Source organism: Melozone crissalis, unplaced genomic scaffold (assembly GCF_028551555.1).
Source record: "Melozone crissalis strain CALT ecotype California unplaced genomic scaffold, PUWL_Pcris_2 ptg000018l_1, whole genome shotgun sequence".
Classification (NCBI taxonomy): Eukaryota; Metazoa; Chordata; class Aves; order Passeriformes; family Passerellidae; genus Melozone; species Melozone crissalis.
In genome coordinates this window covers 43,817,011-43,961,189 of record NW_026535796.1, presented here as the reverse complement: position 1 = coordinate 43,961,189, position 144,179 = coordinate 43,817,011, and positions in this window count along the sequence as shown.

Here is a 144,179-nt window from a genome sequence, read left to right as displayed (position 1 = left end):
AATATTTTTCCACAAGGCACTATAAATAAAGTCTATAATAGGGATTGTGAAATTGAGACACGATATTGTTCATGAGAAATTCCCTACTTAAAGCTGTGGAACAATGTAAGTTTGTTTAGAACTGTGAAGCTGTCTAATAAATATCCTCTGGTCTAAAACTTGGCCCAAGCAAGGTCAGAAGTGAATATTCTGATCTGGAAGGCGTACTTTGACAGCTCTTAGGTAAGGTGAGACAGGACAAGGTCCTGCAAAGAAAGATCCCAAAATGTAACAAGGACAGATTCACCAGAACAGAGGGTTAAATCTAACAACGTCTGTGTATCCTGCTCCATTTCTTGCCTTGTCTTCTGGAAGAACCAAAACAAAATGTGCTTACTGTGAAATGTAATTATATTTCAATTTTGCTAAATTGGGCTCAAAATTTCAAGGCAGTCCACAGATTTTTGCATAGTCATCTCCAAGCACCTTGCACTCCAACAGGTTCTAGAATGAACCTGGTAACATCAGTCAGTCTCTATGGGAGAGAAATTAGGAACCTTGGGTGTGTGTGAGCCAAATGAGTCTGAAATTTTGGTCTGTGCTCTACAACAATAGTAACAATATCATTCTATTCCCCTACCCATGAAATAAATACTATCAGTAGGGAAGTAAGATACTGATCTGGAATTTTTGGGCCTGGTTTGGTCACGTGTCTGCATTTATTTGCTTGCCATTTAGCATCTATTGCATGCTAATTTTGCATTATGATTTCCAGGGTGATTAGCATGCCTGTTTAGCTGTGTATTCTCTCCAACTTTCATTGCACACTTCTAACATAGATAATATGTAAATATTTCCCTTCTGCAGTGGTTTCCACTGTGTGCTCTTTGGATTTAGCTACTCTGTGAAGTAAATAGTGGAGCTAGTTGAACTCTTCATAACAAATATTTCATCCAGTAAATTCAGCTCCTCTGTAAATGTAATGCACACAAGCTGATTGCGATTTTTCCAAATTAGATCATTATTTGTAATTGTCTGCTGAATTATTTTTGTGAGCAAACTGTCCCCTATGAATTATCTGCAATTTGAACACTATGATTATTTACTTTAAGTTATTCCTTGTGTGTGACTGTTCACCTGGTTTATTTCTGGTCCCTGATTGGATAGCATGACTTTTAGATGTGCTTGATTTGTAGTTTTCAGTCAAGAATTTAGTGTGAAGAAGATTAAATGTGTCTAGAAGAGTACAGAGGGAAGGGGAGGGGAGGGAAGGGAAGGGAAGGGAAGGGAAGGGAAGGGAAGGGAGGGAGGGAGGGAGGAAGGAAGGAAGGAAGGAAGGAAGGAAGGAAGGAAGGAAGGAAGGAAGGAAGGAAGGAAGGAAGGAAGGAAAGAAATGTTTGCTCTCACTCTTAAAAGAATTTTGTATTGAGATAGATACATATCTGAAAAATAAAATTTTAAATTAATGGGTTATTGTGCTCCATTGAACATCATATTATTGAAATTAAGGTATTAATTTCATTAGAGTATTTTGTGAGGTCTCATTTGGTCTGATACCAAATCAATAATAGCAGCTTTGCCAGGAATGAGATTAGTGAAGAGCTGTTGGGCTCACATACCTGGGTCTACTTGTATTACACAGATCACTAAATCATTAAAACTGCCTCTTAATGGAACTAAATATCACCTTGAAAATACTCATTGTTTTTATAATGACAGTTTACTCTGAAGTGGAAAGAAAGCAGAATTATGGAGAGGTGACAGAGGTGATCACTGACCATATTGCAGATAGATCCAACACCTCAGGTTCCTAAGCTGGTGCCATATCAATAAGCCACCACTGTCCCTTTTCAGCCAGTGCACGTTCTTAAGGCCATATGAGAAGCTGGGCACCAGGGTCTGGCCCGTTTAATTCTTGATTCCTCTCGACAGGAATCTGTTGCATTTTCCAAACCCCGCACATAATGACAATCTGCACACTTTAATGTATCTGCCAAGCACATGGGTTGAGTCTGTTAATCTTTGTTTTATGTAGCTTCATCATTCACCTACAGCTCCTCACAGTCACCAATCAGGTGTACATGTGTGGGGCTCTGCACCAAGTGCCTTTGCCAACATACCTGCAGGAGGAAATTTAACTTCTGATCTAGATTTTACATCTGGCTGGGCTTTATGTGAGCACCTGTGGTAGAGACTGCATCAAGGGCACATTAATGAATCTTCTGTCTAACCTGGCCAAACTCTTTTTTGTGTGTGTGTGTCTGAGGCAGAATAAAGTAAAGATAACTTCTGGCAGTACAAGATCTTTTGCTTTCCTTGAACCAACATTTTCCCCTTTCCTTGAACCAAGACACTCCCTAAATGAATGAAAACTCAGATAGTATTTAAATATGTATGCACACACATCTACCTCACCCCAGTAATATCCTAACTGTAGCCACGCTGGGATCAGATTCACTTAGGGTGGGCACATATTTGCACCAGATTTAGACCTAAACCCATGTCCAATTCTGTGAAGTCACAGGCATATTCATTTCCTGGCTTTAACACGCTCATATGGCATGTAAAGTTTTGAAAGGTTAGGCAGGAAAGATCATAAGCCATGTTGTTAGCATGTGTGAGATTCTGTAGCTGTTTTAAAAGTGCTGAGATCCTCAGATGGCAGGTGCTATATAAGTGCCATGTATTATTATTATTATTTGCAATATTATCATTCAATTATATATTAATCACTTGCATGAAAGAAATAAGATTTTACAGTGTGGACTTCTTTTTCTACACTTTTGTATAATCTCTACAGGACATGATTTTATTTGCTTGAAGCAGATATAAGGTAATGAGTCAACACAGAACTTAGTTTTTAATCTGTTACTGATAATATGTTTTGTTTAAAAACAGATAGCCCTTCAGATGCAAAACTGCTGCTGAAAGTCAGCTGTCAAACATGTTCAGAGCTGTACTCTAACTCCTGAGAGTGTGCTCACCCCCTTGAGACCCTGGAGAAAAAGGAGTTAATCCTTAAGCTGGCTAGAAAAGGGACTACAGTTGTCTCTCCATCCTGCAGGAATTAGACCAGCTGTGGGGAGTTAATTGCTTCCTATACACACCACTCCTGCACAGCATAGAGGGGTGTGTTGGAAGGGCCCTGGCTTGGCAGGGAGAAGGGGAAAGGAAGGAAGCTGGGTCCAGTGTCAGACATCAGGTCTGAGCAAGGCAGTGTCCTGCTCTCTGGTGCTCGCCTGATGTGGGCAGTGCTCAGGCAGGGCACCAACAAGCTAACATTGTGTGATGGCTGCTGCTGAGAAGGGACAGGTTTGTTTGCTCTTAGCCTTTGGAACAAGGAATTTTTCCTGGCTGATTGCACTTCCCAGAGTGATACTCCTTAGTAAATGCAGAAATTCTCTGGTTTCTCTTTTTGTTGGTGCACCAATTCATCATGCCATGCACATACATACACTTCAGGGCACCCACGGGTGGGCAGAGCAGGAGGAATCCTAAATTATGGAAATAAAACTTGCAGATAACAGGAAATGCTGGGGGTATGTATACAGAGAACTGCATATGAACAGAGAGAATTGGGTTCTTCAGGCTGTCCATTGCTGTTAGAAAAATTGCAATGAAGAATGCTCAGATTCTGAAAAACACCAGTCTGGTTTACTTAAAATAAAATAAAACAGCTCTAAAGTTTTATTCTGCATTCACTCAAAGACCCCATCTCCCCTTAGTGGAAGAGAATAGCACTTGAGTCCAGAACCTGGTGCCTTCTGTTTATCCTCTCTGCAGTTTGACGTTACCCAATGTTAATTGGCCAGTATTCTTTGAATTTAAGTTTCAGGGATGCTTCTAGGCAAAAGAATAATGTGTGTCAGGACCCGATTGACATAACTTAGCTAGTGCCTGATCTGTTTGGTGCAGGGCTGCTGGTTGCTGTGCTGCTCTGTGCGTGGCTACTGGGGCTGGCCATGCTCTTACTCAGGACCCTGGCACACCAGTGTGAGCTGAGCATCTTCTGTGCTGCTGAGGAGGGCGTGCCTTGCTAATCTATCTCCTCAAAGAATAGGGTTTCTTTTACCTCTTGGGCCTTGACATGCCTGTTCAAGGGGTAGGATTTGGCCCTTAGTGAGAGGATTATCCATTCCCTTGACATAACATAAAGCTCTAGGATTTACGGCTATATAAGAAAGTAATAATCTTGCCGGGACATGTGGGGAGTTACATACAGTATGTAAATCCCATCTTGAGATAGGAATATATTCCTTTGAGAGTACAGTTGTAAGAGACCTGCATTATGAAACCTGAATCCATGCAAAATGGCCTGGTTTCATTAGAAACTTGAATCTCACTTTATATCAGTCGAAAGTTTTGCTATGGTCTGTGAACATTTCAAAGCAAACCAGGGCCAAGGTTCAAAAAATTCTTTTATTCCTCTCTATCATGAAAACTTCATAGCATCATGCAGTTTCAACACAGGAACAGATGAAATGCAAGGTTTTTCACTGAGTGTTTTGATACCTTTTTTTCCCCTTATATTTGTGGTGTTTGCCCATCTCAAAGTGCAATTCAGCAGCAGCAAGCTAAGTAAAATTTTCATGAACGTCTTTATGAAAGCACTGTGATCTGAAACAGCCAAGTTCTGCACAGCTGCACTACAGAGTGCAGGGCAAGCCCTTAGTTGCTAAGTTTGATGCAGCCACACTCGCTGTCAGAAACAGACTGAAGGAATGCAACTCTTCTGGTTTCCATTTCTGCCTGAAGGGGAGAGTAGCTCAGTGAACCCACAATGAAACTTGGGAAAGGGGGAAAGGAAAACTAAATTACATTTAAAGAAAAAAGAAAAGCCTTTTGCTTTCTTGGTGTGTTTTTTTTTTTTTTGTTTTTTTTTTTTTTTTTTAATGATTGAGTGATGTTGATCTCTTCCACATAACATAGATAAGGTTACAACAATCCTTTCATTATGAGCCTAATATTGAAAATGACCCCTACCAAACTTTGCCAAGCCAAAAATCAAGCTGTCTGAAATTTCATAGGCAGCAGTTCAGATCAGAATCCCCTCTCCTGGCATATTTGCTGAGGTGTGTAAAGAGGAAAGGAGGAGGGAAACACAGAAAGTATGCAGGGGGAAATAAGTTCCTGTATAAGAATGGTTTACCCTACTACTATCATGCTGTGCTGTTAGCACTATCTGATGTTCTTAAATATAGTCTTCCAACTTCATTTTCTTTACAGTGAAGTAAAGGCTGAGCCTAATGAGATGTGGTATGTTAGATTTGTTAAACAGGTTTCACAGAGGAAACAATGTGAGAAGCAGGAGAGTTTGCTCTCTGTGCTGTTCTTTGATTTAGGGTCATTTCATAACACAGGTGACTCTTGTCAAAGCCTGGAGTCAGAGCAATGCTTTGATTCTGGAGAATCGGGGTGGTCTTGTGTGCTGTTTGAAAATCTCAGATTCAAGGCTGATTTACACGTGCAAATTAAAGCAAGTTATTGCTCAGATTCAAGTGAGACTCTGCTTCCCTTTTCCACTGGAAGCACATGTGCAAGAGATCAAATATTTGTTACCAGAAGCAGAGAAACTACACCAAAGAGGCTTTAGTAATAAAAGCAATGAGATATATCATCTCCTAGCAACACAAGTAATGCTGTCTTTATTGAGAATGAAAAACTTCAGTTTTCAGTTTGTCCTGAATGTGAAAATGGCAAAGGTATCAATGAGAAGTGACTGCTGTAACCTGGTACTCTGACTAGCACAGACACAGGAAAGGAAGCATGACAGTAGATTGTGGAATTCTGCAGGGCAAACTCGATTTTTTTCCCACCCTCATAGAAGAAATTCTAGGAGATTCATAACCTCAGAAATAGAGGAAAAAATCAAAACCATGCCAAGTCATTTTAAATTGGACTTCAAGATAAACTGAGATTTGATATTCCTGGATAATTACTAATGAGAACACTTTCCCTTTAATTATCTTGTGGTCACCATTTCAAAGGTGATTAAAGCTATTCTTCACTAGATGTGGTTATAGATTTAATGCAAACCTGGTCTTTCTTGTGGTTTTATCACAGCAATTAAATCTGACTTGTGCACAGACTTTGTGTGGCATGAGGGATTTCACCAAGCAAAATGATTTTACCCTTCAGGCAATGTTAAATTTAGGAAAAATATAATTAATTATATCAGACAGGTATCTATTATACATCATGCACACATTCTTAGAGACCGGGGGCCCATTTCTACTCAAAACAGAAAGAGTCATTCCTTCCAGCTCTAGTTTTAAGCACAGTAGCAACTGTTGCCTGTTCAGACACGCCTTGATATCATCATTTATATTATCTATATCAAGTAATCATGCATCTTTTGAGAAGAAACAACAGAAAATCCCAACTTTTGAATGCAAGTTCTCCCTTCTCATCCCATTTTCAGTGAGCGTTTCACAGTTCTTCTCTCTCTTCCTGATTGTGTTCAGTAGTTATGTCTTGGAAATAATGCAGTGTTAGCCTATTATAGTTACAGGCTATGTAATATGTTTCTATTTAGCTTTTATCTGCTGATTGTAAGATTACCTGATTGCATTTTATTTTTTTCCCCCTGGACTACTTGATGGGTTTGTTGCTAACTTATCTAATACTGCACAATCCCTCAGTCCACAAAAATCTTCCGATTTAATTAGGGTTTTAGGCCGCCTTCTAAAGACAAAAGGCTGCATTTTCAAAATGCAAGTAGGCACTCAAGATGCCCATGACAATGATACTGCATGCTATTAAAATGCCTTTCATCAGAGGATCTCAAAGCCCTTTAAAAACATTTGCTAGGCATCAGGGAGACAGAAAAGTATATCTAGTTTACAGATGAATGAACTGATAGGATGTGTAAGTTATAGATATGCCATGCTAACATCAAACTACTTCACTTTTGATTACTTTAAAAAGATCATGTTTGAGATACATAGGTGAGACGGGCATTTTTATTGTTGCTAGCGTTCCTCCCTAATTCTTAAGATAGGTTACCTGTAGGGGAATGAGCTGGACTTAAAATGCTGCATCTATTTGCAAGCATAACATGAAAATGAGAAGATAGAGCTGACTCTTCTTGTTTTGCGTTCCTCTAATGTTCCATAGAAGTTTATTCATCTGTCTGATTAAAATAAAATAAAATAGAAGATTTAAATATCATCCTAAGGAAAAAAATGGTGGTAGAGAACTCGTTTTACAGTTGAATTATTGAAACAGAATGCTGTTTGGGAAAATAAGCTGTGAAATCTTACAGAACTGTTACCAGATTTCATCTCTGTCTTCTTTTATTGTTTCTTTTTAAATTCAAAAGCCTTAGTTCTTGAAAGAGTCTTGGAAGTATTACAGCATTCAAAGCAGTGACATTGTAAAATATAGGCTACTAATCACAGAGTAGCTGTGCAACATACAGCTTTCTCTATCTGTCATATTTAATAACTAGACTATCATATCATTTGATTCTCATGTGCCAGAATCAGAGTCCTACCTCTCAACGGTTTGGAACCATGACAAAAATAATATCACTCAGCCAATCTCATGACTCAAGTGACCTTGGCCTTTGATCCAGTCAGATCTTATCAGATCTTCAGAGGGTCAAGGCACACCTGTTTTTAGTGTTTTAGCATTTAAGCCTTAAGCATTAAAAGGCTACAGGGGACACACAATACTCAGGGGAAAATGCCGTGCTCTGCTCTCTGAGGGTGTGTGTACCTATGTGTACACAGCCATGTGCCTCTGCCTCAGGAAGGGGGGAGGCTTGATAATGCAGTTTGTTATTTAAAACTGAGCTTAATCCAAAGCAAAATTATTTGTTTTCCTCTTATGAATAGCATGCATGTATGAAAATGTTGTTAATGGCAAATATCTCATTAAAAATGTTCTTGCAGCATGCATAGAGAAAGAGAGGCAACTTGGCAGAGCAGGTATCACATGCATGAAATGCATTACCACTTAACAGCACACAAACTTGCTTTGCTGTATGGGAAACAGCATGATCAGGTGCACGTCTGCCATATCAAAGGATTATGAGAAATAGGGAGAAAATAATACTTAATTTTGAATGGAAATATATTCTGTTTTTTAAAGAGGCATCTCTTGAAGCAACCATACTATAAGATATACTACGACAAAGTCTTCTTCATTTAGCACAATAGACAGTATTAATGCCTATGTCTGTTTAATTTCTCTTTCTGAAGTATGCAAGAAAGCCATATGTTGGAATGTAGGAGGTTTGTAGCATGTCCATTTAGTCAAGAATAATGTGCAGCCAGAGGCATTGAAAATGAGTGTTTTGTTGATAAAAACATGCCAAGCATTTTATTCCCAGCTATGAAGTATGGAATAAAGTTTTGATGATCAATGTGGACATCTCTATGGAAAGTTGTGCTGTGTATACACCAGGCTAATGTGTATGCATTGTAAGCTATAGAGATATTATTATCATATAGATCATTGTTTGCAAACGGAAGCTTGGAAGGCTGTGAAGATAATTTCTCATGACAATTATTATGTACAGTAGGAGTAGAAATTGTTTGCCTGTGACCCTCGGTAATTGTTAGTGAGGCATGCCTGCACATCTAGCAGGAGAAAATGAGGACCCTTCATTTACAGAAACAGGGCAGTGTTACTGAAACCTACTCTGTTCAAGTGTACCTGAAGTTCCCTGTCCCAGCCATGCTGCAGTATGGCCCCAAACAGCAAAGCAGAAGATTTGGCTGCATGTTACGGAAAATGGTGATTGTCTGCTGTAAATAAGGATCAAGGTATAATGTTTTTAATCATTAAAGTGGAGACAATATGATGTAGGCCTTCTACAATACTGTTGTGGTTCCAATTATTCATATCTTAATCAAATGTGTGGCTTTCAGTAACAAGGAAAATGATGCAAAAACTTTCCTATATGAGGCCAATATCTACCACCAGTGGCTTCCACCTGGGTCCTTTTTAAAAATCCCATGATATAGCAGCACTAATTTCACTAAACTCATGGGGTATTTCTGCTTGCAAAAGGTCTGCTTGTGTGAGCCAGGGTTATGGAATTAAACCTTTAATATTGCTCTAACAAAGCAGGAATGATCATAAAAAAGCTCACTGTAAAGGGAGAAAGGGCAGTGATTGCTTGTGCTTTTGTCCTAATTTGGCTGCAGCTTTCCTTCCACTGCTCTCTGTCACTTACTTACTTTATTTTTCTGCTTAAGAGATAGAGAAATGTTCAAGCTCATCATGCATAAATGTACTTCTGGGGATGCTGAACTTGACCCAACACAGCGTGTATCAGAGGGCTGTTAAAGAGGTAAATGTTCCCATTTGCTAAGTGGTATCATGTATGACTTATCAGTTATGAGTTATGTTAACAGTGATATTTTTATAGGTCAAAGCAGAGGGAGCTGCTGAGGCTTCCTGGGTGCTGAGACACCTGGGTAATTTTTTTCCTATCTTCCTTTCCACAAATATGAAATAGTGTCTTAAAAAGACTTGTGTAGTTGGGTTATTTGGGTTTGTAGATTGGATGAAGCATAGCAGCCCAATGTATTCTGGCAGTCACTTTCTTCATAGCTGGCATAATGTTGTTTTTACATCCATCACAGAAAATTAAAAGGGAATGCATTGGTTTAAAATTTTTATGCAAAATTTTCTTTTCCTTCAAATATGCCAGTGAATCAGGTGAACTGAAGACCTCTTTAAACTGTAGACTTTTCTGTGTTTCTCTATCAATTTTAATTAATAAATATAGAGCAGTCCTAAAAACTGGGTCCTGACTCGTCTTAGGAGGAATCCTTCCCTTACTTGGGAAGGAATCTTGGATTCTTTCCATTTCCTGACCAGCCTCAAACACCAGCTCTGTCCTCCTTACTGCACTCATATGATCCCTACACTATTTCCTCTTTCTTTGCAGCTCTTAATACTTCCACCTTTTCTTTAAAGAAAAATATTATTTCTTAAAGGACAGAGCAAATAAGACACCAGGTTCCTGTGGCCCTTCCTTTCATCTTTCTTTCCCTCTTCCCTTTCCCACTGGTCTTGGGTGTGCTGTGACCTTTCTGTGCATGGCATAGAAAATGCAGTTAAGCAAAACAATGCTCCTTTCTACAGCACACAATGTGAACCCCAAAACCTGAACAACAGATTCCTGTCTTGAAAAACAGACCTACAGAATTTCTCCCAGGCAATTGTCAGGTGCCAAAGAACATAGTTTAAGGCAAAATTACTTTGATGGAGTGGGAAACAAACATACCTTCTTTTTATATTATTTAAGAGTATTAAAAGGCTGAAGTTTTTGTATTAATTAATAATTTAATATATTCTATCAATCAGGGAACAGATGTAGTTAAACATGTAGGAACATAGCCTCCATGTAGGTTAAATAGAAGGAATGATTGCCCAGCTTTTAGACTTTGTAGGTATGTATTAGCTACAAAGTCAAAAGTAAACCTTGTAAACAATCATGTTCTTATCTCTAACCTTGAAAGGGCCATTTCCATCATTGGGAATGTCATATGATTAAAATTAAAATTGGGGGCAAGACTGGGGACTTGCACTGCAAACAAATTTTTCTGTTGAGGGAACGGATCAGTAAACTATAGTTTTGCAGGTAATAGGGAATAGATGCTTGGAATTCACTGTGACAAGCAACATAGAAAATCTAATGCTGTAAACTCAAGGATGTGAGTGACTGCCTAGTAGATAGAATACTGGAATAGAAACTGGAAAATCTGGGTTATTCTGGTTTAAGATCACTGCTGTCTTCCAATGTTGCTTTCAACTCTCTTGGTGACTTGACTACAGCTTCTTTATGGCATATTATCCATATAAGTGACCTAATCAATACTTAGATTAGATGTTCTGCAATCACATCACAACTTTTTCAGAAAGCTAAGTTGCCTCAGCAGGACCCTAGACTGTTAACATGCTTCTGGCTCTACTCCTTAATGTAAGGAAAGTTTTGATGGTTGTGCAGCTAACGTCACGGCCTCGGTGCCACGACATACTTGGTGCAAGTACACATATCCCTGACTTGGAATGTCATCACATACAACCTGTGGAATCTAAACCATTCAGGACCCTGATAATGGTATCCCCCAAAGCTTGTTTCACGTCAGGTCAGGAAATACAAAACTGACTTAACCTTCCTTGGTACATATGGAGGATTTGGATATAATATCTGGGGAACAGATCATCTCTGAAGATATGCAAGTAAGAACAGAATGACCTGTCCAGGTTGGAGAAAATCTTATGACTCTTGGAAGACAAACTGCAGAGTCAAATCAGAAAGGAAAAGGATATGTATTTATATTCCTCTTTCTTCCCTCTGAAAATGAAATCCAGACCTTGGCAACCCCATTTCTTGGACTACTTAACAGATGGGTTCATGTGTTACTACCAAAGGGTATTTAGTGGGTCACCCAGGTAGGCTGAGTCTCCATCCACTCTTGTGCAGCAGCACGTGGCTGTCAGATGCTATTTCCAGATCTATATATAATCTTGCATATATCATGGACAAGGCTGATACAGGAACTCATTAAGGCTGAGTCTGTCTGTCCTTATATGTGTGCGACTTCACTGAGGTGAAGGTTTGAGCTCAGATCAATAGAAGGATGAGGCCATAAGAAAGGGTCTGAAAAGCCCTATTGATTGTTTATTACATTAGGAATGTAAAAAAATGTAGATTTTGAATGATGCCTGTAATTCTTAAAAAAACCCCCATAAAACAGTTGTCTCATGCCTTCAAAAAGTATTTTCACTGGTAGTTTAAACATTTACCTAAGACTTCTAAATTTATTTCCTAGGCTGACTAGCCAAGTGACCTTTTTGAAGTTATTTATATTGTCTTTATATTTGTATTCAATTACTCAGCATAAATCAGAATGAGAATTCAAGGCTCCCTTCTGCTTGATCTTTATCAGTATGCAATGAGCCTGATCCCAAGTCTGCTGAAGGCAGCAGATGGGGCCCCATTGACCTTAGTTGACTTTGACTCAGAACATCATACACCCCACACCAAATTCTGGCCCTCTGCAAAATGCATCCCAGTTCAGCCAAGTGACAAGGCATATGGCTTTCGTGCTATTGTATACATTGAAAAAAAATTTTGGAGGTCTTACGACATCCTTACATAGGTACAGAAGGGACCACTCATAGTATTTAAAAGCAGAAAAGGATTTTGGTTTCTCACACGTGCTCTGTCATCTGCTTTAGTCACTGCAAAAACTTTGGATTCCTTTTGGGCCTTCTATAATACCTCCTGCAGCAGTATCTTCAGATGCCATAAGATTTTTATCCCACTTTGGTTCTACAACTAATCTGTTTTTGCCCTAGTGCCAAACTACAGGAGGAATTTTCTCCTTGGAGAAAAAAATTGATGTGGCATTTCTCTACTGTTCAGGGGTTTGTTTTCAAAGTTCTTATGAAACCTAATTAATTCTGTGACTTCTAAACTGAACTGCAACAAGTATGTCGGAATGGGAAAACATTCATCACTGAAGGCTCAAAGCCAGAGGGTGATATGGACAAAGAAACTGGTGAATAGACTCAAAGTTGTTATGAGGAGAAGAAGATGTTAAATAAGCAGCATGATTGCATAAGCCTGATTTCTGCTGAATGTTTTAATTCTCTGTGCCAGCTCTGGGCCAGGTAATTATTAGCCTTTTCATGATGGAATAAATACAAACCAACTTCTTTTATTATGATTATTTTTGTTCGTTGGTAATCCACATGAACACAATGGAAGCAATTTGCTGTCCTGCTATGTCATCCTGCTTCATGAAAGATTGCACAAAGTTGATGTCTTTATATTTTCTTTATCCTTTCACAAAATGTCCTCAGAGAATTTGATATAATGGTCTTTTGGTGCTCTTTTGGCAGATATCACCCACCATTTGGCAGAATGAACAGGAAGATTTGTTTTTTCAAATACATGGGTAATTTTTTCCAGTGGAGTCTGTAAATTAACATCCTGGACTGATCCCCTTCTGTGATGTCCATGTTAACAGGCACCCATATAAAACTTTGATGTTTTAAATGGGACAAAATCCACCAATAATTTTCACATTATTATTGACAGCCATTTGGATTAATGAAGACTTGTTCCTCCCATGATGTTACAGAGGAATTTTCTGACTAATTCTTTTAAGCTCAGTGGTCCTTGTAGAGAAAACCTGTATTCAGCACTTCTCCATGTCTCTATCAAAGATTCAAAGCAATCTGTATTTTTGCCCTGCAGTATATGAATCATGATGAATACAGTTTAAGATGCTCAGTTTGTTAAACTGTGCTTTTATGCCATTTAATATATTCCTGCCTTTTTTTTTTTTCTGGGCACACAACCTAAGGAGGAAATATGTCATCAGCCATGCTAAAACCATGGAAATATCTGGGAAAGAAATCATCTTCAAGTCTCAACAAATCATCTTTTTACAGCATTGCGTGTTAAGAATTAATTTAAGAAATGATCCCCAAGAGGCCACATGTGAACACTCTGCCATCCTAATCTATCTTTTCCTGACTATTAGGTTGATAATGGGGATTCCTTTGCACAGTCATTATGCATTGTTGTCAGTCTTGAGCCAATTTTATGACCTGTGTCCAAGATGTACCCTCATTCTCATTAAAGGCTTAAAATGATCCATTAAAATCTTGCGTTGCTTCTTCAGTTTTTCTATCTCTTTACAGAACTTTAAAATGTTGCTGGTTTTGAGACAGTAGGGAGCCAACACAGCTAGAACTATGATCCATTCTTGATTCAATACCCAGAGATTGTTATCTCTTTCTATTGTGAGCACCAACTTTCAACAAGCAAATTCAACACAATTTAGCATCCAAATGACTGTTGAATCCCAGCAAGAGCACTGATGGACTGTAACCATGAAACAGTCCTGAGTTATAGCTCAGTTCCTGAGTTACATTGGCATTGTAGGCATGTAGGATGCACCCCTGCAGCTTATTGTTGTATCTGCTAACATAGGTAGTCAAAATTTAAAATTCATAGTAAAACTCTATTAAGGGTCTGACACCAGTACACCGTATATGAGGAGAAACCCTAATTTTTGTGAACTTGATAATTAACAGACTATTCAAGACATCACAATCACTGTAAGAATACAGTGAAGGAAAGAAGGCCAGGGAAATAACTTACTAGTTCATATTCCCCTGTCCTGGGAGTCTAACTGTCTGGGTAAATGTAGGTAGACTCTCAACCCTTGTCTTTTCCTGCCTGACTGGGAGCCGTAACCTGCTGGTACTGGAATTAGAAACTGTTTGCACACTCTGCTCTCTATTTGGCTGACAAAATGCTAACAGAGCAAATTGTAGGTTATTTCACTTTTCAACATGGGCTGTCACCCCCTAAGTTTACTGATATGGTAGCACTGATCTGCACTGTCTCTGTTAGAGTTTTTTAAATAAATGGGGTGAAAGTGGATGGGTAAGCTCTTTGCAACTCTCGTGTCAGCTGTATACTGATAGTTCTCCACTTACCTACATTGCCTGATCATTAGTTTGATCACTACCTAATGCCTGATCATTCTTCCTGCAGAGCTTGCTGTTTTGTTAAACTGCTTCACTAGTATTGTGAGTGTCTAAAGCAGGGTTATTTTCTCCTGAGAAAAGAAAAAAAATATCAGAGATACACCTACCCTTCAGGAATTGCACTCTCCTTGGAAAACTTCTGTCCTTGTGTACATACTAAATTAATAAAGTTGTGACACCTGATTAAATGACTGACACACAGCTACTTTTGTTTATATATATTGCCATCAGTTTACATGGCAATAAACGAGTATTTATGGCAATCACATTTAATCCTGCTCTCAATGGATCAGATGTGAACTGTGGGAGGTTGACCCACTCTTGGTGTTTGTCCTTTTCACCAGTGTTTGGAAATACACCAACTTTCTGGTAAAAAAAGAGCCTTACAATATATCGCATGCTTCCAGTACCAGCTGCCACCCAGTGCACATCACCTGTGGATTCATGCCATGTGACCTTGTTACTTTTCTATGAGCCTATTTCTCTTTTCCTGTCTCAGATATTTTTTAATGTGTCCATCACCATGGTTTCTCACACTGCTTAGTAATATCATAGAATAATTAAATTATTTGGGTTGAAAGAGATTTTAAAGATCACCTAGTTCAAAAACCCCTGCCACAGACAGGGATGCCATTTCCTAGATCATGTTGCTCGGGCCCCATCCAGCCTGGCCTGGAACACTTCCAGGTATGGGTTGTCCACAACTTCTCTGGGTAACCTGTTCCAGTTCCTCACCACCCTCAGAGTAAAAGAAATTTTGCTAATATCTAATCTAAACCTTCCCTCTTTCATTTCAGAACTATTGCCCCATGTCCTGTCACTGCCTTCCTGTATAAAAAGTCTGTGTCTCCTTTTATTAAGCCTTCTTAGGGTTCTGAAAGGCCACAATGAGGTCTGCCCAATGCTTTCTCTTCTCCACACTGGCCAACCACAGCTCTGTCAGCCTGTCTCTGTAGGAGAGGTATTCCATCCCTCTGATCTTCATTGCCCTCCTCTGGACTCAGTGTTACAGGTCCTTGTCATTCTTGTGTTGAGGAGCCCAGAGCTGGGTGCCACATTCTGGGTGGGGTCTCACAAGTTTTAAATATTTTGGAATGTATATAAGAGGTCTCAAAACCAGAATTGCCTGGTATAAATTATATCCCTCCATTTTTGTAAGGACGACTGGTTTTTCTATCAGCTTTACTGTGGAAAAAGCACTACTTAGTTATATTAACTTTTCTTTACCTGGTTTGTCACTGATATCCATGATGATTTGCAATCCTGATTCTCTCTTCATTCCGTATTTGTCAGCACTGCTGTCCATCTTTGATTCTTCAACAGAAGTTTGGTATTTACTGAATATTCTAAACGTGTGGGATTATTGATGGCATGGTTTCCATACACAGATTGGAAGTACTATATTTGTGCAGATCCTAGTCTGTTTGAGAACTTAACAGGGCTGGAACTTTAGGTGCTATTTGATTAATAAATAACACCCACTTCCAGCTTTGTTGGTAATGAAAACCGTGTACCTGTGTTATGAAACACACCTGTACTATGACACTATTATGATGACAGTGGTATCGATGTTTTTAAAACTAAAAAGATATAATTTATAACTGTAACAATAGAAAGAAAACAATTTATATCCAGTTTAGTTTACAAATACAGAAGGTCCACTTTTGGCTCAACACCTTTAAGAAACTGGATCTGTTTCGATTTGAGAAGCAGATGGGAAGAGCTGGCATTTATCATACTTACAACTTTTTATTACAAACAATGCTTGATTCGTATACCATGACATTCTCGAGAACACTGAGGTGCCACTCACTGTCATAGGCCCCATTCGTATGGCTTCTTGAGAGTGAAATGTTGTGAAATTTTGCACTTCACTGGACTATTCTCATTTCTGTGGCAAGTTAATGGTGACATTACTATCCTCAAAAGATCCTGCTTCATAGAACCCTCTTATAGTCAACCAAATGTACTAGAAAAGTGTTTGGTGTTCTTCTAATGGAGTTTTAGCCCAGAGATTGCATTTAGAACACAGAGTTTTCTCAGCAATGATATGGCTAGAATTGCCATTAAACTGACAAAAGAAGCCCATTTAAATAAAGATTAGTGAGATTTTTATCTTAGAATTCTCTTGGATCTGTCATCGATGACTGAAAACACTGATAATGCAAAACTTGAATAAGATCAGGAGAACTTGTGAGAGAACTGATGAGTTCAGTATCAGTAATGTGCCATGAAACATCACCTTACCTCCATAGATCTGTAGTCATATCTTGCATGACCATGAAAAAGTTCACATCAAATCTTGGCTCCAAGCCCTTTTGAAGCCAAGAAATTAAATAAAAAATTAAAAGTGGTTTTCCTACAGCCAAGCTCTTTTAGCTTATATTTAGGATCTGTTCCTCTGAGATGCTTTTGATTGATGGTTTTGCAAAATAATTTTCTGATAATTTACTTGTGTTGACTACAGAGAGGGCAGAAGTGGTGCTGCTTGCTGATGTGCGTGTTTTTCACAGGCAGGCTCCCTGGTTCTGAGAGCTGCAGCTCTTGGTGCCTCTGTGAAATGTTCCTTGGATCTGCAAAGGCAAGACTGAACCCTGTGACATGCTGTTGAAGACCTTCACATGTTTCCAGTGCATGCCAAAGTTAGTGGTGCCTCCTTCCAGGGATGATTGGCCACTACTGTGGGTCTATCTGTGTGTTCAGTTGGGTGACACACATCAGTGCAAAGCAGCCTCTTCATTTTTGAGTAGAATATGCATGTTGGATCTCCTTTTCTTCTTTTCTGCAAGCTTTCACAAGCTAGGATGCCATGCATGGCAGAATATATCACAGGATGAAAATGATTGCATAAGATGGTCCTTCCACAGTCCTACTGATGAACCGTTAGAAATGTAGACTGTGCTAATTTGCATGGATAGCACTAGGAATATATTTAACAGATCTGTCCGTGGCTGTGGTTTGCATGCTCCTAATGCAGACATTCTGTCTTTTATCTCCTGCACCTGTTGCACCTTAGTTTACTGTTTAATCTCTAATCACTTAAACTGACCTTTCCAGTTGAGTGGACTGCCATTCTAAAAGCCCTCAAATACTCAAGGTGACTAGCTCAAAGTCTAATCTAGCCCATCAGTACCTTATTGTCTGCCCAAAGATTAAATTTCATCCTATAAAGTAAAAATTTTATCCTATTGTGCATGGAGTGTTGGCCTTAGTCTTTATGATAAAAGAATAGCAATGTATTTTTTTCTTCAGACTTGCTGGAATATCAAGACTCTTTGCACTGTCTTGGTCTTCATTTTTCTTAGAAATATCATTCAAATTCGAATGCAAGAAAGTTGCAGAGAAGTTAAATCTACCCAATCTGTTTTTTGATCCTCTGCATAGTCCGGGTATCATTGCTAGATATTAACATGTATTGCACTAAATGCTGGATATACTCAGATAGTGAATCAAGAGCTTATATAGATTGATAAATGTTGCACCTTTCTGTCTTGAATGCTTGTAAGATACATAAAATGAGTAAAAAAATGTTTTCTTTAAAAAATATTATATTGTTATTGAATAATTGTTCATCTGTACCACCACCAATTGAGATGTTAAGGTGAGTAAATTGAGTTATCCTTTTGGCCATCAGCAGTCAGTAAGTTTCCAAATACTTATCCACTAAGATATTCCCCAATATGGCTGTTCCATAAGTTCCCATAGGTACTGACATATGAGTTCAAGTATTTACTACACTGATGTAAAAGCTGCACACAATGATCCTTCATTGATGTGTTTGATTAGAATGTTTTCAAGATTAATCTTTATCAACAAATAAGTTAACAAAAAATCATGAGTGACCCTTTTTATGGAAAAAGATTTTGTTCCCTCGAGTATATTCTGTGCATCTAATAATATTTTTTTCCACTTTCCCTTTAGTTACAAACTGCAGGGGAAACAAAACAGAATGTAAAGTAAAAAAAAAAATAAAAACACAAAACAAAACAAAAAACCCAAAAAACAACAGGGATCATTATTTTTGTTGTTTCTGGAATCTTTCTACTTCTGATAGCATATGATGAAGATGAATAAATGAAGAGTTAAGAAATAGAAGTTTATTATTTACTAACAGAAATTGATCTGATTTTATTTTATAAATATAAAATAACGAACAGATTTTCTGAATCTTTTTAGTAGGACTTTTCTTGACATTCACAGAAAAAAATAGAATATTTTTTATACATTTTATTGGCAAAAATGCAGTTAGAGATTGGGCTATTTTCTTAAGAGCAGATTCAAGACCAAAACCCCTTAATTTCAAATGTAAAGTGTCTTAGCTGCATTCATAAACAGAGCTGTGAATTGTTTTCCATCTGAACTTATGTTCTTTGATTTTCACTGACTGACTGACCATTTCAGCACGCTCTCCTGATCGTATATAATTCAGTCCTCGACCATGACAAACCAATCATTCACAACTGACCCTTGAAATTAATTAATGCCAATCACTGCTATCAGTCAAAAGACATTCTGAGAGATTTCAAAAGGAGAGATTGATGTTACATGGTGCTAAAGGTAGATGTAGAAAATGCAGTCAGTCAGTGAAATTCTGAAGAACTTAAATTACATTTATAGATTGCTAACATCCTTTCTAGCACATGTAGCTACAAGATGGTAGTCGTCAATGTATAATAAAGCTGGAACAAGTGCTCAGTGTGAAAATGCTAATTTTCAGATACTTATATCTTGAAAACCATAGGTGGTCTTGGCATGGAAAATAACATACTACCTCCAAATTTGAATCTCTAAAGCATAGCAGGAGGCAGATCTAACCAGCACTGTGACCATATGTGTTTGGGATTTCATACACAATAATTAATTTCCATTCTATAAAAATGAATAATTTAATATAACATCCCACATCAAGAGATGCAAACACAAACTGATACTTTAAACAAAAATGTCAGTGAACAAACTTTTTTCCTAATCAAAACCAACTTAAATTGTTATGAATAAAAATAAAATGAAAAGAAAACAATTTAATTGCTTTTATTTCTCAGCACAAGAATCTTATCTTGTGTCTCTTGGCGATTGAGGGGTGTTTAATTGAATAAAAGGCTTAGAAGAAATACATAATCTACAAATGGATAGTCTCTGCATATGTACCAAATATCCATGTTCTTTTTAAACTGTGTTTCTAGTTATGACCACATTTCTTTCTTTTCTGTCTGATTTGCATGTGAAGATGAACCATCATCAAAGTACTCAATATTTTTACCCAAATTCAATATCCTGAGACACTCATGTCAGGCTAAGTCTCTTCATTGAAACAGTGATAACCAATGGGCTTTAATGTCATTCTGTGACACAGGTCAGCTCAACAAAAGTCTCTGTAAATTATCATTTGGGTGTCAGATGATCAACAACATCAGTGCTGCCATGTCATCTGGAGGGCTATCTTCCCAGGGAAATGAGAGGTAAAGCATGTATTGTCGCTCTCCATGTCTGCTGAGAACATAATCACACCAAACTATCCAACACGTGGTACTTGTATAAAAACATGTCGTGCCAAATCTTCTCTCAAGTGATACTTGAAATTTCTAAAAAAAGCCCTGTTAGCTGATGCATTTGTCTCCTGTTTATCACATTCAGCTGCCACTCCTAGCTCTGTCCAAGAGCAAAACAGCCTTTTTCTTTTTTTTTTTTCCAAATAAAAAACCAAATCAAGTAGAGAGAAACAAGAACTGGAACTTAAGATTTGAATTGCTTTGCAAGCAGAATATTGACTACAAATCAAAACCACGTGCCAGCCTGGAAGATTTTAGCCACCAAAAAACTGTTGATCAGTGCTAAAAGAGGGTTTCTGAAATCCAGTTAGGCTCCTAGGCACATTTCAAAATCCCACTAGATGCCAGTCTGACTACATATCTCAGAAAAAAATGTGGTCCTTGTGAATGGCCTCTCATCTCTAATACCTGTTGGATTGTGATCCAAACCATGGAATTAGGCCTGGATCCAGGTCCTGCTGTGCAGCCAAAGCTCCCCATGGCTGCTAACGACGGAGAAATGTTTGTTGCAGAATGGTGAAGACTTCTGGGAGTTGAGTGTGCCTTTTGGGGTGCCTTGCACAGTCTATAGCACAGAACTGATGGCTGTAAGTCAAGATGAAGATATTCCTCCTCCCTCCTCTGCTTTGGGTGTCAAGGTTGCATTATAATAAATTATAATACATATTACCATACATATATTATACTTTATACTAATCGAGCTATAAATTATATTACATATTAAAGACCACCCATCAGCAAGCAAATAACAGCATTCATTACTTTATGAGTCAAACAAGCAATCAGGGACTAGACATCTAAAGTCCAAAGCCAGAGAAGGGGCTAGCTATGCTGTGCCACTCCTGATGTGTTGATAAATCATACTAGTTTGCTGTGTGTGCACAGACTGTCAGGTGGAAGGATGCTGGTAATGAAGACATCACTCCCATTATACATCTTTTGCTTTTCTTAAGCAATGCTTAAAAACTTGCCTCCCATGCTCTACTACTTGTATCATCACTGACATCTGTTCTTCTTAGGTTGCAACACAATCTTGCCAGATCTGCAGTCCACCAGAAACACTGCTTAGAATTTATTTACATATACATATATATATATATATATAAATATGTGTATATATATATATTCCCTAAATACACTGCTTCAGAAAAAGAATTAGCAATGCAGTGATTTTGGCAAAATTTTCAGTGAGGTGGTTTCTTAGGTTGAAAGTTGTCTATTTTGAAAAATAAACTTTGTATATATTACATGCCAAATTTAGTATCTTGGTTGAAGGACCCACTAGAGATGATTATGTGAGAATGACAGTGATTTCCTCCCAAGTATTCCTGTTCATCTCTCAGAGTATATCTACATACCAGGAGGCAGTGTAATATAGTGGTTTTGCTACTTGTAAGCTAAGTTAGGTATGAGACATTCTGGTTCAGCAGAAAGCTGTCTAGCCACAGCTGTATATTTCTCAGTAGCTGGTTATGTTTCTTCCTCACTTAGCTCCCTATGGTCTGGCTACAGTGCCAAGAGGGCCTGAAGAGGTTTGTGTGTCCTTTCATTGCAATAGACTTGTTATTGTGTGTGCCTTCAGTGAGGATGAACCCCTAGCCACTGATGGCTAGTGCTACCTTTGTGAGTTGAAATGGATCTGAGACAGCAAAGGGGGAAGGATTTAACTCGTGGGTTTAACTAATGGCATCCCTCCCCACAAGGTCTGCTGTCCTTCTGCAAGTATTGCTTTTTGCTGCTCTGACTGCTGTTAATGAAGCTGCAGCTCACTTCTGTCTACCCCTGGTTTCCGGTGTCTGGATTGGTTTGAGGTTGAGAGTGGTTTCCTGTTTCTGTGCAGCTCTTGGGTAGTCTAATTGAAACGACATGTCAGCAAATATGTGTCCAGTGTGGCTGGGGAAAGAGCCAAGGTCCGGTTTTCTGCAGCAACGTGACTGAATAGAGAAAGCTTCGTGGAAAGAAAAGAAAAATCAATATGCTGATGTTTGATGCGAACAGCAAAGTTTGTGTCCTACTGGGAAAACTGGGCAAGAAAATGAATTGGAGCACTGGCCTTCTGCAAGCAGGACAGGACAGGACAAGGAAAAGAACAAAAGGAAATATTGGCGACGGGAAAATCTGTCTAGCAACTCTCCTCTTCGTTTCTTCCAACTTGACTCTGCGAGAATGAATAAATAGAATTGATTGAGGAAAAATACTAAATCTATATATCAAGTTCTCAAGAATTAATCCATCAGAAACCGCTTCAAGTTCCTATGTTAAACAAAGGAATTCTTGTGAAAAGAAGGATGATTCCAAGTATTGCTCTGTGTTATGAAGTGTTGGTTTTGGATAGTTAAGGAAACCATGGCCATTATGTGAAGAGTGTATCCATTCATATGATTTGATTGAATTTCCACCATTATTACTTAGCAACTACCACAGACAGTAGGAATCTATTGTTTCATGCAAAATGCATGTATAAAACAAATGAGAGACTTGGTCCAAAAGAGCTGAAAGTCTAAGGCTCAAGAGCCTCAATTAGTTGCAAACATGCCTATTCACGCTTCCTCTGACACAGAGCACATCCTTCCAAGGAACTTTGTGTCTGTGTGCAGAAGTAAAACACTGTCTGAGTCTTGGCAGATCGTGCATCTAAATACACAAGCAAAGCAGTGGCAATGTTACTGCAGACTTACTCTTCAGTTCCTACTAATGGAGAAACAAAGCACACAGCCTCATTGCTGCATCTCCATTAAAATTTCAGTTTCCCATACTGTCTAGTGTGATCAAGGGTGCTAAATAGTACCTTCTTCCTTGGAGACAGAAGTGTGGAAGAGCATTCTGATGCCCTGGAGAGGGGCTGTATCTGGGACTGACATAACATCATAGAAACTTAGAATGATAGAATGGCTTGGCTTTGAAGGGACCTTAAAAATCATCCAGCTCCAAACTTTTCACTAGACCAGGCTGCTCAGAGTCCCACCCAACCTGTCCTTGAATGCATTCAGTGATGAGACATTTGCGATGTTCAGATTGAAGCCATTCTCCCTTGTCCTGTCACTGCACATTCTGGTAAATAGAGTCTCCATCTTCCTTATACTGCTCAGGTACTGGAACGCACAGTTGGGACATCCTGAAGCCTACTCTTTTCCAGTCTGAACAATCCCAATTCTACTAGAGTTGCTCCATCCCTCAGAATCATCTTGGTGGCCTCCTCTGGACTTGCTCCAAGAGATTCAAGGCCTTCCTGTGCTGAGGACCCCAGAGCTGGATGTAGCACTCCCAGTGGGGTCCCACCAGAGCAGAGCACAGGGTCAGTGTTCCCTTCCTCGATCTGCTGGTCACTCCTCTCTTGGTGCAGCCCAGGATACAATTGGCTTTGTGGGCTGCAAGCTCACATTTCTGGCTCATGTCCAGACTCTGTGACTGGGCAATATTATGAAAGATAAATCCTTTGAAGAACAGTAAATACGTAGAAATCACATTCAGGTCTGGAATCCCCAGACTGAAAACAGTTGGTGCCTGGGAAAGTATTACTGGAAGTATCTTGGATGCCTCTTTACCCTACTCTTCATCATCCTTGTCCATTTGGTAATGATCGGATTGCTTTGTATTTTTTATTTAACTTGAGGTTATGGGGTGATTCAGACACCCTTTCCTTTTGGTAACATTCTTTCTCTTGTCATAAACCAGATGTTTTTGATGCTAGTCTAGATTCCTTTTTCACACCAGAGGACAGCATCACGTGCTACACAGGAACTTATTCTCTGTAAATACTGCATTGACAATGGTGGAGTTTTTCTCAGCCTTACATTTATTCTGCTACAGATTTGAGATTCAGTGGTGCTGGAAAAGGCCCAGCCTCTGCTGTAGAACTTGTCCTTGTGTTTTACAAGGAAAGTCCCTTGTTCAGTGCCATCAGGGTTTTTTTGGTTTTTTTTCCCCTCTTTCTCCCTTCTTACCTGGTGGGGTCTATAGCTTCTACTACTTCTATTTCAGATTTTTTTCACCTCAGGTTCTGGTCCACGTCATTCTGTTATCTTTCGTATTAATTCAGAGCTGGGCACTGGGGAGGAGGGCCCTGATGATTTGAAGTCTACTTGTTTCTGCTTAAATGGGCAACCCCTCTGTGGGCTGCACTGCCTGACAGGACTTTGTTCTGACCCAGCTTTGTTATCCCTGGCTCAGTCTGTTTGTAAGTTTATCAGGAGTTCCTATTGTGCTTTCCATCTTTTCTGTCTGGAGCATGGCAATGTAAGTTGTATGGGCTATCAGAAACAATAGAGCCATTTGTGTGAACATAAAAGGGGGCAAAATATTTTGTGGTTCTGTTCAGGCCCGTATTATCCTATGCCAAGACTGAAAGAGCTGAATTCCACCTTGTTAAATTCAAATTAACTTTCAGTTGATAAATACAGCAACTAAAAATGCTGCTGTTAGGAAAATGAAATAGATTAGTGTTGCAAACCTTTCCATGCCACTGTGTCAGATGTTATTTTCATCTGTTTGATAAATACACTGAAAGAAGAGTCTGCTGTTTATTTTTCCTTCAGGGCCATATCACTTTTGTTCCTTGCTGTGAATCTCTAAGGGCAACAAGACATTTGACCAGTGTGGAGTCGTATTCTTGTGGAACTTCTAACAGTCACAGCTCCACCAAATCTTCCACAAACCAATTCAGGGTTTCAGTCAGGGCACAGATGCAGAAGTGGTTAAACTGGCAAATACCTCAGTAACATAGATAGCATATTCACATGATTGTTGGTGTGTAGCAAAATGGTTTACTGGCTAAAAATCCTTCTACTTTGGTGAATAAAGAATTAACTGCATGGAAAGTGGATCCCGCTTCTCCTTGAGGAGATGTGGGGTGTGGAGGAAAGAGAAAAACTCTCTTTGAGACAGAGAGACACAGTATTTGGGAAATTACCTCAGTTTTAGAATACTATTTAGTCAACCTGATCAAACCCTAGACACTAGGGGTTTTGTTAACTTTTTTCCTCTTTCCCCCTGATAATATTTTGCTTTGATTTCTGGTCATAAATATGGTCCCAGGAATTATATCTGAACTTGACTGAATCTGTTTTTTTCTGCATCATTTCACTAGCATACTTTACACAAGCAAATGTTTTGGCTGATTTGATGACTGGTAATAACGAAGACAGGTTGGTTTTGAAAAAAACAACAACAACAACAGAATGGACATCAAAGAAATGAAAAGAATACAACTTCTTGCAGAAGTAGAATGGGAAGAAGTGGGAGACTCTTAGCAGCCCTTAGTGATAAAGTTGTGGAAATGAACTTTAATTGCCAATGCACTTCTACTTTTTTTTTTTTCTCTTTGTTCTAGCAGATGGAATTTTGATCACTCTATTCAGCCAATCCTCACTTGTTTTCTAATGGGCTTGGGATTTATTTTTTTTAAATGTCTGGGAGATCCATCACCCTAAATAAGTGGACTTTAAAGGTCAAGAGAGCTCTTATCCTTTTAGTTCATTTCATGAGAGCTCTGAGCAGCAGGCACAGCAATCTCAGCATGGACTCAACGATATTTCCTCACAATGTAGCCAGAAACTGCATGCCTGCAGGGTAAAACAAAATTACCAGTGTTCCCCCATGAATGTCCTACACCTTGAGAGGCCACAGCCGCAGAGCAGTTAGCTGCATGGCTGAGCACTAGCAGTAAATGCTTACTTCAATTGTGGCAACTGCCACTCAGAAGGGATGCATTTAATCTTGAAGGATAGATGTCTCAAGACATCTTCCCTAAGTGACACAAAGTCTGTGGATGTGGAGAGGAGTGCTGAAGGGTTCTGTATGTAGACAGTTTCTCTCTGACTGTGGGGTAAGTGGAGAAAAATTGGTATAGCTCCTAATAAATTAGCTTTAATATTAACCTTTTAATATTAATTTAATTAAACATGTCTGATGAAAATTGCTAATTAATGCAGATAGAAAAAAAAGTGCAACCAAACAACAGAAGAATATCAATAGCACAATAACAGTTTTCTCATATTGCCTATTATTATTGTTGGCAATGGACAAATATTTGCAGATTTTTCTAGAAACTATTTTGATGAAACCATGAAATACAGCTGATGAGAATTCAAAATTCAAAATCTGTGGAGATTTCTTTGGGGCTGAGACTCGTAAGACATGACAACACATGGCCTAGGGAAAGGGAGAGTAAATTGCTGCTGCCTATGGCCCCCAGTGAAGAATTCTGGACACAGCCTGATCCAGTCAGAACCTGTTGCCATTTGTTATTGGGCATCCTGTAAAAAAATGGCGACAGCTCTTTCATTTCTGGAAGATAAGCAGCATTAAAGGCCAAACATGAGTACAATGAGTACAGTTTTTCAATAGTAAAGGGTCTAGTGGTCACTGTAAGGATTTAGGCTGCAAACTTGTCCAGGCAATTTTGAAAACCATGTGAGAATTCTTACAGCATTTTATAAAATAGATTTTAAAGCCTCTGCTACTGTCAGTTACTCTGTGAATTTTAAAAGTATAACCTGAAGGTGTAATAAATACTGTGCAACCTGATCTGAAGGGAACTTTAGGTAACTTACTGTAAATGCACGCACACACATGATTCTTTCTAAATATATTGGCCTATTTACTATGGTAGTTACCTGTTTAAGACTTGCAGTTATATTAAGTAAAATAGTGTGCCTGGGCTAATACATTTTCAGAGAGCCTATTTGTTTTACTGAAGAATTTATTGCAGCAGTAATAACTGTCAGAGTGAGAGCGTGGTTAAAGTGCTGGAGACAGGACCAACTGCAAAGGGTATCTATCAAACTATCGACTTCCTGCCAGCGGTGTTGTGAACTCTTTTGTCATAAACTCAAGCACCCAGAGTTGAAACCTCGATCAATGAAAGGGGAATCTGGTATCCAGCTCTTTTAGAGAGGGCACCTCTTCTGTTTGACCCATTAGGACACAAATAACAGTTTTTATACAGTGCAGGTTTGATTTACAGCAAGCCTTCAGGTTACCTACTGACATTTATATTTTAAAGCAAGTGAACAGCACTCACCATCTGAAAGAGTTAAATTCAGAGCTCCCAGATGCATTCTAGTAAACATTTTGCATTCTTGTAAAAATTTTTAGCTTCATAACTGGAAAATAGAAATTTCACTACACTGTGCAGTTATTTACCAAGTAGAATTTATTTTTCTTTCCCTTTTTTAAATTTTTGTTTTTATTTCATTGCAGAAGAACCAATTTTTGGTTTGTTGATAGCTACGGCCTCACAGGTTTTGCTTTCTTAAAAATATGGCCAGAAATTCAGCTCTAATTCAGTTTAAATATGTGCTTGCCAACTGGAGGCAGCTGGGTCAAGCTGTGTCACACTTTGCCTGCCTCTAAAGAGTTCCACTGGGGATTTAACTTTCAGATCAGTGCATTTGGTTGTTGGACGTGCAAATCTTTCTCAATGTCTTCTTCTCACCCTTCAGTTCTGACTGACCTGATGGGTTTGTTCAAGTTGTGGACATCGTAGATCTATCCAGGGAGTGTTCTGATAAGTGCCTTCTGTGTGGCTGTCCCGTGACTGGGAGAACAGGTGATGCTACCCAGGGCATTGCACATAGTGCAGGGCTGGATTGTGTGTCTCTCAGTGTGGCAATGTGCACTCTGAAGCCAGTGCCTCCCTCATGGTTTCCATACATTAGTAACTTTTAGCATGATCTTGATTCACATGGTGAAGTTTGGATAGAAATGTTCTTCACATTTTAGAGCTCCAGTAGGAGAGAGGGGCAAGCATCAGCTTGGTTTGTCGGTGTTTGCTGCTGTCTATTTACTTTTTGGAGGCTCGGGGGAGGTGCTCAATTATATTATGCCTTTCATATGTGTTTCCTATTTTTAAAAGGGGAAACTTTCATTTAAATCTGCAGTTCTGTTAGCTTGATCATTGCAGTATCATTTCAATATGTTTTGCTTCAGTGCAAACTTTAACAAATATGTTCCATTCTTCCACTGACAAGAAAAGTGGCCTTAGTAAATTGTTGTTCTCTGTGTGGTATAACAGCCTTTTACCTCAGAGAAGAACTTGCTTTGAGCCTTAGAAACAGAATTTTTTCCTGGTAGGTGGCATTTTTTGTGCTTTTTATCTAAAACAAGGTGCTGTATTGCAAAGAAGGAATTAAAAGTTTAGTGCATTCTGGATGCTATACAAAATACATTGACAGTTTTCATCTCTGCACATTACCATTTTCTTGCATGCTATAGTTCTTTTTTTAATTAAAAAAGAGTTCCTTCAGACACTGATGCTACTTTTGAAACTGAGATGAATGTTTCACCTATGTCCTATGTAACACACTGACATGATGTGGTTGATAACACCTTTATGTGCCTGTTTTAGGGGAGTAAAAGTTTTTGTGTTGTTGTGGAAAGTGGTTTCTACTTTCATTTTAGTAGTTTTGCACAGAATAACACATGCAATTTTATCAACAGATCTTGAGTTGTCCTGCTGTGGGGTAGGCCAGTTTATCTGGTGCAGTCTGAATCTGATTTGCTCATCCTGGGTTATGGTTGTCATCTCTGATGATGCAACCCAGGGCTGCTTTGATTATGTATGGAAAATGACATCTTCCTCCAATATTAAACTCTACAATAACTATTGTCATAATGAGGATCAGAAAAGCTGTCTCCTTTTCATGTTAAAGTGTTTTATCTGGTACACAAACAAAAAATGTTTATATAAATATTAAGCTTTAGGTGAATTGTGTCCTTGAAATATGTTGGAAAATTTGAGTCAGGCTTTCTCATTGAAAAGCAGGCAATGTGAACTCCTGCTCTGGGATGAAATATAGAGGAGTTCATCATGGGGAATCTTTCCCTCATGCTTTCGTTATCATGGTTCAGATCCTTATGAGCCACAATTGGATGCTCCTTCCAGCAAAGCCAGATTTCTCTTAACAGTTGCTGATGATGTGGTTCAGTTGTATCATTCAGTCAAAAGCAAACATCTCACCATCTCTGAACAACACCTTTTAAGGCCCCCATGCCATTAGCACAGTATTTTTGTTTTAATTAGAATGAGTAATATGCTGCTAGTAAGCTTACATATCATGTTTCCTTCTGTAGACTTGAGGCTTTTATGGTTTGGCTTTTAAATTTACTCTGTTTACAATCAATAAAGTGTGCTACGGGCTCAATAAGACCAAAATTAACTTAACACAATTAGCTATAATTCAAACTTTCTGGAAAGCTGGTCCTTTATTTGATGTTTTCACTAAATCACTGGAAAGTGACTGCAAGGCAGGGAGAAATCAGACTAGACCATTTAAACATACATGGCTTTTTTTTTTTTTTGTCTTACTTCAAACAATTTTTGTTTATCTTATAGATTGAAAAATAGGAGGAAAAAAGTACTTATTCTCAGTTTATGCTCTGTAAGGATCTGTACTGAGGGGCCTGGGGGATTGAGGAGCAGGCTAATCTGAGCCTACTGGCTGCATACCTGAGGTAGCTGGGAGTCACCCCTGTGCCTCCTCACCTGGGGATGAGCTCTGAAATGTGCAGAGCCAGTTTAGGGTAAGGCAGGCAAAAGCACACAGCAAATTTACAGACATCTTTGGTAGGCCTTGTGGGCTCCATCCCTTCCCCCAAAGGAGAACTGGGCTGTCGGGTGAGGTGCCCCCAAGGCAGGTAGCCTTGCCCCAGCATAATGCACCTCAAAAGCTCAGGAAGGGGTGCAGAACAAGAGCCATGGTTTGTCCAGCATCTGTACTGTTTGCTTGCATTAACAAAGCTTCAAAAATTGCCTCTCTCTTTCTTTAACTAGATGTTTTCATTGCCTTGGTCAGCACTGACAAACTGTGCTGAGAATTGAGTGATAAAGTAAACAGCGTGAGTGATGTTTATTGCTGTTCTCAAATAATGATAGCAATTTTTTAAATGATTTTTCACCTAAATGGTGTTTCTCTAAAATCATGTAGGAGTTCAGGCTAATATTAAGACCTAAATTGATGTCAGGGGAGTTGTGATTTGGAACAGAGATCATATATTTTATTTCTAAACCCACATTTTTTGGGAACTCGGTGAGTATGAAGATTGTCATTGTCAACATTCACCCACATTCAATTCTGCAGATGCTTAACAAGTCTTTTTAAACTAATGACTTCACAATTGAAAGGAAATATGTAAATAAAACAGATTTGCAATAAACATTACAGATTAATGTTAATTAAACTACATTTATCAAAGTGTCTTAAAAAAAAAACAAAACAAAAAAACTAACTCTTCAATTTCATAAATAGAAGGCAAAGTTAACTAAGCAGTTAAAGAATTATATTTCCTTCTGGTATTTCTGGTCACTGTATCCAGAATTTTTTATAGCCCTTGTTAAAGAGCTTCATCTGACAGAAATTGAGAAAATACACATAGATAGAGTGTTTTGGATGCTAAATTAAATGGTGACATGTTAGAAAGCAGTGTGTGTATTTCCAGCCTGGAGCTCCAAGAATTATTGAACAAAATTCCACATAAATATCTTACTCAGTTTCCGTGATTATATCCTTTATATCAGTGGATGTCACGGCTGCCAGGTAAAATAAAACCATCCTATGCGTCCTCTTAGAATTATGCCAAACCTAATAACGTGTGAGAGTTGGCCCGCGTTTCTGTGGAGCCGGCGATGCCAGCCCGGCCTCGCAGACTAATGTGGAATCAATACGCCTTTCACCGGCGGCCCGGGCCCCAGCGGGGCGGGCAGAGCCGCCAGTCGATAAATCCCAGCCGGAGGTCACGGCCACGGCAGCGCGGCGCCCCCGGGCAGGCCGCGGCTCCTCGGGCAGCCCGGCGGCCGCGGCTCGGCGAGAGGTCGGGGTCGAGCCCAGCGGGGTGTTGGCCTCTCAAACGCTGTTTGCTGTTTCTGACACTGGCCATTAATTCTCCTGTGTCGGCGCGCTTAACCCTTCCCCGCCGGGCCTGCGCTGGGGTCCCGGCACTGAGGGGAACTACGGCCTACCACCAATCAGCCCTGCTTGACATTGCTTTAGCTTTTTGTCAGTCAAGAAAAAATGGGAGAGAATTGATTCTCGGCATCAATTCCTAAAATCAAGATTGGCTACTGTGAAAATTTAATTTGAGATGTTTATTCTGACTCCCAAGTCAGTGAGCTTGGTGTCTTCAAGCTGCATTATTTGTCCCCAGGCTGAACCTTCTCACCTTTTGTAAGCATAACTGATGTCGCCAGATAACTTCTACAAAAGAAACTGATGTAATTTTCTCACCTCTTGTAAACATAGCTAATGTCATCAGATAACTTCTACAATAGAAGTTGCATAATAAATGGAAGAGCTTTGTGTCACACAAGTATATCTGCATTAGGGAGGTGGATAACATGTATTAGATAGGCGGGTTCATGTCAAAATGTTCACTGCATATAAGATGTAACTTTTTACCCCATGGTGCTCTCGATTTGTGGAACCTCCACCTTGCACTGTGCAGAACAAATGATGTCTCCTTTCTAAACTAAGTTCTGTCTGTGTTTAGGGAGCTCCTAAATTTGGCAACAAGCTCACCCCCACAGGGCGTCAGGAGTGATGTTTGCCTACAAGTATGATATGCCTTTATAGACACAGGCTTGGAAAAATGAAGAGGAATATCAAGTTCCTTTAGGATAACTCAGATTTTTGGTCTTACTCTCCAAAAATTTAAATAAATGTAACACCTCAGAATCTCAAGGATTCACCAAAAACTCATCAAGAACTAAGTATAGCATCATGAAGCATTCTTGCACTACTCTTATCATTCTCAAGTGAGCAGGAATTACTTATCCAAGTCACTGGTAAGCCTTGCTCTCATGAGATTTGTAAAATTTCAAACCTCATTTGTGGACCATAAAGTTCTGTACAAGCTCGGATATTCAATATATATCTGACGTGCTGAGTACACTGCCATAGGAGGTAACCAACTAAAATGATTTGACTTGAGTAAAAGGGGGCAGATACTTTTATGATCACTAATAACATTTTTATAGCTATGAAAGCCAAGATAATAAGGATAATCAAATCATACATTTCAGGACATAACCTGGTTATAGTACCAGTAATGGTCAGGGAAGAATTTAACCTTTTGTCACCAGGAAAAAAAAAGGAAAAGAAAAAACGCAGAGTGACTAAAATTATATTTTAAAAGAAGTTAATCATCTTAAAGTTGGGCACTGACAGCTGCAGCACAAAAAACCAGGCAGGGCTGAAGGCTACTTTGATATGAAAAAAACTTTGATTAGCTTCTGCATTCTGGTATCCAAAAACACCCTCTTGGCTTAGACTCATCATCACATCCCTCTGCCTGCCCTTGCCCAGTAATACAAGGCCTGACACCTAATTAACTTTTATTCTTTCCAATTGTGTCTCAGCCTCATAATTCCCAATCTAACATTACTGGATTTGTATTCTCATTAACCAAGGTTGAATTCTTGCTGTTTCTTTTCTAAAACTGAAAACCAGCCACATTGGAAACCTTCACGTGTTTAGATGGAAACCTTCACTTTTCATATCCTGCACATGATGCTGTCCTGTTTTCAGTGGACAGGAATGTCACCAGAGGCTCAGCAGAGCTGACAGGGCCCAGACAGAAGATGGACATCAGGTCGTTTAGGGGATGTGTTCCTGCTTCTGCCTTGGGAACTCACTGACCTCTCCATAGTTTTGAAGCACCCCTTGCTCAGCCCATTATTGGGCAGAACAACAAAGCACCACATCAATGAGGACTTAACCTGTGTGGTTATGGAAAGCATTAACCTGCAGCACTGTCTTATTCAACAAGAATAATGTCTAAGTGTTCAAGTCTTGAAAGAAATATTTGCACTGTTAATTCATATATGTAAATGGCTTTTGAGAGAGATGATGCTGCTAGCAGCCAGATTGTTTGTTCATTTCCCTATTATTTCTAACTAGAATCTATTTGCAGGAAAAGCTTCTAGGAACTTGTGTGTGGACAGACAGAATGAGGTTTCAGGACAAATGTGTGGCTACAGCAAGTTCTAGAAGAGACGTGTCTGTGTAAGGTGAGCTATAAAATTGAAATTTAAAAAACCAAAAATGCACCACTTTAGCAGTGAAAAGTTAGATATCTTCTAGTCTCTCTCCTGTGTCAGTGATAAGCCTGTGTAAGCTCCAAATTGTTTTTTTCAACCAATGTCTACACATACCACCTTACAGTAGGACAAATTGCTCCTCTCTCTCACCAGTTTCAGAGAAGCTTGGATAACCAGATCATACTAAGCTCTAGGACTGAAAAATTAAAGTTATGTGAGAGAAATTATAATATCAGCATACACACTCCTTTTCTGGAGTCCTGCTTCCTATCTATGCTTCAAAACATACCACTATAGAATGCATCAAGAAAGCATTCCATAGAATCACTGAAGGTAGGTTGTGGCAAAAAATCCCACAAACAAACAAATAACAACCAACAAGAATCTGCATTGAAGACTAAATCAGACTAAAACATAAAAAGGAATGACAGAAAGGCTGTTGATGAGATAAAAGCTTCATCAACAGGAATGGAGTTGGCTGGCCTGACACCTGAAGATGAATGAAAGGGATGTGTCATCTTCATCTTTACAGTGCATTTGAATTTATTTGTGGGAAACAAATATTAAGCTACATAGGACAGCCTATTTTTTCTGTGAATCCTAATTGTAGGCTGAGAACAATTTGCTTCCACTCTGTTTTCCCTCCTTGCACATCCCTCCTTAACAAAAATAATTAGAAAAGTAGAGTTGAAGTAAAATCTAATCTTTAAAGGATTTTGGGAATCTACGTCCAACTGAACAACACCCACTGTTATATGGAACTAATTTCTTATGCTCAGATGGTGTAGCTAAAGCAATGTTTATAAAAAGCAGAAGTATAAATTTGTACATTGGTTATCTGCAGGCAGAATTATTCACAAATTCTTGGCACTGGTGCCAATGATGGCTTTTGTCAGGCAATGGAAAAGAGCTGTATGTAAGTGTGCTAGGAAAGGGATGGCTTTTGAACCTTGCAGAAAAAGTCTATTGAGGGATATTTGTCACTGATTTGAAAATAGCAATGGGAGTGACTGAATATACAGAGGAATGGGAATAGCAGGTCCCATTTGTCTTAAGTGCTCTGATATGACCTAACACCCATGTCTTGAAATAAAATTATTTGCTCAGCAGCAACTGGACATCTGATAGTACAGTTTGCTCATCACATCTTGGTACTTGAAATAATGCTATATTTTACCTGGATTTCCTGCATATTTCTTGACACTTAGAAAACCTAAGTCCTTTGAACAATATGTGGTCATTGCCTAGCTCTTTTTTTTTTCTGTCAAGATAAAATGCCACTAATAATGTAATAAAAATGTTGCATTAGAACTCAGAAATTGCTAAGATTTCTACAATATAGAAAGTTCTGATATTTTAAGATGAATTTATGTTAGTATGATTGCACAGATGTTAATGAATTAATCTGAAGTGTGTGAAATTTGTTGGTGAGTTTGAGACAGTGGATTAAAATTGCAAGAATTGGTACAGCAAGACAAGAGGCATGAAAGAAAAAATGCAGTGGGAGAAATCAGGATAGGAACAAAGAAAATATGCTTATCTTACACTTGGGTTCACCACTGTGGAAGCGAGAGAAGTTCTAGAGAGAAGGTGCATACAAGAAGCTCCTAAAGCTATGTTAGAAGTCTGCTTGCCTGTAGGGCTAAGATAAAATAGTGTACAAAGGCTGGCATGGAAATTGCTTTTTTTCTTTTTTTTTTTTTCTTTCTTTTTTTTTCTTTTTACCTCCTCCCCAAAAAAAGATGGGGACACAGAAACACGTATGCCTGGAAGGTCTGGAACTAATGTGGAGAGGACACCTGGCATAGCAGGAGCTGAGATAAAGAAGAGGCACAGAAACTGAAAAAGAGAGACAGAGAAGCAGTGTGGAAAAGCACAGCTAGAAGTTGGGTTGTAATACAAGCTACAGACAGCTGTTTGAAAGTGTGACCTGATAAACAACTGTAACAAAGGGTGCTAAAATGGAAATTAAACTTGTTTATGATGACATTAGTGGCTGGAAAAACTCTAGTGCAGCAAACTCAGTAGTTCCTAGTGTAATTTTGAGGAAATGAACTAATGGAATAGATTTGAAAAAAGGATATTCTTGGTCAACACAGAGAAGTTGGAAGTGGCAGAATGTTGTAATGCCATGGGCCCTTGATCACTCAGGACAGCTTTGTTAAAATCACCCCACAACAGTCAGCTTTTGTCAGAAAATGGTGGTGGGACACCAGGCAGAATAGTTGAATTCCAGTGGAAGAGAGCTGTATTCATAGTGGTAATGCAAGTAAACAGCATAAGCAGAATACAAAATACAACATTTGATGCTGTTTTCCTCCTGTGGAAAAATGAGTGTTTAATCTGTTTATTGAAGCTTGAAAAAGACTTGTGGACCAAATGTTTTAAGGTTTAAAAAGTAGGCTGGAGGCTGTCTATTAATGAATGAATAAACAGCTAATACAGAGCATTGAATAAAGACAACAAGAAGATACTTTCATAAAAAGTTGATATAAAAAAGATGTACCTTACAAAATTTCTGTGATCAAAGCACAACAGATTCTAGTTGATCAGATGAGGCATATAAGCAACTAGTAGTTCTGTGTGCTGTAAATTGAGAACTCACTTCAGATAATCAAGAGGACTGACTGAATTCTAAAAAATTAACCGGGAAAAATATTATATATCCAGACATTGTCAGAAGTAACTCTATGATGGAAGAATTGAGGAAAAGCAATACTATAGCTGTACCACCAGAAACCTTAATGAGGAAAGATTGCTGCTTCTCCATAATCCATTCAAATATATCTCTGCAAACTAGAGAAAGTTGGCAGAGAATCACCTCCACACATAATCCTTTTCAGTCCTGAATTTTATTCATTCACACTCCTAGATGAGTAACGTGTTGCTAAAGTCTTTTTCAACTTTGCAAATTAAGAAATCAAGGCCCACAACCCCTAAAGCTCTAAAACAAAACCTCACAGAGTCAACCAGAAAGGAATCCAGAGTAAGAATATTAAAAGCAATATTTGGGGAAAAAACCTCAAACCCAAACAAAACAGATGGAAATTTGTACATAACCCCTGATACATGGAATTATGTGAATTTGGATTTGTTATAGCAAATTTCTTACTGTATGTTTCTTGTTCTCACCAAAGAGCAGTGAGTTATAAACCCTGCTGTTCCTGAACCCTTCAACTATGTGAGACAACTAGGTATAAGTGGCTTTTATAGCCTTCCATAAGGATTTTAGTGTTCTGTGATCTTTAAAAAAGCACAGAGTGGGTGCAATGAAGAGAGTTAAATGAAAAGAGAAAGCATTAACAATGGATTTCATCTTAGTATTTAATTAGCTAGAGGCCATGTAGGAATAGACTAAATATCAGCAAAAGGTCCTTGATTACAATCTCAGAACAGATGGGCATTTTTATCTTGAAAGGATGACCAGCTTATCTGTAGTTTTGCAGCTATCATGGCTGATCTGTATCTTCTTTATCCAAGCTAATCAAGTACAGAAAGTTTATTAAGATAATAACACTGAAAGTTATCACCAGTTATGCTCTCTAATCTTGATACAGTTTTGCTGTGTACTGTGTTTCAAGAGGTCTGTCAGCCAACAAAGGCTAAAGTTTGAGGGGTATCATTTACAGTCTACAATGATGTTTTTGCTGAACAACAAACAACTTAAAACCCAGTTTAAAATAATGACAGAAGGTTATTGTAATGACAAGTCCAACAGGTTAAACACAGGCTCTGAAAACAGGGTAAAAGGTGGAAATCTTCCCCCAAGACAAGTAGGCTGATGTGTCTCCCACTGACTGCAGTTTCCTGGCACTGCCCACTTCTACAAACATGGGAGAAGAGATTCAGCTGGTAAAAATCAGTGTAGCCACAGTATTGGAATCTATGCCAGTTGATGTAATGGTACACATAGCCAGTGGATGTGAGCCTGGGAGAGCTGACTGTGGGTATGTAAAATTAGCATTTGCTTTTTTAATGCATGTGCATTCTAAATATTGTCAAAATAGTCCTTCTAGGTTTTATTTTTAAGAAACCTAATTTTAAGATTAAAAAGTATTCAATGAGAGATTTTAAATTTGGATTTATTTTTAAACCCAAGTATGAGATGAGAGATTTCCTCCACCCTATTAGCTGTCTGCATTTTAGGATAACCATGAAGAACCAGCTGATTTTTGTTAAGTCTTGTATCTATACAATACTCAGCCAATGAGATCTTGTTACTTCGTGGTACTTTGAGTGGAGAGAAGACTATTCACAGGAAGTAGAGGGACAGAATTTTAATAGTCTGGAAAAAATTGTTTTAAATATTTTATTCCCCCCTCAAAAAAAAAAATCAGAGTACTGAACCCCATTTTGCTTGAAGTCTTCTTGATCATCTACACATGTGTAGAACAAAGCACAGCCTATATTGGTTGTACTGCTGGGCCTTGACAAGTCAGAAATTCTCAAGGAGAGTTGCTATGGGGCTTTTGACTGAAAGATCAATGCTTAAATAAAATCTGTGTGCTGATTACACATCTCCACATTAAATCAACGAGTCACTGAAATTCCAGAACAAGCTGAATATTGATGGCCAGAAAACAAATGTGTACAATAGCACTTGACTGTTTTTTCTCTTCCTCTTTCTAATTTCACCCAGCCCTAATAAATATGAGGTTGTTACTGCCAGTTACACTACATGTAACTAGTCATTGTGCTGTAAAGTGCTACTGTTTGCTGTTATTGATCTTACCTATCTTTTTAATTATTGAAGTGACCTGAGGCTTGGTTTGGTCAGTTATGCAGGTCATTCTTCCACCATAATGATGTGAAAAATTATTGTCAGGGTGAGGGAATCAGAGTGCCCATAGTTTAATGCTCTTTTACATGCCAGTTATTCCCCAGACTATAGAACAGCTGCAGTCAAATATCAAATCTGGAGGTCACCTGTCTTTCTTGACCTCTTTATGACTATAACATAACAATAGAAATCTTTGATAATCTTGCCTTTCTTTTGAAAGAATTTATGTTGTAAAATTTATCAGTGGTACTCCAGAAAGTCAAGTAATTTTCTGCTAGAGACAAATTTGGGAAAAATAGTCACATTATTTGACACCAATTTAAGTTTAAAATAGACTTGAGCAGCAATACTTAATCTGAGTTGGAGAGATTCACAGCTTTGTCATGTGCTGTTTTCACAAACAAATGGACCAGTTTTTCAATTAAAAGCTGTCAGAGGTGGTAAAATTTTCATCTGGATCAGAACATGTCCAGTGAAGGCATGATGGTGCAGATGGAGGAATGAAGGGTGATGTGTCAACCATTTACTGTGTTGGTACCATCGTTGAAATACTGCAGCATATAAATTAAGAACCTTTCCTCCACCTTTTGTATCATGGAGAGTACTCTAAGCAGTATTTAGTAAAATCCAAAGACAAACCACATGGAGAAGTTTTTTAAGGAATTCTTCAAGAACCTCAAACACCTCTTCATGACCTTGTAATATCCTGAAAATATTTAAGATATGTAGCTTTTTAATTTTACTCCTAAACTATCAAGTAAGTCTTACTTTTATTTCTCGGCCTCTTTCTATAGCTCACAACATGTGTTTTCAGCCTATGATTTGTTGCAGTCTGATGTATATTTAGTGAAATATCTGGCCATTGGTTTTGTGATGATATGTAATTCTCATATATATATATATATATCTATATATCTTTTAAAATCTTTATGATAGGTAGAGGCAAGAAATATTTCAAGAAGAGGTTTTAATTTGTGCTATCACAGGGTTGTTCACCTTTCCATCTGAGCGTTGTTCTTTAAGAAGGCAGCACAGCCTAGCAAACAGCAGTGCCTGAGCCTTTGCTCTGAGCCAACCTTCCTTTTAGTTTCTGGTGCTTGTACCAGCCACTGTAACTCTTAGTTCCTGTAAAAGAGAAAGTTATATAGCCTTAGAGACCATTTGGAAATGGTAGCAGAAGTTCAGTGCAGAGTTTTGGTATCTGCTTAAGCTTGTCTTTTCAGTGGATGTGTCCTGGCAGGCAGCAAATTTCTGGCTGGTGCCCATTATTGGCATTAGTCCCTAGAGCCCTAGTGGCCTAGGATTTGCCTATTTGAGAGATTTTCTCTCTTCAGCTGACAGAGCAGTGGGCAACAAATCACTCTGGGTGTGCTCCAAAGCCCAGTGAAGTCAATGGAGACATTTGTGGAAAGGGAGGTTAGCAGAACAATCTTTAGTAATGATTTCTCCAGAGCTCTCTCTTACAGTTGTTTTACCATTGATCTGATTTTTTAACCTTTGCACCAAGCTGAAAAACCCACTTCACTATTTCCACTCTACTGAGAAAGGCTGAGCTGAGAGCTGGAAGGATCTTTTGTTTGTTTTCTTGACATTAGGCTGGTGACTATTCACCTATCATCAGAGGAAAGCTTCTTTATTATTTATATTTTGGGAGGGATGCAGCATAAGATAGATGGTTATTGAGGGTTTTGTAAATATAAAAGAATAACCCCAATTATACTTGGATATTACAAGCCCCTCTCCTATCTTCCCTGAGATGTTTCTTTCCTGTGCTTTCTACTGCAAGAATAAATACTTGAAGCAAATATGCTTTGTTATATTGCACCAGGGCACTATGGATTTTTAAAAAGTACCTTTTTTGCAATATGTTAAAAAAAAATCTTGGCTGATTACAACTTGTTAGCTTTGCTGCTGCTCCAGTTCCGTTTAGGAAAAAAATATGGCTTTATATTCCCTCCCACTGATTTTCAACTAAAACAGAACTTAGTTGCCTGCTGATCCTGCTGGCTTTTTTAAATGAAAAACTTATTCTTCTTAAACTACTGGAAAATTATGTTTAAAAATCAGCATAATTTCATTGCCTTTTATTTCTGTCTGTCATGAAAACTGCTAGGCTGCTTTCTGGAACAACCCAATGTAATTTAATGCACAAATTTAGTTATAGTTATGAATATACTGACTGAAAAATATTTAAATGATCTAGAGATATTAGTCACTCTACAGTAAAAATGGCTGTGTGCATACAATGGGGCAAAAAAAAATCTGTGTCTGTAGGTGCCTGTATATTCATAACAGACAATTGCATAGGATTGAGACCTGGCAGGTTCAGTAAGGAGGGACTCCACCTAACCAATGTACCAAAAGTGGTTCAGCCATTTAAGTGGCAGAGGACATTTAAATTAATTCAGAATTATGACATCATATGCCAGTTACTTTTAAGAACAGTAAAGACAGTCAGGAGAACAGGGAATAAAACACTTGACGACTGAGAGAAATTGGTAATTTTTTTGACTGTAGGACCACCTGGTATTTTTGAATAATTTTCCATGTCTCTTTAATAGGGAGGATGTACACTGGAAGAACCAACAGTGGTGACAAATTCAAATCTTACCAAGGTCAATACTGAGATGCTGTTCTGAATCTCTGATTTATGAAAATTTGGAGTGCTTTATAAAACTAGACCTTTTTTTGGCGAATTTCTCACCATTTTATTTTCATCTATTCCTTCTAGATTGGCTAAGTACCCTTTTCAATTCTAATACTTTCTAGCAAATAATTTTTCAGAAGACAGGACATAAAGATGTGAGCACCTCTACATATACAGAATTGTCAAACTCAGTCTACCCTCTAACAAACAGTTCAGTGTTCAAGACCCAGCATGGGTTGCAAGACAGGAATAACCTTAAAGGGCTTACATAAGCCAGAGAATTTCACTGGAAGGATTATTCTGCATCAAACCCTTATTTTTTGACTGAGTAGGAGGCAGGGAAAACACTGACTACACTGATGGAAGAAGTTCATGTGATGGAAAATCTGCTCCATCTCCCAGTTTCCAATGGTTAGTTACATTCACTGCTCAAACCATGTGCCTGGCTGTGGCTGAAAAGATCATAAATACTTGAAGTGTACAGCTCACATAGTTTAAATTCAGCCAACTGACCGTCAACTGATCCTTAATGGAAAGTTCAAAGAAAATTAGTACTCTGTATTGCAGGTTTCCAGTTCCATGAGAAACCTTTTGGCTTTCCTCCATCCCTGTCTATACTATTATTATAAGGAAGGTATCGCACAGTTCCAAGTCTGGCACTCCTCAACCAGTGTCTGAGTAAAAAATAGCTGAAGAGGCAAACGATGGACATAGTTTTCTGTCTTTGAGTGATATGATTTTGTCACTAAATTATGGCCTAGGTTGTTTGACCAACATTGCAGGACTCTGTCACGTGCTTAAAAATGAAAGAAATGAAAGGAATTCAGCCTCCTAAGATTTCTAGAAAAAAACTGGTTGCTGCTTGCTCAGAACCTGAACATAGCTGTTGCAGTGAGTGTATATTTATATGTCTTCAAATCATTTGAAGTAAGGTGACTGCCACAATAAATCAGATTGGTGACCCAGCAGTCCTAGTGTCCTGTCTTTGACATTTCCTGGGACTGGATGTTTCAGAAAAAAAGAATAAAGAGTATTCTTGAATTCCATCTGTTGACTAACTTGCACAGTCATTTTCTACTAGTAACATGATATTCATGCTTAGAGTGGTGGGAAGTCTCTTCCACCAACCCAGACTTGATCTGTTTCTTTAGCAGTAGCCTCTGAGCATTTCAAGGAAGCAGACACAGTCTTGTGAAGTTCACCCCGATGCTGCCTGTTCTCCTCAGAGACTGTTTCTCACTCATTACTGCAAGTGGGCGAGTGCCTTTTTCAAGCCCTGTAAAACTGGAAAATCTAACAGATGGTAGCTATGGCCTATATGCCTGAAGTCCCTTCCTATCACTCTGTCATGTTTCCAAAACTACTTTTCAATGTGCTTTCCTTGGAAGTCATTGGAATATTCCTCTTTGCTTGGATTATTATATTTTCCTTTCCCATTTTTTTCCCCAGCTGTAATTCAGAAATACTAAGAGGTTTTTGTCATCATGTAAACATATTTATAGTAAATTTTGAGGGAAGGGTAATTGCTCAGGCTAAGACTTATATCTCTTGCAGCATACTTTAGGGAGCTATAAATCACATTCAGTGGGATCCATGTTTATATTAGACCTGTTATTTCCATCACTTCCTGTGGACTATCACTTTAGCTTGTTTTTTCCTACTCATGCTATATGTCTTGAAGCAGTGGTTTATTGACAAGAATCCAGACCACTGACTGGTCTAACATAACCACAAAAATCATAACCTTAACCTACCAGTGACCATCAGAGGGGTTTCTTTGGCATGAGTCAGAAAATCATTGTAGGGACATTTGGCATGTGGGGTATAAGAGTGAATAATGGGGCTATACCTGTTTGCATGAATTTGGGTTTCTCAATGGTGTGAGTCCTGTCACCTCCTTCTTGTGCTGGTGGTTGTTGCACAATGCACACATTGAGCCTAAGGAGGACTTATGATGAAGAAATTAGCTCCTCTCTACTGTTCTTTTATCTGCTGGGTGACTTCTATCAGTATTTACCTAAGCTTAGGTAGTCTTTGGTGAGATGAGTTTTTTACTTGTCATACTGGGCCACAGTTGGTCCCTTATGTACAAGCCAGATAGCACAAAGATGCTTCATCAAAACAGGCCATTACATTTTTAGCACATTGCTTTCCCTAATTACCAAGGAAAATGTTATCTTCATCGTTGCTAGTAAGTAATAAAAACTGAAGCTAGTGACATCTATGCACTTCCCTGCCAATTTCAGAGATCCAAAATGCTCCATTGAGTAGCACTCATAAATGTAGCACTCAGTATTTTAGAACTGATGTGGAGGGATCATACAGGAGAAGGAAGCTCAGGTGGTAAAATTTAGCCCAGCTTCTGTCACAAGTGACACCACTAACTAAATTGCAATATCAGGCTAGCTTCCACCATAGGTGCCTACTGAACCCAATGTCTGAATCCTGTTGACTTCAAAGGAGGTGGAATAGGGTCTAGCAGTGCTTGCAGTGCCTGCCTGCTGCTTGCAAATAGGCTGCAAATGTCAAGACTGAGACTTCAAGGACAGTACTGGAAGGGATGGTTGGCAAACTCTGCCTCCACTCCAAAAATAACCAAGGTCACTTTGAGAAGGTGTGCCCAGTACGACAGAGCCAGGCATCTCAATTTAAAGCAGGAGAAAAAACAAGCTGTAAATTTTGTCCCGGAGCAAAGCTATAATCTGTCTGGGTCAGAGGGTTTTGATTATCTTCTTTGTGTATGATGAGACCTTTCAATACCTGTGTATGAGTGTGCATGTATGTTTTTGCGGGCATCTTGTGCTCCTCTCTTCTCTAAACTGGATTACTGGAATTTAGCTGAATTCCAGCTAGGAACATAGGTAGCAGAAAAATTTTCAAAATTAAGTGATCAGAATTCACTTTTAAAGGAAAAATAAATTACAATAAATTTTAATAATACATTATATATTAAAGCTAATTTTAATAAGTATTTCCTATTTTAAATTAATAACTGCTTATTAAATATTGCTGATCTTCTATCATGATACAGAGATATTTATGCTACCCTTTGAAACAATAAGTAAGATATTACCCCTCTGAATTGTATATATGAGGACTTTTTATGAGAAAATTGCTTTATGTCACACAAGGAGAGTCTTGTTCTCTTTAGCTAAATGTGGCTGAAGTTCAAAGAAAATAAGAGAATTCCTACTGACCTGTATATGGTCAGCCTGACAACTTTATAAGTAATGTCTCTTTTCCTTTCTGTTAAGATAGGTTTAATATTGTTAAATCATGTGCCAAAGTCCCATACAACAGGTCAAGATTTTTTACAAATTTTTCTATCGGGAATTGTAGAATAGTCAAACTAGGAAATGTTTGTTGAACATGGAAGCTTTTGTGAATTTCTTTTTTAAAAAGAATTTTTTTCCCGCTTTCCAGCTGTCAGTGTTTATTTGCATATGAAACCACCTTTCAGCTTCCAAAAGACAGTTTTGAACAAAACATTTAAAAATAATTTGAGCAAATCCCATTTTTCTCATTTATGCTTCTCTTTCCCCTAATTTTTCACCAGCTCACAATAATTTTCCAAATCTTGACCTCTTCTGGTACAGGAAGAAAAGAGACCAAACAGTTGCGAAAGTGCTGTTGATCTACATTATATTTTTCTCTTCAACATTCAAGGACATTTTTTGTACTGGAGAATAAAGTATTAGCAGTCAGCTGAATACCAGTCCATACTTCTCAGGAGCTTAGGTGCTCATGTTCTGCTATGGAGTAAATATTTATTTAGTCTCAATGATGGATTTCTGCAAATTCATCTCCTTCTTTGCAAGACAGTATTTTCTTACAGCTTCTTAGAACTGCATTCTGCTAGGGAGATGTTTGGATGGCTTATGTTGCAGCTATCAAGCCTGTGTATGTGTACTAGAAAAGTACATTATCTTTGCTTCAGGGATCACCACTGCCTGCCTTTATTTATACTCCACTACTGTACCCTCCAGCTCTGTCATTCCAATAGTATTCTTGAAGAGAGCTTGATCCAAAGCACATTACAGAATTGCAAACTCTCTAAAGAGTTTTGTGGCAATGTGGCAAAAATGGTTATAACTTTTGAAATGCTGTGGAAATATTTGCTAGAAGCCAATGAATTTCTTTGTGAAAATGTCACACGCAAGTGGAAGTGAATAGAAAACCTGGGAAACAATTCAGATTTTTACAAAGACAAAAAAAAAAAAAAAGGGAAAAAGAAAGTTAAACACCCCAATCCCCTTAACCTATTGGGTTTGCCCAGATTTAATCAATTCTTTATGATATCCTCATTAGTCCAGACTTTAATGCCAGTGCATTGAGTCTTCTATCTGGAAAGGAGCTTTGAAAGGAAACGTCATAATATGCAGTGCCTATACAGATCAAATATGCATGTGTTAGTTTTACAGACTGGTGTCAGTGTTGCGTTTATTTATTTGGGACAGTGGTGATAATGTGTAAGCCATTTTGCTCCAAGAAAACAATGCACTGGCATCTTTTTTCTAAATATTAAATTCTGGTTTACTCAGGGCTTTCTCCACCCGCTTTAGATGAGGGAGGAAAAAATCTTGGCAAGCGGATGCTCTGAGGGGGCACATGGAGGCGTGTGTAATCATCTTGCCAGTTTAATTAACAGTGCTTTTGACTGATATGTGTTAATGAGGATAATGTACAGTATGGAGGGAAAGAACCCTGTGTGCTATATTAAAGGGACAGGTGCTGGGCGTATTGGAAAGTTCACTAAAAGGAAATAAAGCGTATGAAGTGACTTAGAAAGGGAGGGAGAGGAAACATTTCTGAGAGCACTTGTAAGGGAGTAAATCTCTGCACCCAGGTCACGTGCCTTCAAGGAGGCTCACAGAGGAAAATGAGGGAGTGGAGAAAATCCATCTGTTGGCTGCAAGGTTCTGCCTAGGCTAGCCAAGGGAGAGTGGCTCTTCCCTCGCTGTGCCTGGCAGACCTCATCAAGTCGTCTCACCTGTGTACATGCTCCTCTGTGCATGAATGTTTGCGAGAGTGGGCCTAAAAATGTGTCACACATTTGACATTCTGTGCTGCTTCTTCTGAAATGACACCATTTATAGTTAAGAGCAATCAATGAAAGATTTCCTTCTGCATAAGGGCCTGATCATCTGATGCTGCAAGAGCCTCCTGCAAGGTGCTGAGTGCCCTCAACTGCAAGTGAAATCAATAAGATTGGGCACTAGCATTTTTAATTCTTCTTATTTACGGGATATTTTTAAACCCTTTCCTATGCTTTGAAAGTAGAACTTACTTTACAAGATTTATTACCAGCCTGAAAGGAAACGGAAGAATTCAGTGTGGCAAGCATATTTATCTTGAAGATATCCTTAAGATTGACGGTGTCCTATCAGGGTCTTTCAACATTTATAAAATTTGTATGTTCCTACAGTCTTCAACAAAGCTGGATACAAGTATTTCCAACACAAAATCTTCACTTTCAGGAAACAATGGTATTGGTGGTCCAAGAAAGCTAAGTTCTTAGTGAATATTTTAAGCTACAATGTGGTGTTATTTTTTTCCTTGACTTTATTTATTTTGGAAAAGGACTAGTGAAGTGCAGATCTTCAAATATAAAATAATTTTCTGCCTTCGATATTCACAATTTTCAAGGCTTTATATTTATTTCTGTTTTCAAGTCTTCATTTTTCTACAAGTTTTTTGTGTTTGAAATCAAAACCTATAAATGAGATTTGCAATTGGAGGAAATATTTACAATGCTATTGCTTTGAATACCTTGAAAATTCATTATGTGTGTTCGCTGTCTTAAATAAAAATCTGATTTTGCTGCATTCATAGTGCATTAAAAATTATCTATATCTGTAAGTGTATTTATATCATATATATGTATAATATATATGTATATTTATATGCTTATTTCTGTAATCAAAAGACAGATGATCATCTGCAGGTAGCCTGTTCAGTCTCTTTGAAAAGAAGAAGCAGAAGCCTCTTGGAAAATATTTCCTCTTCTACCTGGGGCTGTACCTATATTCTGTGAATACTCTGCCAAGGCTATAAATGACAGAAGAATTCCACAATCTGGGAATAGGACCAATGGATAATAAAGTGCCTAACCCAAGCAGGAGAAGAAATAGTGTAACTTTTCTTAAAACAAGAAAGAGCCCCAAAACCCCTGAAAAAAACCCCAACTCCCAATTTTTGTCGTGAAAACTCTGTTACATGAAAATTCCTGTTTCAATGATAGGAAGAAAACCCAGTGTTTGCCCTCAGAACAATGGCTTTGGTGTAAATTGCCTTAAACTGGTACAATCCAGAAACCTGAATATTTTGGAAGCTAGTTTCCTGAGTCTTCTGTCTGTGAGAAACAAAGGCTATCCCCAGAGACCAGTGATTTGACCAGTGTCCTTTCAAAATAACTGCTACGTAGGGCTAGAAAGAAGATAACATGGCTACTGCTTTATTTAGGAGCAATTAATTATCAGGATAGATGTTTGGTTGTTTGTTTAGTAGTGTCTACACTTACATGTTTATGTCCACACTTATGTGTTTTTCAAGAGACAAAGCAAACTCTGTTTGTTTTAGATTTGTTTTAGATTTAGTTGCTTCTGAAAGTGAGTAAAAGTACACCAAAATCAGAATGTGAGAGTATTTTCTATTTTCTATATTTTAACCCTGTAAGTGTTACAGATTTTCAGCATTTAATTCCCTTTTCTCCTTTAAAATTTTGTTATGTTTTTTCAACTGGAGAGGGGTTAAAATCCAAGACAATGTTGGCATAAGATCAAATGGGTATAAATTGGTTGTAAACATATCTAGGACAGAAAGAGAAGATTTATAACTAACAGAGGACTGAAGTTCTGGAACAGTTTTCAGATAGGAGCAATGAAGGGTAAAAAAAATCTAATGGGCTTAAACAAAGAGCTTGATAAATTTATTATCAGAACTATATGACCTAGTTGCCTCCATTAGCCACAAACTGGACCTGATTACACAGGAGTTCCTTTCTATTTTTGTTTTCCTAAGGAAATTATGCAACCAGCAGTCTATGTGCTGCAGAAATACAATGCATTGCAAAATACCCTAAGTAAATAAAAACCAAAGCAGTCTAGAATCAGCTCTTACCTGTATCGGACATCAATAACCTTTAGATAAAAGACAGAAACTGGTATTATATCCAAGTGCAGGCCCCCCAGTTTTGACCTTTTTTACTTCTTTTCTCAAATAAGGCAGATTTCGGACATTAATTTTATTCCATCTCTATTCAAAGCAGACATGAGCAAAAACATTGGCTGAATGTACTGTTATTCATTTTAGGGTCAGTATCTCATCCTCCCTGGACAGCTTTACACATAATAAAAGAGCTAACATCCAGCAGAGTTGAAAGCCTTCAATAGATCAAGGATCAGGCTCACAGTTTTAGAATCTGTGCCTCAGCAAAGCATCTGTTTAACCCTACATATGCACTTCATTCCAGTTGAAGTATATGCCTAAATATTTATGTGATTGCAGACAGACTTCAGTGCATGCTCTAAGTTAAGATCACATCTAATTGCTTTATCAAATTGAAACACTGCTTAACCTACAGGATGCACAGTTATTTGAATAATCATCAATACAATGCTTTCCATTATTTTGATTTATTTATTGAAGTTTCTATTATAAGCAAGCATCTCAGAAATACTGTGCAAAGTTAACAGTACAATTATTAAGCCAGCCACTTATAAATACAAGAAAAAGAAGAATTAACTAAGAGGAAAAGGAATAAAAAATAGAGACTTTCAGATTAAACCACTATTATGTTCACTGTAACATAGTAGATATTAAACTATATTAGATGCCCTGTCTTTTTACCATTTAAATAATGAATGAAAAGTAAAGTACAATATTACACACATTGTTCTTACCCATTATTATCTAATGATGTTCCATTCTTCTTAATTCAAGCATTTCTGGTCCTGTGTGCTTCTCCGTCCTACTCTCAGTTGTATCCCTGTTAGTATTGTTTTTCTACAGACAGTTTGTTATGGGATTCAACCAAAATTATACCCTCTGCTAGTAGGATCTTGTTTTTCTTCTTACCATTCAATTATAAATTTCATTATACTAGCTTAAATGCATCTAACATGTTCTCTTCATATTCTAGATAACTGTTTTGACTGATTTTATTTACGAGGAAGAACAATTTTGGCTTTGTTTTTTTGGTGTTTTTAAAAATATTCCCACATTATTGTAGTCTGAGTCTTTTGTCTCTCAAATGTACTATCTGATGTATATTCTGAAACATTTGCGACCAAGTTTTGAAACAGCAGGTGTCAAATTTTCAGACTGAGTATAATAACCACAATAATTTGAAGAAAAACATTGAGCCTCATGGAACTGGTAATAAAGTCAGAGAACTAAATGTGTCATTTTTCAAGGGAGGATGCTATTTACAAATAAATGCTTAATGAACCCAGATCTTGCATTTTTCTTTCACATGAGATTATGCTTCATAGACAATCAGAATGATTTTATTTCTATTATGACTTTTTCACTTTAACAGCATACAGTCCATCAGCAAATAAAAAAGGTACACATTGCCTTAGAGTTGTAGAAATAAGGTCTCTTAAACACTCATTGCAATAACTTTTACATTTGCTGTGAACATTTTTAATACACAGAAATAATTTTCAATAAAAGTACTGTGATGAGAGTTATGGATCAATTATTTGCATATATTTTAATTTTGAAAATGGATTTTGCTGTTGAAGATAACATTAGTGTTTCTGTTAGGGAACAGTTTTATAATTAGGCAAATACTGTGCCATAAAATTCTCATCACCATAGCAATGGTTTTTCATGGGGCATAAGTAAGTTGATAACAGAGGCAATACATTTACTACAGAGACTATTGTGGTTGAATAGTGTAAAGTTATAACTTCTAGTAAAGCACCTACTAACGTAAGAAATCATGGCACAGTCACACTACATATTGACATTAAGAGTAATTTTAATGAAAGATATTAATATTTTATTAAGCATCCTCCATACAAAGTATAATAACATCTCAGTGTCTTACAGCGTAGTGTCTCATATACTGCATCTCATCTTGAAGGGTCATGTGTGTGCATGTGTCTAGGAATTACTTCAACCACTCCTGAAATTCCTTTATTTATTTATATGTAGTGTTCTAATATTAACCATTTTAGTATCTGAATTACTACGAATCTCTGGAGAGCAGAAAAAAATTTTCTTAAAAGCAGATTGCATCCCTAAAACCATTTGAATTCTGAAAGCAAAAAAGTTAGTCTATCCAACTGAGCTCCAGAACAGAAATTCAGGTTGGTAAAATGCAATTATCTCAATTTGAAATCAGGCAAAGCACTGGGGTTGGTACTGTGGAAATTACTACGAGGCCTTTAATGGCCCAAACTTTTATTTCTCCTTTTGATATTTGCTATAGCACAGTTTATAGGAAACATAACTTTGTTTCTGACTTGAAGTAATGTTACCATGCTCTAAGGCACAAACTGGCTGCTTTTTCCCGCATGGTTCTCCCATCTGAGGAGAATATATGCCTGCTCTGCTGAACTTGTGGTAGCAGACCCCCTGTAAAGGGAGGACAATGCAGGAATAAGTGTTTGCTTTGTACAAGTACTTAGAGACTTTTTTTGGGCTAGAAAGCAAGAAGAGCAATGCATGTGAACATTTGAGGGGGGCACAAATAAGGACAGAGAGCCTCTCCCACTGATCTCAAACAGACCAGCATCATTAAATACTGGCAAGCAGAAATGACAGAAGCTCCAAACCAAGACTTCATCTCAAGCTTTGTTCCTGGGAGTCCTATCAATGAAGTGAACAGGATTTAGCTGTTCAGGAGAAATATTTATGGACATATATGTTTAAAAAATGGTTTCATGCATGGCCAGTAGCAGATGCAGGATATTTCCGGAGCTGTTTCATCTCAATGGAAACTCAATGCTTCAATAAGTACTGCACATAATCGTAATAAGACCTGCAATAGTTATTGTCTGCACAACAATTAGATCAAATCTCTTGCTGGTGACTGGACTGCATTTGTATGAAAGTTTTCTTCTCTTTTAATGAAATACAATCAATGGCATATTTTGGAGAGGGTAAAGACAAATTTGCTGTATTGGCTAAGTAGACATTTGTGATGATGTCCATTCAGTTGAATAATACATTTTTTCTTTCTAAAATATCACTGGATTATATGCAGAACTCTTGAATTACAATTTGAAAAGAAACAGTTCTGAGATTTGATAGAAGATCTCTGATAGCAGGAGCTATCATCTTCTGTTTAAGGTATTCCATCCTTAGTTACCTGACCATGTATGACCAGTTACCTGACCATGATGTTTTGAGACTCAAGTCACTGAGAACTGAGGTTACTTGGTCAGGTCATTATGAACTTTACACCTTTCAAGTCTTTTGACAGCATCTTTTCATCATGTCTTGTTTGAAAATTATTTTATACCTATGATTTCATTGAGTCCCAGAGGACGTGGACACACTCTATTATCTTTTTATCTTTCTTATATTGTGGTACCCCAAACTGCCCCCAGCATTTGAGGTGAGGCTGCCCCAGTGCAGAGCAGAGCAGGAAAATCTCCTCTCTGGCCCTGCTGTTGATGCTGGACCAGATGCACCCAGGACACTTTTGGGTCTCCTGGCTGCCAGGGCACTGCTAACTCATATTCAACTTTCTGTCAACTAGGAACCCCAGATTTGTGTTGTATGTGCACAAAAACTTTAATTTATGGGGCATGGTTTCCCTTGAAATTATCCCCAAGGAGTTTGTAAGTTTTAGTTCTGCTTAAGCACATATAATTTTTTATCACATGGGAGGATTTGAGGCATGTGTAGTATCTGTGTTAGTGGCACACTTGCAAAATATCATCAAGAAAGAAGTGGACTTGTTGTGAAAGTAGAGAACTAGTTGTGTATTGCATTTTTCTTCTGGTGCTTCTAAATCCCTTATATTTAAAATGAAACAAAGGATTGAGCCAATTTCTCCCATGTTGGTGTTTTTTATACGTTGGCAAAACAGTATTGGATGCATAAGGGATTCTTGAAGCAGAATCCACATAAGGAATCCAGGCATACCATGGCTAATGGATTTTTCAAAAAGAAACACACTAATGTTAATTATCTCAGAAAATTCTTTAAGCATTCCATTTAGAAGGCAGGAAATCACACAAGAATTTTTACAGCATATCACATAAGCAGGTTGACATTCTAAAAAAGACATGGTTTGCTTCAGCTCTGTGCCTTTTTATTATCACATCTTATTACATTATGATTTGAGATAAAAATCATACCTTGGGCATTTGAATACACTCAGTTTCACCTCCTCCCTCACAGGTGTCCCTCGAGATACATTGTTATGTTACAGTATCACACTCCTTGTCATATCTTATTGCTTAGTTGCAGATTGCAGTAATATTTTGAATACTGACAGAGTGGGCACAGCCTCTGAGCATCAGCACCAGTTTGCACTAATGTAATGTGCCACTGCACCAGTCCTAAAGACAACAAAAGCAAAAAAATCTGCAAAAACATACTGAAGACCTGTAGCCCTCTTTCTAGTATGTATCAATTTATCTATTTCTGTATGACTGTGAGCAACGTCCCTGTCACCTTGGCGCTACTGCTGAGAAAACAATATGGACTGCATGAAAAACTTTTGGGTTCATCAGCTGTTAAGGTTCAGTGCACTCACTGACAGACACTGAGTCTCAGCCACTCTGCTGTGTGGAGGAACAGCAGCAATATAGGAGGGAGAAGGTGTGATCTACCTCTGTGGATATTCCCTGAGCAGCACCAGGCAAACCAAAGCTTGAAACGGAGGTTTCTCTGCAGTGAGTGAAGAGGGAGAGGCAATTTCCACTTCTTGCTGAGAAGCTCAGACTGAAGGGGTGCTATGGTGGAGGTGGTGTTGGGGAATGTTGCCTGTTGTTGGTTAGTAGGTTTGAAGAGGTGAGATTTCAAAAGGAAATCAGAGATTTGGGATGTGAAGGGAATTACAAAAAAAGGAGAGTCTTAACAATCTTTCCTACAGTTCAGCTACTTTATACCAAATGAAAGAATATAGTGAGACATGCAAAAAGGTCAGAACACTGTAAAGGAGAAATAAAACTAATTTCCTACTGAAGAAATTACAGACACCAATCCTAAAGATTCCTCATTGGATTTGGGTTTAGTAGGTGCTGCCAAAGTTGAAAGGAGAGGTAGGGTGGCAATATATGGTGTGGAAAGACTGGCAGCAGCATCCTGGTTGGGGATATCTGGGATGTGCCCTTCATGTTGGCACTCTCCTGTGGACAAAGGCCTGATGACGAAGCTCTCAATGTCTCCAACCAGCAAAAGCCATCAGATCTGGGATAGCAAATGTAGGATTATCCCAGGTAAGTGTAACACAGCCTTAGTGACCTGTGTGACAGCCTCGACATGCAGTTGCAATTTAAAAGGTGATGAGGATTGCCTCAGTGATTTTAAGAGTCTTATCAGCCTTCAGAGCAGTCTAGGAGCGAGAAGATTGCAGAAGTGCTTAAAATGATATAGAGGCATAACCAAGATGGACGTCAAATGTGTAAGTGTTGGCAGCAGAGCAGGAAGTGTGATGGAAAAGATCACTTCAAATGAGCACTTTAGGGACACGAAAAAGCAGCTTCTATGGGGCAGGAAACAGGAAAGAAAGACTTTCAATTAGGAAAAAACAAGAGCAGAAAAGTTGTCTGTCAAATCATAAGTACATTATTGGGCCTTAGCAGTATTAAAAAATCAAGTTTTAAAAATGGGCCAAATTTGCACACATTTTTCATTCAAAAATTTCAAGCTAGTCTAGTGAATAAAAATGAGACTGACAAAGTCCATAAACCTAAGCTCTTCAGACTCTAGGTAAAGTTCCTAATGCAGCTTATAAAAGGATGGTTGATTGGAGTGACCACATAGCTGGGACATATGTGATTTTTTTCTTTTGAACTCTTCAGAAATTGATTTCTACTTTTGATTCTACAATTGCAGTTGTTAGAAGACCCATCAATGGGTGAGCTGTCACAGAGAAGGACATGGTCTGGTCCACAAAGCATAGCAGAGATTTAGCTATATATCTGCCAATTAATACTGAAGGAGTTCAGTTGGCTCTTCTGGGATAGCAAGTATAAGCACAAGAAAAATCTAGGTGTGAAAAACATGATTTGCTTTTGTCTTTTGGCTTTACACACATATCCACAATCATTTTGAGTTGGATTTTGCAAAGCCTGTCTTTGTTACATTGTACTTTGTATCTTTTTTTTCCCATAATCAATAGAATTCAAATATGTACATTTCAAATATGTACATTTTTCATCTGCCTGTGGTTTGATTTGTTTCAAAATAAACTTGGTACCCTTCAACTATCCTGGTTATAGTGAAAAGAGGAAGTAGTGGCAGTGGCCATGAAGAAATTTGAGTAGGTGATAGAGACCCTATAGCCTTCCCAGCCTCAGCTTTTGGTGAACACATCTCCTGACAGTTGTGGGCATGTGTATTTTACTCTACTGAGTCAGAGACCTTGTGCTCCTGTTCTTAATGAGGAAATAAAGTTCACATGATTACAGTGCTAGCTCTCTACAAATTTAGGGCAACTCTAAGTCATTGAATAGTTTCTTAACTTCAGCCAGCTTTATCCATTCATCTTGCATGAAAGACACCCGTACATGCCAAAGAGGTGTATTTTGGTTTGGATTTAGATGCTGTTGATGCCCATGGAAATAGCAAGGAGCTAAGGGCCTCTATTGATCAGAGAGCATGCTCTTGCCCAGGCCTTGGGAGGTTTAGGTAGGTAGGTGGCACAACAGGTGTGAGATGTGGGACTTCACACAGCAGACACAGCTTTTCTACCATTAACCAGAACACAGAAAAAACCAGGGCCCCACAAAGTTTAACCTGCTTGGCAACACTGCTTGGGGCAGGAACAAAGGTTCAGCTCTACTGTCAGGATCTGTCTTGACACTTATGTACTTCCAGTTGTGGGAGGTCATTTGAGTCTATTTGAAAAGGCAGGAAGGTGGCTCAGATCCTGCCCAGCAGAAAAAAGCAAAGTTGTTGTCATTGCAAAAGCCCCTTCTTTCTTTATTTTCATTTTTTCTCTCTCAATCATACACTTTTTTTTTCCCCCCATTTTTGGGTCACACATGTCTGCAGGCCACAGAGAGTTGAGAAGCAGCCTGGGAGATGAAGAGCTTATGGAAATGAGCTCTCCTCCTCCTCCTCATGCAGACTGCTAATCCTGATTCAACAAGATTTTTAATTCCCCGTCCGTGGCTGTGCAAACAATTTGCTGATCCCCAAGAGTTGCTCCAATCCAAGGCTGGAGTAACTCTCAGGTGCAGCTGTGAACAGGATTTTGGTTAAAGTCAAGTTCATAAATATTTGCCTAATATACCAGACTCTTTAAGCACCAAATAAAACAAGCCCAGGCTGGAGAGGGAATGGGGAGAGGCAGAAGGAGGAAGAGAAAAACACCCCTAAGTTTTTAAACACTCATTTAAATACTTTTCGGTACTGCTGATATTTTATGTAACACTGGTTTTATTTGTGTATTTATGCATTTTGCTTTGATGGGGGATTATTTTTCTCACTGCAGTTTTCTTTTGATTGATGCAGTGTGCCTGCTCACTTTCAGATATGGCTGGAGAAGAAGCAGCATAAGTTGGGTGACTGCATTTAAAATGGGTAATACCAAATGGTTTAAACTTTAATATTTCACGTAGACATTTAGTCTTACAAGTAATTTATTTTCTCAGATGCAAGTTTCTGCCTGAACAGTGTTGATTTTGAGTAACTTGATGTTCATTTCCCACCTTTGCATATTAATATTATTTGGACAGTGGAGTCTCAAAACACCTTATTGCTGCTGGATTCTGTAATAGCCATTAAGAAAAAAAAGTGAACTCCTTTATATCAAGATATTGTTTTTTCCTTGTGATGCTTTTAACCAATACATTCTTCAACAAGAGAAACAGCAGCCTCTATTATATGAGACAACTCTGTTAATCATGAAAAACATAAGATATAAAATCGAATAATTTGTAAAATTGTGACTGTTTCCCATTTAAAATATATACAGCTTGTGTCAGAATGGCAGTTTATATAAATGAATATTCCTCCATCAACTTTAAATCAACTTTGCTAATTTACATCCACTGAGAATCCTTCCTGATGTATTTTTTTTTTTAATTTGGCAAACAAAAACTCTCATTTTAAATCAGATGCCTCTGAAATCTACAATCTTAGTAAGAAGAAAAACATGCAAACAAAATTCCTCACTTCAAGTCCTTGAAGAGAGTTGACATCTCTCTTTGATTGCAGTATGTTTAATTGAACTTCTGAGTGATTCTTCAGAAAAGAACAGACCAAGCATATTTAGATTTGTCGCTGAGTTACTTCTTTTTGAAGGCAAATCTCAGCAGGTTTTGAACCAGGACAAAAAAAAACCAAAACAGTTGAATTCAATAATTCAATATTCCTTATTGTACTAGTATTTTTTTAAAAGAGAGATAGCAAAAATGTGACTGTGAATCAAATGTGTCCAGAACTTTATTCATCAGCATTACGCCACCAAACAGCTATACCTAGAAAAGATTTATTTAAGAATTTTACAGAAGTGCTGGGAGAAGAGAAATATGCTTCCAACACCTATACCTGTTACATTTAAACCTTGATTATGCATGCCTAATATTGCCAATTCTTTTGAGTTTAAATTTTAAATATACTTAGATATAGAAATAATTGTGATGTCTGCTGTCTCAACATGGACTGGATCAGTGACTGTACTTAATATTGCTTAACAAAAATTATAATTATTTTATTAGATCTGAAAATATTAAATGGTCATAAATGCGTATTAGTCAACATCTCATTCTGCTACTTTTTAACTAGAAGAAGTATTGTGGTTTTTATTTTTAAAAAATCATTACTGATGATTAAACATTTATTGTGATTTGACCTTGGTATCTTTGGAAAAGAAGTGATTCTGGGACCTGGTCTAGTAATGAAAAGTGGTTTCCATGGAAATCTAAGTAAAGAGGAGTCAGGTTACATCTGTCTAATTCCTGCCATGGCTTCTAGGAATTGGTAAAAGCTCTAGGTTAATGTAAGGTTGAGTTCATATCTTTCAACAGCATAAACTTGATCTGTAATGTTTTAATGGTCATACAATTCTCTGAAGAAACCTTCACCACTTCATATTGGTGTTTCATGGAATAAAATTATAAAAAAGAGATCAAATACATGCCATACTTACAGTGTATAACATAGTTCATGATCGTAAATGGTAAAATGCTTTATCTGTAGAAATTCTAGCCCTCATCATGGATTCATGTGTTTGGGTTTTTTTCCAAAAGAAAACATTTTATTTTTTAATTCAGAAGGAATGTGACTGCGAAAGTCACCTTCCTTGTGACTAGTGACTCTCAGTTCTCAAGCTGGTGTAATCCTAGAGCAGGCTGCAGAAAGCCAAATGCAGACCTGTTGATTTCTTCTCTGGTAATTTATGAGGCCAAACTTTTCATGCATCAATAAATAGAACAGTTCCTGCTAAGTCACATGGGCAAAATGAATGAGACTTGGCCTTCCATTAATGAAAGATGTCACATTAAGTAGTGTAAAATATGTGGCAGGGAATTTGGAATTCATGGGAGCATATGGAGCAATGAACACATTGCAAATATCTCTTCCCAGGTTCCTGCTTTGACTCTGAGTCTGTATCTTTATAATCTGAATTGCCACATCCCTTCTGGATAAGAGAAGGGAGAGCCCCTCTGATCACCAGGCTCACACTGCACTGATCTTCATCCAGAAGAACTCGGCAGCCTTGTTTCTCCTACAGGGAGATTTGTGTTTCAGAACTGGTGTTTCTCAGCTCAAATAGCACCGAAGACTTCTGTGGACAATCAGACTTTACTTTCTTGAACTTCCATGGAGAGCTACTTACTTCTTACTGCTTTTCTTTTTTCAGGAGTTTTTATTCAATTTGATTTCTGATCAGGGTAATCATCTCAGTAGTGAGGTTTTACCCTAGGGGCTCTGATACCAATAATACCTGTGAAGTTCATCTCATTGTGCCTTAGTGTGTTTTGCTCTGTGCATTGGGTCTGGCTGAGACACAATTATTTTTCCCCGTAGCAGCCTTCAAGTGCTGTGATTTGCATTTGTAGCTAGAAAAGTGATCAACATGAGTGTTTTGGCTACTGCTGAGGAGTGCTCCAGCATCATCAATGCTGTGTTTCCAACATTCCAACCCCCAGCTCTGCCAGTAGACTGGGAGTGGGAAATCTAAATATATGTGCTGTAGCCCTGCTGATGGGGAGTAGAGAACAAAATCTTTGGTTATTTCTTTGTGGAAGAACAACCATTGCCTTTTACTTTGCTAAACTGCTCTATCTCAATTTACAAGTTTTTCCTATAATAGTTTCTGTCCCTTTTCCAGATGAGAAGGGGAAGTAATACAGCAGTTTGTTGGGAACCTGGATTCCAGCCAAGGTCAACCCACCTCACCCTGATTAATTTACTGTGCCTCTTTTGACAGGAGTTTTGCTGCCCCTGCACTGACTTGGAAGGGTATTCTAGACTTCTCTTCCTACCCACCACCATCTATGAATGTTTTGACCTATATTTTTAAAAAATAATTATCTGGTAAGATGGAGTGTTCTTTTTGTTGCTTCTCTTAACTTTACAAAATTAAAAGCCTCTTTGGGTTTTTCTAAGTTTCTTGGTAGCTCAAGACCTGCCATCATTCAGCCAACATTTCTAACTTCCCCCAAATCATCTTCGTAATCAAACTGCATAAGGTTTAACTTGAATCACAGAATAATGTTGGTTGGAAGGGATGTCTGGAGGTCATCTGGTCCAATTTACTGGTCAAAGCTGAGATAATTTTGATAGCTTCTAATTCTCAGGCTATTGTTCTATATTCTATGACAATAAGATTTGTACCTCTAATAATGTTAGGAGACATAATTAAAATGGAGTTAAAATAGTGTAGACTCTGCAAAGGTGCTTGGGAACATAGAGACAATCCTTTTTCTACCTGAATATTAGACCATTGCTGCCAAATGAACCTAACTGTTGTGTGGCGAATTTATCCCATTCTTCTGCTTCTTATAATATCTCTAAACATGAAACTCCAGTGATTGTTTTGGTCAAGAAAGTGATGTTCAAGATCCCTGATGATTCATTAATGTCTTCAGGATTGAGTGACATCTCAAGCATTCAAAACAAAAAAAACCAAATAAACAAAAAACTAAAACCAAGCAAACTAAAAAAGAAAACAAAGAGGCATCCTTCTGCCTCCTCTGTGGCTTTGGAAATCAGGGCACTTATTTAACTGCTAACTGTAAGCACCCACATTTGAAAATACAGGTCATAACTCGATAAGAAAAGTGATACAAATCTCTTTTGCTGGAGTTATAATGTGCTAGGCAAACAGTACACCCCCAAAATGAAGCCATCTGCTTAAATAAGCCGTCCATGGATTGTGTCTCTCTACACGTATTTTTGTGATCCCACTGAGGGCAATGCATCTCCATAGCTGGCACAAATCAATGTTTTTCTCTATGATCCACCCAAATTTGAAAGATCTCTGTCCCAGCTTCCATTCTGATTTAAAACAATTATGCAGTTTCCTGATGTTTTGGAACCTTTTAGATTTCATCATAATTTTTGTCCCCATTTTGTTACTTTCTCAGGTAATACATTACAAATAAAACTAAAAATAATATTCAGGTTGTGTCACCTTGGAGAAAGCTTTCACAAAACATCACAGAGGAAACAGGCACAGATAAAACCTGTGAAGAAAATACAGTAGGATGTACATACACTTCTCCCACTCATTGTTTGCAATTGGCACCATTTTTTTGCCAGTGTTTGTAGGCAGACCTAGAAAACAAGCCACTGCATAACTGCAAAACATAACCTTGGACTGAAGCTATTGAGGAGCTCATGACTCCACCTCCTCAGCTTTACTTGCTGATGGAGAGTGCAATTCTACAATTATCCAGGGTTTTTATGCAACCTCTCTGACCATCCATGTAGAAAAGCTTCAAGCCTGTTCCAGGGAGTGCTTTATCAGCTGACACAATTACAGTGGGTAGCAGGCTGGATGCTGCTCCAGTCCCCAGTGGACCCAGTGTCTTGTGGTGGCAATGGAGCTCAAATCCCTTAACTCCAGTTTAGGCAAAATTGGGATGTAATGTGGCTGTCCCACCTTTCAAAGGAATGTCCTCTCTCTGCCTCTGCTCTTGTCTAGACAATTGTGAAAAGAAGTCCCATTCAGTTCTTGTGCTGAGTTCTTCTTAAGTTATGCAGACCAGGTTATAATAAAATATGATACTTAAGCTCAAACATATTCCTTTTCAATGCTACACATCTTGAGGGAATAGTTGTTTGTTTGTTGTTTTGATAAGGACAGTAATTGTGTGCTGTAGTGAGTTCTCCATCCAAGAAAGTTTTTGTGTTTTGATTTTTTTTTAGTATTTAATTTGAGAAAGACCTTAATTCCTTAATGTATCTTAGATGATCACAATAGCCCTTTCTGACCTTGAAATCCAAAGACTTGACTGAGGGCTACACAATGCTGACCTGGAACAAGACCATTTCTATTACCTTCTCTAATCCGTCTCTTGCTGGATGCACCATGCCCACATGCTAGAGCATGTTTTCTTTCATTTGACACTTTTGCAAATTATGGAATTACCACCTCAACTCACAGGTTCCTGACAACAACTGCAGGAGGAAAAAAAAATTGAGCTCAATTGCATATGTGATTTTTTTTTTTAATCAATCTAGCCCTAGGTGTGCAGGGATCTTATGTTCATAAAGTATATTCAAGTATGCATTTTAGAACTGGCACTTTACAGAGCTAATTTTCCTTGTCAAAGCTAGCAAAAGCAATTATATAATGTAAACATTTGATTCACTTTCATTGTGCAGACTGTATTTTTCTTAACCCCACATTCTTAAAAGCACCTTAATTTCACTGGAAAGAATTTGCATTTGCGTACAGACTGTGGGGTCAATTCTCTCCATTGGTGCAGTCTTGTTGCTCCCAGTGGCACTAATGGGAGTTAAGCATGTGCATCAAGGGGCTAGTATTCAATTCATGGGTTGAACTCACAAATTGTTTGGTAAGTCCCCATCTCTGTACTCAGCTTCTTTGGTATATCTATGTAAGTGTGAAGAGGTTTTTAATTAAAAAACCATATTTCTACCATTCAGTATTCAACCCTACATTTCAATCTAATGCACTATGTAAAGAGATTTATTTATGGAGCAGATGCCCTCTGATGGAAGCTAAAAATTAGTCTTAAACTGACCTTATCCTGGTTCATATTACAGAAACCATTAGCTAGCATTATCACTGGTTTGCTGTGAAAAGGCTCTGGGGCTTTAACAAGAATTCCCCATGCTCCCCCTGTCCCTCTGTGTCTCTTTGACATTGTGCCACCCCATTGTTTAGAAATTAAAATATTCAGTGTTCCTTGCACTGCATGCAAACAAATGAGTGTTCATGCAACCCATACGAAATAATGGTGTTGACCTTGTTAATAGAAAGATATCCTCAATCTGAGACTAACTTCCCATTGCAGTAGAGACCCACTAAATGCTTACCTGTCTTATAGATATAAATAAGAGAATAATTTAGGCAAACTTCTTCTTTTGCAAAAACTATTTCAACATACTGAATGATAGCAGACACTTATCTGTGGTAAATGCTGTGTTGTGTCTGCCACCCTTGTGTTCATCCTGTATTAATGCAGAAAGAGATTCAGAAGAACTAATACTTGTGTGTGTAAAACACACCGTGGGATGTTGCTCTGAGCTGCCTCACTACAGCCAGCCCTGGGTGCTCTGCAACATCCCTGCAGTGTAGAAGAGATTCCTGTATTCCCACACAAACAAATATCTGATTCTAGGGTTCTTCCTGGAAATATTCTGCTTTTTTTATTGCCTGAACTCTTCCATCTTGTAAGATTTATTCATGGATGGACAAGAGTCTGTTTGCATTGAATATTCTGCAAGGAATCATCTATGAAGGATTGTATAGAAGGGTTGTGCTGCTTCCAACCATATGCCAACACAGTCTCTCTTCCTCACAAGAGCAGACTGTAATTTGGGTAATAACATCTTTTCCTCAGTGAACAATTCTTCTTTTGGGTCGAATTCAGACCAGTGCAGAGGCCTCAAGAACTTAATTGGTGCACAGGCTCTTTCCTATGGCTCTTCAAATAGTGCTGGATTTCACCCTTAATGAAGTATTGAGTGGGCTGCCTATGAGTCTCAGTGGAAAATGTATTGGTGTGCTCTGGCACTGTTGCTCCCACTTTATGTAAACCCACTCCAGCTTGCTCCATGCTTCTGGCTTGGTGCCTAGCTTTGCAGACAAATGTCAACCTGCCAAATATCTTCCATTTGCATTCCAGCCCATTTCAGAGACCATCCAAATCAAACAAAATAAAACCAAACAAAAAAAAAATAGAATAAAAAAAAGGAAAGAAAGGGGAGAGGCAGTGACTTGTCGAATTTCCTTCCTTGATCCCTTAGGGAGAGGAGTTATTACTGAGTGTTGTTGCACAGGAACCACCATGAAGAATACGTGAATGGGAGGGTGGGAAAGCGACAGAAAAAAATGCCTTTCAATAAAACTGTCAGTGAGTTTAAAAACATAGAGCAACATTTCAGTCTCAAAGCCGATGTAGGAACTGTTGTACATGTTATGGTTTCTCAGGGATTTACTCAAGGCTATACCTTTTTCTTTCTGCAATCATCAGGTAGCAGGCACAGTTTTTGATGGACAAATTAATAGATTCAGAGGAAAGTGTCTTTCTTAATATGAACATATAGTAATGTGTAGAGTATTAATCTGTGAATATTAAAGGGTTTTTAAGCACTGAGTACTGTAAACTAGTAGCAGTACTGTTTCTGCTTGAGACAGGCTCTTTAAAGTGTAATTCTCATGAGAAACTAATTCATATGTTCTGAATAGTCCTCTTGAGCAGCTCAGCTGACTAGATAAGGAATTGAGGGAGACCAGTTTCTTAACTGAAGTAGCTAGGGTTTACCACTGGGGAAATGAGCCTAAGAGCCTTACTCAGCTTTCCAGTAGAAGGAGGAATAAATGTTACTGCAGGTTGTGGCTGCATACATTATGTCTGACAACCAAATGCAAATAAAAGACATTTGTCTGGGTTTGGAGCTGGCACAGAGCACCATGCTGGATGTCTCTGAATCGGACAAACTGGAGAATTGGACAGCTGTGGGGGTGAACCACTGATACATGCTGTCATTGCTTTCATGGCTGGGCATTTGATAGGAAATGAAGCTGCTAACTCTTGAAATGACCTTTTACACCTGGCCTGCGTGTACAGGGAACTGCTTGTGTGCAGGCAGCTGGAACTTGTGCTGTTGTGTGAAGCTGTAGCAGGTAGCAAGATAACCTGTCTCTGCTCCCTGCAATATACCCTGCTTTGCATTTTCTTCCTAAGCACCAGTTCTACCTAGATGCTTTCACTGTTGAGCTGATGGGATGAGGATCCAATTCAAGTCCCTTTATGTTTCTGAAAACAGAGTGATAACCAGGAAAGAAACTCCTGGGTGGATTTGGTCAATTCTTCTTAGTAGCTTTTAGTACACCCTGTGTAAAGCCTCAAAGGATCTTCTTCTAAAGGGGAACCTCACAACTTTGCCTCACAGATAGGCAGCTGAGGGCCTGTGCAAATTTATCACTTAGCCTTTACCCACATGAAGAAGTTCCCTGTTAGTCACTGCCCTTTTTCAAACTTTACTCTGATAATTAAAATATTACCATAGGGAAAAGACTCCATCACCTCAGACCACTGCAAGTAAGGATGATTATGTTATAAACTGACATCGCAGATGCTGAACAAAAGCCACATGCCACCAACAGCTAAACAAACTGACTTTCTGCTTAAAAGCATCATAACACATGCATAATTAGCTAATTAAGCTACAAATTAAATAATTATCCAGTGCAAGAGTAAGAGGAGGAAAGAGAAGAAGGGTTAAAAGGTTACACACAGACATATTTTTTTCCTTTGGAAAGATAACTAAATCTTTCCACCAGGAGCTCACTAGCTCTGTTTGTGATTTTCATTTAGGGCTGCCTACTGAATGGTTGCTAATTACATGTATCCACTGGAAATGGCAGTGGCTGTTAGCTGTGATCTTTCTGGGTGATGAACAGTCTGCCTCGTCCACCCTCGCTGCAGATTATTTTCTTCCTTGAGAAATTGCACAGGAGCTCATAAGAGCACAGAGGTGCCTGGCTCTGCCTCAGGAGACGGCTGCTTGAGGCTCTCTCCTCCCCAGCTTCCCTGGGTGGTCTTTGGCAGGTGACCCAGGGCCAGATTCAGGTGAGGACAGGGAGATTGTGAGTCTTGTGAGAGCACCTTTCCAGCCCCCACTCACCTGCCAGCTCCCCAGTGTTTCTCTTGTTGGGGTGAGGAGATCCCCTTAGCGCCTCTAGGTCTGGGCGTGCCACCAGGCGTCTTAGTCCCAGGTAGCTCAGTGCCTAATTCCTGCCTGTCTGCCTGGGGATCTGCAGATGAGGTGCTATTTCGTGTGTGGTCCCCTTAGGGCCTCAGTCTGCCAGGTGACCTCAGCGTGTACACAGCCACCAGCAGTGCCACCAGTCCCCAGTGAGCCCATAGCTTGGGACCAGGATTTTAGCGGGGTTTCCTGCTCTGCCTGAGCGCCTTTGATCCCTCCTCACCAAAAACAGGGGAAAGGGGGAGGTGCTCTCTGAATCTTTGCTGTGGAAGCTGTTCCACTTTGCATCAAATAATTGCAGATTCATTAGAAAGAGATAGGGAGATATCAAGACAGTGCATGACTCTGGCAGTTTGGGGCCCTCACCTGGAAGGGAAGGGCGCAGACCCAGGCTGCTATCCCTGTCCTAATAACTGTTTAAGTATCTTATCCACTGGCAGTTTAATATAAATCACGTAAACACATTGAAACAAGAGGCTGGAGCCCAGGCATCCTTCCTTCCAGGTGAGTGCCCTGACTTGCAGGATAGAGATTCATGCTCAGTCTTGCTTTCCCTCTTTGGCCAAATGAATCTCTAGATGTTTCTTGCAAAGTGAAACTGATTTGGAAGGAGGGACTGAAGACTCCCACAACAGCTTCCAAGTCAGGAGCAGCAGGCATGCAGAGATCCTCCAAAGATGGCAGCATCCCCCAGCTGAAGTGTGGGTGCTGTGATCCTGTCTTGCATGGGAATAGCCAGCCAGGGAAAGAAAACAGTGTGGGGAATCCCTGCTCTCTCCCTCTTCCCTTCAAAAAAGTGTGCCTAATCTCAAGGGAAAGGTCGACTTTGTCCTAAATCAAGCCATGTAAAGCCCTGAAGAGGGTGAATTTGTGTTCCTAGCAATGAATTTTCAGGTGGGGACATCATACAAAGGCTTTGTCATGAGATGAACACCAAAAAATGTACCATTAAGCCACCAGATTCTGCAGAGATGATTTTGCCTTGCACAAACACTCCTTCATCTCCTCGTGCCTCAGTTTCTCTTGAGCACATTTCTCCCACTTTTCATAGAGCCTGTTTATGTTGGTTTCTGCCTCTCTTACAGTGAAGATATACATCTTCCAGTAGTGCAAAGAGTTCATTTCAATCAAAGATTTATATGTATTTTCAGAATTGATGACAATAATTAGCAACAAAGAATTCTCTCCTCAAAGTAAAATTCCTAGATATAGGTAACAGAGGACAAGTTTGGGCATTTTGTTTCAATACAGGGCAGTACTCAAGCTTGAGCTGGATTCAGTAAAAGAAGATCTGACCCTAAAGATTGGTTCGCTAAGCCATAATCACCAGCCTGAGGCTGCTAGCCTAAATTATCTTCTTCCAGCACTTATTTTGATTTGGCCTAAATGAATTGACTCTATGGTAAATAGATGCATATGGAAACATAGGTTTCTCTTAATAAAATAGGGTACTAAAATATTACGGCAAAATGTTTGTCTGGGTAGTGAGATCATACACTTGCCTAGATTCATTCACTTGAGTACTGAATATTTTCTCAAATATCCCCTAGTGCATATCTGGCAAGATCTCAAAACATTCTTAAAGCAAATTGTCTTTGGTCAATAAATACCAGAACAGAAGTGTCCTCGAGAAGAAGATTTATGATATGAGCAATACAAACACACCCATAAATCAGAACAGGAACGCTTTCAGGTAGCACAGTCGGCATTTATGCAAATCACAGTAAAGGCAGAAATACACATATATGACTTTTAACCAATGACTTACCCTGCAGTATCTCACACTAACAAAATAAAACCCCAGAATTTTCTTAGGGTACAAAACACATGATTGCAACTACCTTAACCGTGTTGCTTTATCTGTAGATAATAGTTTGCTTCTTCCTTATTTTCCCTAAGTTGGTGAATTGGATGCCTCAGATTTGTAATTAGAATATCAATAAGATTTCGAGGTATCACAGTCTTAATTCATTGCAAGTCTGCAACAGAAAACGAAACTATTGGCATTGGCAGTAAACTTTCTGTTGCCCCCTTCCTTTTCCCCCTGGAGTGCCTCAGCTCTCCTAGTCTGGCAGGTAGATTTAGAGCAGGGCAGGCAGTGTGACCAGAAGGTTTGTGTGAGGGTAGGAGCTGCAGAGTCATTACCAACAAAGGGAATTGGGCTGCAAGGGAAACAAGGCAATGCACGAGGTGTGTAGCGATTGGGCTGACTGTGGTGAGAAGCAATGCACAAAAACTCCAAGCAGAACTCAGCAGCCCATCAGGACACAAGGGAGATTAAAGCGGGTGTGCATATTAATGCGTGACACATATAAGCAAAGGGACCAGATAACTGACTTTTCAGTTCCAGCAGCTCTCACAATCCCCTAATTCTTGTGCTATCACCATGTGATACATGGTTTTGAAGCAGAACACAGTCACATGGCAACCCTATATTTTACTGCTTGTGGGTAATTTTCTTGTCCTGTCAGAATGGAGTAACTTTGTCTTTGCTATCAATGTGTGGTCTAATGCATATATCATGTCAGTGCTGCACCAGGCTGACACACGCATTAGATGCACTGACAGTAAACAGGAAGTAATCCAAAGTTATTAGGCAGGAAAAATATAAAGAAGCCTGTAAGCTCTTACATTGCAAAGCTATCAGCAACTCCAAGATTTTTTCCTTGTTGCTTCTCGATGTTGAAGACTATACATATAGAAATTAATATAGAAATTAAAAAGCTTTGTTTTCAAAATCCGTAAAAGAAGAAACAGCTATGGATCCCGGTGCTGAAAAAAGTAGGGCCTAGGTGAATTCTCACTTCATTGAAGCTGGTGTCAAAACACCCATTGGCTGTCCTTAATCTGTCCCTGCTTAATGACTTTACTTTGGAAAAGGATTACAATCTTTCTACAAAATTTGCATTTTGTAGGCCTTCATATTCTCCCTGTCTGGTAACTTTTCACAGCTGGAAACTGCATTCTAACTCTAAAACTGGTTATAAAGTTACTGCTGTTTTGTCTGTAATCAACTATTTTTCTCCCCTTTCAGACCACTATATAACTGTACAATTTTAAACAATTGTTGCTGGAAGGTGCTCCAGCCCTGTAAATATCAAATTACCTGAAAATTTGTCTCTGTACCTCCTCCAGAATTAAGTAAATAGTCTTTAATTTGCCAAGCGCCAGTCCTGGAAGGCATTTGTGAAAGCCATTGTGACAAGGTAAGGGTGGATAAGTCCTATGGCATTTGAAGGAAGAAAGATGAGACGAGGAAAAGCAGTAATCTTCAGGCAAATAAAAGGTAGAAGATTTGGCTGTCCCTGTAGGCACTTAGGTGTTGCCTGTCACCACCAGATCTTTCAAAAGGTAGCTTAAAGAAAAAGAATCGGAAATCTTTAGACTCTTATTCAGGAACACTAAAATTAAGAGAGATTATTGCCCTACAGTTCTTTGAGGAGAGAAAGATATTTTTATGAGGAAAGACAGCTTTTAACTTTGACAACATCATTATTCAATGGTGCAAAATCTTGTATCACATTTTAGACAGGCCAAGAGGTTTTTGTAAAATTATCTTTCTTAGGATTTTGATACCTTGGTAATCAAATCAATACAACAGTTAGAAAAACATACAAAAAACTAAACAAACAGTTTAAAAATTAGAAAACACAGACCATTTTTTTCAAATATCTAAATGTCCATATTCCCTTACATTACCTAAAATTCCTTCAAAAATTATTATTATTGAAAACAGACTTCCCTCGTCTGAAATCCTGAGTTTTGAAAGTCCATTGGACACTTATTAAAGACTTATTTTTTACACTGAAAAGTCTCCTTTTTGTGTGTAAGAAGGTGTGGGAGTACATTTTGTGCTTGTGTAGTTGAGACCTGGATTGAAAAATAGTCATGTGCTGCCAGCAATCCATGTGAGTTAGGTCAGATTTTAATCTCTTTGTACAGGGGCCATGTTTTTTTATCTGGTAGTGCCTACTTCACGTGGTGGGGTAGGGTAATCAGATAGAGTATCTTTAATCTGTGATCTAATACATCTGCATGTAGGACGTTTTCCATATTAGCAGCTTTTGTGAAAGACCCTTTTCCTCTCTGGAACCTCTGAAGCCTGTCTTTTATCATTCACACCATGTCTGCAGGAGAAGGTGAGGTATAGACTATGGAAAGACCATCTGATAGCTCTGAATTTGAGGCAGACTGGGCAGTGGCCCAACCAAGAAACACAAGAAAATTAAATCAGAGTAAAAACTTATTTCCATTCCAGCCTTGGGCAAAGCACGTTGCCCATGGCTGAGATGAAGGAGACCTTGCATGCTGCAGGATGCTTGAAGCACTTGTGGAAACACATGGAGCAGGGGCAAGTTTTAGTATCCTCCCTAATGCTGTGGTAGGATTCACAACTTGCAGGTGAACTTGAGTGTTAATTTGAGGGCTGTGAAGTGGGTGTCCTCTTATCTGAAGTTCAGCCAAATCATCATGAGCTGGAAATTCCAGTGACTTTAAGCCCTCGCAACATTCCTGCTATTAGTGTTTTACCGCAGTGGACTACTTCAAAAACACTAAAAATATACAAAGCCCCCTTCAAATCCCACTGAACTCTGTTGGAAAAAAGGCCTGAGTGAATAACAATGCTTTGGGTTCATTTTGAGTTAAGGCATGGTATGATTCTCATTAGAGTTAGGTCTGGGCAAACTGGTTCAAGTAAATGATCTTGTGTTTCCAGCTTTGCAAGCTCTCGGAAATAGTTTAGCCTTTTCCCCCCCTTTCCCTAAATTTAGTTAAAAAGAAGGAAAAAAAAAAAAAAGCTGTACTCATGGCTGGAGACACTTTCATGCCAACTTTCACCCTGGAGCAAATTTTTCATGCCTGAGTTATAAAAACCTCAGAGAAATAAGTGCTGATATGTTAGGTAAACATCAGAAGACCTTGAACTACAATTTTGCAAGGGGTGTTGTGAACCTGACAGGACAAAAGATTAATCAGACAAAAGCCTCTCTTCATAGCAGTTTGTCTTAACAGGGCTGTGGTGTCTTTTGGTGGGTAGATACAGAGACAGGAGACAGAACACCTCACTTCTGCTCATGTTTCAGCTTGCTGAGTGACCTTTAGCAAAATGCAGTATCTGTGATACCCATTTTTGCTAGGAGTCTGGGATAAAAAATGCTGTGTAGTTTTTAAATATTGGCATGCATTAGCATGCAGATTTGCTCTCCAGGCCCATTTCCTTTTCAGACTTTTGTATTGTGGAATTAATTACTTGCAAAAGCATAAAATATTTTTGGTTTTTCTCTGTGTTCCTCCTCCTCTCTGCCTTTCTTAGCTCTTATAAACTTTCTAAAAATATGCTGAGAGTGTAACTCATCCTGGGTATAATTCCAGAGATGAAGCTACTTAGGAAGCAATCTTGTAGAAACATAAGGTGAGTTCTGGATATTCTGAGTGTGGGGATAGTGAAGGATTTTTGGAGAGGATTCCTTTCTCAGTTAGTTCCACTATTTTTCATGACTGATTTCTGAAGCAGAGACACAGTGGCTAATGCAGATGGCATCTGCTATATGTCCAGAACATTAACTTCTATGGTTATGTTTAGAAAAAGTTATCAGAAATACAATGTTTTAACCACTAATAAAGCCTGTGGAAAATCAAGAACACAAAAGACCTTTGTAAAATGAAATTAATAATGTTTGTACAGCTACAGCTCTTTTCCAGGGGACTGGAATATTGCATAAGGATACTATACAAAAGAGAAGTTGAATGAAAATGCTTAACCTGTAAGGACCTTTTCTTCTTTTCTTCTCCTTTCCCTCTGTTTATAGACTGTCGCATCTGTTTGAATGTTGTAGGGAAACTGAACATCCATCTCTTTATTTTTATTTTTTTTTCTAGTAAGAAAACAAACCTGAGGAATTAAAAGACTCTTGGCCTTGTCTCTTATTTGGCTCTTATTTTATAAAATGGTTCTTTTATACACCCACTTGAACAATCGACAAGCTCGTTTAGAAGGGTGTAGGAGAGATTCACTCTAAAAGTAAGGAAAAGAAAAAGAGAGATGTATCCACATCTGCTTTGTCTCATTCACAACTATTAAGCATGGTAATAGTGGCTGATTTATTGTAAACATCAGTTTGCAGTTTATTAATGCTAAATTAAATTACTTTTATTTCCTGTGCTTATTTTTCACTCCAAAGAGACAAATGTATCTAGATGGTTCATTGATTTGCATTGATACTTTGTAACAAAAAATAATAAAATTGCATGGATTAAATAAACTGCATTTAACATCTTTCAGAACAAAAAGAATAAGACAAAATAAAAGTACACTTGGTTAAGTAAACTAATTAACCATTTTCTGAGTATACTTAAATAATGAGCCATCCTTCACATTAAACAATTGGCTTTTCTCTAATTAACGAGAGCACTCAGACTGTTCTTGGTGTGTGGGTTAACCACCATGTTTTTTAATTCTTCACTCCCTGCACACTATTTTATTTTTTCTCACTGAGGCAATTTAAACAGATATATGTATATATTTTATGATTATTTTACTGTTTCTCTTGCTAAAACACAACTTCACAACACTAAAAATGTTTCCTATTTTCAACAATGGATGCAGAGAAAAGAAACATTGGAATATTACTATTAATTCCAATCAAGTCCATCATGTTTTAGCAGCATAATGAAATGCATTAAAATGAAATAATTGAGGAAATTAAGGAGTATTTGAAGATGCAACTTTGGTAACATTTAGAATTTGGTGGGGTTTTTTTGGGGATAATTGCTCTCTTACTCTATACTGTAATTTTTCAAGGGAAATTAAATGTTCAAATATGCATTCCTATTCCAGCATGTTCAAATATGGAAATATAACTTTTCCTGCAATCTAGATGAGTGGAGGTTGATGAGGGCAAGGGAGTAGTGCCAGCAGCTTAGAACTTGAACAAGATCAGAGCCAGGTGATCTCACACTTTTCAAGTTTCCTTACTTTCCTTCAAGTAACCTCACACTTTTCAAGTTTCTTTGCAAGTCTGGAACCTCATATTTGTGAGATGGCAAGGGAATAGGCAGAAGACATTCCCATACTCTGGTTAGGTGTCTTAGCTCAGACAACTATTTTATTATATTATCAAATTGAAGCTTATTCAAACTTACTTCCTGTTCTGTTATTTTTGCCCCAGCCTAATTGCAATTTGGAAGTGTTCAATCCATAGTCTGAATGAAATCAAATAAATTTTGTAGTTATTTTCAATCACAGACCCATGAAGCATTTTTGAGTTCATGAACATGATCTTCTGTCATTTGCCACATAGGATTTTAGCTGACTAAGCCAGGACATTTCTTCTAATCACAGATTCCTCTCATATTGCCTCTTGTTGGCTATATTTGGGCTTGCAAATGTTGCTAATCCAATGAACACTGGCAATTTTCAATTTCTGACATTTCCAGAGCTCTTTCTCCAACTTCTGTGACATTTTGATATCTGAAATGCTATCCTGTCACCATTTTTAAATCAACACCTGATGTCGACATAATTCTAATTCACTGCCTTCACTGGGCTTCAGTCAGGGTTGAAGTTGGCCCATGAACTTAAACAAAGGCTTTTGTTAATGTATTCCTAAGAACTAATTTCAATTACATGTTGCAATACCAGGCAGTATTATGCAGCTGCTATTGCATGAATACAAGGATGACATGAAACCCATGGCTGTTCAACTTTTGTAGTTATTCTGAAATCCATGAAAAGTGGATAAATTGGAGAAATTATTCAGGAACAAATATATTATTTAGAAACATTTTTGTTGTGTTCCATCTGATTGCCTACTTTACTGGTGACATAAAAATTTCAGTGGGTTTTAAGGCACCCAATGAGTACAAAGACAAATTCTTCCCTTCCCCATGAGGTGCCAAGTTCCAGCTTTGCACAAAAATATTACTAAATATAGCACCTTATGGTTCATTCACTAATTGTTCTTCTGTGTAAGACATTAGCTCCTTCCACCACAGTCTGAGATGAAAGGTATTGCTATGATGTCTAGCCATGGGAGATCAATAAAGCACTCTTTATATTAACAATAAACACCTCTCATTCTTTTCTCTATTCTTCTATTTTTTTTATTGTTAACATAAATTTTGCTTGAACAAAAGCACGATATCAAAAAGTTTGCCTTTTGTGTATCTGACACCAGTCATTCACAGTATTCTCAACAAATGGAGTTTTGCGACACTCTTTTGTACATTCTGTTGCATAGACCAAAAGACCAATCAAGTCCTTTGTCCCAGGAAGTGTTTTATAGGTGCAAATTGATGAAATATGTTGATAGTACCTGCTATTTCCTCCCTTTTAGTTCAGTGAATCTAAAAAAGCATTCCCTTTGGGTTGGTCTAGGGATTCATCCAACACAGTGTCTTTTCCCGAATGGTATCTTTAAGTGCAAGTGCAAGGATGTAGCAAGAAAAGGCATGGAAAAGCAATAAAAGCAAGAAACGATATACTATCTTCCCCTGTCGTTCTCCTCAAACTTCCTTTTATGTTCTGTTGATAGGAATTCCTGAGCCTGATTTTGTTTGTCTGTTTAGAAATCTACAGCTCTTCCACCTCTGGAACCCACGTGAATATTCCTTATCCTATTCTTTTGGCAAGGAGCTCAACTGGGCTGCTATCTTCTGCATAAACCCTTCTTTTTGTATGTTTAGAGTCTGTTTTCTTTAAAGATCCTTAGTACTTGAACTGGAAGATAAAGACAGGTATCTTGTCCTTACCCAAGCTCGTCAGGTCACTTGGGATTTTGTGGACCAGATAGAATGGTCCTCATCACCTCAGTCATTCCTGTACAGAAACTATTCCATGCTGAGATCCTTCAGACATAAAGCTGAAACTTTTCCTGTTATAACTTAGAATTTTTACTACATGGGATCTGAACCCCTTGTAGTCATTGAATGGCTAATTGTGGATTTCTGCTGTGGTATGATGAGGTTGTCTTTTGTCTTCTCCACTCTTCTTAAGAATTCTGAACACTTCATTTACTTTTGTGATGAGGACTGACTTGATAGTTTTCGTGGAAATGTCTTTAATATTTTAAAGATCTACTTTCTCCACTGAGCAGTAATGGTGTGAATGTAAGGCAAGTTTTCCCAGCATGCTCCGCTTTGTATCTATCTACATATATCAAGTTTTATCACCCAGCATTTACTCCATGTTATCCATGAACCTTGAGCAGTGCTGTTTTCTACAGAATTTCACAGGTGATCTTCACTTACTCCAAGAAAAGGTAACTTATTCCTAGTTTCTGCTTCATACATTGTTCAATAAGTAGTCCAAAAGGTTTTGTTGGTTTATGGACTACTGAGGATTCTAAGGTAAAGAAGTTTCTGGTACATAAACATAAATTTCTAGTGGTAGTTTAATTCATCTTGGAGGATTCGTAGTGGCTTTCTAAACTGAATAAACTCAAAGGTATTTTGATAGGGAGTCTCTTGTAAAATCTCAGTGAAGTTTTCAGCCTTTGCGTCTGCTAAGTTACCAAAATGGTTTTAATAATCTCAACTCCTATGTAGACCCTTAAATAAACAGCTGATTTACAAAGGTAATTAGTTCTTTGTAATTTCTGATGATAGCATTCTGGACAGTTTTTCAAATAAGTGTAGCATCCTTTAACAATCCTTCATCTGTTTACAATAAAATAAAAATGGAATTATGTTTAAAACCTGTTTTGCTTCATGGATGTCACGTCATTGGAATTCTGATCTTAATATGTGTTTGACAAATGCAGATTATGGTGTTTTAATTTATTTCAGGCAGGCAGAAAAAAATTTGATTCTCAAAATTGTTTTTGGGAGGTTCTTATTTCTTTGAGTAATTTTTAAGTTAAAGAGCTTCATTTCACAGAAGTTCTTGTCTTTGGGTTGTGTCTCTTTGGATCTCTGTAAAATACTTAGCAGCATCCTGAGTGCTAAGATATTTGAGTTAAATATGGAGCGTACGTAAACAGATACTTTCTCAAATCATACATTCTGCAACTCAGGAAGGTACCTTGAAAATGAAGCTGTTCTTTCCTGTCTTCTCTCTTCTCCTCCCTTAAGGGTAGTAAGGAGTTATGATATTACAGGTGATTAAAGTAATTATTTGGAAAGAAAAGTATTACTCTGGGCTGTAGAGGCCACATCCCAGGAACATTTTGTGAATTTTTTGTTGCCAGTTTGTGAGATTTACTCATTGTTTAAGAGCCCATCTCAACTTATTCTATAGTCTTAATAACTAAATAAGAAAGCATAGCTCATTAAAAATTTTGTAATCAGAATTTGTTTGATAATTTTGCTGAGGAGGCAGAACAAGGTCTAACTTGACCTTATCGTTCTCTGGCTCCCTTAACTGAGTGACAGTGATATCCATAGTCACACCAGCTGAATGCATTTCCCATCAAAATTGCAAATTGAGCCATGTAATCCAAATACTCAACAGACTCTGAAGTAATGGATGTGCCATGAATTACTTGGGGTCCAGGATCTTTTGTTTAATTTTCTGGTATTCTTGAGGCCTAAAAGATGACACAGAGTAGTCAGTTGCATACATTTTCTAACTGATGCAGTAATGTTAACTTGTTTATGGTGTGATATTCTGATGCTGGTAGAATTGTGGAAGAGAGATTCAGTATTTAGAATATAAGAATGTTCTTCCTCCTTTTGCCTTTTCTGTGCTGGGTAAATCTATTTTGAGTTCAACACCGTGACTGCCAGACATGCTTGTCTCTAGACATCCACAAAGAAGATAATGTGTTCCCTCATACTGTTCTTCTCTTTCCTGTAACTGTGTAGATATCTTCCTAGGCAAAATATCACATTCATGTCTGCAATTATAGAGACCATCATTTCAGTGACATCAGTGGATTTGTGTCCACTAGACCAAAACCGTCACCTGACCCATAGGCTCCAAACTGCATAGCTCACACTCTAATTATGCAAAGGAAATGCAGAAGATCCTGCAAAACTATAAGAAAAGTGTAAATTATGCATGTATGATGCTAACATGACAGACATCAAGGAAAACAACTGTCTTCATAATCTAGTTTGTGCTAGCAGTATTTTAAAGGTAAACATGCATAAAGAAGGGTGCATTTTCAGAATGTGGAGGAATTCAACATTCTTCATTCAAGAAGGTCCATAAGATTTGCTTTGTCATGTACTTTAGGGTGTTGCTCAAATTGGTATCAACAGCTACTAGCTGCTGTGAACAGCAAAACCTTGCAAGCAGAAGTAGAGCTGGGGATGGGGGAGAAAGGGAGGAGCAGGTTGAGCCCTTATAGCTGCGCCTGTGCTAGCCACTTCAGTGATCCCTTCTGCATCCATAGCACCATTTCTGCTCCAGCACTCATTTTTCATCTACTTCGTATCCACAGTTGTCAGTGCAGCCCTCAATATGTTCTGTTTTAATTCTCACCGAATCTCCATGGGTTCCTCTGTCTCTTCACACTGAGAGAGACAAGAGAGAGAGAGAGCAGCAAAGTGGTTAGAAATCTTCTGCCAAACACAGATGGTATCCTGATTGCTCTTTCAGCCTACCTGTGTCTGTCTGTGAAGCTGTGGATGTTGTGGACATGTGTGTGAAGAATTTCCAACACTCTCAGATCATTCACCCAAAGGAGAATTTCCATGTGAGTTTTAATAATATTCACCACATTAGTCAGCCTTGAGAAACAAATATGGCTATTTAGGGTTTATCTCTGAAAAATGTGTATGTGTGTGAATGCACTTATAAGAAGAGAGAAGTAGAAGAGAAGAACAGGAAGACTCCAAAATTACACAGCAGCCTGCTTTTAAAAAGTACTGCCAAACGCGCTTGCTTGCACAGTGTAGGCAGTCTGTGAAAAATCCCAAAAGCTGTGGGAAAAAAACACACTGGCTTTACCTCATGGTATCTCAGCATGCTCAGCTATTTGTCCCTCTCCTCCTCAGGATATGGGCACAGTGTGGGACACAATTGCATTATGGCAGTTTAACAAGTTAGTGCCTGTCAGCTGACTTGTAACCAACCGTTCAAGCTCTCTTCAGCTGCCCCATTCGTGAGATAAAATGCATTAGCTTCAATTCACATACAGTAGATTTCATTTCCAAGACAGATCTTTAAATAGGTTTTGGCATACCTGGCAAAGCAAGCTGGTATCCTCTTCTCAGCACAGAACTTATCCAGTGCAGCAGAGGACAGGGAAAGCTTCCTCCCTGCAAGAAAATAAATCAACCTACCAACAATGCACTTAGCATTTGGGGGAAAAATCTTTGCTCAACTCCTATAGGTAATCATTTTGTAGAATGAAGCATGAGATTTGATTATCCTCATTATCTTAGTTCAGATAGCTCCAAAAGTTGCTAGTTGTCATGAAATATACAGCTCTTTAAAAAATCCAGTTATGGTATTTGACTTACTGACCTATTCTGGCATTAAATTGCACAATATGCCATTTCACTGTGAAAATTCAAGTCCTTTTTTTCCTCTATGCATATTACCTCTAGTTCAAAGAAAGGAGCTTTGGATCACTTACCATTTCCTTCTCTTTTTTTTTTTTTTTTTTTTTTTTTTTTGATGAGGCACAACAAAGAGAAACATTGGTTTTCATTAATGCCATTCAGATACCTTAATTTTTCAACCTTACTCATTCTACTTACTCTATTTTCCAAGCAAAATTCTGAGGGGGTCTTTGAATGGTTTGGGATCTTGATAGCTATTTCTCAATGAATATCTTTAATAGGGATGTTCTGAGAGGTCCATGTTGGACTGACTGTAAAGTGAATATATTAGCAGAAAGAAGCACATCTGTGTGTAACATGTAAATGCATAGGGATTTTTACAATTTCCTTTCCCTTTAGTCATTGCAGATCAGATCAGAATAAAAAGATAAGAAACTGCATTATTTTCTGGTACTCTGGTTGTGGGTGGTACTTTTCCATATCATTGGCTAGCAGACTAATTAATTTAGATGGTCTTTAGACTTCTGCCATGGAAATACCACACATGTAAACAAGTGGATAAAAGTTTTTGGTCACCAATTCATACAGCAGTTGATATTCCTGCTGCCTTCTATTCGTATCTTCCCTCAGTGTCATGTGCTTTATGACAGAGGGGTTTTATGTCCTTGTGTGTCCATGTTTTCACACACCTTTTATTCATTGATTCATTCTTTTCTTTTTTTTTTTTCTTCACAATTGAGAGCTTCACAGGATGGTTGTCACAGCTGCAATTCTTGCTTGGCAGCATTTAAATGCATGCTAAACAAAAGTCTCTGTCTTGCCCATCTCAAATATAGGCAAGTTAGTTGATAAATAGCCTTATGCCACCCCAGGGTGAGATTATACTTTGAGATAGCACCACCCGTGGGATGGGTGAAGGCCCTTTGATTTTGGCCCTATGTCTAATCATGTGTTTTAACTCTTTCCAAGTGCTGGGTTTCTGTTGATCTCAGCAATTCTGTACATGTTACAACTGATATGGTTAGTGATATACCTGATAATGTAGCTGGCATCAGTGAAGGAAACCATTTGGTTGGGCTAGACAGAGCTGCACCAAGACTGCAGCCATCATTCAGTTATTGTGCCAGGTTATTGGCAAACTTTTCCACTGCCTCCTTCTGTTGTTTTCTGCAAAGCACTATTGTGGTTGAGAGTCATGATAATCCAATCCATTGCTTTTGATTCTTGCTAACCTTAATGCTCTTGGTTTCACCTGGGCATGTACTTACCAACTTTCTTGTCCCCTTTGTACCTCACAGAAAGAGACATATAGTGTCCCCTGCATGCAAGTTCTGTCAAGTTCCATTTTTCAGGTGGAATTTTTATGGATTCCTGGGGTTGATCTTCAGCACTTCTTTGAGAGTTTCAGGCACTTTAGTAAGTGGGCAAGTCTCTATTCTCCCCACAGCTTTCACTTGTTTCAGTTTAGGTATTTAAAAGTCGTTTTAACATTGGAATGAGAGAACTTAACATAATTCTACTATTGACTCCGGGAATAGTATGGTAAAGCTTGCACTTGCAGTTTTTTGTGCTTCCCATCTATGCTAATAGACATTTACACAAGACTGACAGAGGAAAGTTGCTTAATGCAAATTACATTTGCATTGGCTTTAAGTCAGCTTTATACTATCAGAAAAGAGAATAATAAATTCCAAAGCATTTAAAGCCAAAAATGCTCGCAGAAAGTAACTAGTCCTGATTTCCTTATATTTTAACTAGTATAAATCAGGAATAAGTTTGTTAAAGTAGCTGGGCTTATTTAATTTATACTGCAGCTTTGCTATAGAGCTCTGAAGCACAGAATACTTGTGCTACAGCTGCAGTAAGAAAGGTGCCATGGTTTGAGGATCTGTGGCCCTACATAAATGCAAGGGAGAGGAGGCTGATGCATGCTGAGACTATATCTAGCAGTTAGTGTCTGCAGGACTTGGTTCTTTGATTGTAAAATAAGAGAACATATTTTTCTGGAATTCTGCCTGGCTCTATCTTTATACAATATTTACTTCTCAATAAGACAAATTTGCTAAAAACTGTTTAACTGAAATATAAACCAGTAGCTTTTACTACTCACTCATTTCCTTACCTTGTAAACTTTGGGCTCCCAAAATTGTAGATGTTAGATTATTAAATGCTTTTACATGTAGAAAAAAAAAAAACCACTTTCAGATGTATTCCGGTTGCAACTCATTTGGATTGCATAATATGAATGCCTAACAGTCTGGCTGCTTAAAAAGGACTAATTTTCTAGGTATGGGGGGGAAAGAGCTCTTAAAGATGTTCCCACAGATATCTAAATGGGAAGAATGGGAAGGAAGTTGAAATCCCTTTATCCCATTTGCTTTCATTGAATGCTCCAGAAAAGGCATTTTCTAGCTGGGAGCAAGGTGTAGGTTTAGGATGTAAGGAAATCCTGGAGTGTATTCACAGAGAATGAAATATTATTTATAAAAGCATCATTATTACATCTTAATTATTTATGTTTCAAAAAATGAATAATATATATTCTGAGTGCTTGCTAATTATTAAATGACAGAAGTAACTCCACATTTCAACTAGCTTGCCTTTCCTGGCAGCAACTTCAAATGAAGAAACAAGCAAAGCTGCAGCACATTGCTCAAGACTTCTGAGAGCTCTAGTTTTTCATAATGGCCTGGTGAGGAGAATGACTCTCAAACAGGAAAATAAAAATTCCACATTATTTTGGAGCACAAAGGCCTCCTAGGGCACTGGGTCATTTAGGGTGAACACCCTGCAAACCTCCCCTTTTACTTTCTCCAAGGGTGTCAGTGACATTACCTATATAGGTTACATTAATGTTCTTTTTATCAGCACTGTGTTAGACACAGAAAAATATCCAAAGACCTTGTTCTCAGAAACAATGTTTCCACTGTAACACCAAATTTATGGGCTTTTGCCAGCCAATACTTGCCGCTGACAACTTCAATTTAATGGGAAATTCAAATATTGTACAAATATTGTAGGAGAAAATGAAAAATATCAGAACTAAACTTTACAGTAAACCGACATTTTCAGCATTTGAATAGGAAAAAAACCCAAAGCCTACCAGCTAAGGTTCATGCTATGAATTCTTCTTACTCAGCTTCTGTTCTCTGAGAAAGAAGGTTTATTGAATTGTTGATCATATCCTCCAGTATTCCCTGGATAATCCCTCTCCAGGAATAAATTCCTGTGATTGGCATAGTTCTGGGGATGATTCTTCATGAAAATGATGTGCGAAATGGTGGCCTCCTGTTTTTGTGAAAACTTTGACAAACTTTGGTAAAAGGTCATCACTCTTGCCAATGACAGAAACTTATTTCTTTGTCTGTAGGCAGAAATGTGAGACTACTGGCCATGCAGAGTAGCACCAAAAACCTTACCAAAGCTCTTGTTTATCAGGCAGGGAAAGTGCAGATCTCAGGGAGACCTCCTGGTTCTGCTTCCAGCTGCAGGCATGATTAAAGCCTGGTGGTATTTGAGACTGCTGTAGATTGAGAGAACAGCCAAGCCAAGCCTAGAGGCTTCTTTCTCTGCCTGGAGTTTATCAATTAACTTGAAGCTTTTTATGTTTTAGCTCTAACTGGAAGCTTCATTTGAACTTCCTCCGCAGACTTTAATTTCCATTTGATCTTAGAGAGACACCATCAAATAGTTTGGGTTCTATAAAGCTGAGAGATAACTTTATTGCTGTGTTTCATACCAAACTGAAGAAAACATTCAGTGATTGCTGAAACATGATATTCACAGAGCTCTTTAAAACCACAATAGAGCTATGATTATTTACGTACTTAAATGATGGCTTTTTTTAGTGGCAAGGTGCTGTACCTATTGAGAAAAATCCAGGTTAGATGCCAGGGAAGAGAGGAATTGCAAAGTTTCCCATTTCCGATAATTATTTTTTACTGCCTTTGCTGTCTGTTTTATTACATGTGGACAAGAGAAACAATGCACAGTGAACAGAGATAATTTCTTTTTTTTTTTTTTTAAAGAAGAAATCGTATGCAATTTTACTGAAATGGATTTTTTTCTCCAGCCTGGATAGACTTCTAGGTCTTAGAACAATCCTCAACCAAATTCTGAAAGAGTTTAACTTCTGTATGTCACATGTGGCAGTACTAGCCAAGTAAAGGCATATCTTGAAAGCTTGGGATGGAGTTGAAGACAATTAACAGGCTGGCTGCAAAGTCCAGCAGAGCCTTTGAGAAATTCTAGTCACACACATAAACTGAATTATGCAGGTCTTGTCAACAACTGCCTCAGAAGCATATAACTGGTAAGGAGGAATAAGGCAGGATAAAAGTATGTGTTCATCCTTTTAGAAAAAGGGAAAAGGAGTCTTTTATACAATGTTTGAGAACTGCTTGTAGGGGTCAGAACATTTGTAATCCCATGTCAAACCTAAGACAAAAGACATTTGACTGAGAGGATAAACAGATGTAAATACCTAAATGGCAGTTGTTGGCATCTGTCCAAAGGTTAGGGTTGTTCTCCCAAAGGTTGAGCTGGTTAGACAATTAAAACAATGTCTTCTTTTTTTTGTGTGTGTGTCTATTTCCAACCTCTCTCTCCTTCTTTTAAAGTATTTATATTTTGAAAGACAATGTGTATAAAAAAGAAAAGTAAATAAAGACATCTTAATTTTCTAAAGATCAAAATGAGGAGATTAAACTACATTCCAGCATGTCTGAATCTTTGTCCTCTCACAACCTTTTATGAAGGAGACCACAATGGTTGCCAGAAGAAAAAACAACAACAAAAATTCAAAACCAAAACCAAAAGACAACCTGTGCATCTTTGTGAAGTACTGAAATATGCCCAGAGATCCATAGCAGATTTCTAGATATATGTCTGACTCTGATCTCTCTACGTACTAGCTTAAATCAAGAGGAACTCCTGACTTGTAAAAAGTTAATATAAGATCAAAATCAGAACTATGTACTTCATTAAGGTCATGACCAAGATATTTATTGTGGTTTGAGAACAGACAAGATTAAACCGCTACAATGCCAATAGTTGTACATTGTGTGGGATTGTTGGGGAAGGAATTTAAAAGAAGTCGTTGCAAACTGGCTCCTTCCTCCCATGCATTTTGTTTATATTTCAAGGCAAATGAACACACTGTGTTTTGTAACTGATGGAGTAAGTCTTGTGTTTGATATAGCTTACAGGCCTATAGCTGTTGCACCAGAGCATTGGTAGCAGAAGCTCTTGCAATTTTCCTTGCTGAGATGAGTGATTACACAGCTACTGGTCCATATCTGGTCGGCACTATGTTTATGTCTCCACATTTAAATACTAATTCCCTATCAAAATGACAACATGCATGCTGATTTGCCTTCTGAAAATGAGGCAGTGTAAAAGTAAATAAGCAAATTATAAATAGATAAGTAGAGCCGATATGTAATTTCTCTATTCTTTCCTGCAAAGCCACTGGACTCAGCTAAGGGTGGGCATTTTAGGCAGTGGTGGGCTGGCAGAGAATAGCATCACTCTGTTGTCTGGGGGTTAATCAGTGTTGCTGCCCCTTTCCCACATAAAGAGGGGTAAAGCAGCTCCCAAGAACATATTGATACTTTTTGAATCTGACATTTAAAACTAGTCATACATAAAAAGTGCTAACTACTAGATAGACTTCCATGTGGCTGCTTTGAATTAGATATTTGGCTTCCACATCATTGTTAAGATTTCCTTTACACTAAAAGTGTTTCCAAAGCCTAAATATGAAAAGTAATAGAAAATATAGGGGGATAAGTATTCCCACTTGAAATGCACTTTTTCTTGTTTTTTGCTAATTTCTTTGCATTCAGCTTTGGAGAAAAAATATCTGTTTCCACTAAGCACACATATACAACCGGAGACCTATCTAAGGAAAGTACCTTACTTTAATTAATACTGTTTGCAACTTCACTCTTTATCAGAGGTTAAGCACAGGTTTGGGGCACAGATATACCCATTTTTAATTCAGATCTGATACTGTTTGCTCCATAAGGTACTGAACTGCTAATGTTAGTTAATTAGGAGTTTGGGGCCTGATTTTCAAAGATGGCTGATAAAAAGCAATACATGTTTATCTTCAGCTTGATTCTGCAAAGCTTTGCCTCCAATGAAGAGGGCAGTTTTTAGTAAATTGCAAGTGCCAACTGCTTGCATTGGTAATTCTTTTAAAAGCAAATTAAGAAATGTATTTTCACTAGTTGTATGCTTTTGAATATCTACATACATTTTTAACAATTCTTTGGGGATTACTACAGTTGTTTTCCAGTGAAAAAGGAAGCGTATCTTTTGATCTACCAATGACACAATCGGGAAAATTGAAAATCCTGTTCTTTGAGAGGAAGGTTTCTACCTACCCAAATTTGAACACAATTTAATAAGAATAATAACTAAGGCACATTTTGGTCACTCAGGCTTTTAGTTGTCAGCCTAGCCCCAAATATCAGCTAGATTCTCTATTAGTTGGCTCTTAAAAAGTTCCTTATATAAATAATATTTTTTGTGGAATTTATTGTTTTGCACTCAGGGATTTGGAAATATCTCAGTGTGCAAAGGGGAATAGTTGCATCTACTCTAAGCAGCAAAGGACTGCCATGCACTGCCTGCCAGAGTATTTGATTTCACCAGTCTAGTTCTGCAGCCCTGTGCAAGTCATGTAAAACTATTTGTAAACTACAGATAGTGATGCCTACTTGCAAAGGTTCTGTGGGAGGCTTGATCAGTTAATATTGTAAAGCATTTGAGATAGCTATGGAGAGAGCGTTGCACTTTATCACACACTTACTACCATTGTAATCTTTTATTTGTCATTCTGCATGGGTGTAAATGAACGCAACCCGTGCGAGCCCTAAGTCTTTTTTATTCAGGCTCTTCTAATGTCCTCTCATTGCCTGTACATAAAGGTCTTTCAATACAACTATTAGGAAAGTTTGCCCATTATCCTAACCTGTCTATTTAATGGTTGCAGTTCTCAAGTCCTGTGAATAACTGCTAGTGATACAGGACTTCAATCTATTGCTAGCTGTCACCTGCATACTTCTGATCCTTCTGTTTTCCTGGGTCTTTTAACAACCGCCATAAACTAGACCAGGCTTTAGCTGTTCTCTGTTGTGTTAAGAGGCACACCCCATGCTCAGGGGTTACAGAATCACAGAAAAAGAGATGGGGTGGTGGCTATTTATTAATTTTTTTTTGCAGCAAAAAATTCCCCCAAAATTCCCCCAAAACCCAGATGTATTCACGTCAGTTGAAACTGGGTTCTGGCCATGGTGCATGGACACTGCTAATGTAGCAAACACTCCCATAATTCAACTATTACAAGTAGTAGTGGTAGTAAAATAATCTTATCTTCAACTCATCAGAGCTTTTTTAATTGAATTTTACTTTACATGAGTGTTGAAAGAGCCAAGGCACAACATGCAACCTTGACTTTGAAACCTCTGGCGTTTTGTGGGTGTTAGTCACATCCTTAAAATTACAGTAATACAGTTTTTGTGGCTTAATATTTACATATTTTTATTGCTGTCTGAAAGATAAATGGGAAGAGGATGATCAGAGGAGAAGCCTGGAGCAGGATTTTAATATGTTGAATTAAAAAAATAGATAGAGATATATTTATATATATGGGAATGTGAACTTAAGGTTGCATAGGCAAATTAAAGACATTAAAAGACACAAAAGTAATGGCTGGCAAAGCAACATTTAGTTGGCATATAGAAATGCACTCTATTTTATGGAGTGTATGTAGTAGGACACTTGAAACGGAGGGAAAAATATTCTGGAAGTTCAGGCAGCTGAATTAACATTGCTGAAGGAGTCAAAAGGAGTCAGTCTTTACATATTAATTGTAACTTTGTTGCAGTAATATTTAAAACTAAAGGCCAGATTGGAAACTTTTACTTCCCAGAGGTCCTCTGATGTTTACTCGAATTTACCTGAATATTTCTAAACAAGGAACTGAAGATTCAAGTGTAATTTTTCCACCTTTTTTTGGCTGAGTTGCACAACTCATCTCAATGTGCACCTTGATGCACATTGTTAATGTCTCCAATACGTGCATTGCACATCCTGAAAAATGAGTTGTAGGTTCACAAACTCTCTTCCTTGCTAGACTGTGAGCTTGGGAGAAAGGTTGAACTACAGCAAATGAGAACTCCTGCCAAATTCCTTCCCCTTCTCATCCCCCAGCAACCAGCTTTTGAACCCCTGCACCTAAGGATGGAGGATTTCCCTTTATGACACCAATAATGCCATGGGTGAGTCATGGGAGAATGGCAAATAGTGACTTCTGCAGGGAAGGAGCATCTGTCCTTGCAGGGACCTCCAGGTGCTTTTTCAGCTCTTTTCTCCTGTCTTGCATATAAGAGTAGACACCATTCATGGGGAGCATTGCAATGGATGCATGTGGATATTTTCAAGTTTTGAAATTAGCAGAATGTAGAGAAGGACAAAGAATAACCCAGACAAACATTCAGAGAATCATGTCCCAAGACCATAAGGACTCCCCACATCAACAGACAAAAAGCAAAAGTTTCATTGGTAAAGACTGAATAGAAAAAGCAAGAAGAACACTTCCAGGAAATGGGAAATGACACAATCTTATGCCCTATCCTGGGGTAATTTTTAGGCTTTATTAAGAGATGCAGTAAAATGAAATAAATCTGAATTTTTCTGTGGTGAGTGCAAAGGACATTTTGTTTTTCAGAAAAGCAGCAGAAGAAAGTGTTGATGCTCAAGTCCCCAAAGGGACCTGAAGATAGCTCAAGGCACAGGACTTCATCATATCTGTAGTCTTTAAATGTGTTTTAATGAAGAAGAAAAAGGTTTTATAGCTTAGACTGGGGAAGTGGAGAGCACGTGCTTTCTCTGACATCAATGCCCCTGTGAAGTTTATGAGGCTTAAGTTGAACTGTGAGTTCAAGTGCAACCAAGGAGTGCTCAGAAAGAGGAGATCTGTCTCAGTAAGATTGGCACCTCAGATATATACAGCTAACAGCTTTTTGTTCATCTCATGGGAGAGGCCACTAATGCAACTAGGCCAGCAGACTTATTTAGAGGTGCAAAATAATTTTGAAACTGTTTTCAAAATTATGGGAACAAATGCATGGTTTTTTCCCTCTACTTTGATATGTTTTGAAATGACAAAATGATCTGACTCAAGCTTTCAAGGAGGTGGGGAGAAACAAACCCAGCACATTTACATCTCTTTTGGACCCAGTCCAAATAGAGTACTGACTAGTAAAAGTGTATGAAAATGGGATATTATATTGAAAATCAGATTAGTGTTTTAGCTCTCATGTTTTCTTAGGGAAAACAGTGATGTGATACAGGAACATAGATGCTGACTTGTATTCATTACAGCAAGTAATGTAAGTGTTCTGTGGGAGATCATTCTAAGACAAAAATCAATTGGTTTAGTCCAAAAGGGGGAAAAAAAGAAATGTTCTTATCTCTCTCTTTTAAGAGAGGGCACTTCAGGTATTTCAGAAAGAAGGCTGTTATTAATTTGGGTTGTTTCCCATAGGAGTGCTAGGTTGTTGTGAAGCCAAAATTCATGTTAGGACACATGCTTTAAGTTAATTGTTTGTGTGAGAGTAGATGGCTGCAGGTCAGGGTTGCTTGTTTAGTCTGGGAAAAGTACACAGGAGCACTTAACAGGGGAAATAAGAAAAAAGGAAGGCTTTATCCTCCAGTGCTTAGTTTGGAATAACCAGTTCTAGATGAAGCTGTAGGCTGAATCCAGGGAGTAACTGGGTGGAGAGTTTGACTCCTTGAAAGTCAACCTCAGCATTCCAGTGAAAAAAAGTCCTATTGGTGAGAGGTGATGATTATCTTCTTCCTGACTCTGGGCACCCCCTGAAACCAGAGGGAGCTGACAGTGCACACAGCTCAGGCACAGAGATGCTCCTTTCCCTGTTCCAGGATTTGGAATTATTTTGGGACTTCTTTAATGACATCTAGTAAATTTTTCTTCCTAACAAAGACCTCAGTTAACCAAACATTCTAAGGAAGCAAACAAAAAAAGCTTTGCTTGCAAGGTACACCACCCTACTTAATTTGTGTTTTCAGCCTTCAACACACTATTTGGTACAAGTGAGATCAAGCTGACTGGTTGTTTTCTCAGCCTACAAATCCTTTCTTTGGTTCTTTTTTTAGAACTTTATAGGGTTCATTCTTAGGGCTCCTTGTACCACAAATGCTGTGCAGAAATGCATCGTGCTAGTCCTCAGAAAATGGATAACACTGGATGTAAAGCACAAATTTAGAACTAAGTTGCAATAAGTACAACCTTGATTCAGAAAAAGGCATATTCAACAGTCTACTGAATTTAGCTAGAGGGTTTGTGCAGTAAGACAGCAGACCCCAAAGTGAGAGAACTGTCACAATTTGGTTGTGCAAGTTGGTAAAAATATCCTTTAGTATCCTATTGTCACGTGTTTCACGAAGAACAAAAAATGTCCAGACATAATTGTGTCTTTATAAGAGAACTTGCATGTTGGCTAGAAAAAACCCTGTTGTCTTGGAACTGCTTTCTGACCTAGTGGGGACTTATGGAATTGACCATTTGTAAGCAAATATGTAAGCTTTTATTTGCCACATAGCACACTGGTACACACAGTGCTGAAAGAGATACTCCATGAATCACTTGGATTTATTTGCAAGCAAATCTCTCCCTTCTACTTGTTCTGTGAAATCCAAGTGTCATTTTGAGATTCAGCAGCCATTATAAAATAGAAGTGCAGAATGCTGAAAGTCTGCAACAATTTTTTTCCCTAAATTGAAAATGTCTATGACCATGTGGAAATTATGTTGCTCCTGTGGATGAATATGGGCTCTCACCACAGGCAGAGTTCACATTAAGTCTCAGTTCAACACTGACGTATTTCTGCAGTTTATTGTAAGACAACATTATACTTGAGCCAACCTGGTCAAGGCTGAGAATACAGAAGCAGAAACTTTAAATCTGTTGGCAGATCTGCTGCAGCCTATTGTATATCTCTGAGCACACTCCAGTGCTTCTGTTCCCATCTTCATCCTTTGTCTGCATAACCTCTATAGGCTGAAAAATCTTTGAGCCAAGAACTTTCCCACTGTGTTTGCAAAGGTGATCTGATCTCACTTAAGTCCCTAAGGCATTGCTAGAGTAAAAATAATAAGAATAATTGCCTACAAAATTGGCAAAGCAAAGAAAATTTCTGTGTTTTTAGAGATTGAATAAGTTGCTATATTACATCCATAGCTCCTCCTTTTTATTTTTTTCAGGATATCCCTTTTTCTTTTAATCAAGTCTTTACATATTGCTTCCCTTGCTCAGTGAATAAGGAATCGAACTCTTACTGTGATGCCACATAATTAGCTGAAATCCGCAACATGTGCAAAACTGAAGCTCAGGGATGTTTTATGGTTTAGAATTTTTATTTAGACATTCAGAAGTTTACATTTCTAATGTTGGAAATTGGCCATTATGTGATTATTTTATAATCATGTCATTCTAACTTTTGTGGCTTTCATGGTTTGTTTGATTGACTCAAAAATTCCCAACATAAGAGTATTTTCAATTAAAAATTGAGGCATCTTGTCTGTTTGTTTCAGATATACTGTGCTTTTAAGATGCAATGCTGTAAGAGCAAAAAGTAATTTTTAAGGAAAAAAAATCTCTATGTCTTAGTTCATGGATAGGAAGAATTAAGTATGAATAAAGGGAGCTGATAGATTGTATTTGGAGTTGTGAGACTTCACAGATTTGGAAAAAGAGACATGATGTGACTCAGCAACCCGTGTTATTATTCAAAACAAGGATTTAAAGAAACATGATTTAATAAGAGCTATGTTAAATTGATGAGGTACTTCATAGGGTATCAGGTAGTGGGCTTTGTTTCTGCAAAAGCAGTATGGTGCTGTGTAGTAAAACTGAATGGTTTTCACTTAGTTGCTCATATTTTCTAATTTTCATTAATATTTTCATCAAATCTAATTGTTTACAACCAATTTAGTTAATTTCTGTTAACTATTCTGGGAATATTCTGGGGTTTTTTTATTAATAGATCAGTGTTCTAATTTCAAAAGTTTCATTTTGCAATGTAGGTGATTGTATGCAATAAATTTTTTCTTTGGTTGTCCTCTGGGACACTTTGTATGATTGTCAAAAAAAATAAAGACTTCTTAATGACTAATTTTTGTGTATGACACATCTCTTGCAATGTATGAAAGGGTTGGGTGGTTGGGGATGGACATTCTGTCAGATGATGACTCCTACTTTCCCCTCCCCTTCCCTCCCTGTCTGGAAAAGAAGTTGCATATTCCAACATTGAGAAACAAATTAGCAAAGTGTCAACACAATCTAAAATGAAGTAGTTTGAAAAAATGCTGAATCTGCTTATCAGGAGCTTGCAATGAAGTCAGGATAAGTTTTTAAAGTGTCCTGGTTCTGAAGTTGTCTCTGGCAACTTCTGAACAACCAGGCAGAATCTGAGCTTATACAGAACTGTTCACAAGGACAAAGAAAGGACGGGTAAAACTGGCCTTTACTTCAGTGAGGCAATATCTATTTAGCAATATGTAGAAAACAGAGAACTTTGAAGCAGGTATATGGGACACATAAAGAACCTAAATACATATGCATATGTGTTGAGTCTTTTAAAGAGAACAAATTTATCTGTTGACCTTTGCAAATTAAATAAGGATTACACAGACACTGAACCACATGCAGTGTGTGCATGCTGCTGCTCTGGAAGCTTTCCAAATATACACCACTTTGACTGCTGCTAAATGGCTTGAAAAATTTTTGAAAGGTTTTTACTGATTTTCTTCAAAATTTAACCTTTTTTAGTCTACTATATAACTGAACACTAATTTTCTAATGTTTTTCAGTGTGCACTATACACATTTAGGTGAATATGTTACAAGGCAATACAGTTTAGTGGCTATGTTGACAAATGTTTACAAAAACACTGACAGTTCCTGTTGAACATTGATGATACAGAAGTTTGCAGTTCTACATCAGCCTTCAGCTGAAAATTGTCTTAGATTTGAAATCACAGCAGACACCCACATTCCTGGCTTTCCAAAGTGCACATTAATTCCTGAGAAGCTGTAACTCTCTCCTTGGATTCTCAGCAGCACCATGTTTTAACTGCTGGATCTGCAGATCACTCAGAAATGGCTCAGTTTAGCTCCATCTCCAATCTCTCCACACTGCACTAAGGGCTGATACAGAGAAAAGTGAACAGAACCTCCTTGGCTGCATGTTTCAAATCTTGCAAACACTTGTTGCATAATGTCCTCAGATTATACCCTCTCCTCGCTCTTCACTCTGTGAAACTCAATCATGCTCCTATTGTTTTGCACTCCTGTCTCTGGCATTGACAGATTAAATCTTGCAAGAATGATACAGATCTAAAATGCTTCTCAGAGTTTATCTTTGAGGCTAATGTACTGGCCATCTCCCTTCTTTCTTTGGTTTCTTCCAAACACTTTCTTTGCATTTGGTGTTTCTCATTACTCTCAAAGATGCTCACAGTTTCCTCTACTTCTACTTCCTGGGTTTTTCTTTTGGGGTATTATCTCTAGCCTAGAATATCTCCTCCATCAGTCACTATTTTAACTTGAACACAAAACCTTGCTGCCTGTGCTTCTGGTGTTCCCATTGTCCCCTTTCAAGTTATTTTTTGAAAGGCATTTTCTATAATGATTACCCAAAAGATGCAGCCAAGGAAGCTTCTAGTGGGTTCTGACCATCTCTTGTCCTGCTGACCAGTACTGCCTCTTCATTTTGTCCTGTTGTTGACTCTGAGATTATCTTTTGATTGTCTGCTCTGGTATTATAAAAAAAAAAAGGGGCTTGCCCTGTGGTATGTAAATAATATCTAAAAATATCTGTGTTTTCAGGTGCCATCGTGGGTAAAACAATAAAGAACTCAGCATAAATTAGAGCATACACTTTATAGAAATTAAATTTTAAAAAATACATAAATTTACCACACATGCTGAGGAAGGTACAACAATAATGAGAAAGATAAAAAGGAGTTTTATAGGCATAAGGGTCCACTTAAGGACTAATGAAAAAATCCTGTGCTATATCTCTCCAGCTGAGAAATGGCAGGGACTCTGTTGTCACACATCATGAAGGCTCGCCTTATGTAGCTGCTGTAGAAATTCCTGCACCTCCCCACTCTTGCATTTGATATATATTTAAATCCTAGTAATCCTGGCTCTCAGCTGAGTATCAGTCCCAAAGAGATTTAGGATAGGGTAAGCCAAGGGTTGTGAGTCCATAGCTATGCAAATTCCAGATTCACTGGGGAAACGCAACAAGGGCTCCTGGAGCTTATGAGATGGAACAGAGTTCAGAGCTTCTGGTTTCAAGGCAGATCATCAGTCTAAAATGCAAATTGCCGTATTTGGTTTTTCTTTTTTAGCTATTCATCTTTTTGATGTCTGCTCTGGAAGAAAACTTGCAGCTAATAGCAGTAAAACACTCATATTGACACTCACAGACATGGACACCTGGACAACACTGCAAGTAATTTCCATAAAAAGAATTAGGGAGTGAAATTTCTTTGCCCTGTTACACTGGGAAAATTTCCACTGGCACTACCGGATGAAATATGTTTGGCCTACAAAGCTTCTCCAAACTAAATGCTAAGTGAAGCTGTCTGACTCAAATTCTTGTAAAGTGTTTCAAAACACTAGATTCTGCCTTTACAATGTGTTGTGGGTTGTTGGTTTTTTTAATTTTTTCCCTCCAAAGACCAGGAATTGGTGTATCATTACAGACAGGATGGCAGAAGGGAACAAAAAGGATGACAACTTTTTGTGGTGGGGACTCATATGCCATGGTGATGACCAACCTTATAAAATTCTAGATATTCACAACAGACCACAAAGGAGTCACAAAATCATTATAGCCAGTGTACTAATAATCCTCATACTGTAATAAGCAGTGTCCAAATAGCCTATGACATCAGAGAACTTTATAGCTCCAGAGGAACTCTTAGATTTTATCTTCTCAAGAATCCTTAGATTAAAGAGTCCTCAATGAGACCCTGACACAATAAAACATAACGATTTCAAAAGAGTTGCTATGTTCTATTGTGTCAATAATTTGCATACTAAGGAGCCCCTATGGTACCATAGTCCTTGACATTACAGAACATGGACTTGGTACATACTGAGTGGCATTTACATTACCAGACAGTCCATACACAGGAATTGTTGAATATTACATCTTCATTAATTAAGATATTTACATTAAGAAATGTTTTTTTAAGAATTAAGAAAGTTTACACAAAATATCCTCTCTTATTTCTTAAACCCATAAAAACATGAAATATGAGGACAAAATAACTTACGTAATCCTAAAGGCTGGATTTTCAGATAGTTGCATGAGGGTAATTCCTTTAGCCTCATTTATGAGGATACTATCCTTAGTCTTTGTACTCACTCACAGCATCACAAATGTCTTGGTGTTATATGTTAGCTTATGTAACCCACAGACCAATATGTTTTCCTGCAAAAGCATGAATTAAGGAACAAGCAGGTGCTTTAACACTGAATATTTCTCTTTTTTTATGTGTGTCTGGGTAAGTGACATCCTTAACCCGACTTTAACAGTGTATATGTGAATATTCCTCTGTAGGTGAAGAGTTCTCTCTTTGTGAATAGTTTTATGTGTGGTGGAGAAGAATTAATGTCTCTGTATAAGATAAGAGAATCAACCATGACTGTCGGAGGGAGCTTCACTCCAGATAGCGGGAAGACTTTTTTACTCTGCTGAGCTCAAGTCCTGCTGTTAATAATTGAAGGTTGCTTTGTGGAAAAGGACTGTCCATATCCATCATTTTGAAGACAAAATTTTTCAGGTTCTCTCTGTTTTATGCCATATCAAACAATCCTACAGCATGCAATTCACAAGTCGCATGATCAGCTTCAAGTTTCTGGCCTTTGAAAAGTTTGCTATTTTGACTTAAGTATTGAGATACTTCTTTTCTATTACAAAGAAGATGCATCTTTTGAGGATTCAAAGAAGCAAAAAAGAATATTCTCATTTTCCTTGACAGAATGCTTGCTGTGTTCTCCATGTTGAAGGCTGGCAAATATGAACAGACAGGTTTACCCTTTTATCCCTTCTAGTTACCCAATGTGGCTTTTAGGTCTTTCTCCAAATGAAGCACTCTGCAAGACATCCAAAGATAAAAAGGAAGGAGAATGAACTCACCTACATAGAGCTTATGAAGGGTTTAACATTTGATTGATAGTATTTCTGTACCTGTGGCACATTTTTTAAAACCCTTCTACAACCAAAGTACAAATACTTTTGTGAACACTCATAGTGTGTGCATGTGTGTGTATAAAAACTGCAGAACAGAACAAGATTTTAATGTTAGGGAAAAGACATATTCTATTATTGATTATTGTTATGCAAGACTTATAAGTCTTCTGTGATGGAATGGTGGTAGCAGGAAACCTTAAAAAGCGATGTGGTCCTTGCATGAGTTTCGCCTAAATTTATCAGTTTGCTGGGGCTTTTTTGCTTGCTATTCCAAGAAAGAAATTAACACCTTGTCAGCATGGCAGAGGAGAGAAACACAGTAAGTCTTCATAGATCATTGACAACTACTGATCTCTTGTGCACTGTAGGCAGATTGCTCTAAACAGGAGACCTAAATTTATCTCTAGCTAATAGATAAGCAAAGAAAATCAAAGCCCTGAGAGCCCTGATATGCACTTACTGTAGAGGGGAGAGCTTCTGCATCCCTAATCCCATGGGATCTTCCTTCTGTATGAATAATTTTCTCTAAACACTTCTTTAAAAGAAAAGCAGTTTCTGATAAAAACAAATTTTGACCATTTGCAAGAAGGATCATAGAGCTTGCTGCTCTCCAAACCATTTGGTAGTAAGAGTGAAAATAAGTGCCACTTAAATTTAAGAAAAGTATCTGTGCAGAGTGGGAAAACTGTGGTCAATGATTCTTTGAAAGACAGAAAAGTTTTGCAATATGAGCACATCTGCAGAGACTGAGTGCATGCACTTGTTTCATCATTTGAGATAATCTAGTTGGGTTTTTGCATGTTTTGCGCAGGGCTATTTCCAGAAGGGCTTGATCTTTTTTTCCTTTGCAAAGCATTGACTTTGTTATCACTGTTGTTATTGCTGTGCTAATGTTATCACACTCTGATTATTTTCACTGGGTATGTGTTTGTTGCTTCCTGTACAGAGTAGAACTTTTTCTGCAGGCAAAAGCCAGAGCAGCAGTCCCCGTTTAATACAAACCCCATTAAAAGCTGCCATTCTTAAATTAGCTCTGCAAAAAAAGTGCATTTTATAGTCAAGCAAGCAGTAATTGGACACTGTGGCTATGAGTGGCCCTTGTGGTGTTTGGACCAAGTCCAAATGTACCTTCTGTCTGTCTCTGACACAGGCAGACAATAGTAGTATTATTTACTGTGCTGGCTCTGTGTAATTCGACAGGCCAGCTGCAAGAACAAAGAACCACTAACATTTTGCCCAGCCCTATTCCCAATTGAAGGCCCATCTACATTTCATAAATAATTTCCTAAAATACTGGATTCTCTTTCTCTTCCATTGCCTTTACTGTGCTAATTTAGAAAATAAAAGTTAGCCTTTCAAACACTATCCCCTTCCTGTGCTGCCATTCGTATATTTTCAAGTTTTGGACACCATCCCTATATTGAACCCTTAGTCAATACTGTGTATAACTTGTCTCCTTAGCTCAGGGGTAGGGGTGCTTAGGGGTAGGGAACTACCCCTGATACTCACTTTCTCAGGATTATAAAGTTAACCAAAGGGTTTGGGGGTGGGTCTTTTTACTCTGTCTAATGGCTAACTGACCCCCCTAGTTATATTAAAACACAAATGTTTAAAATATATAGAGGAAGAGCATCCCTCCTACACAGCCATAAGCAGCATATGAATGAACACAAGAGGGAGTATTACGTAATAGTTAATATTAGGGGGATTGGGAGCAAGGGATTCCTGGACCTAATATTATCTGTAGATTTCACTTTGGCTTTGCATCCTTGGGTAGCTTTTTGAAATGTAACCTATCAAGAAAAATGAGATAACATTTACCACACCTCCAATTTACATCCATTCTACCTACCTTTACAACTAAGGAGAGATTGAAAAGAGCTGTGCATTTTTTGCATATAACCTCAGTCTTCTTGAAAGTCTAGGCAACAGAACTGCATCTTTAAAACTGGTATAAGGGCACTTTATTAGGGACGTTCCTTTCTTTACATGAAAGGATGCCCTCTGTAAGTGTTTTCTCTTGAGCTGGCACGAGTGCTCAGATTGCTGATTTTTAAATGCAAAATAAGTCTTTTCCTGCCATTAATATCTCCATTTTCTCATCTAGTTCTTGCCTCTTCACCATTGTTTGCTGTTATTTCCCATAGGGGATGTCAGGAATGTGTGTGAGAAATCCACAGGTAAGAATCAGGCACTGGGAACAGACTGGGAGCCCAGTCCTCTGATATCTGCACGCTGGGCAGGCAATCTGTTGGGAAGGGGGTGGAGGAGGCAAATTAACTGCAATCAGTGAGGTACTAAAACAAATTACTCCCTTAGGAGACAGAGAAGAAATGGGAATTCTCTGACTCCCTGTCCCATCACTGCTCTTTTGGGGCTTCTCCTAGAGTGCTACTGCTACATGCCAGCCCTTACACAAGGCTGAAACAAAAAGCTCTCCCTCCTTCACAGAGCACAATTTCAATGAGGCATGGGCATGCTGCATTTGTTCATAGACATACATGGATATAGCATATGTGCCTACTGTGTTCTGTAAATAATAATCATAATACTTACAGAGATGTATTGAATTCTGTCAGGCAAAGATAAAGAGATTCTCAAAGTTGCATTATTATGCCAAACTGCATCTGTCCATGTGAAACACATATATTGACACTACTCTTTGAATTTTTAAACTTGATCCTAGGAATCCCTTAAATAATTTGTGAGGTGATTATCAGAAATCTCTTTGTCTACTATTTAGTTGGGATTTATAGACGATCCTCTCCTTGCTAAAGAAATGCTTTCCAAGTGTCACAGGGTACAGGTAAACACTGACCAACACCCTAGAAAACACACTGAGATGAAATGGCAGAAGCACAAAAGCAGACTATGTGCTTGCTAATCAGCCAACTGGGGCATGCTGGCAGCAAGGCTTGGTTTCTTTTAACTGCTCTGGCCCCTGGGAATGCACTTCTGCCTGAAACCACTCTGAGTGCCCTGCGTTGAGCATAGGCATTCAAACAGATCTGCTTCAGTTTGTTTTGATGGACTTACAGGGAGCCTTGATTTATGCCAGAAATCCCCCAGAACGAGCCTCAGTATCGTATGAGTATCTAAAATGAATTAGCTAATTTTATCACAGGTAGAAATTACCTTGATTTCTCAAAAATCTGGACATCCAGCACATTCACACACAGAGAAAGTTCATCTGATAAATTAAACAACACTAAGCCAGGATGGCAAGATTCATTTATTTATATATATATTTATTTTACAGTATGTATTCACCTAAATATGAGTCAGACAAACTTAAGAGCTCAAACTAAATAAAAACGTCCAGCTAGATAAGAGCTACCACGGATGAAAAATTCTTGAAGAAAGCTGAATTTCAGGTTCTAAGATGCAGAGCTGATTCCTTCCACAGAAAGGAAACAAACTCCTTTATGTGGACAGGCTCTTCAAAAGGGCTAATTTAACCTTAATACAAATCTCTACTGGGAGATATATAGAAAATTGTAGGCTCAAGTTGGCGAAATTTAATTTGTTTTTCTACTTCATCAGAACAAAATCTCAAAATGTTTGAGGGGTTTTCCAGGAATAATAATTTCATCTTCTATCTGCATCTGAAATAGTAAAGAATCCCTACACAGGGCACATAATCAAGATGCAGAAGATCCCCAGCAAAAGAGTTTATGTGTTGCTTGATTTGGAATTCAAAACCATGCCTCCAATACACAAGGTGAAATATTTAATTTCTACATTTTTGTTGGACAGGTTTTACCGTTTCATTTTTGATCCTGAAAAGCTTTTTTTTTTGGTGAAATGTCCATAAAGTTGACAAACTACTGAGAGGTTCAGATTTTTCTAAATTGGCATTTTCCAGTATTTAGGCCAAAAGAAAATAAAATCTAAAAACCTATAGGTTGGCTGGACATTTCCATTTTTCTATTTTAATTTATTCTTTTGCCACAGGAACTGATAGTGTGCTAAGGAGTAATGGAGCTGGATCACATTTTCATGTCTGTCATATTTCATCCAGATTGTTCCTATGCCCAAACAAGGATGGTGTCATTTCCACAAATATTGATTTTAACCTTAGAAATCATTTGCTTCTTTAATAGCTAGTTTAACTGTTGTTTTTGAGGAAATCTCACCAGAAATTGCTTTTGGGTATGTAAATACATTATGCTTGGTGCTTCAGCTGGCCCATCTGACCACAAACCATGATGATAAGGCTTTAGCCAAGCCTATCATAGCGTCCCTTTCAAAACCAGCCACAAATGATGGGGATAAGTATGGTCTTCTGGCCACAGGATAATAGCTCTTAACCATGATTAACCTTTCTATGTAACTCTGACTCATTTTCAAGGCTTTTAGAATTGTGATTCCTTGGTTTATCATATAGCTACCCAGGAACACATATTTATTTGTTTTCTGTTATGTATAATAACATGGAATAGGACTTTTCTACTTGTAGCAGGAGATGGTATATTGAGAAAGGCTGGTCTAGAAGTGATAGTTTTCTTAGAGTTTGTCAGGACTGGGAGTCCAGGTTAACAGACCTAGTACCTTGCTAACACAAGGGTGAATAAAATGGTATTTTTACCACTCACCTGCTTATGGAACCAAACCTATTGCTGTTACATTACTACACATATTTTGATTTTAGACAGCATTTTTTTTGCTTCTCAGTATAAAAAATATATTGCATATTGATAGAAATAGAATATTTTCATTCATTGAAGGCAGGTATCAGACATAACTTCAAGCAATTTTCCTGTAATTTCATATCATATTTTTCTTTTAAAACAGTGTAAAAATTTATATTTTGACTGGAAGACAAAAGGAAACAGGCAAAGTTTCATAAAAACTTACTGCATTAAATTTTCAATTTAAAAAGAGTATTCAACATTTTGTATGTGTCTTAATCTTTGGTACGGCGCTTTCAGCATTGTCATGTTGTTCCTTAGACTTACGGTCTTTTATTAATGTTTTCTGTGTGTCAAAATTGGATAATTATTAGTAAAGATTGTCTGCCCCACAGGCACCTTACAATTTATCAGCAGACTATTATACAATTTGACCTCGTCCATAAAAGAGCACATTAAAGACTATAAAAGGAAGAAAGTGTCCTGAGAGAGTAAAATTAGCAGTCAGTAAATCTACTCAGTGTCTACTCTTGTATCGTTTATGCTGCTGACATGTTTGTGTGTGCACAAATGTTTTCAGTGGTGCCCAGAGACAGGATGAGGACCAATGGCCATAAACTGAAACACAAGAAGTTTTACGTTAACATGAGGAAGAACTTCTGTACATTGAGGGTGGCTGAGCACTGGAACAGGTGCCCAGGGAGGTTGTGGAGTGTCCCTGTCTGGGGACATTCAGAGCCCACCTTGGACACACTCCTGTGTAACCTGCTCTAGGTGACCCTGCAGAGGGGTTGGGTTAGATGATGTCTAGAGGTCCTTTCCAGCTCTAAAGATTCTGTTTGTGTGTATTTGTAAACAGAAATGCAGACCTTATCCATATTTTTGAAACATATTTCAATGCTCATCTAAATACTCTGAAGAGTTCTGTAACTTGGAGTACATCATACTGCAGTGAAGAGTGACTGTAAATACACACCAAAGATCACTGGAGAATCAAACATGAATTTAATTAAAAGGAATTAATACTAAGGCATTTCATCTGATAAGAAGCAGTATCAGTTAGGGACTTAGTAAAGTATATTTTGTAGTCACTGGGGCTTTGGCTTATCTTGCTTCTTCCTGTTTTTCTCAAACCACTGTGTGTGGGATATATGTGCTGAAGATTGGAGCAGCTAAAAGCTACAGGCAACATTTTGCTTTCTGTTACCCCAGCACAACTTTCTAATTTCCAAGAGGGTGCAGCCAGGTAAGTAAGCACAAAAATGCAAGCAGCTGCTGAATCTTATCCCAGATGTGGGGCAACTTTCTTGGTGGTCAGAGTGATTTCTGCCTGTGGAAAAGTTTTGAGATAAAATATTAAAAGAATGTTCGAGGCTCAGATTTATCATTCTCCATATGTACAAACTCTAGCTGTAAGAACTAATAGAAGTATTCCAGGGAAGAATTAATCCCTTCATCTTCTGTATGTCAGAGTTATTATTTTTGTAAACATGCTGAGACTGCCTCTGATAAAAGGATGAAAGCTACTTCTTTCAAGAGGGTGAGACTGGACCTTAACTGATGTGATGACTGATGAAAATCCAGACCCAAATCAAAGGACAGGCATAATTAATACAGATGTTGCACTTTGCCTGGACTTGAACATGTTCACAAAGACATTGTCAGCCAATGGCAAGAATGTTCTCAGCTCCTCACTGCTTGCTAATGACAAAACTACTATCTAAATTGAATGTTTGTTTCTATTTAAAGGTCAACATGACTGACTAATTCTAAATTATGCAATTATGCTATGAAAGCAGAGTTAAGAAGCTGCTAACCTGTATCATATGGAGCCAACTGTGAAAAAGCAATACTGTTGTTTTGAAAGATTTCTGTTAAATGAGAATCAAGAAACTGTTACCATTGTGGTAATGAGATTGTGTTATTAACAGGATGTGGCACAGACAAAATCTATAAGAAAGACCTTGCACTTTTGAGGGATGTTAAATAACAAAATGACTGCTTGAAAATTACTTTGTGTCACTCATTTTTAGGAGCACTCTTCTGCTCAGTCCAAAAGATGCAACCACATACATGAACAGCCTTTCATCCCCCCTCTTGGCCGTAGTCCTTGGAAAAGTGCTTCCTCCTTAAACTGGTGGCACTGGCTTCTCGTGCAGATGAATCACTTCCAGAGCAGGCCCAAATATGCAGATAACCATAAAATTACAGGTATTTCATCAGTACATTTTTCCAGACTAGATCACTGTGGCTCATTTTTACTGCAGCTATTCTGAAAAGAGTGTTTAATGGATTAAAACTGTGTTGGTGTTAGGTACTGGGAACACATGGAGCAGCAATACAGGCCTTGCCTTCCCTGGAAACAGTGCTGGGTCAAATTGCCATCTCCCTGACATTTTGCTGTCATCTTTCCCTTGAGCTGTGTGATGTAAAGCTAATTCCTCCTGTTCCTGAACCGGTGATCCTGCTTCCCCCAGATTTAGAAAATTCAAACTGTTGTGAGAAAAGCCCAGTTCAGCTCGACTCCCTGACGAGCCTTTTCCAAGCAGTTCCTCCCACTGCTGCTGCGCCGAACAGCCTCAGCACAGCTCTGTGTTTGAGAGGCTGGCATTCTGTGTGCTGCGTTGATAAATCCTGTTGGTGGAAACATCTCTGTAGCTGGACCCAGTAGGAGCCTGACACTCTCATTGTGACTAGCTGTTTATTGTGCAAGCTGCTGACTAACTTGCAGTAACTAAAATATAATTTTCCAAAATAGACACAGATGACAAACAGATAATCACTGCAGAGAGCCAATATAACTAAGAAGTACACTCAAGGCTCTTTTAGGTGTACTTCACAGGATCATTATAATCAGCAAACGGATCTTAACTCAGGCTGTCACCTACTCAAAGCTATTCCTTATTTTCAAGGCTGTGTCTCATCGTGCCACTTCAGATAGAGCAAAGGGGCTCCAGTCATGTGCTTTGGTACCACTCATCTCTCAGATGGCATCCAAACATTCTGGCTCCCTGTGACTTCTCCATCCTTTCTTCCCAGCTTCCACTCCAGCTGAGGAGCTGGACTGCTTAGACCAGGGCAAGCAGGCTTCCTTGTCCAGGCCCACCAGGACTCAAGGAGCTGCTTGACTGCTTCAGTCTGGGGTGAGGAGCTACTGCTTCCCTGTTCTCAGATTTTCCTGCAGCCAGCTTTGCTTTTATATCAGCGTCCAGCACTTACCAGTCTCTCAAAATGGCTACCCCACATGGCCTTGTAGCCATTATTTCTTAACAGAGACAGCAGGAAGGCTTCAGGAAGACTGGGAAAAATGCCTAAGATGATGGAGATTTAAAAGTATTTAACTGATACACAAGCAAGAAAAAGCAAGCAAACACCTTGACTTGACTGAAGAGACAGAGGGCAAAGATATCATGAAAGTATTCAGTTATCCTTGATGAGAATAAATAAAAGATCCCTTGAGAATGGGACCCTGGGCACTTAAGCAACAGTAAAATAAATTAAAACCCCGTGTCTGATAATAAATTACAATGTAGCTTCAGTGTAAGATTTCTTGATACCTTGAGAAGAATGTTTCTACTGAGGCCTCTGGTGTTCATCTAGCTCATTAAATGAAACCCATAATAGAAAGAAACAGCTGTAAACACCTTAAAAATATGTGTACATTTTGAAATGCATCTATGTTGAATTTAGATTTAAGAGTCTATGGCAGATGTCTAAATTCTGGGTGCAGAGGTGTCACAGCTCTTTGAACAATGACCCGGACTTGACAGCACTCACTCAAGAGCTGCACAGGCACCAGCTTGGACTGTGGGAGTTATGGGCACATAGCTGGCTCTGTCTGTTCCCACACCCAGCCTGGAATGTGACCATGGTGCTCTCAGCAAATCCACTGCAAACCCCAGAGTGGACTTCCAGCCACAAGAAGATTTTCACGGCCGGTTTTTGAAGGGAATTTTTTTTTTGCCAAGTATGGAAAGAAGATAAATCCTAATAGCTGGGGAAGAGAGATTATCTATCTGTCTATCTATCTGTCTATCTATCTATCTATCTATCTATCTATCTATCCATCATCTCTGCATATGTTAATAACTCTTATGTCTCCTATAAGAAGAAATGGTGCTTTTTGGCCTGCCAAAGTGATAGCAGAAATCCTGAAAACAATGTTGCTTGCAGGTTTTCACATTGTGTGGTTTGGTTTGTTGCTTTTTTTTTTTTTTTTGCTTCAGTTTCATAGAGACTCCAATTATGAACTGCTTTCCACATGCAGTCTAAAAAAATTTTGACATTAGGGCTGTCAGTGGCAGCTGAAGGTGGTGTCAGAGCACTGGGAGCGGAGTGCGGCAACGTGAGAGGCCGTGTGACACATCTTTTCAGAAAGGCAAAGCATCTTTTCACTACAACCTTTCCCTCTCAAATTAGACTGACTTGTTAACTCATCCTCCCTGGTCTCCTTTTCTTAATTCCTCAGCTTTTAAAGCTGTTTCTCTATTTCTCTCTCTGATCAGTCTGGAATCACATTTGTGTTTGGTACATGTAAAGGAGAGAAAAGACTGAGGAAATATTCAGGTTCAGGATTTATGTTTATATTCACACAGAGTATGGAACATTTTCTATTAGCAAAAGGAAAGAGGGAAGGAAGGAAGGAAGGAAGGAAGGAAGGAAGGAAGGAAGGAAGGAAGGAAGGAAGGAAGGAAGGAAGGAAGGAAGGAAGGAAGGATAAAACAGAGGGGGAGAGAGGGAGAGAAGGAAACAGATAGAGAGGGCAAAAGAAGGTGAAAAAGTGAAAAAAAAGAAAGAAAAAAGAGAAAAAGAAAAAAGAGAAAGAGAAAAAAGGAACACTCTTACAACTCACCTCTTGTGTTGAATGCAAGTTACACAGTAGATAATAAAAACTTTTTTGAATATACTCTATTTCACAAAATACTAGAAAAAGCTAATCTTCAATCTCTTTAAACAGATGCTGATACACAGACTGACCTTAGCAGAATTGCTCAAATTTAGCAATGAAACTGATAGATTTACATGATGCATATGCAGCAAGGCTCTTCGTCTTCATGTCCTTGTGCTCATTATAAAGGCATGGAGGCAGAGCATGGTTTATAGAGTGATGATAAAATATACCATGGCACCTGGGCTCCCTGCAGAGCTCTGAAGATTTATCTGTCTTTAGATGACGTACTGTACAGGCCTGGCTCGCTCCCATCACTGCACCAGTGAACTTAAACCTAGACTTAAAAGGATCACTCATCTGGCAAGAAGAATAATTTAGTCTTTACCCATTCCAGAGTCCTCCCATGTCTGTATTTTAATAAAGGACATCAGTTTACACAGTTGTGCTGATCTGTGTTTTTTGGTTGTGTGATTTAAACTAGGTGCATTAGGATGTCTAATGGTAGCTTTATCTCTGCTGAAGCCTTGCTGGAGTTGAACAGAGCATGTCTGCTCTTTGTACTAACGCTCATGGAAGAAGGCCTTGAGGAAAGGTACATGAAGGAGGTGAAACTGTAAGCAGAGCAGTAAATCTGTGACACTATTAACCATTTTCTAAGCTGATACCTTGCAGTCTTAGTTATATTTCTGAGAAAAGTAGAAATATAGAATTCTTCCCTGTTCTGTATTTACTATTGGACAAAAATGCATTTTAAATGAAAAATACTTTATCAAGCCTATGCTTTAAAAATTTGTTAATGCAACGAAACTCATTCTTGTAATCATCCAGAAACTCAGATGTCAGTTTTCTTTAAACAGGTGTAGAACTGATAAGAAATGAACCTATTCTCTTTTATACAATGTAACTTTCAGAAGCCAATGGACTGATAATAGAAGCCCAGTTTTAATATATACTAACTTTTACAAACAGTTAGTGGGATGGTCTGAAGGATGCTACCAGTATTATTGTTCAAAATGTGAACACAATAAAATTTTGTTTAGTTGGAAATTTATCTTCATCTGGCAAAGTGTTTGAAACTCAGTAATCTTTAAGGTCCCTTCAAACTGAGACCATTTGATAATTTTCTTAGCTGCTTATCAGATGTTAAGGTAAGATTGTTTAAAACAAGATGTAAACTTTCTTGCTATAGGTCTTGAGAATACATATAACAGAAGAAAAATCTGGCCTCAAAAAACTATAGATTGAAAGAGATGACACCACACACAGTTTACTACCAGGATCTATAGTGCATCATGCATACTCAATATTTGGGAAAACATATCAAACGTATCAAACCTTCCAGCATGACAATACTTGTGCAACCAGAGCAGCTTTAGTAAGATTTCTTAGGGAGTGAAAAAAACATGCATTGGAACCTCTTGGAGTCAAACCCTCCCAAGTCATGGGCTATAGAAGGATCTATAACATGGAGTAGGGTTTAAATTAGGTCTCCTGAGATCTTCAAGGAGCATAAAACAGCAAAGAATGTATCTGTACTTGTAATTTTAGGTTAAAAAGAAGAAAAACAAATGGAGAAATCTTTCTTCAGGGGCCTGCCAAGATACATGTTATTTATAGTTCTAAAACTAGTTTCAGTTCTATTTTGAAATACTTCCATAGGGACTCTTTTCTAATTACAAGGCTAAAAATTGTAGTGATGGCTTCTGTGTGTTAATGAGCACCTGTACTGTTTCTGGGTGTCTGGGAGTGCCATTCTCCTTCTGTACTGTCTCATCACATTCCACAGCACTATGATATACAGGATATATTTCTCCCTTGGACAGTCCCTCTTTTCCTGGTAGTACAGGGGAGCTGGCATTTCCACCTGAACAACACTGTGGGAGTCTGAGAGCCACTTCCTCGCAGTTGGAATTCCATACCTATAAAACACATTTCTTTGTGGTCTCTTGCTCATGAAACAGAATGAAAGAAGAACAAGTCAGGGAACTTTTTATTGTACAGAGAGCCTGACATCTGGCAAGCATGTGTCTGGGGATTCTTATCAGGAAGGGTTGTGGTTAGCACATTTTACAGGTATAGGACCTTTAATCTGCAGGGGTGCTGGGGTCAGAGAGTATTAGGCATTATAAAATGGGTTGGCTTTTACCAGGGAAATAGAAGGCTTAAAAAGTAGAGGACAGCAAGAAGTCTGCTTATTTTTCTCGTGAAAATCTTGTAGTTCTACATTAGGATGTCCCAATACTCTGTTGCCAGTGATGAGTCACAATGGATCAGCAAAACAGAGCAATTCTCCAGTTTAGTGTAATATTTCGGCATAACAGAGACACTGAAAATGAGAGCTGGTTTGCATTCTGGATTTCAAATCTAAAAGAAAGCTGCTTTGCAGGGTATGCTGGCTTCAGGACACAGGTTTTCCTTTGTAGGGAAACAGGGAAGATTATGTTTGAAGAGAGATGGGAGAGTCAGAGAAGGCAGCCACACATGCATACGATGGGTCTTGCACAGCCTTTCTGCTGCTTTTGCTACTGTACAGCTACAGAAGAGCAGAATTTCAGTGCAAATAGGAGCTGCTGCTTCTGCTTATCTGGTGATGGCAGCTTCAGAGAAGTAAAAAATAAACCATACTCTATGATGATTAATAACCTTTAGGGAAAAATTGTGTCCTGTTCCTAATCCTGCTTGTGGCAGGAGCAAAACTGCAATGCTGTTCTGCATCATCTCAGGGAATGCTGGTATATGCTAAAAGCTTAAGGGATTGCAGGCCAAAATGTTTATACCTGAAGCAAAATGTTCTTGCAGATACATGTCTCTGGCGAGTAAAGTCAGGAGTGGTCATAAAAAGGATACCTGATGATGGCAAAATAAATATATGCTGTCTAAAAATTTAGGGACTGCTTCTTATAACTAGCATCTCACTCTACTAACAAGCTCATTTTGTCTGGGAGAAGCCACTAGCAACATTAGCTATGACCTACTCCTTGCCCTTAAAGTCTACTAGTTAGATTAATTTAGCTTCAGGGAGATAAGTAGGTTCTTCTGTTCTTCTTTGTTTTCTTTCTGCGCTGGACCCATGCTTCGCCAAGCAGCATTTATTCCTAAAGTGTGGAATATCTCAGAGGTTAGGATGAGAGGGAAACATTATGTCTGGAAGGGGTAACTAATCAACTCAAGACCTTTTCAGAGGAGACCAGGTATGTAGGCAACAAACACATTAATTCCAGTTTTTATTTTGCCTCCTGAAGGTGAATCTCCAGAAGCAATAGCAGATGGTTGGGTTTTTTTCATTTTCTGGCCTGGGGTTGTCATTGCTTGAAAAAAACCCATTGAATGCATTGTAAGGTGGACACACCTTTGGGGTTTTATGTCTCAGCCAACCAGTGTTTGTAAGATGGTTATACCTTTTGTTCATGAAGACAGGAAATTAAATTCCAGTAGCAGCAGCTCACCTACAAAGCATGAAGTTCCTAGGCCATTGCAATACTCCTCTGCTGTTGCCAGCATGGAAGCTGAGAAAAGGAGTGGGGGAAATAAACTGGTGACTACTGGGCTGAAGCAAGTAGAAGTAAAGCTTTTAGATGAACAGCCATGTATCTTTTGTAAGGAGTGGAGCTAAAATTAATGTAAAATATTCCTGTAGGCAGCTTGAAAAAATGGCAATGTTAAATTCAGGACATACAATACTCCTGAGCTTGTTGATAAAGTGATGCTAAGCCTTTAGTGTTTTACTTCAGGAGTTTAGGGGTTCTGACTGTGAGGCAGTTCTGTTAATTTGGGTGCAGGTCAGAATCTAGTGCCTCAGTCATAATCTTTGGTAAAGTGACTATCTCAGAGTTTTAAAACTGTGCTTTATAGCCTGAACTGCCTAACTGTACAGATCAGCCTGTAGAAAATTTTACATCCTTTGAATTTCTTTTTTAGATTAATTTGCTATTATTTTTTTCCCATTGTAAGGGGATGACTGGTTGTGTACAAATGGCCCTTTACTCTTTTATAAATGGAACAGATTGAGCTTCTTGAACCTTTCACTGTAAGACCTATTCTTTAAATACTTTAACCATTGCTTCAGCTTTTCACAGAATGCCTCCAACTTATTTTAAATGAACCTAATTAGTCACCTAGCCCTGTCAATGGCTATTTCAAGAAACTATGTAAGATAACTAAATATAAGCCCATCAAGCGGCAGAGCTTAAGAGAGGTTACAAGTTTCTACTGTACTTTGTGGGATTTGTGTGAGCTCCAAAAAAATAGTTTCAAGAGGAAAATATTTTCTGAAAGTGTGATTATAAAAGTAGATTTTGTTTTCCTCATCCAGATGTCCACAATGACAAATGATTTGTAAGACACATCACTTATTAATTTGGCTTTGGAATTTCCTTATAAATGCTACTCAAGCATCACAATCAAAGTCAAGAAAAAGACAAGTCCCAGAAAGGACAGAAACTCAGATTTGGGGTTGCAAGTTTGCAAATTGGCCTTGTCCTCAGAGAAGCCCAAATGAAAACCTAAGTGCTGGGGTAAAGGAAAATCTAATTCCTATCAACATAGAAGAATGTTCAGGAGCACTGCTGGGAATACAGGAGACTGACTTTGTGAGCAGCTGAACTACTGAAGTCTGTTTTCCTGACACAAGTTCTTGCATGTCTTCTGCACTCAGAAAATTTTTCTAGTACTAGTTGCAATAAATGCATCTATGTACCTTTGAAACTATGCAATAAATGGAATAGCATGAGCATGTATGTCCCCATGGATTCCCTGGTTTTTGCCTTTTCCTTGACTGTCTGACTGTTGCTCACAAAAGGTTTGGTAGCTGAGTTCTACCCATCTCTTCTTCAGTGGGGGCACTTCTTTTTGTATGCATTTCCCCTAGCTATTCATCAACTTTCACAAAAAATATGGAGAGTTAAATATCCTTCAAATTTTATCTCCTCTATCACATTGGTTTGAATTTTTTATGAACTAAAGAAAAGCTACTGTGCAAGAAATGATAGAGAGGCTGGTCATCCTGGTCACATCTCTATCAGAAATGAGGCCTAAAAGGATAAATAAAGAAAGAATAATACAAAGAAACCAAAACAAATGGCTTTAGCTTATCTCTTTCACTTTCTTTCATTTGCCATTTCACCTTTACTTGAGTTTGAGGCTCAATCTTTTAAGATAATTTCAATTTTCAAGACGAACATGAAATTAAAATTTTTGTATATGTTGACTGACAACTAGCACTCTGTACAATTTTCATTACAAATCACATTATTTCTCTGAGTTTTTTACAAGAAATAAATCTAAGACTGTGAAATCCTTCTCTTAGTTTCTTTTCTGGTCAGAATTTTACCTGACAACAGTATTTACAGCCTATTAAAAGCAAAATATTCTTAGCTTTTAGATTCTCTGTAGAATGGAATTTCTAAAATGAACTACTAAAACATAGTATCTAAGCACTGGAGATTAAGGAGGTGCTGTACAAAGTGGATTTGAGAAGAGAAAAATAACATCACTTGACCATTAATACAGACCCTTTTGAGGAAAATAGACCTTATATAATGTATTTTCATTGTTGCATTCATCAGAATTATCAAGCTTTCAGCAAAGAACTAGCAAAATTGGATCTGACTGCCTTGTTGTTTAGAGCACGTTTAACTTACAGCTTTAAAAAATGAATGAATAATGAAAATCATGGTTGTGGGCAGATTCTTCCAAATTGTTTTAGCTACTCTTTATTACATCTCACTGCTCAGCCGCCTGAATCTGGATGGAAAGATCAAATACCCAGAGAATGGCATAGAAAGAGCCATCACAGGGAGAGGAGGACATCCAGTTGGGCTGATGTAATCACCCAAATGCCTCTCCAGCTCAGCTCTAATTGAGGTTGTCATGACTTGGCAGAGCAAAAGCAAATTTTGTTGATGAAATTTTCATCACTGTTAAACGAGAGGATCAGTGTTATGTAAGATCACCAAGTGGGTAGCAGAAACGAGGAGTTTATGCTGTTATCTAAGCTCCTTATCTTGCATCTATAGAATATAAAAATTCAGGCCCAACTCCCTTCCTGGGGTCTTCTTTTACAGATCTCTTTCAAGACTGCACAGGAAACTGGCTGGTTGAAGCAGATGTTCGGCTTAACTCACAAAAAGGCAGCAGATCCTGCCCAGCAGCTCCTGCGTTTTTGGAGGAGGATGGGGACACGCTGGGGAGTCCAAAAAACTCTACCCCTCACTGAGAAGCAGGGTTTCTGCTATCATTTACTATATATATCAGCTGCAACTGAGGGCTACAAAAAGGCAGCTTTGCCTTGTGGAAATGAAGAGATTTTTCATTTCTGTTGCTTTAAAGTCTGGATGGAAAAGCTGAAAGAGTTTGGGGGGGGGGGGTCAAAGCACAGATCTGGATCTCCAGCAAACTTAGGGTCCTTGAACAACTCTCTTTTTGTCTCTTGATTTATTTTTTATTTTTCTTCTTTTCTCTTTGGTTTGGACCTGATTCTAATAAACAAGAATTAACTGCTAATTAGAAGCAATGGAGTTGAATTTTTTTCCTTCTCCTTTGCTCATGAAACTCCTGTTGAGTGTGACACCCTGGCATAAAGCTTCCTTCACAGCAGCATTAAGGAATTCTTTTCTCTTCTGGAGTCTGTGAGTTTGGTAAAAGTCTCTTCCTTACCCTGAGGTCAGTGCTGTCTGTAGTTTAATTTAAGGCATTAGAGAGAAACAATTAGTTTGCCTGGTGCCTAAACTGCTGCTGAATAAACAACTGCAGAAGCTGAATCTTTAAAAAACTCTTCACAACTTTACTTATCTGGACTCTCAGTTGCCATCCAGATGCAAGGAATCACTTTACTTCATTTTAATTCTTGCCATTTTCTCAGCATTTTGCTACTTTAGGAGGCAAATAAATGCAGCAGGAAGATACCTATAGATGTGTTCAGCAGCTGGAGGGTTTATGATCTAACCTAAAAAATGCAAGTTGGTTTTCTTGTAGTAATTAATACCAGCAACATTTCCACTAAATGCTTCTGTGTGCCTCATAGAGCTCTTCATGTCTCAGCAGTGGGTTGAAGCTCTGAGGGGCACAGTTTCACTCACAAGCCATGAGTTTTGCTGAATGGGTTTGTAAAACCTCAGTGAACACTCATAAAACTAAGTCCCAGGCTTCACAGCAACTCCCAATTTAAATTTTAAAGGAATCAACCTAGGCCACACTCTTTACCAGATACAAAATTAATGTTACAGAAGCGGGAAGACCACAAGCCATTTTGGTAGAAGGATTTAAAGCCTTGAACAAAGGCTTAACACTCTTTTGTCCCAAATGCAAAGATTTCTGCCCTGTTGTAAATAGTATCCTATGTTTCTTTAACTTAGTGTAAGACAAAATCAGCCCATGGTTGAAGAAAAATAATGGTAATTTTGGAGAAAATAAAAACCTGGTTTTTTGGAGCAGATACTTGAGGCTTACATCAATAAATATTTTCTATTGTGGACCACAAAGAGCTATCTGTAAAACTTAGAACTAATGAAAAAATAGCAGAGGGAGAGATAATCCATATTGCCTTTCAACCAACACCGGGGATGTACTTGAGAATGTAGATGTTCCTGTAACTGTAAAAACACTGTATTCTGGTAAACAATCCAAATTCATTTCAACCACCTGAGGCCTAGAGAAAAAGTGATGCAGTCTGTGTCAAGCCCACACTTGGTGTTATGTTTTGCAGTATTTCAGGAAGAGACACAGAGCTTACTGTTATGCAGAAGAGAAAAAGTACATTTATTTTCACAAGGTGAACTTTATAACACTACTCAACTTCGTGAAGTAGCAAAACCTCAAGTACATTTCTTTTTCCAGAGCCACTATCCCTACTGCTGATGATAGATAGTAACGTTGTGATTTGTTTGGATTAAGACCAGTTAAAAAAAAATAAAGGCACAAAAGAATTGTATGTATCATCTGCCATACAGATGAGGCTAACATTTTCCCACAAAAGCTTACACAGGGTCTGAATAATTTGAGGATGGAGTTGAGAGAGATAATGGGAAAAAAATATTAACAATGTGTATTCCAGAGGCTTCCAGCTGGATATGAAATGAAAATAATGACTGTTAGGATGTCAATCTGCTCTTTGATAAATCTCATAATTGTTATCAGACCCATATCTGATAACAGCTGGATATAAGAGAGGAATCAAGCTACTTCTACCATCTTACATTGTCCTTTGTCTTCTTCTTCTCATGCTGATGGAAAAGTTTAATGTTATTTAGTTTGACCTTTCTTTTTCACAAGTCTTGTCTTTTATGAGTGTACTTGATGCAACGAGGAGACTGTTAAATTTTAAAACTGATATGGTTGGTTTCAAAGCCTTGAACATCAGACATATACAACTGGGAACTAGATTGGCTGTTCATTTCAGTCTAACCAAAAATGCAAAGTGCTAATAGAAGAGAAAATTAATTTCTTTTTGTTAATCCTGTTTACTGGAATATCTTCTTCAACTGAGAGAGCTAAACTGGGCATCACTTTTAAGTTAAGGAGTGGCAAAATTAAGTTCTTTCACATGTTTTCCTGTTTTAAGTAAGCCATGTTAGCCAAACTGGTGATAACACAATAGTTCACTGCTTGTCCCAGCTGGTTTCAGGCAGAGAATTTGAGCAAATGCAAGGGAATCTCAGTTTTGACTTCATATTCATGTAGTTTTTACCATTGCTCAGATTTTCTGTTAAAAAAATCAATCATGGTGAACATTTGACTTTTAAAGCCATTTATATATTTCTAGTCTCCGTGTCCCCTTGATTTTCAATTCACACAGGCTGTATTGAAAAATATATACCTAAGCTACTTTTGAATTTAGACAATCATAGTTGCCTGAATGTACAAACTCCCAAGTTCTTAGGTACTCATGAAATTCCCTTTAAATTTGTAACTGTTCTGTTAATCTAAAGTACCAACCTCGCTGCTTTCCACTAGACACAACTCAAATAGATCATATTCCTGATCAAGAAACTGTTCTCACACTTGCTAAACTAAATAGAAAGTTCTGGTAAAAATATTTTAGACTAAAAGTCTTCTTCATTTCTAAATTGCTATTGGATATGCTTTTGCAAAATCACATTGTATTTAACAAACATAAAGATAGAAGCTTGTTTGCCAGCTATTTATCCACTTTTTGAGCATAAAACCAAAGAAAATTACACAGAACTGAAAGAAATCACAATGTAATTTACTATTCAATAGACTTTTTTGTTTTTTAATCTCCAATTGTTTAATATGAGTAAACCGAGCCTTTGCTTGGCTGTTTCATTCACATGATCTCTACCTTATTCTTTTTATCCTTCTGCTATGAGTAGATGGAAAACAGGAATCTCAAATTATTATCCTTTGTTTTTCACTTCGTCTCAAAAGATGTGGGCTTCTATAATTATTTGATTGTCTTGTTTAATAGTTCACTTCCTCATCTATCAGTGAATACAGTCTTAGAAAATTGGGTTCTGAAACTACTACTGCAACTGTCATTGCATCAGAGAAAATTCCTTTGTTGGATAGACTGGTGCAAACACCTGTATCTTAAAATCCATAGGTGAGATGTTGTGAAGTTCAGTGGGAATATAAAAAAATTTAGGTGCAATAGTATTCCCACACAGAAAATTAGAGAGAATATCTGCTGGAGGACTGCAGATTTTTCACTCACAGAGTCATCAAGCAGTTAATTTTCTTCCTGAGCTCTTCCTTGTCAATAGGTAATGTTTTTCCTCTGTAATAGGTAATTGCTCCAGGTATAGGTTCAGAAAGAAGGTACTTTCTGAAATGTAGCAAGTTGTTCCTAGGCTGCTCACAAGCCAGGCTAAACTGGGTTCTATCAAAAACCAAGACAAAAAAACCCACGTTTTCTTCCTTGGAATGAATTCTGTTATGATACCTGAGTAAAGGTTGAAATGGGCCAACAGATCATAGAGGACTGTTTAGGGTTGGGAGGTGTGTTTGTGCCAGCAGAGGTCTTTTCCCTTTGTCTTCATCTCCTTCCTATTCACCTTCCTTAGCACCCTTCCCATCTCTCAGAGCATGGGATCCTGATTGCTCTTTTCCCTTCCCCTCTCACTCCTCACAGCTGTTTACCTTTGTGACTCTGCAAGCCTCCTCTCCAACATCCTTCACTGCTTACAGTTAATTGTTAACTGATTTCCATCTCTTCCAGCATGAAATTCCTCCCTGCCCACCCCTTTGTCCCCATCCTCCAGCACTCTCTGATCACAGGGATGTAGAGATGGGACACTGTTGCTCCAGCAAAACCAACCTCTGGCTTGGAAGATGTGGAAAGTGAAAAAGAAACTGGTTCATCCATGTCTAAAGCTTACACTGATTATGTGTTGTTTTGATGCCTGTGCTTATTGCATCACAAAATGCTCAGTCTTCTCCTGTTCAAAGTCTTTCTGGGCTCTAAATTCCATTGCATTCTGTGTTCCACACTTACACAGTAGTCACCTCTGAAAAAATCTGTGTATATACAAAGAAGAGGATATTCTGTCAAAGATGTCCACTGGGTGAACGGTCTGCAGCAAAATGTGCAAAATGTTATTCACTGAGTTCAGAAAAAAACAGGACAAGTGATGTAACTACAGGATGTTTCTTTTTTGACTTGAAAGATGTTAGTGGCTCAGCTTAGATGCTTCATAGTTCTGCATTTAAAGTAAGGACCTTACACTTCTGGATAAACATTGAAAATCATGCTTTCTGAGACAGGTACTGTTAATAAAAATAATAGCTAAATACTTAAAAATACTATGTCAAAAAGATGGTTATTCCAAGACCTATTTAAAAATATATATATTTTAAATATTCATATGTACAGAATAGTGGCATAGAATCAAAAGCTAAAAAAATTCAACTCAATTTTTAATGTAACTAACACAAAAGGTGATTGAAGTTTTCCAAAATTTGAAAATGTTCTGAGAGTGTAATTGGAATGCCGATGTAGTAAAAAAAGTATGAGTTTAATTTTTGGAAAAATGACAAAAAAAATTTGCTATTTTCAACCACTCAGCCACTGCATCTATATTTGTATATTTAAAATTCGATTTAAAATACAAAAATAACTTAAACTTTAAGCTTCTGTGATATTTTCAAGACCTCCTTGCATCATTAAAAAAATCCAGCAAACATGCAAAATGGTTGTTTCTACCTACAAAACAAGAAATAAAGAAAAATATTGTAACATAGCCAAATTATTCAGTTATAATAGTCATAATTATGAACCACTGACATTTAGTAAATACTTACATCAACATTGCCATCCAGATATTCACATTTCATCATAAAATATGATTAAACTAATATTAAATTCTTCTTTAGAATGAAACACCATACAACTTATAATTAAACAAAACAGCAATTAAATTAGATGAAACCAATCAATGAGGAAGCCATCAAAGTTACCACTGTAAAGTTAAAAGTTACCACTGTAAATAAAACTGCATTTTGCACTTTGTTTCATGTTCATCATTATTTATCTAGGGATTCAGTAGTTTTGGGGGAAGTCTTAACTGGGATATAGAAGAGGGTGAGTTATTAGAGGAGGATTAAATTTCCAGAATGAATGAAAATTCCAAGAAGTAAGATTCACTTGAAGCATGGACAAGAAAAACATACAAACATATTGTCTGCAAAGACCACAGAATTTCAAGCCAGCCTGTAAATCTGAAATAAGCGTTATTTCAAATGAATGCTGGAAAAACTGAATCAAGCAATTGGTTGTTGTCTGCATAATTCAAGCTTTATTAGGAATCTTCTCAACTTTTTTCTTTATTCTCTTCCTTTCCTTTATTCCCTTCCTTTTCACACACAAAGATCTGCCTATCCACCCTAGTTACAGAAAGGAGATTTTTAAACATCTTTGACGAGACAAAATCTTATAGGAAAAAAAAAAATAATGAAATGACAAATGCCAGAATTGTTATGTAAGGATAGTTTTCCCTCCAAACCTTCATGAATATAAATGTTAGAGCTAGAAGAAGAAATACAGACCCATTTATAATTAAAATTTAACTTCAGACTATTGTTATCAAAATTTCTGGAGATAAAGAAGACTCAAAAACTAGAATAAGAAGTGAAAAAAATGGGTTAGAATCCAATGAAATATGAAACAAGTATTTCCTACAGAACTAGAAAATGCTGTAACACGCTTAAGAAGGAATTAATGAAGATCAGTAAAACAGGGTTCCCTAATTTAGTGTATCAAAACAGAGAGCTTATCCTTGTTTGTCTTTAAAGCTTGCTGAGTGTTGTGATGACGCAGTGAATTATTGCAGTTTTGCTCTCCACTCCAAATGTGCAGTTGAAGATCCTTTTTTCCAGGAATATAACTGACAATGAATGTGGTCAAGACAGCATGACATAAGGAAGCTTTGAGTCAGTTTTTCATTAATAGGAAGAAATGTTTCTTAGTAAGGGATGTTAACTGTTTTGCTGGTGACAGTGGCAAGCAGAGATTTTTGGCCTTTCAGAACAGATACAGTTTTGAGAGGAAGCAAAATTTCTCTAGTACCTCAGCGCTTGGGAGTTTGTTTATTCAGACAGTTGTGATTTCATGAATTCTGAGGTAGCTGACACAGAAAATTTTAAAGGTTCTTTGGTGTTAAAATGCACAGAAGGTGTTTAGTAGGACTTAAAAAGCAGTAAAGTAATTAAAGATCCTAAAGCTCACGCTAACAATTTTGATAGGCATCTACCTGCACTTAGGTACCTAAGTGTCTCAGTTTCTCAAAAAACATGTGCACATTGCTAGAATGTTTCAATCAATATATGCACACAGCCCTGGAATAAAAGAGCACCCGATCATACCAAAATGAGAATGGAACTAAACTTTAGGACCTTCTTTTTCCCAAGCAGCCTGTGTCTAAGGCAAGTTTGTGTGCTGTAGCCATCCTGAGAGAAGTGGGAACTTACTGACCTCAATTATTCCCCTGTTGAGGAAACTTGGATAAGCATTGGAAATTTCTGGATCCAACTGCACAATTTAAGGGTCATTTGCTAATAATTAATCAGGTCTTGTTGCCTTGTAGATGGTCACTTACTGGTCTTCCCCAAGGCTATTTGACTCCAAATTCATTCTGCAATATAATGGGCTGGAAAGCTTCAGATGTGGAGAACACGAGCTGGAAAGCTTCAAACTTGATTTAAAACAGATGAACAAAAGAGCATGAAGTGGGTATTTCCACATTTGCACGAGTGACAGGCTTTCTGATTAACCGGTGTCATAATTTGCTTTCTTTTCACAAATATATCTGCACCTGAGGTGATGCACCATATCTTTTCCTCTATCTCTATTTTGAACCTTGTTGTTGAGCTCTGTTCTAGCAGGAACGCCCTGCCCTGCATGTTGGCTGTGGTGGTGTGAGCAAACCATTTCCTGTTTGGATTAAAGATGATTATTTTCAGCTGATGTAAGCAGTATGAAGGGAAGCATCCAGCAGCAAGTCTAGCACGGCTCCTTGCGGTATGGCTGCAATGGGCTGCTCTCTTTGCCTGCCAATGCACACCAGGGCGTCTTGAAACACGAGGAGCCCTGCGTGCCTTGGCCCCCAGGGCAGCCAGGGGAGGTGGGACTGATGGCAGAGCAGATGACAATAGTTCACTGCAGTGTCCTACCTTCCAAAGGCTTACTGCACCAAATAGTCATGAACCTGTAACCTCTTTTGTGTGTGTGTGTGTGTGCCTCAGGTCTGGTCGTGCAGCTGATCTGTTGGAACACTACTTAACTGTCCAGTTTTTGCATGCAGTTTTTACTTGGACAGCATAGATTTGCTTTGGCTAGTTTGCATTCAAAAGAGAAGAAAACTGAGATTAAAAAAACCCAACCAAGCCTCCCTCCACCCCAGCCAAAAATAAACCCAAACCCAATGAAAAAGAGAGGGAGAAATAATTGTCTCAACTTTGCACATTCCTGAGTTACTGCATGGTCACTATCTCACTTACCTATTCACTCAATCTTTGAGCCTGCTGCATTTTTTTCTGAACACAGATACCTATTCCAGTACTCGAGAATAACAGCTCTTGGGCCTAATGTAGCACAAGATAAATCAGTTTTGCTGAAACTCAAATGTTTGAACAGAAGGGATGTCTGAGATTACAGTCAGAATCTGCTCTTCTGTCTCTGCAACAATGTCTGAGAAACTAGACATAGGTGCAATGACAAGTATTTGTAAAATGATGTTGTGGCTTTTGAAGTTTCACAATGGGGACAGAATTCCAGCAGAAAACAGATTGAACACCCAAGTATTCCCTCCTAAACTTGATTCCATTTTCATTGTCCACTGCACTGAGCTGATGCCACTTCTCTGAGGCTAAGGTTAGACCATATAGTTTTGTTTAAAAAACCACATTACTAATTTTTAAGGTTTTCTGGCTTAGAAAGGATCAGTCACTGCCTAGTTTGTGCTAGAGCTGACTTCCTGTGCAACCATGCTTGTGTACCTTACACAGCATATTTGTAGTTTCTCACATCTCTTAAAATAAGAAGTTTCTGCAAAAGTCTGTTGTAATTAAACAGTGGACAACACACTGTCAGGTAGAGACCCAGGTATATGAATAACACAAAAAAAGAAACCATGTTTCTTGAAGCATGACAGTAAGGGGGATGATTTGGGTGCTTTTCCCTTCTTTTTTCCCATCTGTTCTCAATTATAAGGAACTCCTCCCACTAGTTTAAAGCAAAAAAGTACACCCTGCAAAGCCTCTCATCTCTGTACAATATGTGACATCTGTATGTAACAGATGGGCTTTCAGGTCTCTTCATCACTAGCTTTATTTCCCAGGATCTATGACTGCAGCACCTAAGAACCTATTCTCGATGTTAAAGCAAACTCAAAATAAAAGGGCCTCACACTTGCTATCCCTTTCCCTGAGTTCACGTCAGGTGGACAATACAATGCCATCCACCATTAAAGTCTTTGTTTCCAACTATACAATACTTGTGATTAGGGAGAGAAAATTAATTTTCATTTCAGCTACTGGAAGGAAATTGTTAGTGAAGGCTGATTTTTCTTTGATTTTTTTTATCTTTCTACCAACAAGGTCTGGATAAATATTTTTGTAGCCAGAGTAGTTGGGCCATACTTAGGGTCTGCTGCCTCAAAGTGAAAAAGCAGCATTATTCATTTCACACTGGGACTTGTGCAGATGAGAAGAAGATCCAACACCCTCACTCATGACAACGATTATCCTGTTATGAGTCAGAATGACAAATTCTGTGCATGCTCCACACATGGGGACACCATAGCTGCCTATCCTCCCACAGGTCCTGCCTCTGTGATGAGGTTGATAGAAAACAGAAATTACTTGACTGGACAGTATTCATAGCGAGTGCCTCAGAGCATCTTATGTAATACTTGCATAGACAACTTTATCTGCCTTAAAGGGGGTCCGTTCCATAATGCACGTCTGTTCTGAACTTAGAAGCCAACAAGCCCATTCTGAGCTTTATTTTGATCTAAAAATGCAACCCAACAAACATTTTGGTAATATCTTTGTCAGTTTCTTTAAGTGACCTAAAATATCTGGTGCCTGGGATTCCCATTTTCTCCTTCGTCTTATCTCTTCCACCCTTCTGCATTCTGATTATTTCTTCTCCTGTGCCTAACTTGGTCCCTCCTCATTCCATGGCTTCTTGATTTTTAGTTGCTGCCCACACTTGGCTTTCTGCATTTACCATGCAAGAGCTTTTCCTGCAAGTGTCTATTCCATCAATGCATTTCCCTGCATTCTCGTTGCCTTTTTCTCCACAGCAGCTAACACTAACCCATCCCTGAGTGACCAACAGACGTGCTGCTGCTGGGAGGGACTGGCAGATGTGTTGCTTCTACTGCTTCTTCTTGTCGCACAGTCCCACAACACTGGCAACCACTCAGGTGGAGCTGGGAAAGCTCAGGACTGTCCTATGAGCAGCTATGAATCATACCTGTGCAAGCAGGCAGTTAATGCAGTAAGTTATGAAGAAAAATTAAAATGAGGATGGGAAGGGACCTTTCTTTTGCAGCTTATGAAAAGCAAGTATTTGTCTAAATGTTATGTTTGTCTTGCTTGTTTGGTTTTTGTTTGTTTTGATTTTGTTTTGTTTTTGTTTTAACCTGCAAGCCCCAAAAACTGGAGGAGACTTAAACTAGGTGGAAGAAGAAAGAATGATGAACAGTGGCTGTGTAGCATCCAGTCAGAGAATGGGCCATTCAAATTATTTTAAAACTATATGGGCACAACTATTCAGCTCACAAATGCTAACCTCAAACCTAGCCAAAGGTCTTCTTTGTAGATCCTGGACTGATCTGTAGTTTTGGGCAGTGCTATAGAAGTCCCACCTGTAGCACACATCTGTAACTCCTATGGGAGGAAAAACACAGTGAATGCTGGTTCTACTATTAATCCTTGTGGTTCCTATATGCCATTCTGTCCAACACTGATGGAACGATCAACAAATGGTTTCTTTCCACGCTTGAATGGAAGCTGGAATAGCATCTGGGATGGCTATTGTTTTCTACAACAAAATTTAAAAAAGTGTTTGTCATCTGCAGTAGAACTGACCTGGAGTTTTATCTGACACATAGTATTCATCAGAAAAGCAGTCTTGCTCAAAAAAAAAAAAATCAGGCCTACACTAACTATCATAAGATCTGTTGTTCTCACTTCAATTGTTTTGGCTTCTCTTCTCCTCACTCTACTTCTCATTTTACTTTTGAGTATTTTTAATTATGTTGCAATATCATATCCATGCTGCAAACAAAATTTATATTATAACATTGCATTTTTAACTATCCAAAATAACATAAAATAATTTTCTTTTATTTCACTCCAGAGCCAAGATTTATTCAAAGTCTGAAACCATGTAATTTCCCATTTAATTCAGAGGCTAAAATGTGCTTAAAGTGATATGATATCTGAGAAGAATTATAGCATGTACAGCATCATTCTTACCTGGACATTGCATCATAGCATGATGATATGGATTGTGAATAGCAGGTTTTCTTTGAGATAAATGTTTCTTGTCCATGGAGTCACTGACTCATCATAGACTAAGTGAATTCTAAGTCACTGAGCTCTGGCTGGTTTCATGATCAAAGAATTTCTATTGAACAGCAATTGAAGCCTTACAACTTTGCTCTGCCAATGAGCAGGGGAAAAAAGCTGGTGAGAGTTATGGAGCAGATCAGTGGCTGAGGTAATGGTTGTACAGAAGTATCATTCTTATTATGCATGATTGTTCTCCTACTTCTGGGTATTTATAGGACAAGAAATTGGCCATTTCATATAAGACACCATAATAATGATGGACACAATTTCCCTAATAGGATTTCTGCTTATCTAACTTTATTTCAGTAAATCTAGGGCTTTTATCTCATATAATATATTGAGCTTATTCCTTTCTCCTGTGAAATATGTGAATTTAGAGAATATTTTATATTTTGTTTGTAACCCATGACCATCATGTTGCCAATGGTACCAGTACTACAGATTTCAATTTGTCTCACTGAAGACTCTTTTCAGTTATTGTCCTTTAGGTCAGTTTAAAAAAATCTTCAGTTTAGTCAAAGAAAAAGGGAATCAGAATTTCCAGTATTTTCCAAGCAGTGACTATAACTGGGGTCTAGGAAAATCAAAGGTAATATGTTTGCCTACCCATACTCTGTACTCATATTAGTGTCTTACTGGATTTCATGTTTATTTGAGAGTTCATGTTGGAAATTGTTTATTGAGGATCCAGCTTCTTTCATTGTGGCTTTACCTTTGCACTTCAACCCTGAACATGCCTGTGAAAAGCACAGTGTTCACTGCCTTTCCTGAGTTTTTCAGGCAGATGTGCAAGTGGTATTATTTATGCTTCAACTTAACACGTATATACCACATTTAAAGTGAGATAGTGTGGCAAGACTGCAAGATTACGAATGGCTTTCATAGCTGACTCTTTCCCAGAGGGTTTGCTTGCACCTGTTTTTTACCACGAAAAGGACGTTAAACTTTCTGATATGTGACCAAGCTGCAAATGAAAGATCTTTGAGATAAAAAGTGATATGATTGACTTAAAAAGGTTAAAATCTAATATTTTAGTCTGTCAGTTTATGGTGTGATAATTTCACAGAAACATCAAAGATACTGTGTGACCTCCCAGAACATATTTCTCACCTTGAGTGACTCGTGGCTCTCCTCAGATTTCATGGTCCATCAGCCCACACTTCAGCTGTGCTCCTTCAATAACGGCAGAGCAGGTTGACAGAGCATTTATCTTCCTTGATACTTGCTGGGGTGCAGCTTTTACAGCCAGTATTAGGGAACGGTGTGCAACTCTGCCCATTGCCCTCAGGAAAGAGCCAGGAGAGCTTTAAAACAACACAGGATTAATTCTGAAGCTTTTCCAACAGATTAGTCAGTTGTTGAATTGCTATAAATTTGTACAAACCAGCAGGCAGAACTTCTGAATTTCAGGAGCTTGTTTTGAGACTGAAAACCAGCATGCTTTATTTTCAAGAGGAGCTATGCAGGACCTTATTTCATAGCTGTAAGGTGCTCAGTGTCATTCACATCTCATCCAAGCAATCCTCCCTCATATACAAAAATACATACTTCGGGAACTAGATCCAAAAAAACCTGGTATGAAGTGCTGGGGACTTTCTCATGTAACCTAGGAAATGGAGTGAGTCCTCAATTAACCATGCTGCGTTATGGTCTTCATATGATGGTTTCTTAAGCAGGCAGAGGGGGACTGGGATGAGATGATTCTGTTGCTTATTTGATGTCCAGTAATTTAAGAACAGAAATATGTCTGCAAACATCTTGGTGATCCTATACTGCTCTTCTGCAACCAGCCTTCTTTCCCCAACTTATGGTTCTCAGTTTGTAAAATACTGTCTCTAAAACATGGGGACACATTTACAGGGTCGCTAGGAGTGGCCCAAGAAAGAGGATTTCAGTATTTGGGATGTATAGTCAGGAAGGGCACATGACAAGAGTATTTCTGGAGTAAGACATGAAGAGCTTCACGTACAACCATGCACATGGTGGGTGATGTGGGAACATGTACCATGAAACCCAGAGCTCTCAGGAATGAGTGAGAGGACCAGGGAAATAAGAGAGCACAAAGTTTTTCTTTATCTCTTCACCAGCTCCTTGGACCACACACACTCTGCCTGACTATTCTTGTCCGGATATACCTGTGGTCTTATTGGTACCTCTGGTGCAGTTCTGTTCTCATTGCCTCTCATCCCCACCCATGAATATGGGAGCACAAAACAGATTCAAACTGAAATATACCGTAGGACAATACACTCATCATTCCTCAACCCCACCAATTTCCTTTATTTTAAAATGTATTAGAACCCTAACGAGGGATTTGCTCTCTGGTACTTTGTGAGGGATCAGGAGATCCTGTAGCAATCTGAACTTGGGGTGATTTATCAGTTTGTGGTCTAGGGGGGAAAAAAAATAACTTTAAGATGAGATTTTGCATCCATGTAATGCAATAATAGAAATTTGTCTAGTGATTATTCCAAGGTATGATACAACTTGGTTCTGGTATGTTAAGGAGCAGAAGAGAGGTCCAGCACAGAGAGAACTGAAACATTTAAGCATGTGCAGTTGCTATTTTTCATAGGATTTTTATAACGCTTTTACACAATGGGCAGAAATTTCTCCTAAATAGTCATTCTAGTCTATTGGGTAATTAATATGCGTATTGAAAAATTCTAAATATATATTTAATCAACTAGCTACATAATGTGCCTGAAGCTCTGAATACATATGAACCCAATAGACCAAAACAGCTGAAAAAAAGCTTGCTGCAGGCTCTGGAGGTACATTCCATGGAGTTTGCTTTTAAAATAGTCTAGAATGGACTTGAAGAAGCTGGAAGACCTTTAAAGAAGGGTCCTTTCTTCTCATGTCACAGATGTAATCTGAATTAATGTAGCAGAAGGAAATGTGAAAGTTTGCCTGTAAGGGCACTCTAATAATTAAGATAGCAGCCCAGGACTTGAATCCCTTAGGTGCTCTTCCCAGAAAGTGCAGCTTTGAACCTTTCATAGCCTGTTATCTGGAATTGTGCCTCATTTTCCCTTTTAGTAAAATGGTAAACACTTAAAGTGTTTAGTAAAACACTTAGCCTCTTCACAATAGTTGTGGGGTGTGTTAAAGATCCAAAGAGAAAACAGTGCAAGACAGGTGCTCAGGTCTCCCAGAAAACCAGGAAGAGGAGTCATTCTAAGTGCCCTTCACACCCTTGAAAATCTCACCTTTATTTTATTGATGGCTATAATGCACTTTGAGACCTCTGGAGGAAAGATGTTATAGATGTGCAAACCTTCTGGGGAAGACGGAGTAAAAATTGACTGAAAGGTCAACTTCAGAAGCAAAGAAATATAATATGAGGGTAACCTATGGCAAACACCCTGAAGGCTACACCTGGGAATGTGGGAGTATGAAGTCAAATCATGCCTTTAGATAATTCTGCGTTAAAGATGGTGTTACACAAACATAACAGCAGAGTAATTATGACCTGTGGCTTCTCGGGGGTCCAGAAACTGGACATTCATTCTTTAGTTAAACATCCATATGTAAAAATCTCCACTGACCATTCTAATCTGGATTGTCTCAATGAACAGCTTCTCAGTGATCATATTTTCTTTTCTGGAAAAGGACACATTTCTATCCAATACCCCTACCGAGGGAAGAACAAAGACTTCTACTGTTTCAGTTGTATGTTTATTTGCTCAGTACTCTCAGATTTTATTTCACGGCCAAAAATCCATCATCATTTCCCCAAACAATTCAGCTTATAAGCATCACCTCTTAGATCTGCTCTTATGCATGCTGCAGTAAAGCTGTAGTAACACACTGGATCCTGTGGGAAATGTTTGGGATCCAAAGAGGCCCAAATTTACATTAGTGCATTTATCTTTCTGTCACTCAACTTTGTTACTTACTTTCCATCACTCTGCAGTTGAATGATCTCAAAAAGTAGGTCTGAAAGCAGACTCTAAATTTTGGGTTAAAATAGAATCTTATCCACAAGGAACAAAATAACATTTGCTAAAGGCACTTGAACAATGCTGTAAAGAATGTTAATAATAATTCCAGGTGTATTAAGGTATTAAGTTAAAATCAGCAAACCACATTATATTTATGACTTTTAAAAGCTAAGAGTCACTGGCAAAAAAAATTGGGAAACAGAAATTAATTTTTATTACTTGGTTTTAGAAGAGAGTTCTTAAGTAAAAAGTATGAGATAAAAAGAAAAAAAAAAACCAAAGACCCCTATGTGATGTTCAGATAAAAAGAATTATTGGGTTGCTGAAAACAAGAACTGAGTTTAGGGCAATTCCCCTTTTATTACCAAGATGAGCTATGATAATTAAGGTTTTGTAAAGTATGATTTACAGCCTTCTGGATATATTCTCACCACAAGATCCTTGTCTCTTAGAAGCAGCAGTCTAAGTAACTAAAGAGGTCTAGAGGAGTTCATCATATAGCCATAATGTTCAGGATAATTAATATACTTGTTGAATTTTATGTTTTTATAACACAGTTGGTTTGTTAATCTATTTTCATATAGGATGATTGCCACATAAGCAATTACCACCTAGTGCTTGCAGGTAGCAAAAAGGAGTGGGTTCTCACGTGGATTTGAATATACACAGTTGAAATTATGTCACAGATTGAATCAAGAAAATGAGCACATTTGTTAGGGAAAGTGGAGCAGAAGAATAGGGAGAAGAATTTGATCTTCCCAGAGCAACAGTTGTAATGGCACATGAGGGTCCTTTCACAGAGAGCTTATGGAAAACTCATGTGTTTATGGAGGGATTGGTGGGAGGTAATCAGGAGTTAACTGATCATTTCAGTCTACATGTTATCTGGGAAATTCTACAAAGAACCAGTCCAGGGTTATGTAACTGAACACGACTTCAAAGTTGGAAACAAGGTGCTTGACAATTTTCCTTTGCGATTGTGCAGAAACACCTGTGTATGTGTAAAGTATCAGTATAAAAATAACCTCACAAGGCTGGTCAGAAAAAGAGAGGAGCTTGGTTAGGTGAAACCTTATAGACAAGGACATGATGTTTACATCTAAAGTGATGTTGAGGAGAAAAGATAATTTGGTTTAAAGGATGGAATTGACCTAGGTAGACCTCTAGGTGAGAGAGACAGTGTGAGCATGGTATTAACTCACATGTCAGAAGCTGGTACAAGGGGCTACCACTGAAGGAATGTTGGCTCCCTGGATAGAGAAAATTCCTGAGTTTGGCATGGGAAGTAGAACAGTCTGTTACAGATAGGTTCTGTACAGACAGGTTTCAATTGTCAGGGGCACCACAGTCTGCATGCCTCAGTTTCCCTAGGCCTAGGACAAAATAAGTCATGCATGCAATCAGAGACACTTTCTCTTCATATTGTTTACTCAGCTGTAATAGAATGTGAGAGTTGGTAGAAGTGATTTTACATCACTGTGAAATCATATTCATTCAGCAAATTTGTTCAGTGCAGTTGCAACTTACTCTAGTGAAGTAAAATAATTCTGGGAATATTTTTATTTTGTTTTGTCTTGAATCAAGAGTGCTGATATTTATTAAAAAATCAGTTAGTGAAAGATATAGATAATTTGAGGGTATATAAAAAAATATTGAGGGAAAATGAAAACATGTTTTTATTGAATTCAGATGACCATATCAGTTCAGAATCAAATCATTATCAGTCAATGGGAAAAAAACCCCAATAACAATACAAGATCAACAAAACAAAAGGAGCAAACTTTTAAAATGCAAGCTGAAACCAAACCCCAACCCCAACAATAAATTTTAATCATTGAGTCCAGGAAATCGAATTTCAGGATCTTTCATCTTCCGCTGACATGGGTGGAGAAGTTAAATGGATATCTGTAGAAAGTTTGGACAAATATTCAAGAGCTGGTTTGAGAATGTTATGCATTTCTCTTGACTAGATGCTATGAGGGAAGGTGAAGTGCTGGGGCAGAAAAGGGATTGAGGAGACAACCACTGACATAACCTTGGCCTCATAAACCTATCACTTTCTCCCTTACACTCGTTTGTTTATAATCCTGGAGTTTAAAAGTGGTCAAATGTTTTCATCTGATTGGAGGAAAAGGAAATTCACTCTTTGAACAAAACCTAGATAGCAGCAGTAAGTCCTGAGTATATTTCTATGGCCACACTAAAAATGACTCCCTGAAAACGGGGGGTTGTAATGGGAGTGCTGACACAATCTGATTCCTAGCTATCACTTTGCAAGCTGTGCTGTTATAATAAGAAGAAAAGGTTGTGTCTTCAGTGGAAAACTGATGGAAGTTAGAAATGCTGGGTGAAAATATGCAGCTCATTTAAAGGAGGAGAAACTGCAACAAAGTAAATGAATCATGTAAAAAAAAAAAAGGGAAAAAAAAAAAAAGAACGCAGCTAGGCCAGAAATGAAAGACATATAAAATATAAGGGAAGGAGAATTTTTTCCCTTCATTCAGCATATCCTGGGAACCTGATTGTCATCCAATTAGAGGCTGAGTTAAGGTCTGATTAATCTGTCACAAGCAAAAGGGCCTGGCTCCAGTCACTAATCGGGGAGGTGTGAAAAGTGTGTGTGCATCCCTGAGGTTTTTCAGCTTCTGTGTTTGCATGACCAGGTGTTCCCACAGAGTCAGTTCCAGGACAACTGTCTTTTCTCAATTATTAGAGCTAATTGTAAATACAGCTCTAAAGCCAAGGACTTTGGATCCTGCTTGCTACATATGAACTTGCCCTACAGTAAGAGCATAGCCTCTTCTGAATCCCTACCTCTTTCCTTTACAAAATTAGATACTGGTATAGGGGCAGCCAGCCCCATATGTTATGCAGTTGATTGCTTTTAAACAGGACCCCTGAGCCAGTTTGAAAAGCCTGGGTGATAAGTGTCTCTACAGCAGGCTATAAGGGAAAAAAGGAAAATTTTCCCCTTGAGCAGTGGATTGACTGCAAAGACACTTAGAAAAGGCCACTGCAACACGAGGCCTGCAGCAGCAGTCTGAGGGCTCAACGCAGTGATGGCAGATCCAGGCAGCTTGTCTTCATGTGCTTCACACCCAGCACCCCCAGCCGTGGGGGTGCCCGGGCAGCGCGGGCTCAGCCGGATCCAGCCATGCCGGCCTCACCTCTCCAGGGGCACATCTTTTGGATTTGGCTGCCTGAGGTACCTGCCTAGGGTGGCAAGGCTTGTTATTGCGGCATTTCTCCAGGAGGATTTGATTTGGTTCTCTATGCATTGTCATCAAGCATTGCTTGACACACCCTAAGGCATCCACATACGGCTGTCAGATGCGATGCCGCACCTACAGCAGACCTGTGTCTTTCTGAAGTGGCAGCTGAGGCTGGGCAGGAATGTTTTAGGGCATCTCAGATGACACTAAGTGCCTTTGCAATGCTCAGTGCCTCTAGAAGCGAGCCCTACACATCTATCTGGCTTTGTTTCTATGAGAAAAGCAGCAAGGGAAAATAGCAAAGCACAGCCTGAATATACAGAGATATAATATAATTTGGTAGCTTGAAATCCATCAGCCAACATTGATGGGTGCTGGGAGATAGAATTCAGAGCACTGGAGAACTGCTGCACTGTTGGGTGGCGTGATGCTGGCATGCTGAATATATTTTAAAATAACCATCTAATCATTTTGCAGCCACAACTTCCAATTTTACTTTCCTATAGCTACAGAGGTGGTAAAAAATCCAAATAGAATGCAGTGTCTGCCTTGGAAGTCTTCCAGTTTAGACAGCATTGGTCTCATGTACCTATACCTCAGCATGTTTTCAAGGCTCTTCTGTGAGGATGAAATCCTCTGAATCCTGTTGCAGGCGTTTGTTTATAGCAGGTACTGTTGCACCAAAGTCCAGCTACCTGCCATTGGGAGAGGCAGGAATTCCTCCAGGCACCATTATCACTATGAGTAAATAGCTTACTGTCTGACATTTGGGATGGGTTGCCTTTGTTCTCCTGTTATTGCTTCTTTGTTTTACACAATCACACCATTTTTTTCCAGATTAGAATGATCACATAACTCTTAAAAAAGGCCCATTTGGATCTTCTCCCTCTCTCTCTGAAATATATGTATTGAAATACATGAAGTAGCAAAACTGCTTTGTATAGACTTATATTCAGATATGCATACAGATATATGTGCATTTTTATTCTCTCATATAAATACATATACATACATCTACCTATCCATATTTTTATATATGTATATAAATACATACAAATATACAAACAATCCACATTGCATTGCATACAGTTTTGGTAGATAGTTGTATCATCTCATTATCATAATTATGGTTTTACTATTCCCAATAGATGTATCATTCAGAATTTTTAAAAAAAATAAAATTGAAAAATTTTTTTACAGAGCATGAAGAAAAAGATGGTATATGCTCAGTCAGTGCCACATTGCAGACTGCAGAATGAATTAATATGTGAGGCAAGTAGCTTCCATTTTAAGCATATCTGACCACAGGATTCTGTGATTCTATTCTGTGATTCTGTGATTGCCTGCATATAAATTAAAATCAAATGGATATTTCCTCAGCTATTTCTGGCAACACTGTTTGGCCATTTATTTTAAAAATATAAGGCAAACTTGATGTGACAAATATGTTTGTGATTTCCACTTACAATGAAAATGTTGTAAATAGCTAAATCAGAAATATTCAATTCTGAGAAAGAAATCTCAGGACTTACTGCTTCAAAACCACATACTTCTAGCAGGTAAATGAAAGAAGAATCTCCATGAACATGTACTAGCATTTATATAAGCAGAAATATACTTCAAGAGGTGTAATTATATGAGACATTTTATCTTCTTGGGTGGCGGGCTTTTGAGCTGCTTTTTTTACCATTTTATGAGGTATAGGCATAATTGGCCTAACTATGCTGTTTTTCTATCTACAGCCCTGTAAAAAAGGATGCTAGTCTAATTCCTTAATTAGGCCCACACTGTGGACCAAAACTTCATGGCCATGCTAGGGCATGAGGAGCAGTAATCTCTGTGCCAGTTCCCTTATCTCTCCATCTCTAACCTGTAGGTATGGGAGGAGCACTCTCTACATTTCTCTTCATCCTAGAGTGTGACAATAAAGGTGGTCTAGCAATAAGGAAACACCACTCCATTCCCCCCACAGTCAGGAAAGCAATCTGCTATTGGCAAAGGTGCATACCTGGATGGTGTTTTCCATTGGGGAAGAACAGTGCAATGCTTGGAATTAGCCTGGGGGTCTGATTTGATTCACTGCCTTTACAGGATCTGAGAAGTCAGTTAGACCCAGATAGTTAGAGGAATTTGGAAACCTTATTTGCATTCAAATTGATAAGAATTAACTTCCTAATGCTCAGAATTATCTTCCTAAAGAACAATATGAACATTCAGATCTTGAGGGTACAGATTCAGTCTTCTTATGCCTTAATTGACCACTCAGTCCATAATGAAGGAAAAAAATTCCCACTGCTTCAGTTTGCTGTGAAAATGGATACAAGAAACAGTATTTTGAGATATCACAGGTACACTGACAGTATGAAGCAATACTGACTATATTACTTCTAAAGATAGATGAGGCTGGGTTTTGAGGCACAAACTGCCCTTTTGGTTCATTATCAGTCTGTGGAAATCCATAGGAATATTTTTGTTCTACTAGCAACACAAAAGATATTATGGTATGTTTTAATCAGTAGACTGCTAAATGTTTTCTTTACTGAACTGTGAATAATGAATTTATCATTGTTCCTGGCTGTTAAATATGGTATCTCTTTTTCAAAATATCAGTGATCATAATGCAGTAGGGCTCCTGGGCCAGTTGACAATTTTACACTAACTTTGCATTATTTCCAAGCCTTTATCTCAAATTGGCATCATTTTATTGCATTGATAACTAGAAGTAGCAAATCAGAAATTAGAAAGAAAGAAAACTGACACTGATTGATGTCCATGTCCTTCTCCTGATTCGCTGATTAAACTCATCAATCTATATGCAGAAGAGATGTCCAATGCAAATGGAACCAACCAGCCTTAACGAAGTTGTGTTGTCAGCATACTAACGGGAAAATGGGATCCTCATGGCAGATAGGGAAAACAAAACTAAACCAGAGACTGTCTGCTACAAACAACATTTATTTAAGAGATGGCAAATCACTATTTAAAACACGTTCTAAACATGACAGTAAATCTTGTTGGCTGTAAAAGATTAGATTGTGGTATATAGATTGTGCAGGGGAAAAAAAAATCAGGGTAGTTTGTGGGGCCCCTGGGCTGTGAGAAAACAGTGCTCCTTCTAAACTCAGTAATCCCCCAGCTTGTTTGGAAAATGAACATTAGTGTCACTATCTGAAGTATCCCAGTCTCTAGACACTGTGGTTTTCTGAGATTGCCCCTTTCTCTTCCTTGTCTACTTACACAGAAGTGATACTCTCTGCTTCTTTCAAATGAGAAATTATCAAATTGGAGCTGCTTCCTAATTTTTACTAAATAAAAGATTTTTTCAGGGATTGACTGTAATTGCATTTTTTCCATATAAATCAAAATAATATAGAGTACAAAGTAACTGAAAAAAAAATGGCTGCAAAGCAGAAGTGTTAATCCGGAAAAAACCAAACTTTTCCAAACTCTTTGATAAATTGTGCAAACTCATAAGCACATGGAATATATAGACTTTTGCATCTAGGGATGGCTGAGCTGAAAGAAGATCATAACAAGCAAATATGCAAGAATTTTATAAAACTATACTGAAAATCTTTGGCCAAGGTGAAGTCAGTCAGTTTCAAAGACAACAGGTAAAAGAACTTCCTTAAAATTATTTTATTAGAGATGGTTGGACAAAGATTTTTTTTTCTTATGAATGATTTGATTTTTCTTGTTTTAATAGAAGACAGAAAGATTTGCCAGAAATATGTTATCTTTTTACATTTTTATTTTCTGTAGTTACTGTTGCTAGTACAGTTACATTTTGTGTAATTTCTTGCTAACTATGTGACTTCTGAAGCTCCATGACCTAATTTTTCTTATGGTCAATGAATTGTCAAGAACAAGATGAAGACTTAAACTGGTGATGGAGTCTAGAAAAAAGGAAAAGGAAAATAAAATCTGTTTAGGCTACTTCAGCATCTTCTTATTCAGAGTGGCTATTTACAAAGCCATTGTGCTGGATAAATCAGTGTTGCTTCTGTGATGACATTACAGCCATGGGAACCTAAAAATTCAAGTATGAGGTTATAACTGGTTCACTTTAATTTGGCAGTGGCAGTGAAGAGTAACCCTTCCTCAGAGGGCTCTTTGCCCTCTCCTCTCAGTGCTTGCCAGTGGGCACGGATTTCTATCAGCTGGAGACATGGACACAAATCTCAGTACTCAACAATGTCCTCTTCCTTGATGCTTTCAAATGTTCTATTTCATATAAAAGTATATCTTCTTCATTATTTCCCGTCTTAACTTACATTAACTATGTTCCTACAACTCATTAGATGTTTATTTCAATCTACATAAAAGGAAAAAAAAAATAGCACTATAAACCAGTCCCCTTTTCACCCTTAGGGTCTCGACTCCAAACAATTTCTTAAAATAACTATAAAGCCACAAAATATTTTAAGGGATTTTCTCTGTCCTGCTCGACATAAAATTCACGCCCCCACATCAAATTTATTCTTTAAAATTTCCTGAAGAAGAAATATTCTAAAAATACGTGGAAATTAATAGATCTCTGACCAGATTAAGATGCAATAGGCTTAACTGGGACAAAGAGTAGTCCATAAAAATGTAATGAAATGCCTTCTAAGAGAAAGCTTAGGGAAGTACTTGAAAAAGATGGTGTGATAGCTGTGGAATCTCCGCCATTAGAGGACCTTAAGAGCAGGATTAGACAAGCAATTGTCAGTTGGTTTGCCTTAGGGCAGAGGGATGGACTAAATGACTTCTTGAGGTCATTTTTGGCCTTGTGATTCTGTGGAGGAAAACATGCATCCCCTCCTAACCACAACAGAATCCATCATCACTCAACACCATTTCCTTTCAGTGTAAGGCATTCAACCTTAATGTCCTTTGTTTTGCTCTGTTAAGAAAGTATGCTTTCAGATGCTCTGTCTTGATGAAATGCAATATTCCTTAAGTGCTTTGTTGAGAATAAGATGTAAAATTTTGAAATTCATTAATAAATTACAAATTTCTTTATATTTTAATCATGTGGTGGAGAAAAAAGCTACAGTTAGCAAAGAAAAATGGGGTAATAGGTCTTCTTGGTTATATTTACTTCCTTTGTAAATATGAAATCTATTCTTAGATATTGCAAGGTATCTTTATTGTGTTGTATGTGTATATACATGCCTATGTATTTACAGATATATTTGTATGTGTATCACTTTCAGATTATATTGCAAATAAGAAATGAGTGTAGGAAATAGAATTTGTACCCTAGCATTGTGTAATTTTTATTTTATTTTTTTTTTCATGTTAGAGGGTAGGACAAGGATCAGTAGAATTGAGTAAAACCGTAATATGTGAAGCCTTACAAGTAGTCACTTTTCCAGGTTCTTGCTGGTTCTCCAGTCCAGACATAGGCCTGTTCCAAGCTGAGCTTTCTCTCACACTGCTATATCTTCTTCATAAACTTGTTCTAATAAATCCTTGGTCAGTTATGATCTGAATTATACCAATAATTTTTTTTCTGGGCACACAGGCATTTATTAAGTTAGTATAATTTTCTACGTACAATCTAGAAAACTGAAAAACAATTAAAAATACCATCCAAGTTTATTTGCCAGGCAGTAATCTGTCCTTTATGTTCCAATTTAATATTGAAGTAACTATGATTGCCCATACTGATCTTTTAATTCCTTCCCTCATGAGTTTTACTGATTATTTTTTCCTAGAGAATCTCCTCATCTTCTTCATCACATTCTCCATGACTTTCTGTCGCTACTTCTTATGTGTTCTCTCTTAGTGTACAAATATGCCTTTGTTTTTCTTACCTTAGGAAGTCCATTTATGATCTTGTTTTCCATTAATGCTCTAGGTGTTAATTTCTTCTTTTTTTTTTTCTTTCACCTCTTCTCAGATTTTTAAAGAAATACAGCATGTGTCTGGAATTTTCTTGTTTTCATTCCTACCTTTGCCTTCATAGGAAGATCTTCCTCTCAGCAAAGATGTTCAGGATTCTTAACCAAAGGTCAAATTTAAAAACCAATTGTCTCATCAACATAATCAATCCCACACTTAAAATCTTGTCTTACTCTTCCTTCCTCAACTATTTTCTCACCTGTTTCCCTGTCTCCTCTAATTGTCCCTTTCATCTGTTCTCTGGTCCATTATTTCAGTTACTTTCAGCTTATTATGGTGGTATCCCTATCTTTCTCTTTGATATCCTTCTTTGCCGCTAAGCCACAGGTCCTGGTCACTTCATTCATTTAGGCTGATTTAGCTATCACCTTGGCTTTATTTTTCTTCATAGACCTAAAGGAGAGAAATTATTTATTCTGTCTTTTTGATAGAATTCATCACCATCTTGCATGTCACTCAGGCTTGCAACCTGGTTCCTCTCTGACAGATTCTTGGTCCTTACATCTAAATACTGTCTACACAATTTATCAGAGACACACCCTTTTTTAACCATCCACAGTTAAAACTAGTCTCAGCTTTCAAGATATCCTATCCCAATTTCTACAAGTAGGATTCTACAATTTTTTTTTAAAATGTGCATTTTTGTAGCCAGAACTTAAACCATGATAACCTTACCTGCAAACTATTCCTACTCATTTAGCATCTCTCACTTGCTTTTAGTGACATTTACCAACGTTTAGGAAGACTCCTTTTCAAATATTAATCTTGTGAAATGAAATAATTTGAAGAAACAGCATGAAGGTGAGTCAGGGGAGGCTTGTGACAGATATAAGGAAAAGGTTTTTTACTCAGAGGGTGGCTGAGCATTGGAGCAGGCTCCCCACAGAAGTGGTCAAAGCGCCAGACCTGACAGAGTTTGGACAATGTCCTCAGCCATGTGGTGTGACTCTTGGGGCATCCTGCACATGGTCAGGAGTTGGACTCAATGATCTTGATGGGTCCCTTCCAATCCAGTTTATTCTATGATTCTATGACTGAAGCATAGCATATTGACTACACTTGTTTCTTTTTTTTGTATTCCCCTTACTTACAGAACCAATATCCTTATCTTCAACTTGCAAGCCTGTACAACATTTTACTCTTTTTTGTACAGTGTCTAGTACAATAGCAGTTTATGTTCATGATAAGAATCTTAAAGCTTGATAGAGTTAAATCCCTGAAATTTTACTAGAGCCACCCAACTTTATTAAAAATCAGAATTAGTCCTGCTGCATCTGTTTATATTTGTCTGGTTCAGATCTGTCACTGTTCATGAAGGAGAGAATGGACAGGCTTTCAATTGCTCAATTGTACCTTTAATCTTAAGGCGTGGGTAGGAAAAATATCACTAACCCATAATTTCCTAGAGTGAATCAGAAGAGGATAGTAAGCTACAGAATATTAAAACATTTGGGAAAGAGAAATGTTTCTTTCTTGGAGTGTGAAGTTCATCATTATAGAATGATTTTGAAGTATTCATCTTCAATGTAAAAACACTGTATAACCTTACAAAGAAAAATATGTCCCTAACATAAATTCTTTTGGAGAGATTGAGAAGACTAATAAGTGATGACAAACTACTGAAAGCTGTTTGCCATACTTATAAATTCCTGCTTTGGCTTATCCCTCAAACATTTCATCAAAAAGTAGAATGTTATAAGGCTGTGACATCCATTAGCTGTGGCTAAGCCAAGCTACGGCATTTTTACTGTCTATTTAAGCCCACTAAAATAGGAATGGACAGTGCCCAGTAAGTATCTGCCCACTTTGCCCAGGGACGAGCAGCCAAGCTCATCAGGCTTGGTGGTCAGATGGTTTGTCTTCCTGAGTCACTCTGGGACTGACCTAACCCCTCACCTTGTGAAGTGGCCAGGGAAGCCAAGGACTCCATTTCAGACATGGCTGAGCCATTAAATTTCTGCTTTTCACAGCCATAAGGCCTGTTTCTGGGACTGCACTTTCACTCGATGCAACAGGGCTGTGGTGCAAATACTCTTGTGTTTATATTGTAGAAAAGTTATAATAATGAAATGATACATTTAAATCCCATGTCATTCTCCACTCTACTACACCTGTGCCCAGAATCCCCATGCAGTTGTGAATGATATTTGTACAGGTCCCTCAACAACTACATTTGGTTCTTTGCTAAACCCCCAATATTTGTCCAGCTCATGATCTCTGAAGGCTAAATATGCTTAAGAAGGAATCCAAGTATTTACAGCATTGCTACCTTTTTTCTTTTAAATGGATAAAACCTGTTGACGTGACAGTAAACTGTTGACAGATCATTTCATCTGGAAAGAAATTAAATTTCAAAAAACTATACCTTTATTAGAAGATTGGTCAGCAGTTGGCCACCAAAATGAGTAGTGAGCCATGGAACACATGAGGTATTGCCCCTCTGTTCATTGATGTACAAAAAAGATAATACCTTTTCTCCTTTTGTTTTCTTTTCTTTAATTGTTCTCTTCCTGACTAATGTATGGCTTTTAGCTTCTCTCAATTAACTGCACCACTTATGGATAATCTGAAATACCACCCTGTTTCAAACTTCCATCTATCCTTTGAACAAAATTTTACTCTACATTTTCTCTCCACTTTTATTCTTTACATTTTTCTCTTATTAACATTGATAATCATTTTTCAGAAAACAACTTTTTTCTGGCAATGTGTGGTTCAACAATCAGAATTAGATGAATACAAATGAAATCTATCAAAAAACAGTTATCAGAATTTCTTTTTCTTCTAATAGTCAATTTTTTTCCTTCCAGTTAGAGCCCCCCAAAAATTATAAAGGGACCTTTACTAAAAAGGACTTAAAATCAACTTTTAGAGATACTTTACGATATACAAATTTTAGCTGGTCAAAACTTGAAGCCTAAAATTGATGTGTGTGACAGATGTGTGAATAGTGATTCTGAATTCTGAACTTTTGAAAATGACTTAATTTTTTTCCTCTGCATTTTCCCTCATTGTATAATAAAGATGTCAATTCTTATTATTAATTCTTCTTTAAGTATGAGAAGGACCATATAACATTTCTAAAGAGTTTTTGGTAAAACCCTGAAATGAAATCGCTGCATCAGGGTAATGCATATAATGTATAATATTTACAAGGAGAAAACATTAAAATCTTTCAAACTCACATCTAAACTGCTGTAAACCAGGTGTTGCTATTACTAAGTTTTGTGAAACCAATCTAAGGAGAAAAATGCTTTGTATAAATTCATTCAGAGGTGTGAAAGATAGATAGGTGGTTATGCTAGTGGTGCATATGTAAATGTTTTTTCTTTCTTTTAAATGATTTATTTTTCCAGAAGCTTCTGAAAAAAGACAAGCTCTCCAAAAAAGTGCATTGAAAAAGCGAGACTCTGCTAATAATGTCTAAAGAAATAAAAATCTACTTCAGAGAAATTCAGTAGGCAGTCTGCATATTCTAATGATAGCAGTGTGAATTACAGATAGCACACGAGCGATGTAGCAAGGCCACACAGCACCTTGCAATTTAGAATTTGTCAACATTTTGCAGTTTCCCTTGTGACTCACCACTTGGTTGATGTTTCCCATTTATTGTTTACATAGGCTTAAGCTTTGGAACATCCATGCAAAACAGCACATTCGAGGTTTAAATCAGTCACACATAATGAGAAATTTCAAATCATTCCAAGCAGTTAATTTAATATTTTATAAGGAAAATGCAACTTGAGTTTTGCAGTTACATTTGCAAGAAGACCAGGAAGGACAGCAAAAGCAGGAACCCATACATTACTGGTGATGTAGAGATAAACTGAAAAAATGTGAGATTGCGTATCTGAAGTCTGCAACAGCTGTGCTCATACTTAACGTGTAGGTTTCATTCATTAAATATATGTATGACATAAATATGCTAATCCTGTGCCTCTGTCAGTCTGCAAAGAGGATAAGAAGGGTAGAAAACATAATTAAAAAGTGTGTAGGTGTTTCTGTTAAAAGAAATTTGCCGATAGTGTGAAATCTGAATTTCTAGCTTGCCTTATTTTAATTTTGTGCTGCCTGGACCCTAAGTATCAAAAGAAGGGAATTTCCCTCACTTTCTCAAGCCAGTCAGAGTCCCATATTATGGTGAACACTGAGAGTTTCCAAGTAGCAGCCAAGATGCCACTGGAGAAGAAACAGAAAAAATGTCAAGAAATTCCATTCCTAGCTCTTCACTCCACATAATCTGATTTCTTTTTCCTTTTTTCATGTGAAGCTGTGCACTTTCCAGTGACACATGAAACACGGCTCCACAATTGGTTGCTAAAGAGCAGTAACTTCCCTACTTACACTGTCAGAGCATTAATCAAGAAATTGGAGTAGCCTGGGGTTTGGGTTCTATTTTTATTTTTTTTTTTTTCTGATCGTTGCTAAATATATCCAGAGTGCTCTAAAAAAATTCTGGAAAAGGAAATTAAAATCTTAAGTAAGTCTGTCCACAGTGATTTCAGGACTTGATTGTGGATTTCATCCTGATGGTGTTGATTTTAGGGACTACTACATCAAAGCATGAATGGTTTAGCTGCAAGCTCATGTTTACTACTTCACACAACACACTTGTTTCCCCGAAAGCCAATTCTGATTCAAATCAATTTAATTAAGTAACAAAGCTGGTTGTCATGGTAACAACACTACTAATTTGTCATGGCAAATACTCTGTGAGATTGACCAGTTGCTAAGCAACAGCCAATGGGCTTGAAGACAGAAGATGACAAATTCTATCTGGTGCAGATGTTGTGATCCAGTCTTGAATTAGGCCTCTGTTCAGAGTGGATTCTCAAGAGAGCATCACCTGGATAGCTTAATAGCAACACAGGGAGTAGCATGCCACAACAAATTATATTGCTTTGTACTTTTAAAAATGTGTTTGAGGGAAAAGCTAGTAAAATAAAGTAATTTGATGCTCCGTGTCATCTTTTTTATTTTCCTGTTACAGAATATACGGTGATGATTCAATCTTACTGTACTTGGCTTTGCATATGCATATTTATATCTCTGAAACAGTCTTTTATTCATCTTTGTACAAATGATACATAAAATTTAGGCATGCAAGCACAAAACAAGTGGATTATGGCTAAATCACCTCAACAAAATCTGTTTGGAGTAATGTGCATAATTCACTCACAACAATGGAGAACAATTTATTTTTAGTTTATTATTCTTTCTCTCCAGATAGCCTCCAACTTCACAGTTTAAATTTGATTTACTTTTATTCATGAGAGAAAATTCATTATTCCTCTCATAGAAAGTACTACAAATATTTCAGGCTGCTGCTGTCTTCCTACCTGTACCTGCCTCTGACCTGAAATCAGACTAAGTGTAAGGTAATGTCATTTTGTGAATGCACAACTTCAGTTTATATTACTAGCTGATTTCTCCCAAATCCTTGTTTAACTGTCATTAATTTAAAAACCCACTTGAATTTGGGAATAATTTAAATATTCTGTGCAGTTCTATCATTAGGCCTAAATCTAAAACCAACTTGTTAAACTTAGTGATTTGTCTGCAAAATGAACCAAACTGGCAACTGACAGGGAAGAATAGAGAAATTTGTGAGAGTAAGACTAGAGGCTTTAAGACAAAAGTTGATTGATTTACAGCTCATTGGAAAATATTGCTATCAGAAATGCTTTGTGAAATGGGATTGGTATTTCTAGGATTTTGATTGCAAATCTAAAGAAAATTTCTGACAGTTTTGAAACGCTTGGGTTTAGGTTATTTTAGAAATTTAATTTCTTCATGGAAGCTGACTTTTCAATTAGAAATAATTTGCCAAATTATAATCATAACAGAATGACAAGTGCTCTAATAGAACAAAGACTCAAGCATTGAAATCAAAACAAATCCTTCTAATTTTCTGAAGCAAGATATCTGAGTGACCCAAAGTTCTCCTTCTTTGCTCTGCCATCATTTTCTTTTCTGTGAAATCACTCCTGCTGGCAGAAAAATTTTGAAACTCCTGAAAAACCCTAGTGTGGCAGATATTCCAGCCTCCACGCATTTCTAATATGGACAGTACAGTAGATTCTTAGTGGATTCATTACAATTGATTGTTGACAGGAAGATCCAGACAAGAAATTTATATTATGCTCTGTGATATTTAATTGAATATATGCAGCAATAATTTTGCAGTTTAAATAAAATATTATCAGAACCAAAACAAAGGTTTGTTTTATTAGTTTCGCTGCAAATGTGATACTTGTGATAAAAATGAAATAAAAATGTGATTTTCATTGCATTAGAAGAGGGCTAAACTTAACCACATGAACAATCCAAACAAATTTTGTTTTAAAAAAACCCTAAAATTAGCCATTTCAAATTAAGTTTGTGAAGTTACTATACAAATAGAGGGAGAATCATGCTCATCAAGTTTGATTAAAAGGGTGTTCTTCTGCAGAAAATTAGCTACAATACTACCTGCAGAATTGACAGAAAACATGAAAGCAGTATCCACGTGCAACATAAATGTCATCCATTCATTATTTCAAACTCCTTATTAGGCTAACTTTTTTGTATAATTTTTTTGGGGTGTCTGTGGTGAGGCTTTGGCAGTAGGGGTTCTGCAGGGCAGAACATGGGAAGAAAAGGTAGGATTTTAATGTTTGCCTTTTGTTTCTGACTAACAAAATCTATTTTATTTAGGGAAAAAAAAAAGTAAATTAATTGTCCTCAAGCTGAATCTGTTTTGCCAGTGTCAGTAACTGGTAACAAATTGCACTGTCTCAATCTCAACACATGAAGTTTGTTATCCTATTTTCTCCCCCAGTCCTGCTAAGCAGAGGGAAGGAAGGAGGGAGTCACTGGTGTAAGCATTGCTCTTTGCCAGGTCTAACCCACCAGGTGAAGACAATCCAGCCAATGAAAGAAAATCACATGTAGTGAGTGCACTGGCAAATGGAGCCAAGATTTTATGCTCAACAGCAGTACCTTCCAGTTTTCAGAGTCTGAAAATTATTTAAACATTAAAAAAGTAGTGGATAACCTTTTTTTTTCCTCCCCTCTGAAAGCTGCAGATGGAATCCTAATATTGTACCAGGAGAAAAAATAAACAACTAAAGTCTTTTGAAATACAGCTGGAAAGGGAAAACATTACATTCAAGAATACTCAGAAGACCTTGCATACCTTTGGCCTTGAAACTGGCATTTAGGTACTCAAATAGTACATTTGTGTGCTTTCAGTGCCTAATTTGGACATCTCAGCTTACGCAATCTTTTTGCTTATGAAACTCAGTTACATATTTTTAATATTATTTTGATGAAGCTGAAAATTCAAGAGATAATTTAAACTCTGCAGTGGAGGGAACAGAATGACTCTAACTCTTGCATCAGGCCTGCTGGTAAGACAGAACTTACCTTTTCAAAGCTTTTCATTTTTTAAAACAGCAAAAAACTGGAAGAGCCATGAGATCCTTAAATAAATTATTACACTGGTTAATCATCAACTTACTCCTTCTGGCCAGATATCTGAGGACTGATATTTGCTTTATTTACTTCCTGATCATATGCTTTTCCATATCATATGAATCCTGGTAATTTCTAACTCCTTATGATGTTCCTTTTCAAAACTAGTTTCTTCTTCAGAAGGGAATTGCGATTTGCAGTTTTGAGTGCTATATATGTAATATCATGGTTTGAAAAGGTAAAATAAATCTTATTCTAGCAAGTCCAGATCATTGTAGTATCTAGGTTATTTGTGAGAACTGTCTTTCTCATTATTTACTATGTAGGGTTTTTTGTGTGTAGAAATCTTAACAAGACCAGCTGTGTCATTTTGCACAGTCCTGCTCAGGTCATGACTTGACTCAGGACAGAAAGATGGAATCCAAAAGGAAAAAACAACCAGATTATTATTTTTTCATTAGAATTCTTTTTCAAAAACTATCAAGTTAGAAAACTTTTTCTGAATTCTCTATCTGCAGTATTTTTAATCCTAAAGAAATCAAGTACTTTTTAAAAACCTTTGCCAATGAAATCATAAACTCAATCAAAAAATGCAAATTTATGTGATAATTTTTTCATTAAGCTATGTTGATTGACAGTGTGCCATTATTTTAATTCTTCATTGATTTCATCACCCTGACTTAGTAGCTTTATGTCCATTTAATGAGATGACAGTTTGCTGTAGTATTTTTCCTTCTCAAGCAGTGGCACAAGAACCATTTTTTTCCAGAACCAACCTCAGATATTTTTCAGTCTTCCAATATTAGTTCATCAGTCTGATATTCCTTTGAACTTAACATAGGTGGGGTATTTTATCATAGTTAAACTTTTTTTTTCTAAATTGTTATGCTGCTCCTTTCCTTTCCACTCATTACCACTGTAAGAAAACCTGTTCTGCTGTTCTTGTGTTTAACAAGATCCTTCTTTCTAAGAACAGATGCAAAGTATACACTGGAGACTTCTTCCTTTCCACAGTGTTTCTGACATTTATATTGTCCCCGTTTGGTAAGCTTGGCCCAGAACTTGCCCCCAGGACAGACTTGTTGGGAGTGGAGAGAAATGGAAAGTCCGGGGGGAGGAATTAAGAGGACTGCAACCATTTCATCACTTCTCTCAGTGCAAGGCACATGCACATATTGGGGGTTATACATCAGACTAAGGCTTCTTCTTGTCACCTCTTCCTTTCTTTCACACATGGCAACAGTCCCTACACCAGTCCATCACCAGAAATGAATTTTGCTTCCATGCAATAGTAACAGCAAGGATAAATAATGTTTTTTTCTGTTTAATGCTGACTTGCCTCATCTCAAAACCCACCAAATGTCTGAAAGTGGCACACAGTTCAGAAAACTTCTCTATTTTTTTCCTAATTGATCTGACACTTAACAGCATTTGTTTCAAAAGGTTAAAATCTGTTCCTATAACTAATCTTATCTTCTCTAAAGCCCCTTTTCTCTAGCAAATGGCTGGTCTGGCCTCTGGCTGACTTTGTATCTTCACAAATTTCTCTAAAATTCGCTATTCTCCCACCTTTTGTTTCAGCGAGGATCCCTGGGAAGACTCCTATGAATCCATCATTGAGAATGGCAACCAGGGAAAGCAGCCATTTCCTCCAGAAGAAAACTGTTCTGCCAGATTCTCTGAAAGTATATTCTCCTCCCAAGGCAAGCACAGAGCTCCCATCAGCACTAATGCACACACAGAGGTGAATATTCCCATTTGTGAGAGACCGTAATTGAATCACCATTAGCTGCAGCTCCTGGCATTGTTCAGAATGAGTCAGGTCCTATTGCTTCTCGTTGCTAGAATGCAATAAACAAGAGTTAAACTCTTTAAAGGCAGCTTTGTTCTTCTGTCAGACACCTGCTGAACGTTTGTTTAAAATATAACAACTACAAAGAGGTATTAGAATCTAGCAAAGACAAAGGTCCAAATTAACCTTAACTATAGAGTGTCTTTCAATGCCTCTGTCTCAACTACTTCAAAATCTCTTTTCAGGTGTCTATAGAACAGTTATATTAGTAATCCAATTTTTTTTCTAAGATGCAAGAATGTATATTTTCCTAGTGTTTAAGTGGAAAAGCTGTTAGGAAGCAGAATGTCTCTTCACTTTCAACTTTTTCACAGATAGCAATAATTCAAGAATACACCATAGAGTAAGTGGTTGTTGCTTGTTTTTTGTTCTGTTTTTTTTTTCTATCCAGAAAATAGAACCTTCCTAAGAAAACTTTACAGGCTTACACACACACACACACACACGCACACACACAAATAAAGAGTCTAAAGAAAAAAAAAGCACTTTTATGAAAGCTATCCATCAAATGTCAAGGATAATAATCAATTTTTTGTCACAATGAACTGATAAAAGCTTTCAGTAATAATGTCATGGGGAAAAAAATTTGTGTTGGAACTCGTAACGCTCAGCCCTGATATCAAACGAATTCATAAAAGCTCAATACCACTGTAACCCTCGGAGGCATGACAAAACACAATTTCTCATCCACAGGATATGGAATAATTCCTTCTTTTTATTTTTTTTTTCACAGAGGGAGAAGCAAAAGGAAAAAATCTGAATTTCAAAAAAAATATTACACGATCCTGCTTATGCAGGTGAACATTACCGATCATTTTGGTCGCCGATATCACAAACCGTTATGGTGATTTCTCTCACATCATGCAAATGGCTGCATAATGTCTACTCCTCTTGGAATGTAAAATCAAATCAGCATTCTAATGATACAAGCCCGTGATGAGCTTGGAAATAAATATGCAGAAGCGCATAAAAAAAAAAATCAAGGCAATCAAGGAGAGCCAGCGTCCTAGCTTGGACTATAAATCTTTGTCTGTTTCAATCGTAAAGCTGGCCGAATCAGTGTAAAATTTGAGCAGGGATGTCATCAATTTCTGTTAACCTCTCTATTCTTCTTTGTGTTGGTGGTGCAGTGATGGATTGGTTTTGTCACTTGTGCTCAGTTCACAGTATGTTAACATGGAAGGGTGCAGTCAGGTTATGAAGAAGGGTTATTACTGTCCCAGCTCTGACCTGGACTTACTATCTTTTCTAGTATCACAAAGCCTTACTGTCTTTGGGAGTGAGAAGCAGCATCCTTCGAGCTGCCTAATGCTAAACAGAGCAGCTACATTTTTTTCCTCTAGTTGCTTTGCTATAGTTCTTTCCAGATGCTTTGCTTCAGCTTATAGGCCTATTCTTTTCTAGCATTTTTTAATTAATAAAAAATGGAGATGCTTATTAATCCAGCTAACAGTGCAGGCAGAAAAGTAATGAATTACTGGATTACGTTAAGAGGAATCTATGATTTGCAAACACGAAAAGATTCATAATTTTACAATCTCTAAATAACAAAGCACTGGTAATAAAACAGAGGTAATGATATAAAATTATTAGCATGTAGTGAATGCAAAAATATTTCAAGGAGTGGACTAACAATTCTTCTTTCATGCTGTCTTGATCATGTGTTTGGTAAGGGTATTTAAATTGCACTACCTAATTTCAGCAGTGAATTTAACGAGTTAGGGTGTTCTTCAGATCTTGTTTTCTGCTTCTTTGCTGTATCAATGCACTCACTGCAATCTCTACTGCACAGCACTCAGACACCTGGCCCTACTTCAAAAACTCACAAGCTCAACTTTAAGAAACCTCAGGCTCTATTAATGTCAATGGAACTGCTCAAGTGCTTAAGTTAAGCATGTTCCTAAATGCTTTGTTGGAAGATTGTAATAAATTCTAATTCAGAGCCCAATGAAATCTTTAGGAGTCTTTATATTGACTTCAGTGGGCATTGTATCAGGCTAATAGAGCTCAACACCTAGCAGAACTGAGCCTTTAAACAGTTGGTTCATTTCACCACATAAGTGGTTGTTTTAGTGGTGGGTGAAGTGATCCCTATGTGTAGTATTTAATATAGTGTGTTTCAGCTTGTTAAGTTAGTAAAGTGCTTTGGGATCACTAGAGATGAAAGGTACAATACAAATGAAAGTTATTATTACACTGCCAGAAATACTTTTTCTTTTTTTTTTGTGAGTGAAAAATCACATTAAAATAAGTGCTTTAAAACAAAGGAAACAGAGCAGTATAAAAATTCTGTATCTATTTACTTCTATAAAGAAAAGCCAAGTGGAACAAAATAACTCCTGCAATAGGTGTCTGGGTCCTGCAGAAAAGCTGAACAATTGAGGGTCAATGGCATTTTGTAAGTGATGCTTTTACTCTTGACAAATTGGACCCAGGATATAGGAGTAA